Source organism: Malus sylvestris, chromosome 1 (assembly GCF_916048215.2).
Source record: "Malus sylvestris chromosome 1, drMalSylv7.2, whole genome shotgun sequence".
Taxonomy (NCBI): Eukaryota; Viridiplantae; Streptophyta; class Magnoliopsida; order Rosales; family Rosaceae; genus Malus; species Malus sylvestris.
In genome coordinates, this window is record NC_062260.1 from 18125986 (window position 1) to 18227444 (window position 101459).

At 39.5% G+C, this 101459-nt stretch overlaps 4 protein-coding genes across 6 annotated transcripts; 2 read left to right on the forward strand and 2 right to left on the reverse strand.

The window, feature by feature from the left end:
* Window positions 1-12269: 12269 nt before the first annotated feature.
* Window positions 12270-13013, forward strand: LOC126614131 (uncharacterized). The gene is made up of 2 exons (XM_050281754.1): window positions 12270-12335; window positions 12396-13013. Exons 1-2 carry the CDS (start codon window positions 12270-12272, stop codon window positions 13011-13013), a joined length of 684 nt encoding a protein of 227 aa, XP_050137711.1.
* A 5698-nt stretch (window positions 13014-18711) lies between these two features.
* Window positions 18712-27107, reverse strand: LOC126614147 (protein LHY-like). The gene is given in 8 exon segments (XM_050281755.1): window positions 18712-19100; window positions 19225-19645; window positions 19772-20120; window positions 20235-21239; window positions 21487-21598; window positions 26272-26325; window positions 26603-26791; window positions 26907-27107. Coding segments are annotated over 4 exon segments (1179 nt in total). The 5' UTR covers window positions 20502-21239; window positions 21487-21598; window positions 26272-26325; window positions 26603-26791; window positions 26907-27107; the 3' UTR covers window positions 18712-18958.
* Window positions 27108-40274: 13167 nt separating this feature from the next.
* LOC126622479 (anthranilate N-methyltransferase-like) lies at window positions 40275-100690 on the forward strand. Of its 3 annotated transcripts, XM_050291334.1 has the most exons (5): window positions 40275-40444; window positions 98811-98856; window positions 99543-99853; window positions 100092-100156; window positions 100253-100690. In XM_050291334.1, exons 1-5 carry the CDS (start codon window positions 40288-40290, stop codon window positions 100547-100549), a joined length of 876 nt encoding a protein of 291 aa, XP_050147291.1. In that variant the 5' UTR covers window positions 40275-40287; the 3' UTR covers window positions 100550-100690. The 3 variants fall into 3 exon arrangements, with proteins under 3 accessions (XP_050147291.1, XP_050147259.1, XP_050147325.1); XM_050291302.1 differs by lacking the exon at window positions 40275-40444 and having other exon boundaries at window positions 98319-98856; XM_050291368.1 differs by lacking the exon at window positions 40275-40444 and having other exon boundaries at window positions 98319-98856; window positions 99543-99622.
* Window positions 61390-63162, reverse strand: LOC126622651 (caffeic acid 3-O-methyltransferase 1-like). Its single transcript, XM_050291426.1, has 4 exons — window positions 62717-63162; window positions 62141-62451; window positions 61996-62060; window positions 61390-61900 (listed from the first exon to the last, which is right to left on the reverse strand). The coding sequence occupies exons 1-4, from the start codon at window positions 63118-63120 to the stop codon at window positions 61604-61606; spliced, it is 1077 nt and encodes a 358-aa protein (XP_050147383.1). The 5' UTR covers window positions 63121-63162; the 3' UTR covers window positions 61390-61603.
* Window positions 100691-101459: the final 769 nt, after the last annotated feature.

Below are 101459 nucleotides of genomic sequence, written 5' to 3' on the forward strand. Positions count from 1 at the left end.
ACCCTACGCTGCTCACTGCAAAAACCATGGCCACCGTCAGCCATATCACCACATCTGCAATTGCAGATCCATACTATTTCTCTTGTCTTGTAAACCATCGTCACACTGAGAGGGAGATGGCGAGACTCGGGGAGAGAAGACAGCGAGGCGCAGAGCACCCAGATTGGCCAGCGTCCGCTTGCTTCCGAGTAGACCAGTCGTATTGTCCCAGGCCACCCAAACCGTCCAGCTTCCTTCTAGCCCGCCCAGCTTCCGTTTAGACTACCCAGCGTTCGCCATATGCCGCCTAATAGCTTTCCTGATTTAGTAAACGATTTTGGGTTAATCGGTGCAGAGCACCACCGTCTAGCGCCTAGGCGCCGCCTAGAGCGTTTTTTAGAACATTGGTATTTTGAGATGTAATGGTACGTATTACATTTACAGATTCCTCCTTGGATTTTAGAATAATACTTGGCTACTCAAATATGAGTAAGAACTTCTACTCAAAATTTCTTAAATTGTTCGTTGTTATAGAACTTGGTGTTTATAATCAGAACCGTTCATATTATAAATTACCTTATAAAGATCGTCTCTGAAAAAAAATCAATTAAAACTAAGGTTGTTTAGTCATCAAACTATTTAAAAACAAATGAACGGTATTAGTAAAAGCATTACGAACCGTTTATGTATTTGCCACAATGGATTGACTAAACAACCTTAGTTTTAATTTATTTTTTTTGCAGGGATGATCTTTACAGTGTGATTCATAGTATGAATGGTTTTGATCATAAGCACAAAGCATTGTGATTAAAATACTAAGAATTTTGAGTAGAAGTTCCTACTAATCTTTGAATAGTCAAGTATTGTTCTGGATTTTATACCTTTTGCATTAACATTTTGCATATGTAATAAAAGGGGTACTTTGATCCACTTCAAAAAATAAATTTTTTTGGCTTATTATATTAACACCCCACGTATTGTTGAATAAACCTCACATACGTAATACACCCTACATTTGTTTTTTTAATTAAAAATTATCTTAATACACCCCACATACTTCTCCATAATATCCCCATACCCCATATTTTCACCATACACCTCACGTTTTCTCCATACACCCCACCTTTTTTATACACCCCACATTTTTCAAATCTTGTAACACTCATTTTTAAGCGTCATATGATTTTGTTTTTTGTTCTACTTTGTTGTTTTTCGTTCATTTTTAAACAGCTTAGTAGGCTCATTGAACTGTGACTCGAGTTTTCTACTTCACCATCCGAATCACGCTCTAACATCTTAGAAATTAAGTGTCTTATGATTTTATTTTTTGTTCTACTCTGTTGTTCAGGCTAGGGCTTGCCTGTGTAGCCTATTAATTTTCGATGGTCATTTTGATACATGTGAACTTTTAAGTTGTGCTTTGATGTAGTATCTTACGAAGCAATATTTGGCCCGTGTAATGAAACCAAAAGCTCTTACCAATTTGTAGGCATTTTTAATAAGGAAAACTAATGAAAAGGGCTTGAAAACGTTGAGTTTTAATGATAAGGACAAAATAAAGGGTAAAGTGAATAGTACCAGGATTGACTTTTTAGTGTAAAAATGTGATTTTTCGTTAAAGTGAACAGTACCATGTGCTTTTCGTTAAAGTTCCCTTTTTAATATGACAAATTATGGTTTGCTAACAAATTTTATAGCTATCAGATATCTGTGTTCATCCAATTTGCAGTATTCATGCCTCTTAAATGCTCTGTACTTTCTATTATGTTAGATAAACCTAGTTGGGAATAACCATAAAAAATGGAGGGTGGGAGGAGTTTTGATAGTTGATGAAGTTAAATAATAAAAGTGATTTGTGGTGTATTTAGAATTTTTTTTTTTTTAAAACCTAATAAGGTTAAAATTGTCATTGCATAGTAGGATACATAAATCATTTAGTATGAAAATTTAATGCGGTGTGCATTCAAGATTTTGTGAGGTGCTAATATAAAAAGTCTTTCTTAATTTATGCAAAATTTTAATTTAAATATAAAAATCTAACTACTTACATGGAAAAATAATTAAAAGAAAAAATTTAGGGAATTGTTATTAGCACTCCAAAAATCTCATTTGGCACTCCAAATTTTCTATAATTAGAAAGAAAAATACACTTGTGAGGAGTGTAAAATGAGATTTTTGGAGTGCTAATAACAGTTCCCAAAATTTATACATTATCATATATGATACATATAGCATTAGGCTCTTTAAGAGAAGAGACTTCCACCTTTTTAAAAAATTCCGCATTTTTCAAAAAATAGAGATTAATTGTGAGATCCACTCCACATCGAACTTCAATAATCCGAATCATCTATTTTGTAAGTCTCGATTCATAGAACATCCTTGCAAAAATTTAATTTACTCCAAAACTATTTGCCTATTTAATTCTCACAATAAAATTTCAATTTTTTTTAGAACATAATGTTTGTCAATTTCTTTGAACTCAATTAGATGTCTCAAATATTTTAGATTTGGCTAATATTTTGCAAGGATGATCTATGAGGTGCAACTTAAAAAATAAACGATTCAGATCGTTGAAATTCGATATGATGTAGGTCTTACAAAAAAAATGAGAGTCTCTTCTCTTAAAGACTGCCTATACCATAAGTTGATAAAATAAATATAATCAGTGGTAGCGGTATCTACCAAGTTAGAGTTAAGTGGCAGTGGGAAAGGTTGACGGGAAGAAGAAGAAACAAAATTCCCCAGTCCCCACCCACCCACCCCCACCCCTACCCCCACCCCCTAAACCCTGAAGTGGCAATGGGAAATCACCACTGTCGCTACGATGCATCTCCTCCTACAAACGCGCTAAGGTTTTTTGTCAGATGATGATTGTGGTACATTGCCTTGTGTTTTGCAGGGCATGGATGATTCAACGTCTTAGGGATTTTTTACTTTTTATTATTTATTTATTTTAATTATTAAATAATAACAGAGTTAGAGTTAAATGGTATGACAAGTGTAAAAAAAAAATGAATGAAGAGACATAAAAGAGAGACTATTTTCATAACAGCAGACCTGGAGCCAAGACTGCCTATACCATAAGTTGATAAAATACATTTAATTTGTGGTAGCAGTATCTATGAAAATAATAAAAATTAATCTGCCTATCATCAGTTTTTTAGGAAAACTAACGAAAAGTCCAAACAAAACTTTAGTTGTAATGAAAAAATGACAAATAAAAGTGTAGTGAATAGTACCAGAGAAAAGTAAAAATTGTTGCAGTCATATTTAGAATAGGAATGTGATTGTGTAAATTTTAGGGAATATGAGAATGTATCTTATATTCCTATTAGGACTAGATTACCTATTAAATGTTGTAATCCTAAAGGGAAAGGTTTTACCCTTTCTACTACTATAAATAAAGACACAATGGGGTGAATCAAACACACCTCACAATTAAATCAATCTCTCTTCTCCCTAAAGCTTGCCTCACCCCTCTCTCTCTCTAACCCTAGATTGCTCAATCAAATAGGCCTACAACACGTTATCAGCATGCTCTTGCCAGAAGCTAAGGAATTGACGCATCGTTGGAGGAGGCTATCATCCACCACATTCAAAGGCTTATTCGTTTTCTGCTAATCAGGTACGCTTAAAATAAAAGAAGATATTTGAAACGTCCACGAAGCATGAAAACATTCCCCATGATGCATGAACCCCTTTATGTTTATATTTTCCTTTCGATATATATATTGTATATGTTTATATATTTGTCAATATATATATTTGTTTCATGCATCGCAAAATTAAATTGTTATGTGGAATTTGTGAGTCAAAGCATAAAATTAAATTAGAAGCATGTTTAGGGTTTTCCTAAACCCTAAAGGGAATTGAAAAAAACAAAAAAGGGAATGGATTTGGCTTGTAATGTCTCTGCTGTGCGACCAGGACATTCGGCTTCGGCCTGGAATGTCTCTGCTGGGCCTACAGCTCACGGCTTTCTTAGCCCGCACCCATATTGCTAGCCCATGCGGCTAGGCACTGCACGCACACACGCCAGCTAACAAGGCTGGGCTCTCTGCGACCCAAACCTTTGGCCAGCTCCTGCTAAGACATCCATGTGACCCCCCTTGGCCTAATAATCGAACCCAGCTACTACTGGAGGTCTTTTTTTCCCTCCCATGGCCTGCAGCCATACCCTAGGCCCTTTCTATGGGCCATGCCTTTCTACTCAAGGCACCACGTGCCCTTTAACCCACGGCACCCATGCCCAAATTATTTTTGGGGCATTTTTCAATCCAAAATGCTATTAGTTTAGCATTCTAAATAATTTAACCCGTATGTTAATATTATTTTGCTTCTACAATCGACCCCGTATGGCCCGATTTATTGAATTAATTAAAAGTGACCTGCAGTCCATTAATCTGATAATGAATCCAAAATTATTGACTTGAAGATCACTTTTGGACATTAACGATTCAATAATGTATTTTTATACTTCGAACCGTCACATACTTTCGTAGTAACGAAGCTCTCACACTTGAGTTCCCGAAGACAACTCAAATCCACTACACTTAGTTAGTATATTGCATTCTGTGTTTCTTGCAGGAACCTCTCATTATGAACTAATTGTTCATAAAACTAAATTGAACCTGTAGTTTCAAATTTAGTGCCTTCAGAACATACCACATGAAACCTGTAGTTTTCATGCATAAATTAAACAACTACATGTATATAGAACCTGTATGTTCTACGATACATGTCTATGGCTTACCATATGACTAATCACGTTTTCTCCCTCCGTTTTAGGGACATGTCGAACTTGAACAAGCTCGATTTCTCCGCTCTAGAAGTCTTTGGAAGAAACTATCTGAAGTGGGTTCAAGACGTGAAACTCCATTTAACTGCAAAGGGTATTAGAGCCACCATCGAGACACCTATTGCCGACAAACCTGTTGACGAAGCTCAGAAGGCTACTGCAATGATCTTTATCCGAAGACACATTCATGATGCACTGCAGACTGATATCTCGCTGAGGAGGACCCACGCACCCTCTAGCTTGCTCTGGCCAATCGTTTTGATCACCAGAAAGACATATACTTGCCTGAAGCAAGACACGACTGTCAGCATCTTTGCTTCCAAGACTTTAAGTCTGTGAATGAATACAACTCTGAAGTTTGTAGAATCCGTTCTTTGTTGAAATTCTGCAAAGTGGAACTAACCAAATCAGATCTCCTGGAGAAGACCTATTCGACCTTCCATGCCACAAATATTGTCCTGCAGCAACAATATAGGGCACATAAATTCACCAAGTTTTCGGATTTGATCTCTGTTTTACTTATCGCTGAAAAGCAGAACCAGCTTTTGATGAAGAATCATCAAGCTCGACCCACTGGCTTGAACGCCGTGCCTGAAGTGCATGCGATCTATTTTAGCAGCCATAAACGACGAAAGAACCATCGTAGCCGTGGTAATGGGAGGCAAGCCCACCCACGGGCCCAAAGTCAACAGAGTACCACACCTAAGGGAAGAATTGCGACCCAGCAGCGTCTACCACTCGCCCCTCAGGTCTCAAACTTCAAGAACAAGGGCAAAGCTCCCGTTTAGGCTGCTTCTACTGAACTGGACATGTGCTATCGTTGTGGATCAAAGGATCATTAGTCACGAGTATGCCGAGCTTCCCCTGAGGCTATTGCCAAGTATCATTCCCGTCGTGAGTCTAACTTTGCACATGTGGATCATCCGGAAGATGCAACTACATCAATGGAGATATTGGATTTCCAAGAGGCGTTATCACCTATAGATGAATAAAATAGACATGTATTTAGGGTGTTTACCCTTAGTGGCCGAACCCACTAGGAGTGGCCGGCCCTACCCCCTATTTTGCTAGGTTTATGGTTTAATTTTGAACAATTTTTCTAAGTATTTGGAATAATTTGTTTGGTTTTGGTTTGTTTTGAATTATGGATTGTTATTTGAATGGATATTATTTTCTCGAATTGCTTAATTGAATGAATGGACTTATATTTATACATGTGATCAATTCAATCAATTTATTTTTGGGTATGTCTAGTAGGGAAGTTAGTTGTCTGGCAGATAGTGTAACCACGCATACCATCTTGCGTGAACGCCACTATTTTACTAACTTCATACCCAAGAAAGCTCATTTGACAAATCTCTCAGGCTCATCCAACCTGATTGAAGGATACGGAAAGGCACGTATCATGTTGTCTAATGGTACAATTCTAACCATTAAGGAGACACTTTATTCTCCACTTTCCGGAAGAACGTTGCTGAGTTTTAAAGATATTCGAGATAATAAATATCATCTTGAAACCACTGAAGATCATGGTTCTGAATTTCTTTGTATCACTTTGTATGAATATGGCCAGAAGCATATTCACGAAAAGTTGGAACGCTTGCCGAGTGGGTTGTACATCACAACCATTCGCGGCATAGAAGCCCACAGTGTTGCTTTGGCATGATCATTTAGGACATCTTGGACGTGACATGGTGCGCCGTATCCTCAAATCTTCACACGGGCATAAGTTACATCCCTATGTTGGACTCCCACCATGCAAAGCGTGTTCTTTAGGGAAGTTGAATACTCAACCCTCATATACCCCCCTAAATTTCTTCAGAGGATTCAAGAGGACATTTGTGGACCTATCCAACTAACCTGCGGACCATTTAGATACTTTATGGTGTTGGTTGATACATCGACAAGATGGTCACATGTTTGCTTGTTGTCCACACGCAACGCCGCGTTTGCTAAACTCCTAGCTCAAATCATTAAGCTAAGGGCTCACCACCCTGATTATCCGATCAAGTCGATTCGACTGGATAATGCTGGAGAGTTTACGTCACAGACTTTTGACGATTATTGCATGTCAGTAGGGATAAATATGGAACATCCTGTACCCCATGTTCATACCCAAAATGGCATGGCAGAAGCTTTCATAAAGCGCCTTCAATTGATAGCTCGGACTTTGGTTATGCGAACCAAACTGTCGGTATCTGCCTGGGGCAATGCAATATTACATGCAACTATGTTGGTCCGCCTGAGGCCCACCGCTACCCAACCACATTCACCGTTACAGTTGATCACTGGATACGAGCATGATGTCTCGCATTTACGGGTGTTTGGGTGCACCATTTATGTGCCAATAGTGCCGCCGTTACGTACCAAAATGGGTCCTCAGAGAAAAATGGGAATCTGTATCGGTTATGATTCGCCATCAATTGTTCGATACTTAGAACCCTTGACAGGAGATCTCTTTACCGCACGTTTTACGGATTGTCACTTTGATGAGACAGTCTTCCCGTCGTTAGGGGATGATAAGCATGCTAACGTTCCCGTAGAACGTTGCGAATTGTCGTGGTATGCTCCCACTATGTCTCATTTAGATCCCCGCACTGCCCAGTCTGAAACTTAGGTACGTCGAATTATAGATCTTCAGAGCATTGCTCAAAGCATGCCGAATGCTTTTAATGATCTAGCAAAGGTGACAAGATCACATATACCTGCTGCAAACACACCTGCAAGGATGGATGTACCACGTGTACGTCAACAACCCACCTGGGAAGGCTGGACTATCCCCGAATGAGGGGAGGTCGTACCTTCCACGCGGAAAGGTACATTGGTGGCTAGCAAATCATCTGCTCCGACCCTGAAGCGTGGTAGACCCCTTGGTTCAAAGGATTCACAACCTCGGAAGAGGAAAATGGCACCAACTAGTGACCCTAGTTTGAATCCGACCATCGCTCACTCATCCGTTCCAACGCATGAGATTATTCTAGATTACGGTGATGCTTCAGATGAAACATGTCGGCCTCCCGAGAATCATGAGATTTCGGTCCATTACACAGTATTAGATGAGGTTTGGAATAAGAATGAGATGATCATCGACGATGCATTCTCGTACTCAGTAGTTACTGACATCATGCTTAGCGATGACATTGAACCACGTTCCGTTGATGAATGCCGACGTAAAATCGATTGGTCAAACTGGAAACAAGCAATCCAGGTCGAACTCGATTCGCTCGCGAAACGTAAGGTATTTGGACCTATCGTTCCTACACCACCACGCGTGAAGCCTGTTGACTACAAGTGGGTTTTCGTGAGGAAGCGTAATGAGAAGAATGAAATAGTGCAATACAAAGCACGCCTTGTAGCGCAAGGCTTCTCTCAGTGCCTAGAGATTGATTACGAGGAGACGTATTCCCCCATAATGGACGTTATAACGTTTCGCTACCTAATGAGTTTGGTAGTTTCTGAAAAACTGAATATGCAGCTTATGGACGTGGTAACCGCGTATCTCTATGGGGATCTAGATACGGAAATTTATATGAAAGTTCCAGAAGGACTTCCATTGACTGGCTCAAATAGTTCTAGACCACGGAACACTCTCTCAATTAGGTTGAGGAGGTCACTGTACGGATTAAAACAATTCGGACGGATGTGGTATAACCGTCTGAGTGAATATTTGACAAGTCAGGATTATGTGAACAACGAACTATACCCATGCGTGTTCATAAAGAAGTCACATTCCGGATTTACAATCGTTGCAGTTTATGTCGATGACATGAACCTCATTGGGACTCCCGCAGAGCTTGAGGAAATTGCTAAACACTTGAAATCGGAATTTGAGATGATGGATCTTGGAAAAACTCGATACTGTCTTGGCCTGGAGATCGAGCATTGTTCGGATGGAATCCTAGTTTATCAATCGAACTACACCCAAAAGGTGTTGCGACGTTCTAATGAGGATAAAGCAAAGCTTTCGTGTACACCCATGGTCGTTCGGACTCTAGATGCTAAACGAGATCCCTTCCGTTCAAAGGAGGATGATGAAGAGATTTTGGAACCCGAAGTTCCTTACCTAAGTGCAATTGGGGCCTTATTGTACTTGGCTCAGTGCACTAGACCTGACATCTCATTCGTTGTGAATCTATTGGCTAGATACAGCAATATGCCCACACGTAGGCAATGGAATGGTGTTAAAGACATTTTCCGCTACCTCAAAGGTACTACGGATTTGGGCTTGTTCTATACCCGTGAATCTCCAAGCATTGCCGCCCCTTGTGGCCCTCAGATTGATTCTTGCTTTGTTGGTTACGCAGATGCTGGATATCCGTCTGACCCACATAGAGCACGTTCTCAAACGGGTTATGTCTTTACCGTTGGAGACACCGCTATATCTTGGAGGTCTACCAAGCAAATGCTAGTTGCGACTTCGTCTAACCATGCTGAGATTCTCGCCTTACATGAAGCATTGCGTGAGTGCTTTTGGTTGAGATAAGTTATGGAGAATATTCGAAGCACTAGTGGTCTTAGATCAGTCGTTGACTTTCCTACGACGATCTTTGAAGATAATGCAGAACATGTATCAAGCAGCTGAATAAGGGATACATCAAGGGAGACAACACCAAGCACATAGCGCCGAAGTTCTTTTACTCACACCAGCAGCAGCAGCATCAGAACATTGAAGTCAAGCAAATCCGTTCCCAGGATAACTTGGCCGATCTCTTTACCAAGTCATTGCCCAAGTCTACATTTCAGAAGCTCGTCCAAGGAATCGGTATGCGTAAATTATCTAAGTTGAATCGCTTGTAGTTCTCTTATTTAGAAGTTATGTTTAACTCAGGGGGAGTATCTAGAAGCATACTCACATGATCTTAATGTACTCTTTTTCCTACGATTAGGAGCATTTTTCCCACTGGGTTTTTGCTACCTAACGAGGTTTTAATGAGACACCCATCCTAGGATGATCATATTCCGATGAGTTCCCTACCTTCGTCCAGTTTGATGAGTGATTTAGACATTATGCATATTTTCTTACTTTTCTCCTTAGTCTATGGGTTTTCTCCATTCCTAGGCTTTTACTAGGGTTGGAAAAAAATACCAAAATTCCCCAACCGAACCGAAAAATTCCCGAAACCGAACCGAAAAAATCCCAAACCGAAAATCCCGAAAATTTCGATACCCAATACCAAACCGATCCCGAAATTTTGGTACGGGAATTGGTCTCAAGTTTTCAGGATTTCGGTAATCCCAAACCGAACCGAAAAAAAAATATATATATATTATTTAATTTTTAAATATATATTTAGAATTTTAATAGCTGTAAGATTCGGTGAGATTTAATCTCAACCGTTGAATCTTATCAAATCCACTGAAGAACAGAAACTAACTACTCACTGTGTCACTCAGCATTTACAAAGGGAAGGTTGTCCTCGTTGTCAATGTTGCGAATTTCCAACTTTGGTGCGAAATCTGTGTATCGAAATTGTTGGGATAATCATTTTAGAATTGAGTTTTGGGATGAAGCTTTAATCTTGAATGAGGTTCTGGGAAATATTTCTATTTTGTAAACCAAATCCAAATGTTATATTTTGTTTGTGTTTCTAGTTTCAAGTCCTTGTAGAAATCTTTGCATTGAAATTGTTCGTCTGAATAGATATAAAAGGTTGAATTTTAGCCCAAAAGTATATATGTCAAATTTTAGTCCAAAAGCCTAAAACTATTTCGGGATTCCCGATTTGTCCCTTAATCCTGAAACTATTTCGGGATTCCCGAAAATTTGGTTTGGGATCGGTATTGAAATTGGGATCCCGAAAATTTCAGTTTGGGAATCGGAACAAGAGTTTCGGTATGGGATCCCATACCGAACCACCCCTAGGTTTTACCATAGCAAGGTTTTTGTGAGTTTTTACAAATGCATACTTCAAAGTAAATTTGAGACTAGCGATCACTCGTTGTGCCGATGACTTCATCAACTATTCTACCTTATCTGCTAAAGATCTGATGCGATGGTTTGTTGAGTATTTACACACTCAAGGGGGAGTGTTGCGGTCATATTTAGAATAGGAATGTGATTGTGTAAATTCTAGAGAATCTGGGAATGTATCTTATATTCCTATTAGGACTAGATACCTATTAAATGTTGTAATCCTAAAGGGAAAGGTTTTACCCTTTCTACAACTATAAATAAAGGCACAATGGGGTGAATCAAACACACCTCACAATTAAATCAATCTCTCTTCTCCCTAAAGCTTGACGCATCTCTCTCTCTAACCCTAGATCGCTCAATTAAATAGGCCTACAACAAAAATGTAGTTTTTCGTTAAAAGTGAACAGTACCAGGAGTGTCTCTCCAGTTTTTTATTAGGCACTTAATTGTATCTACCTAATTAAGCACTTAATCGCCAATAGAGAACTTTCTAATAGCACAATTTTCTTTGGATATATTAACTTATCAGAAGAACCTTCCATTCAAAGCTTATCTCTTCAGCGGTGTCAAATTCGATTCTTTTAAATTTTGGCAAAAAAAAAAAAAATTCGATTCTTCTAAAAAAGTTAAAAATGAATTTTACATATTTTGCTGATATGGTGCCATATCTACAATATTGAATTTTTCTAGATGGTTGAGTAACATTATACAAGAATGGTACAGAATCCAGGTCCCCAGCCACCTACTGCATGGACATTTTTCAACTTTCCTTATTCTTTTGATAATTTACGTATCGAACTTTTTCTCCTTGGTGAGAAATTCCAACTCTGGTCATTCTTTATTCGAAAGATATTCTAATATAACTTAAACTATGAAGGGAGATTTGAACTTTGGTGCAAAGCAGACACAATTGAAAATATGGCCAGGACTGCAATTCAAAATATGGCCTTGGTTATACCTATTAGTTTTACAATTGAAAATTTTGCTTTTCTTCTTCCATAATGTCCTTCTGATGCCCCTTATGGTTGAGGTCATGTGGAAGTGAAAAAATCTGGGGCAATACCTCTCGAGAGAATAATGCTTGAAAGGCCATCCGCCCATGACAGAGGAAGTTAACACGATAAGAGAACAATGAACTTGAAAAACAGATTATTCAATAATCCAATCCGATTGCAAAACATATATGTTTGAATACCTCTTCTTAGACCTCTTTCCATGAATCACTCATGTTGTTGATTGTTGGAACATTGACAGATTGGAGGATATTGGGAGTCCCATTGACACAAGTCTAATCGGTTTGTCAACTAGGGTTTACAATTTTTATTCAATGTGTAGAACAGCTAGGGTTTAGTCTTTTATCCATTGTGTTTACTTGTGTTGTAATTAACCTTAAATTAAGGAGTCTTGATATTGTAAATAGATTAGGAGTGATTTGAGGAAGGTTGAGTGTTGTCCTCCCTAATCTCTCATCCTATATATGTTGTCTATTGTATCTGGTTCAATCAAGAAATATACATCCAAAATTCAATATGATATCAGAGCAGGAACTCTAAATTCATGTTTCTGCCTTAAGACAAGATGGCTGAAGACAACGTTTCTGAAGCTGAAAGCTCATTAGCTGCTTCAGATTCAACCGAAGTTGAGGTCAACCCTAATCAACGTCTCAGTTCTGTCTTGCTGAATGAATTCAATTACCTTCCCTAGACTCGTGCTATTTCACTTGCACTTAGAGAAAGATCAAAGCTAGGCTATGTGAATGGCGCCATCGCTGCTCCTGCAGCTACTTCTCCTACCTATGGGGCGTGGCTATGTAAAGACCAGCTGGTCATATCATGGCTTCTCAACTCCATGGAGCGTAGGATTGCTGAGATTTTCAGCTATTCTGAGTCATCGATGCATCTCTGGAAACAAGTTAATGAGATGTATGGAAATCAAAATAATGTGCAACACCTTGCCAGACTTACAAGCATGTGGAATGAGCTTGATGTTTATCGTCCTCACACCACTGATGCCACTGTGTTGACCAAGAGAGTTGAAGAAGACAAGATCGTTCAACTTTTGGCAAGCTTAGGTCCAGAATTTGAAGATCTCAGAAGCCACATTTTAATGAATGTTGAGCTTCCGTCCTTCACTGGTGTTTGCGCTATCATCCAAAGGGAAGAAGTAAGGAAGAAAGTCATGAGTCAAGAGACAAAAGATGTTGTCTCCGAAACAAGGGTCGATGTTTCTAGCAACAACCGAAATGAGGGCAAAATTTACAAGGGAATGAGACCTGAGTGCAGCTACTGTGACACACTTGGACACACAAGAGACAAGTGCTGAATCCTCCATCCAGAGTTGAAGCCCAAGTTCTTAAAGGAGACAAAGGGTTCACAAAGAAACCTGAACAACAATTCTTACAAGGCCAACCATGCAACTACATCTTTGATTGAAGGAATGGTGAACTTCACTGCCAATCCTGCTGCACTAATAAATGAATTTCACAACATATCTTCAAAACAAACAAGTGCATAACAATAGAGATGAAGCCCCTGCAACTGTTGAGAAGAAGAACATAGCTTTACTTGGAAGATTTGCTGGTTTCTTGGCTGAACATGATCATGTCTCGCAGAAAGATATTCCAGGTATTTCAAGTGCCTTCTTAACTGCCTTAAATGCCAGTAATGAACATGACTATTGGATTATAGATTCAGGAGCCACGGACCACATGACAAATCAAATTACCAACTTGCATGATTTTAGAAAATTATCAAAACCTGATCAAGTGTCATTAGTTAATGGTGAAGGTGCCTCAGTTGTAGGGAAAGGGAAAGTCAATCTACTTTCAAAACACATAGAGTCAGTAGCCCTTTATATTCCCTCCTTCCCTTTCAACCTTTTATCAGTAGCAACCATCACCAATTCTTTAAACTGTCTAGCCATTTTCTCTCCTCACAATGTTATCTTTCAGGATATCATCACCAAGAAAACGATTGGTAAAGGTTTCTTTTTGAATGGTCTCTATTACCTAGCTAAAGGATCCCAAGGTTTTTTAACACGCCTCGATCCCGATATTCCTCGAATACCAGGATAGACACGTGCTGGCCGACACCCGAGGGTGACGAAAGCCATTTATTGAGTGCAAAAGCTGAAAACAAGGGATATATAAGACTTATAAATATAAAAGAGTAATGAATATGCATTTAAGGAACGTGTTCAGAGCATACAACTAACTAGAACACTAAAAAAAATAATATAAAATTTAATGAAGCAAATGATGAATCCTACACCGAGAGGACTCGAAGATGCCGATGCGGAAGTGCCTTGACGCCGGGATTGTATGCATCAATTCTAAGTCTTGAAGGGGGCGTAAAACAAACATGAGTGGACCAAGTTGATATATATATATACACACACACACTAAAACAGTTATCAATATACTAACCCCCAGGTTTTATAAAAACACATATATATTGATAAACATAGGTTTTCCGAAACCTAGCATGTCGTGCAATGTCTCAAATCATAACTTGTATATATAATAATCACTAGTGAATGTCCGATAACCCCCAGGCCCCATGTCGACTCCCCGTCTCTGAGCAGACAGTTAGAGGAAAATACACTCCAGGCCCCATGTTGGCTCCCCGTCCCTGTGCTAATAGCCAGAGGAAACACACTCCAGGCCCTATGCCAATACCAAACCGTCGCCCGGGACGGACCGAAATCTATCCCTACGTCCCGTAGCGGAATAAGGACCACTAGGTAAGTACAAAACCATTGAACATATATATATTGAAAATCAATTTCATAGTATAAAGTCATCCATCATCTATACTATAAAGAAGTGTTCAAAACATGTTCTAAATATCATATCGTCATTCATCGAATATTCTATAAGAACACAAGTTATAGGAAAAATAGTAATAATTCAAACTAGCCTCAATAAGCATGTTATCTCATAAAACATTTCGTAAAACGTAATCATTAAATCATGCTTTTCATGTATGCATTTCTACTATAAAACATGCATTTTTAGAAGGGGTCCACTCATAGTACTTTGCCGCCGAAGAGCCACGCAACTAGCGAAGATAGAAACGCTGCTATAATTGCCCCTAAGCACATAAATGGTACATTTAGTCAAACTCTACTAAAACAATTGAATTTGGGAAAACGGACTTCAAAAACAGGTCCAGGACATCGAAATTAACTTAAAAGAGGTTCTTGACGGAAACCTGAAAAGTCAACGTTGACCGCTGACCGGTCAAAGTCAAAGTCAACCCGTCAGAGTCAACCCGATTTAGGGTTTGGGTATTGGGTCCGGTTTGGGCCCTAGGGTTTGGGTTTAGTTTTAGGGTTAATGGGTTAGATGGGTTTTGGGTTTAGGGTTAATAGATGGGCTGGGTTATAGGGGAAAAAGATTTAGGAAATGGGTTAGAAGCTCTCCGGGCTCGGCCCAGACCCACACGGCCCAAGGGCCACCTTTGAAAAGGTTTTGGGTTTTAGATAAGGCCCAAAGGCCCTATTTCTAAAACAATAATTTAATTAAACTAAAAAGGTTTTAGGTTGGGTCAACGAGCCAAAGGCCCTAAAGGAAATGGCTCGAAGGCCTTTGGGTCTTTAAGGAATTAAAACAAAAATAAAAAGGGAACGAGCTAAAGTATTGTGCTGAAACAAAACGGGCTTAAGGCCCGTGGGTTAAAAAAAACGGCTTAAAGGGCGTGGTGCGAAACGGAGAAGACGGTCGATTGCGAATGTAGACTTTAAGCTCCGATCTAACTACCAACATGAATAGGAAGGTGAGAGGAGTAAGTATATACATTTGGTTCGCCGTGGAACGGCCGTTGGTGGTCGGAAAACCTCTCGACACACCCATGGGTTCGTCGGAGATGGGTGCACTTTCCCCCCGAGTCGATCTCGTTCTAAAACATTGGAAATAACAAGATAAAACTCAATAATCACATCTATACGTCAATCTACATTGATAGAGGAACTCGAGGCTTACCTAACCGGAAAAAGAAGATGAAAACTCGCCGGAGAGTTTTTCGGGTTTCGTCGTTCTAGTTGTGACGGGAAGGAGAGCAAACTGATGAGGGAGAGACAAGGATGGTGATTCTGTCTACCTCTAGCATATGGTGAGATGGTGTGCGTGGGTGGTTGCTCACGGTGCAATAGAGGAAGATAGATGATGGAGTTTCGAGAGAGAGAAACGAAAGTGCAGAGAAAGAGAGAAGAAAGAAAGAGAGATGTGAGAGAGTTACGAGAGAGGTGAGGGAGAGTGATTGGGACTGGGAGACAAACAAATCAGGGGTGAGCCCCTTGGGCACACCATTTTAGACCCAAAAACCATTTTTAAAAGGAAAAATATCCCTAAAATTAGTGAAAATACAAAAATACCCTTTATGTTATGTAAATCCCGGGACGAGTTGTTACATTTTTCAAGCCAGTTCAAGTATCTCTCAAGATCCACAACTTTGGCTTCAATGTTTGGCATATCCCTCTGAGAAAGTAATGTCTTTTTTGTTTCCAAGTCTATGTAAAGACAAGTTACACTGTGATGTTTGTCACTTGTCTAAGTTTGCTAGGTTACCTTTTGATTCCTCGACTTCTAGAGCTAGTCATCCTTTTGAAATCATTCACTCAGACATTTGGGTTCCAATACTAGAGTCATTTGATGGATATAGGTACTTTGTAACCTTTGTCGATGATTTTACAAGGATAACTTGGTTATATCTTTTGAAATATAAGAGTGAACTTCCAAATGTTTTTCAAGATTTTCATAAACTAGTTGGTACTCAATTTGCATCAAAAATTCATGTATTGAGATCCGACAATGGCACTGAGTACATATGCCATAACATGTATCAATACTTGAGTATTCATGGCATCTTGCATCAGACCACATGTGTTGGTACACCCCAACAAAATGGGGTTACCGAGAGAAAAAATAAAGATCTTCTTGAAAAGACAAGATCACTCATGTTTCATATGAATGTGCCCAAGAAATTTTGGTCACAAGAGTTCTTACAGCCACTTATCTTATCAATAGACTGCCTAGCAAAGTACTAGCTTTCAAGTCTCCATATGAAGTGTTGAAAGACAGAAAAATTGATCTCTCACATTTGAAGGTTTTTGGTTCCACTTGTTTTGTTCACAATCAATCTCTCCATTGTGACAAGCTCGACCCTAGAGCAACCAAATGTGTTTTCATGGGTTATTCATCCACTCATAAAGGTTACAAGTGCTATAATCCAACCACAAGAAAACTTATGGTCTCAAAGGATGTGAGGTTTGATGAAAACATTCCTTATTTTTCCAAGAAACTGAGTGATGTAGGCCAGGGGGAGTTTTTAAGTGATATGGTTCCTTTGCCTAGTGTTCCTCAGTACCAAGAAACTCCCACATCCCATGACTCTTTACCTGTATCTCCAGAGTTGTCATCCCTTCCAGTCGCAGATCCTGAACCTCAGGCCCCAATTCGACGAAATCCTTGTAGAGTTTAACAGCCCCCACTTCGACTACATGACTATGTCATTTACATATCTAGGTATCATCTCACAGATTTTGTTTCTTATCAGCAATTTTCACCCTCTCATACTTCTTTTCTTAGTACCTTGGATAGTACTCATGATCCACAAACCTTTCAAGAAGCAAATGAACTTGCACCTTGGAAAAGTGCAATGAGGGATGAATTGCAAGCACTTCATGACAATAAAACCTGGAGTGTAGTTAAACTTCCAAAGGGAAAGAAAGCAGTGAGCAGCCGTTGGGTGTACAAAACAAAGTTCAACATAGATGGTACCATTGAAAGACACAAGGCTCGTTCTGTGGCTTGGGGTTTCACTCAGACCTATGGCTTGGATTACAAGGAAACCTTTCCACCAATTGCCAAAATGAACACTGTAAGGGTTTTATTGTCGGTTGCTGTGAACCAATCTTGGCCCTTTTATCAAATGGATGTGAAGAACGCCTTTTTACATGGAGAGGTAGAGGAAGAAGTGTAAATGAAACTACCACCAAGTCACCCTCAATCTCATGATCTTGACATGATTTGTAGACTGCACAAATCCATTTATGGATTGAAACAATCTCCACGTGCATGGTATGCAAAACTAAGCTCAATTCTTGAAGCATTTGGTTTTCAACGGAGCAGTGCTGATTCCTCACTTTTTGTCCGTGTTGGTTCATGTGGGAAGTTGGTTGTGTTAATCTGTGTTGATGATCTCATAGTGATAGGTGACAATATTGAAGAAATTCATTATTTCAAGCTTGCTCTTCGCAGCAAATTTGCAATCAAGGACCTGGGAACTCTCAAATATTTTCTCGGTATTGAGCTTGCCACATCACAGAAAGGCCTTTTTCTAAATCAAAGGAAATACATCCTTGGTCTCTTGAATGAATCTAACTTACTGGATTGCAAACCTGCACGCACTCCTTTGGATAGTAAACTCTGTCTTCATGATCATAGTGCGATCCTTTGCAATGTCACTGAATATCAAAGGTTGGTAGGCAAGCTTATCTATCTCACAATTACGCGTCCTGATATTTCTTACGCTGTGAGTATTGTTAGTCAATTTATGCATGCTCCTACATTAGTTCACATGCATATTGTGAAGAGAATTCTTCATTATCTTAAAGGGTCAGTTGGTAGATGGCTCTTAATGAAAAAGAATGATAGTACTACCATCATGGGTTATACAGATGCTGATTGGGCAGGAAATTCCCTTGATCGCAAGTCAACTACATGCTTCTGTACATTTGTAGGTGGCAATTTGGTAACAAAGCGAAGCAAAAAGCAAAGTGTTGTACCTTGATCTAACGCAGAGGATGAATATCGTGCCATGGCTTCCACTGCTTGGGAACTTATTTGGCTGAAAAGCCTTCTGTCTGATCTAGGGTTTCCCAGCAATGCACCCATCTGATCAACTGGATGACATATTTACCAAGTCTCTTCCTACAGTTCAGTTTTTCTGCATTCTTTCCAAGCTTGGCTTAAGGAACCCTCTTGATCCAGCTTGAGGGGGAGTGTTGGAACATTGACAGATTGGAGGATATCGAGAGTCCCATTGACACAAGTCTAATCGGTTTGTCAACTAGGCTTTACAGTTTTTACTCAATGTGTAGAGCAGCTAGGGTTTAGTCTTTTATCCATTGTGTTTACTTGTATTGTAATTAACCTTAAATTAAGGAGTCTTGATATTGTAAATAGATTAGGAGTGATTTGAGGAAGGTTGAGTGTTGTCCTCCTAAATCTCTCATCCTATATATGTCGTCTATTGTATATGGTTCAATCAAGAAATATACATCCAAAATTTAACGTTGACAGTTCTACTGCAATGATCACTAGACGTGGCAGATGGGTGATTTATGTCAGTTTCTTTCAGCTCTTCCTTCCCTTTCTTACGCTTCTTTGAGGCATCTGTCCCTACAACACTGCCGGAAGGTGTGTTGGAACCATATGAGGAAGGTGTGTTAGAACCATATGAGGAACGGTAGACCTGCTTTCTTTTTTCTTTGATAAGAAGTTCTGAAAATAGATGAGAAGTAAAGAGTAAACCAATCAATGTTGAAGGAAGCCTGTTTTCTGGTTTTTGCATTGTTTGAATCATGAACTTCTTCAGTTGATGCAACGTCCATGTCATCATCGCTATTAGGCATCGTTGGTGATTTCAAAGCTGAATGGTGAGCTTCCACTGCCTCCGAGTGTTTTGGGTCCGATTGTTGATCCTGCAAAGAAGGAATTCGAAGAGAATTCTCTCCTCTCTCAATTTTGGTCGGTGGAGCTTGACCAGAATCCATTAATGGAACAAGTACCCTAGTCATGGACAAGGGAGGACGCAGGCCATGAGCAGCCCACGATGCAGTTGCAGCAGTAACAGTGGCAGCAGCAATTGATGCCATACTTGGATGGTCTTTCCTATCTTTTGCATTTGCATAAGGCCAAAATGTGACCGCAGCAGAACTAGCCGCAACATGAACTGCAGGATTTTGTAGCAGAAAAGATACAATAAGACTTGAAAATATAGAGGAACTGTGGAGAAATGATTCGTAGTCCTCTAGATTATGGTGGAATGCACAATTCTGATGACATGCTTTCTCACCTTAAAAAAACTTCTTACGGAAAGCACTATTAGTGTTCCTTGACTCTAAAGCTTCACTTGTGCCATTATCTTCAGCTATCCTTTTGGCATACATTGTATGCATATGCGGATTTTCATTTTGTTTCATAGTGACATGAGATTCATTTGTTGCATGCTGAGTTATTAACCCTTTCACTGAAGGCACAAACTCCCTATACGTACCAGGATTTCCGAGCACTACCCGTGAAGGTATGGCATTATTGTTTGCGGAAGAAACAGAGGAACTGTGATCTTGTCGGCGCAAGGTGAAGACATCTGAGGAATTGCCATCCTAATTTTCTGTATTTTATGACACTTCTTTTCTCATAGGTCTCTGACAGTAAAGAAGTCGTAGGTCAAGTGATTTACATGCTTAAAGAACAAGCATGAGAACAAGAAAAGGCTATTTATTAGTAATGTTACTAACGTAAATAATAAAAACAATAACCTCATGAAGTGGTTTGATCTCCAAGTCCACTACTCGTTTACAGTGTGAAGAAGATGCTGATGATAAACTTCTTCCATCCTTTGTTCCCGCATATGATGTGGCCCATGTGGAAGGAGCTGAACTAGACTTCCGAGGATAAGGATTGCATGGTTTTCTTCTGGGGCGTGGAGGTGGAATATCTATTCCAATTGATTGTCCAATCGAAACACCACTAATGTGTGCCTCCTTCTCTAGCTGGTAGTGAAACCTTTTCTTTTCAGTATTCATGTTTACAGGGGTGATGCCAGACAGAATACAAGTGAAATATCCCAAATACTCTGATGCAACTCGAAGATCTCAAGCCTCGGTAATTCAGCCTATTTGTCTGAAATTGTACTTGAAAGAAAAAGAATAATGATCTCATCGTATAGTCTAGGATTGTTGATATGAGGATTGCGGCTGGAAACTGGTAGCAGTTTCCAACATTAAATGAATAAGCCATTGAAATAGTATTACACTGAAAACTCCTGAATAAGTGTAAGAAGCTTTTTGCTCTGAAGTTCCGGGAAAAACTATTGTGGAACCACCTACCATTCCAATTGTACAAGCTAAAAGAAAGATTCCTATTGATATCCTCAAGAACTTGTGCACAGTAACCCTCGCTGTGACTCTCACTATATCTTACCATTGAGAGATAGGTTCCAAATGGGGTGCATCCATAATCATTGGAACTTGATCGCATCAAACATAATCCTCGGAACCAGAATTTACTGTTGTTGACTTACCAATTAACTTTGTATATGAAACAAATGGTGACTTGAGTTTCATAGTAAAGACATAACATAAAAAACAGTAAAAGAATACCTGTAAGTGCAAATTAAAGAATCGATCTTGTCGAAAACCAAGCAATAGGGAGCGCAAACACACATCTCAAATGATCATCATGTGATGAGAAGGCACTTACCTTGGAAAAGAATTTCTGAGCATGGCTTCTGATTTGCACAACAGTCTTTGTTCCAATATGTTCTGCAAATCAAAAACAGAAGAAAAAAGGGGGTGAAAATAGGATGATGTTACTAAATAAAGAAAAGAAATACATGAAAAGTAGCAGTTGAAGTCGTTTCTAACAAGAGCTATCAAGCAGATTTAGCTCAATCTCAACAAGAATTTTACACATTGAATGCAAACAAATCAAGTTCCAGCCCTCTCAGTAGCTGTAAGTAATGAAACAAACAAATCAGATAAGATAAAAATAAAGCAAATGTATCGTAACCTTCAATGCGCTGCCATGCTCGGCCATAAAGCTTCAGGGCCTCAAGAAACTTATTATGCTCCCCTTCTGTCCATCGCTCTCGTTGCTTGGTAGTAGTATAGGGCTTTCATGCCTACAACCAACAACAACAACAACAAAGCCTTTTCCCACTAAGTGGGGTCGGCTATATGAATCCTAGAACGCCATTGCGCTCATTTGTGTCATGTCCTCCGTTAGATCCAAGTACTCAAGTCTTTTCTTAGGGTCTCTTCCAAAGTTTTCCTAGGTCTTCCTCTACTCCTTCGGCCCCGAACCTCTGTCCCGTAGTCACATTTTCGAACCGGAGCGTCAGTAGGCCTTCTTTGCACATGTCCAAACCACCGGAACCGATTTTCTCTCATATTTCCTTCAATTTTGGCTACTCCTACTTTACCTTGGATATCCTAATTCCCAATCTTATCCTTTCTCGTGTGCCCATACATCCCACGAAGCATCCTCATCTCCGCTACACCCATTTTGTGTACGTTGATGCTTCACCGCCCAACATTCTGTGCCATACAACATCGCTGGCCTTATTGCCGTCCTATAAAATTTTCCCTTGAGCTTTAGTGGCCTACGACGGTCACACAACACGCCGGATGCACTCTTACACTTCATCCATCCAGCTTGTATTCTATGGTTGAGATCTCCATCTAATTCTCCATTCTCTTGCAAGATAGATCCTAGGTAGTGAAAACGGTCACTTTTTGTGATCTTCGCTAGATTGCTCCGGTCATTAGTGTGGATAAGTATATAAATGGATAGAGATAGGAAAGCAAACACAAGATGTACGTGGTTCACCCAGATTGGCTACGTCCACGGAATAGAGGAGTTCTCATTAATTGTGAAGGGTTTACACAAGTACATAGGTTCAAGCTCTCCTTTAGTGAGTACAAGTGAATGATTTAGTACAAATGACATTAGGAAATATTGTGGGAGAATGATCTCGTAGCCACGAAACTTCTAAGTACCGGAGTGTGGTATCGTCTTGACTTGCCTTTATCTGTCTCATAGGTAGATGTGGCATCTTCTCTGGAAGTACTCTTCCTCCATCCAGGGGTGGTATCTGTAACTGGTGGAGATGCACAAGGTAATGTATCAATTTCACTTGAAGCTTACTTGTAGTTTCATGCTTAGTCAAGCGAGATACAAACCATGTAGTAGGAGTCCCCCAAGTCGCCGAGCTGGGGGATCTGCTGAAAGAGGTGACAGACAAGGTAAGCAATCAGAGCTCCGGCTGATTGTTCACATTCTCCCTCTCTTGCAGGCAGCATGAAGGATAAAGAGAAGAAAAATAAGGAGAGATGATATGGGATACTTTTGCTTTTGAAGAAGTAACTTTCCACAGGCTTATTCTTGAACTGGGCTGGAGGGTTTTCTGGTTTCCTCCAGAGTATAAGGCCGACTGAAGAATTTGAGGGTCAAAACAAGTCCATCAAATCTAGAGTACGTTCGACCCTGCTGATATGGGATACTTTTTCTTTTGATAGAGTAGTGGATGTATCGGCACGTGTGCTGTTACGCTTGTCTCCACATGTTTCCGTGTATCCTTCTCACTTGCCCTATCTGTTCCTCAGGCAGATGCGGTATCTTCCCTGGAAGCATAAGATGTTGAAGATGAGTACTCGAGAGCAATGCCAGGTAAGTAATCAGGTAAGGGGTTCCAGGCAGTCAGTTCCTGGCTGGAAGCTTGATTCCAAGTGCTGACTGATTGCTCTCTTTCTCCTTTCTTGCAAGTAAGAACAAGGCCAAAGGAAAAGACAGGGAAAAAGCATGATATGGGATACTCTTGCTTTTAACCCTGATGATATGAGATATTCTTGCTCTAGTATAGCTTGTTTACAGAGGTATTATCGGGGGGAAAGAAAGCTGAATATTTCGAAAGGCTTTGTTGGGAGTGCCCTCTCAGATAAGAGAAAGGGTTGAGCATTTTTGCAGGTCTACCTGTCCGTTAGGGATGGAAGTCGACATATATAGGAGTCTCCCTAACATCAAGTAATAATGCTATTCCTTTACCCTGCTTGGTTATAGCACGGTAGTGGGAGCTGCCAGCTTCACATGTTTTAACTCTGTCAGAGCACTTTGAAAAAGTGGTTTGTGGTATCTGGAAAGCTGATGTTGCGTGTGAAGATTACAGACCTGTCGGGGGTCTGGCTCTCGAGATTCGGAGAACGATGCCTCTTCGATTTTTGAGAAAGCAATCCTGCTGGGGGTCTGGCTCTCGAGATTCGGAGAGCGGTGTCTCTTTGATTTTTGAGAAAGTAATCATGTTGGGAGTCTGGCTCTCGAGATTCGGAGGGCCGTGCCTCTTCGATTTTGGAGCAAGCAATCTTGTTGGGAGTGTTTTCTCGAATGTGAGTAAAGGTTGGGCATGTTTGCTAGTCTACCTTGCCACGAAGCACAGAGGTTGACACACAGGGACTTTCCAATTATCCAGCAGTGGTACTGTTCCTTTACCCTCTCTTCGATTTTGAGAAAGTAATCATGTTGGGAGTCTGGCTCTCGAGATTCGGAGGGCGGTGCCTCTTCGATTTTGGAGCAAGCAATCTTGTTGGGAGTGTTTTCTCGAATGTGAGTAAAGGTTGGGCATGTTTGCTAGTCTACCTTGCCACGAAGCACAAAGGTTGACACACCGGAACTTTCCAATTATCCAGCAGTGGTACTGTTCCTTTACCCTCTCTTCGATTTTTGAGAAAGTAATCATGTTGGGAGTTTGGCTCTCGAGATTCGGAGGGCGGTGCCTCTTCGATTTTGGAGCAAGCAATCTTGTTAGGAGTGTTTTCTCGAATGTGAGTAAAGGTTGGGCATGTTTGCTAGTCTACCTTGCCACGAAGCACAGAGGTTGACACACCGGGACTTTCCAATTATCCAGCAGTGGTACTATTCCTTTACCCTTGTGGGTAATAATATGGTAGCTAGACCTTCAAAATTTATGTGTCTAAACTTTGTTAGTGTTGTTTCTTTGCAATTCTTTTACCCTTCTTGGTCAGAGCGATGTAGTGGGAGCTGCAAGCTTCACGTGTCTCAACTTTGTCAGAGAACTTTGGCAAAGTTATCTGTGGTACCCATGAGCTACTGTTGGGTGTGGGAAGTGGGTGATTGAACAGTACGATTCATGTGCTTTCTACTTCGCCAGAAATCTTCGACAGAATGCCCATAATTTCCGCAAAGCTGAGTGTGCGTGTGACAGGTGCTGACAAGGCTGGAAAAGTAGGTGCCTCTTCGATTTCTGAAATCGGCCCTCGTGGTCTCTGATCAGCCCAGCTTTTGAGAAAGCAAGCCTCTTCGATTTCTGAGATCGGCCTTTGTGGTCTTTGAGCAGCCCAGCTTTTGAGAAAGCAAACACCTCTTCATTTCTGAGATCGACCCTCGTGGTCTCTGAGCAGCCCAGCTTTTGAGAAAGCAAACGCCTCTTCGATTTCTGAGCAGGCGCCTCTTCGATTTCTGAAGCTTCGTCGAGTGCAGATTTTTATAGGGGCTGACATTAAGTTCCAAAGCACACTTGAATATCCACCAGTAGAAGCTCCATTCTTGCACTTCTAAGATCTTGATTTGTCCGACCTCTTCTCTCTTCAACACCTTTGAAAATGTCTGGCCCCTCCGACCGTCGTTTTGACTTGAACCTTGTTGAAGAGGCAGCCCCGCCTTCTCCAGACAACATATGGCGCCCATCTTTCGTCTCCCCTACTGGTCCTCTTACCGTTGGGGATTCCGTGATGAAGAATGATATGACCGCTGCGGTAGTGGCCAGGAACCTTCTCACTCCCAAAGATAACAGACTACTTTCCAAACGGTCTGATGAGTTGTCTGTTAAGGATTCTCTGGCTCTCAGTGTTCAGTGTGCAGGTTCTGTGTCTAATATGGCCCAACGCCTATTTGCTCGAACCCGCCAAGTTGAATCATTGGCGGCTGAAGTGATGAGTCTCAAACAGGAGATTAGAGGGCTCAAGCATGAGAATAAACAGTTGCACCGGCTCGCACATGACTATGCTACAAACATGAAGAGGAAGCTTGACCAGATGAAGGAATCTGATGGTCAGGTTTTACTTGATCATCAGAGATTTGTGGGTTTGTTCCAAAGGCATTTATTGCCTTCGTCTTCTGGGGCTGTACCGCGTAATGAAGCTCCAAATGATCAATCTCTGATGCCTCCTCCTTCTAGGGTTTTGTCCAGTACTGAGGCTCCGAATGATCCCCCTCCGGTGCCTTCTCTTTCTGGGGCTCTACTGACTGCTGAGACTTCTCCTAAGCAACCTTTGTGAAGGCTCCCTCTTGTTTGTTTATTTTGACTCAAGTATATGTACATATTTGTAACTTATCGGGGATATCAATAAATAAGCTTTCCTTCATTTCAACGTATTGTGTTAAATACACCAAAGCCTTCTTCGCTAAGTTCTTTGAATTTTCTTTTGTTGAAGCTTGTATGTTGAAGCTTTGTGAGTAGAGCATATAGGTTGAGGTAGTGTTCCCTTAATTTACCGAGTGAGGAAAACTTCTCGGTTGGAGACTTGGAAAATCCAAGTCACTGAGTGGGATCGGCTATATGAATCTTAGAACGCCATTGTGTTCTGTCCTGTGTCATGTCCTCCGTTAGATCCAAGTACTCTAAGTCTTTTCTTAGGGTCTCTTCCAAAGTTTTCCTAGGTCTTCCTCTGCCCCTTCGGCCCTGAACCTCTGTCCCATAGTCGCACACGAAAACAGTAATTCAACCGCTCAGCACTCACTAGACACAATTTTAAACAAAAGAGAGTCACCCTGCTGCATTACCTTGATGAGGAAGTCTTCTCCAGATGAGTGTGTGTCCATTACTAGTCAATACAACTGCAAAAGAAAGCCGCAAAATCGGTCTCTAATGTTATAGCAGCACACTTCAACAGTTAAATTATCATTTGGGTAGCAATTAGGCAGTTCAATTTCAGTTGGCACTGACACTGAAGCTACTAGATAGATACTTAAATAAACCTAGTAAGCAGTTAAAACTATTTGGAAATAGTTGTTGACGTAAATAGTGACATATCAATTAAATATCGACGACATAGCAATTAAATATCAACGACACACTGAAAATCATGTCAGCAATTTCGGTTTGAAAATTTACCATTTCGACGAATTTCCCTTAATTAATCAAAATTTCAGAATTTCCTTATCCAGAATCCTCACCATATCGAAACGGAACACTCCAAAACGTCTTACTAGGAAAAAAGAAAGGCGAATTTGATCAGTGAACATCAGCAATTTCTGTACTGACTAAAGCTTTGTCCTGCAATCTTTACCATCTGTTTGGTCGCTGAGAAAATTGAAAGCAACAAAGAGATGAACTTTTTTTAATTTTATGCATTTAACAGTCCATATTTTCAACTTGAGTTTTCCGATCAGTACTAAACGGAGAGTGAAGAAAGTACCTTGTGAGCGAACCATGGCGGATTGAGGGATTTTTCGACAAAAGGACAATGACGGGGACTACTCCAATTACTCACCAGAAACTTGCCAGAGAAGGCATAGTTTCCGGCGACGGTGGTTCGATCGGAATGGTGAGAAAATGGAAGATGATAACACAGCCTCCACAGGGATGGTATATACAGGCAGAGAGTTTGGCCGGTGGAACCATCAATGCCCGCCATTTGGTTCGGTCACACCAATCTGCCGACCGATTTCTAGTAATTTTATTGATAAAAAATTAAATATTTTATTTTATTTTCTACAATCTGAAAAATCAAAAATTAAAAAAAATAAAATGTTGGTTTTTAGTCTTCCTAAAACTAATTTTATTGATCGTTACCTATCCGTTAAAATATTTTTGGTATGAACATGTCAAAAAGTTTTTTAAAAAATCGGTTCGTTTGAAATTGTTTTTAAAACGGTATAAAAAAGATGAAATATGTTACGATTACGTTAAAAAGCGCAAATTTTTTTAAGCGTTTCTAACTCTAACAGCATTTTTTTATTTAAGCTTATAAAGACTTTGCTTTAGGGAGAAAATGGAAGAGCACTAAATTAGCTCCTACACTTATTAATAAGAATAAAGTTTTCTGCTCCAACTAAAAATAAAATAATTATAAAAAAAAGTTATTAATTACTTCGCCCTCAAATTGTAATTTAGTATCATTTTATACCATGAAATTGATTTAACTTCTGTTTGACGAAATGGATGAAAAACAGGATAAATTGAGACTAAATGAGATGGAAATGACAGTCTTTTGGGACATAGTGAGACAAAACCGACTAAATAACAATTTCATGAGGCAAATCAATTAATAAGATTTATAAAAATAAAAAATAAAAAATCTCTTAGTTTCAAAGTTTTCCCACATTAAACCATCAATCAATCAAATATATTGAACATTGCTTCATATTCTACCTCCCATGGTGGCTTTTTTCTTTGGGATGCCCTCTGACCCTGAATTTCTTTTAATATTCTTGCAGAAGATGTAAATGTCTTTATTACGATTTAATAATGTTTACGCTTTAACAAAAAAAAAAAAAAAAAAACAAAACAAAGGGATCTTTAATGAAAAGGGCTTGGGCCAACAAATACTTAACCAAAAACCATCCCAAAATGTTATTTAACTAAAATGGCTCAAAGTTTAATAAAAACCCATCCAAAACTATTGTCCATGGTTCAAACTTACAAGCCCAATCTGCTACAAATCTACACTTCTGTAAATACTCCTAAATGATTCGATATTGTCCTACCTCTTCACCAACCTCAACCTAGCACAAAACCATCATAATAACTCCTTGTCTTCCTATCAAATCGAATTCCCCTATTTCAAAAACAACCAAATCAAAGTTCAAATCAAAATTGAAAAAGGAAGCATTTATCGGAACAAAGCCCCTGAAACAAATTCAAAGAAGTTTAATGGCAGAAATTGGCGAAAATATGTTTGGAAAAAAAAAAAAGAACCAAAACATAAAACTGTTTCTGGAGAACCCAAAACATAACACTGTTTCTGGAAAAAAAAAAATCAGATACAATATTTGTTTTGTGTGTGCACAAACAAACACTATATTTGGAAAGAAAATAACCAAGATCCAGAAACGGTGACTTAGATTCCAAAAATAGTCTATGTTTAACCTTTGATTGTTTCTTTTCTTTCATGCATCAATTGATTATATTTAAGAAACATGGTGCTTATTTTGCTTTAAATCCAAATACAGTGAATTTCACTATTTCTTTTCTAGCTTACATTTAAGAAACAGTGCGTCTATTTCATTTGGATTCAGAAACAATAACTTAGATTCCAGAAACAGTAACTTAGATTTCAGAAACAGTAACTTAGATTCAAAAAACAGTGTTACTTAAAATCCAGAAACAGTTTATTTTTACAGTCCAGAAACAGTGACCCGTTGTTATTATTGAATAATATACAGATCTTAAATTTATTTTCTGGAGAAACAAACGATGAACTCCACTGACGAAGAAAATTGAAAAAGAGTACCTCGAATACACTATGAATAATAACGACGATCACATTTCAATGAAATAATACAAAATATAAATAAAATAGCAAGATGATCTATATTTTTGTTTCAAAGAAAAAGAAGAAGGTCTGCAAAACAACGATGAACTCCATTAGCGACGAAAATCTGGAACTCAACCTAAAAAGTTAGGGGTAAAATCAACAAATCATAATTTATTATAGTTGGGCCATTTTTAATTCGACTACTTTAATATGGGCCTTGTATTAATCATTAAACGAAACTTATAACATGATTTTTTATTAAAACTAACACTTTTCAAACCATTTTCATTAATTTTATTAAAAAAAATACATTGAATGGTCTATTAGTTGAGAGTGATAAATGAGAGAGGACAAAGAAATTAATAAACAAGGATAACAGCCTCAAAAAATTGGTAAATGAATATACACAAATCTTCAAATATAAACTCGTCCAATAGCAGTAAGCAAAAATACACTCTCGGAAAATGGTGCCTATAGTGATGCGTTGTAGGCCAATCTGAAGTGGTAATTGAAGTGGGAAGGGGAAAGGAGAAAGCGGAAAACGGTTGGTGTCCCAGTTCTTTCACTGTTGTTTACAGACGATGATTTTAATCTTTGTTTAATGAACGACCTATACAATATTTGATAAACAAAATTGGTCCCATGTTTTTTTGGTAAATCTATTACGTTCACAACATAAAGTTAATTACAGACTGCCATGTGGTATGTCTCTTCCTCATGTATTGAAGAGCAACACTTTTATTGTATCGTCTCACATTTTTGATACTGTATTAGTTTCAAAATAATTTTACACGATATATTATCGTCACAACAACAATGTATATGAGTAATGAAATCCTTCTCCATGCATTGAAAAAGAAAAACCATAGCATGCAAGGAATTTATCAAAGAGGAAAGCTTCCGTGGAACTTTAATTGGGATGAACTATCAACCAAATTCGTCCAACAAATTAGGAATCCTTTAAATCATTCTTTTAATTTGTTAACAAGCTAATTAACACATGTGTAAAGTGCAACCATAATCACATGAACGCATCTTTAATTACATGTGATTGTTACAAAGGATGAAACAAGAAGAAGTCTTTCCTCAAGCTTAATTCAAGATTTTAGACCGACCTACTTTGCCGTCCTCGTTTTGACACTCTAATGTTATTAACTTGTTATTTTCTTGGTTTTTGCTATTGGTCTTGTTCTTGGTTCATCTTTTTCCCCTAATATAGATAATTCACAAGAAAAATTATTTATGCACACTCATGGTTACTTTTTTTCTAATTTATATTTCTTGTTGTGGCCTATTTATTGAAGGGAAAGAAAAAGAGAGAAAGGGGGACCGGCGGCAACAAAGAGAAAAAGAGAGAATAGGGCTCAGGGAAATTGTAGATATGTTTTCCTTGTGCCAATGCTTTTAGTTATAATAAACCATAAGGGAAGAGATAGTTGTTTTCCAAATAATACAAAACCTAACATGATAGAATCACCAAATTTATAGGAATCATAAACCAAATCTACTAAGAATTTGCACAATGACATATTAATTACAACAATTCTTTGGTTTATTTAATTAAAAGATCAACATGAATAAAAGTGTACGTGAAAAAAAAACGTGCAAAAATCACTTCTCAACCCAAAACCCTAAAACAAATCTTGGATTTCAAGAATGGAGTTGTTTCCTTGCCCCTGACGTAATTGCCAAAATGATATACTCAAGTACTCCATTTTTTGGTATTCGTTCTCCAAAAAAAAAAAAAGAAAAGACACACACACACATTTGTATTGATGAGTATTTGGAAGCTTGGATTATGTTTGTATTTGTCACGTTTTAAGGGTGTGACTAAATTATTTTAGAATGGACCATCCTTGCATTTTTCTTTTGTGGATAATAGCTGTTCATCCATATTTAGCATTCGTAATTAGCAATGTGCAAAATGAGCTTAATTGAGAGTTAGATTTAAGCTTATCACTCTCCAACTTTTATGCTTTACATGTGGTTAGGTTTTCCTAATTGAAACCCTAAAATCAAGATGAAAGGTTGAACAAAGAGTTGTCCATTTTGGTTAATTCCTCATGGTGGTGACCATATCAATTTGGTGGGTGTCCAAGATCCTTTGTCACATGAACACCAAAGACCCTTCCTAAATTCAATTAAAGCGCACAATACATGGCCGCCTAACAACCTAACGCCTGCGATCGACTCCTTTTACGTGAACGTCCATGATTTTCCCAAAATGTAAGGGACGACGTTTGGTTCTCAAACGAAAAAATATGATTAGATCATAACCCAACTCACCGTGTGGGTTGTGTGGAGCAAAAAATAATCAAGAGGCAACACGTGGACTTTTGGATGAAAATGACAAAATTACCCTTGAGGCACACCGGAATTCTTACACGTGAGCAGTGGACAATCATCCCTCAATCAAGTCAAAAGTGCTCAAACAGGTATTTATTTATAACCTATTTCATCCATCCCTCATCATATCTTCTCCACAATGTAACCCCCAAAACAATCATTTTAAATTATGTTAATTAGCTAATTAATGGATTTATTACCTAATTAATATATTAATGGCTAATTAAACTACCAATCACACCCAAAAAATACACAAGAGGCCGGTCACCTTCTCTTCCAAGGGAGCTGGCCATGCCTTATATATTCTACCTCATTTTCTCTAAAAACTTAAGTCTTCACTCTTGCTAAACACTCACAATTCTCCAAACACTTTTCCCTCAAAATTCTAACTTTGGCATTGGAGGTTCTTCGGCCAAACCCCCCCCTCACATTCATCGTGGGCGCGTGAAGCTCTTGGCCTTGACCTAAGGTGTTATTTGTTTTGTAGGTGAAATTTTGTCCAAGAACAAGGAGGAAGAAATTTGCTTCCACAAATTGGTGCTTTCATTGAGAGTTGAGTCCCACACTTATAGAAGACTCTTGCATCCAAGGTTTTCTATTTTCTTGTCCATTTGTATATTTTTCGTACGTTCTTGTTTTTAGAATTTTTTATTTGCAAAAATTCTTTGGTAAAACGTAAAAGAAAAGTACAATGGCAAGAAATTTGGAAACTTCAACGAACGAAAATTCCAATGTTCAAGAGATGGGACCAGGGTGATCCACGAGGCTAAACGTGACAATAAGTGGAGCGGCACCACCACCACAAGGCTCCACCATGGCAACCACCGCGGTGCCCACCACGGTAGCCACCCACGGCGAGGTCCATTGCACCACCACGACAGCCTAAGCCGTGTCATTCCAAGCCCAAGGTAAACCGGCCTGTGCTGTCCAAACCTGATGTGAACCCAACGCGTTGTCAAGCCGAGCCCTAGCCTCACACCCACGTGCGCCACACGCCTAGCAACCCATTCCCGTGGCCCAGCCTACTCCTGCTGAGCAGCCCACTCTCATGGCCCAGCCTACTACTGCCGAGCAGCCCACTCCCGTGGCCTTCCAAGTGGCCCAAATCGGTCCAAGATTAGTTCAATTGTCTCAGCTCCAAATTTTCGGACCGATGATCGAACTGGGATCATTTTCACCACATTTTTCTACGAATTTGACATTTCCCATCTCAAATCTCGCATCTGGAGTCTACCAAACTTCCACTGCTCAAGGAGATACATTCATTCCAAGCTCTTCCAAACCAAATGCAGAACAACATTTGTCTTGACAAGTTATAGAGTTGACGAGGGCCCTCGCACAGCAGACGACCTTGGTGAACTAGCTCTTGCAGCACACCGAGATGCAACGTGCCCTAAACGAGGTGTCCCGAAGTAGGACAAGGGCAGACAAAGAACCTCTCTAGCAGCGTCCCGGCAAGCAGCCACTCGACTAGCCACAAACATAGCATTCGGGCAGTGTACACTCCCAACTGGGCCCTTGAGATAGTGTATACTCCAATCTTAGCGCGCGAAGGAGTGTGCACTCTGGACTAGGGCCACAGACCAGCATACATTCACGGTTGGGGTCACACTCTAATAGTTAACATGAGCAACCTTCCAGGTGAAGTGTTCATTCGCGACTAAGCCAGCAATGAGCATCCTCCACCTCACATCGAAGTAGGCAGCATGACAGACGGAGAGAAGTAATCACTCAATTTGGCTCAAGTTCAACTAGCAGCCTGCGAAGAACTCGCTTACAAGCTAGGAACGTACCACATGCACCACATTCGCTGCATAGATGAGCCAAACACATGGAAGAGCAGCCTAGACTAGCAAGTCACGATTGGGGGCAGCAGAGAGTTTCATTACCCTCAATAAAGACAAATTCAGAAAGAAGTAGAGAGACTCTTGACCAAGCGATTGTGCGATTTCCAACGTAACAAGGTCATCGATGAGGCACTACGACGGAACATGACCAACATAAGCAGGTCACACTTCACAGACGAGATCGAGCAGGTAGAGCCTCCACACGAGTTTAGCATGCGACATTTCACATCTTTCTAGCAGAGAAACATGCACTTTGGGACAAGGCTCACCGATGCACATTCAAGGACTTAAAGAAATACCCGACATAACCTCCCTACTATCTAAACCGGAAGCAGTGGATAACTTATTCGCATGTTTGATAGTATCTGAAGCAGTAATAAGTTCTACCATCATACAAGAAGAGCTGGGGGCCTAACCACCTGTATTCCACAGTTCAAAAACTCTTTTCAATGCTTCCAAAAATTCAAAAGCTAACTTTGGCGATAGTTGTTGCAACCCGAAAGCTCAAGTTTTACCTTCAGACACACGTAGTCATCCTTATGATGCACTATCCAATCCAGATGCGCGACGATAAATGTGTAGACATTGGTAGATGCAAAATTTTCTGACGAACGCAACAACTCGGCCTAAAGGTGCGCCAAGGGTAGATGAACATTAGAAGGACACACTCGGAAGAAAGTTTTATCCTCGTCGCCCCAAAAGATTCTACATATGAGCAACATGTACCAGTAGTCGAACACCACCTCCTGCTATGTGACACACGGCCCTACTCGACCCTTACTCCATAAGTCAACTCTAGAATAGCCCATTACATGCAGTTGTGCATCTCCTACTGCGTGTAGCATGGCCTCAGCTCCACGACTCCCTATTATGCCTTCACGCCTAGCCTAGGCGACGCAACATAGTGGTTGAACGATGCACCGAAGGTAGCCAAGCACGCCTTAGCCTCGCTGCTCCACCCGATGGAGACTTCTGGCATTTACATGTCGACGGCGCATCCAACTACAAAGTTTCGGGAGCAGGCGTAGTCCTGGTCGCCCTAGACGGTTCAAAGCATCCAACAACGAAGCAGAGTACGAGGCTCTAGTAGTAAGCCTTCGAATGGCAAAAGACTTAGTGGTGAAAAAGCTCGCATTCATTCTGATTCCCAGCTAATCACTAACCAGACTACTTGAGGCATTTTAGACTTACACTCTCACTCAAGTTCCGCGGACAGACAACACTCACACCGATGCACTAGCTTGCCTAGGCTTCGCTCTCGACCACCAACTTAAAACGTTATATTCTTGTGGAGTATCTAGACAAGCTAAGCATAAAAGGCGAAGCCAGCAGTCAAAGTGTCACAGGTTAGTACAACTCCAAATTGGCAACGTTCTATTATAAACTACCTGGTCACATTTCCCATGGAAGGTTGGAGTCTAGAAAGCTCTAAATAAAGGCAGCACGCTACTACATGTGGAACGACATTCTCGTCCAAATATCCTCCACTGAACCACATCTCTACTGCCGACATGTTTCGTAGTCGATAAGCTTCACCTCTGCCAAGCACGGAATGACCTACACCAAGTCCTAAAGTGTTGTGATACTTGTTATGTAGCCTACGAAATTGGAGAAAGCCAAGGTTAATAGCTTAGCTGTCACGTAGACTTGTCTGCTTTTGTAAGTAAGGCGTCCGGCTGCCGAACTTATGGCTAACAACTTTGCAAAGTTCTACACCAACACCTATGGCTGCATAGGCTACGTGGCATATTTGCTTATAGAAAAGTAGCATGCCTGTTACTGGTCTATAAAGTCTAAAGGTTAGGGCATGAACAAACGAAACAAAGATGAAGAAAAGAGAAGGAAGCAAGTTTATTAAATTTTCTAGAAAATTTGATAAACAACTAGCAAAGACCGAAGGAGTTCAAGCAAAGCAAAAAACAATGAGGGAAACAAAGAAAATCCTAAAGACTACCTAGAAGACTATTCTTTAACAGCTTGGACACTCCACGACTACTCGGTCGCCACACCTTCAACAGCTGCGACATTCTCAGTAGCGGCACCATCGATGCTTCACCCCCGGCTGCTCCAGCCTGGGCACCAACATCTCCGATTACTTCACCAATGGATGCCTCAAAAGAACAGGCAAATAAGTATTCTGGAGAAATAGAGAAGGTTTTGAAGTCTTTCCCAACAAACTGGAAGTCAGACGGCTTACCAAAGAGATGATCTACATAACCCAGCTTATAGAAATCGGCCTAACTCTGAACAAAAAAAGCCTCGAGCCCAGCCTTCTCACTTTTTAGCTGCTCGTTCTCTTCAAACTTTCGTTGATCTTCAGCACACCTTGGAGTTCTAACACTTCAAGCTAATCAATGACTTTCTTGAAGTGGATCACTTGGTTATAAGCAGCAGTCAACTCTTCATCCTTTGCATAAGCAGCAGAACTAAGCTCAGAAACGGCACACTAAAGATCTTGAATCTGAGGTATGTAACATCCGATCTCCTTCTTTGCACTTTCATACTTAACTTGGATTGCGTCAAGCCTAGTCTTCAAGTCAACGATCTCTTGCGAGCGGTCTCAAGCTGCAGAGAAATGGGGGCAGAGATATTAGACCCTTTCAAAGTGACCAGCTCAGATTCCAACCTCTTGATCTTATTAGTAGAAGAATAAGCTTTGGCTGCCACAACCTTTGCCACTTCCTTGGCAGCCTCATGGTCAAGGAGCATAGACTCGGCTGCCAAAATAGCCGTCTTCTGCATCATTACAAGCAGAGTAGTTTTCCTATACTCGGTTGTATGCTTCACAAAGGAACTTGGGTAAACAACCTTTCTAACGTCATCGACAAACTTGGCACAAACGTCCACGTCTTCAAGCAGATCTGGTTTAAAAAATGCACAGATCTTAGCAACCTTCCCAGAAGCAGGCATAGTGGATTTCTCATAGCTGCCCACGTGAGCAGTCTCATTTTTCCCAACAGGCGAATCAATCTCAACAGCAGAAGGAGTAGGCCTTAGCACCACTTTAGCAGCAGAGTCCACCTTATCACTCTTCATAATAGCAAGCCTCTCTAAAGGTGAACTGGACTTAGCTCTTGGTACAAACTTCGGCACTAAGGGCATGACGAGACCTCTACGCTGAGCAATCCTATCAGCAATCGCACTAGCCATTCTTGACATAGCAGGTGCCATAGGCTCAGATCTCGTAGCTTTAATTTTCTTCCCATTAGAAGAAGTCATGTCAATCATAAGCCTCTCAACAATAGGCAGACCTTCACAAGTAGCGGAGGAAATCTTTAGTTTTTTCTCAACTGGCATCTCTTAAGCAGGCGGAGAAGATCTCTTATTTCCACCTTCATTCATAGTAGGCTCTACGACAGCGATTAGGCAAGCCAATGCATCCGTCTTGATCCTCTTTACCTTCTTTCTCAAGAGTAGCCCACCTTTTTCCTGGCGAAGAGAACTAAGCAACTAACGTCATTCACATCACTTAGCAAGGGAGCTCAACCTATACAGGTTTTTCCCTTATTTTTTCTCTCGGACCAGCATACAGGAGGCCTGCATGCCCAACATTCTAGCAGCCCATGAGGCCCGCGACCTCCTCATTTTTCTGAATCACCAGCCTGGCTTGTCTCAGGTCAAGAGCCCAAAGGACATGAGCTATGCGGCTTGCTTAGCACTGCGCCCCAGCCGCACAAGCTGCCCTTGACTTTAGCCAAGCCATGCAGCCCAAGTAGTGGTCCCTGCCACAACATCTCCTCGGCCCATGCCGAGCCGACTCCTGGCCCCTGCCAGCCAACGTGCCGCACTACCTCGACAGCTGCCCCGCGACAACATTATCTAAGAAGAAGACGAGAAAAATTAAATTTTTCTTACCTTGGTGCGGCGCGAAGAAGACAAAGCAAGCAATGAAAGACGATCCTTTGCATGGGCAAAATATAAAAGATTGCTAGAGGAGGGGGAACATATATCCTCTAAGCTTTCTCTTTCTTGTAGGGTAGAATAAATTGCTCCCCAAAGTTGATTTAATAATCCACTTAAGGAGGACTTAGGCTTTGAGAGAAATTTATTTCCCTTTCCTAGAAGGATCTAATTTCCAATTAAAGAGGGAATCAACATTAAAATAGGGAACAATCCAAAGTTTCCAAAAACAAGAAAATCTCTACATCTGTTGTTTTTTTTTTTTTTTTTGCAAGCAGCCCAATAGGAATGGGGGCATTTGGGTAAAAATGACAAAATTACCCTCGAGAAACACCGGAATTCTTACGAGTGAGCAGTGGACAATCATCCCTCAATTAAGTCAAAAGTGCCCAAATAGGTATTTATTTATAACCTATTTCATCCATCTCTCATCATATCTTCTCCACAAGGTAACCCCAAAACATTCCTTTTAAATTATGTTAATTAGCTAATTAATGAATTTATTACCTAATTAATCTATTAATAGCTAATTAAACTACCAATTACACCCAAAAAACACACAAGAGGCTGGTCACCTTCTCTCCCAAAGGGGCTTGCCATGCCTTATATATTCTACCTCATTTTCTCTGAAAACTTAAGTCTTCACTCTTGCTAAACACTCAAAATTCTCCAAACACTTTTCCCTCAAAATTCTAATCGTGGGCGCGTGAGGCTCTTGGCCTTGACCTAAGGTGGTATTTGTTTTGTAGGTGCAATTTTGTCCAAGAACAAGGAGAAAGAAATTTGCATCCACAAGTTGGGTTATGAAGATGAGTAAAAAAGAATTCATGGCTTTAGCAACTGGTGTTGGATTTAGTGGCATCAGATATGAATGTTTTATAGCTAATCTTCAGTAGTTATATACACACATAAGTTTCGTGTGCGACTCAGACCAAAACTATATAACATAAGTTTTATCTTGCGACTCAGACCAAAACTATATACATAAGTTTTGTGTTGCGATTCAGACTATAGACCTAAATATAAAAAGCCTTTTTATACACACTCTTTCAGAACTAGCCTAGATGGTGAGAGTTAAGTAGCCGAAAGCATCACTAGCTTACACTCTGACTCGAGTAGCATGGGACACGTAAAATCCCTTGTGAATCAGCAAAGGACCACCTTGTAAGGCTAAATACTCTTGGGTGACCTAGCGGAGCTAAGATTTCTTGTGAGGAGAGGCATTTCTTCACAAATGTAAAAAAAAAAATGGTGGATAACAATTACAAGGTTAATAACCAAAACATCATAATAATATATTCCTAGATAATGATGTGTTTGAAAGTGCTTTAAAAATGACTGAAGACGCTTTTAATGAAAGTGCTTTTAGAATCTTCACCAAAAAAAAAAAGTGCTTTTAGAATCAATCCTTAGTTAAATGCAAGTGAATCTTAAAAAGGAACTTACGTACTTCTTGCAAGAAGTACATAATTAGTGATTCTTCCAAAATTCACTTACAGTGCTTTTGGAACACAAAAAACACTTTCCCAAAAACCGCTTTCAATTATTTTAAAAGCACATTCAAACATGTACAATATTAATCGTTGCATGATAACCTTGTCATTTATAATCTTAATTTTAATAGGGAGAATCAACAAAAAAATCTCTAAACACTAACACATAAATAAGAGGTAAGATAGAAGATAAACAATACAAAGTTATATACAACAAGATAGATTTTACAAATCTTATAGTTGTCGAATGAATTTGAATTTTGGTATTTGACTATATATATGAATTTCAAAAATGAGAAGAGGAATAGCTTTGTACATTTGGAGTCCTGCTTTTGGGTTGCACCGTGAAAGAGAAAGATCAAAGTAGTTTTTTTTTTAAATTTATAAGTGAAGGTTTAATGTAGATATATATTTTTTTAATTTATGAGTGAAGGTTTAATGTTAAGGTTGTTTATAGTCATTCATTACTACGGTCTGATAGTATTCCTCTTTACTTGTAAGTGAGAGGTCTTAGGTTCGAATCTCGTGGATGGCGAATTCAATACCAAACTACATTGCCATTGTATGGCTTAACCTAACTCTCCCCTCCTTTTAGTGTAAAATATATTCGTTGTACTAAAACAAAAAAAAAAAGTTAAGGTTGTTTATCAAATATCAAAGATTATTAATTTGATGTCATATAAATATAATAATAGTGGTGGGATGTAACCAGACTTGGAAGTTGGCATTTGGAATTAGGAAAGAATATTTTTAAATTTGTTGCATTGTTGACAAATAAGAGCATGACTGTAAATGAATGAAGCATGATAATTGGAGGAGGGTTCAAAAGAAAAGGTCAGTATAGGCGCCCTAGGCCAATCCTTGTCTCTTCGTCCCTCCGCAATGGTGTAGTATTTGAAAGGTAGAGCAACAACAAAAATTTCTTAATTAGTCACTTATTTTAATTGATTCTCATGACAATTCTCCCGTTTTCAATACATGATATTGTATTGAATATGGAATTCTATAACATTTTTAGAGTTGAATATTTCGACAGACCCCACATAGATGATAGAGTTATGCAGACTTCTAGTAGAATTGCACTTGTACATTTAGATGGAAGTTTGATCGAGTCATGTAAAATAGACGGGCGTATAAAATAGAGGGAGTTAAACAAAAATTCAAATATCAGTGCCGCAAGCTAAGCTCACTTGATAAACTAAAATTTTTTTCCATGTAAGAAGACTTAAAATATAAAGCGCGAATTGACAAAAAGGAAGTTCTGGCTTTATGTATAGAGAAGATAAGTAAACACATTCAGGTGGCATTAAGTATCACAATACAAATATAGACAGTCCAATGGCCCTGCAGCTGGAAGAAGAGGAAAACTTCCGCTGTGCCATGCAGCTGGTGTTTTCTTCTGTGCTGTCCATGTCTATGCAATCAGCAATCGAGCTAGGCGTTTTCGACATCATAGCGAAAGCCGGTCCCGGTGCCAATCTGTCTTCATCAGAGATTGCAGCCCATATCGGCAGCAGCACCTCTTAAATTTCAGGTAGACGGGCCATGGGCCCACTCCAACAACACCGATACTGTCACCACTTGGCTACCTGCTCAATCCGTCAGGTGTGAGGTTTTAATACAAAAGGCCTCGGTGATAGAGTGGGGTAATTCTATATAAATGGCTTGTTCTCAAGCCTTCTGGCCGATGTGGGACAAAGAAATTCTAACAGCACCAGGAATTCTGGGGCACCGATGATGTTGGATCGTATTCTAAGGCTCCTAGCCAGTCACTCTACTCTCAGCTGCTCTGTCGTTGCTAATGAAGAAGATGGGTCTGATTCTCAGAGGCTCTACAGCCTTGGTCCTGTGTCCAACTACTTTGTGACTAATGAAGATGGTGTTTCTTTAGGTCCCATGATGGCATTGATGCAAGACAAGGTCGTCCTAGACTCCTGTTCTGTTTAGTACTACTCTCTTGCCCCTACTAATTAACCATTGTCTTAACCCTTTTCTCTTTTTATTCATCTATATTTTGTTTTAGTAGAATTATTAGAGATAATTAGAGCAATAGTTTTGAATTTTAGTTCAATTGGAACTTTGGTCTTTCAATTAAATATCCCTAAATATTGGTCTCTAAACTTGTTACAATGGAAAACAATAATTTTTTTGAATAACTCCATTCGAACTTCTTCCCTTTTTGGCCCCTTTAAACCTTTTATTCTAAAAGAAAATCACCAAGAATGTTATTCAAAAGGAATTTTGCTTCACATTATGACAAGTTCAGAAAGCAATACTCAAAAAATTTTAGTTCAGGAACCAAAACTCAAATTGTGCCAAAATTGCTCCAATTTTTTCAAATTATTATGAAAAGGAAACCAATATAACTTCAAATAACTTATCTATTATGCACAACTCACTATAAACTCATTTGGCAACTTTTCATTAGTTTCATTTCAGAATCACTTACAAGTTATTAATTCACAACAAATTAGAAATTGCCACATCAGTCATTGTAGAAAAGAAATTGGTCTCTCTAGCTTTTATTTTCTAGTTAGCCTAATTAATAGTAATTATCTTGTTTTTAATAAAAAATAGTAATTTATCTTTTTAACTCTAACTTGGGTCAACCTATTAGTCGACTCATGAAGAAAGACGCTCCATTCATATGGGATGTTGCTTGCCGCAATGCCTTTAAAAGCATAAAAAGGTACTTGGCAAGCCCACCTGTCTTAAGAGCTCTCGTGCCTGGAAAGTTGCTCATCCTATACACTGCCGCACAAGAAGGTTCCATTGGAGCACTCTTGGCACAAGAAAATGAAAGCCAAAAGGAAAGAGCACTCTACTACCTAAGTAGAACTCTCACTGGTGCTGAGCTTAACTACTCACCAATCGAGAAGATGTGCCTTGCCCTAGTCTTCACCGCCCAAAAGCTAAGACACTACATGCATGCTTACACCATCCATTTGGTTGCTAAAGTTGACCCAGTCAAGTACGTTATGTCCAAACCCATCCTGATGGGACAACTAGCTAAATGGGCGTTGTTTCTCAATCAATACGAGATCATTTATGTCCCAGCTAAAGCTGTCAAGGGACAAGCACTAGCAGATTTCCTTGTCGATCATCCAATCCTAGCCGATTGGAAACTCTCAGATGACTTGCCTGACGAGGAGGTGTTCTACATCGACATCTTCTCGACATGGACAATGTTCTTCGACGAATCCGTACGAAAAGACGGAGAGGGGGCAGAAGTAGTATTCATGTCTCCACAAAGACAAGTACTACCCTATTCCTTCCGACTAAGCAAACAACGTTGCTGAGTACCAAACACTGATCATTGGACTCCAAATGGAGATCAACATGGAAATCACAATGCTAGAATTGAATGGCGACTCCAAGCTCATAATCAATCAACTCTTGACTGAACATGAAGTGAGGAAAGATGATCTCGTCCCATACTTGCCAGTTTGCCAAAGATGGGTGATCCCACTCATCACTGAAATGCTACTAGATGACACAAATGTTATCTCAGTACTTCTAGTCGACACTAAAGAATGGAGACAACCGCTGATCGACTACTTGGAGCATGGAAAGCTTCTAAATGATCCTAGACACCACTCTGAAATACATCGACGAGCACCTTGCTTCCTCTACTACAAAGGAACACTTTACCGATGCTCTTTTGAAGGAGTACTTCTGAGATGCCTAGGTAAGGAAGAAGCCAATCAAGCCATGGAAGAAGCACACTCAGGGTTATGAAGGGCACATTAGTCTGGACCAAAGCTACATTTCCAACTCAAAAGAATGGGTTACTACTAGCAAAGCATGGTGAAGGATTGCCTAGAATACGCCAAAAGGTGCCAAGCCTGCCAATTCCACGACAACTTCATACATCAACCACCTGAGCCATTACACCCTACGGTTACTTCATAGGGATTGGACGTCGTGGGACCAATCGCACCAAAATTATATGCCGAAGAGGCTACATCCTAACCATAACGAATTACTTCTTCAAGTGGGCTGAAGCCGTACCCCTAAGGGAAGTCAAGAAGGAAACTGTCGTCCGTTTCATCAAGGAGAGTATCATCTACCGATATGGTGTGCCTCGCTGCATCATCACTGACAATGGAAAACAGTTCTTTAACCGACTCGTGGATGAGCTCTATGAGAAATACAAGTTCAAGCAGCACAAGTCTTCTATGTATCACGTTTTGGCCAACGGTCTTGCAAAAGCATTCAACAAAACGTTGTGGAACCTCCTGAAGAAGGTGATCGGCCAAACAAAAAGAGACTGGTATGAAAAAATAAGTGAAGTGATGTGAAAATTAACTTAACACACAAATTAAACCCTCTTGTTGTCAATTGTAGTAAAGAATGTAAGTAGGGATCGTTCTAGGCCGGGGATTAGAAGGGATTGCTAAAACACTTGAAACTGACTTAAATATGTTAAAACAAACTTAAAAGCATGAAATTAAACTTACAAGACTCAAAACAAAGCCACAAGACTCAAAACAAATTATAGAGACTCAAAACTGCCTAAAAACAACTCTAAGGCAATTTCTGCCACTAACACAAAGTTTGGACGAAAATTGATTTTATCTTGACTTAAAACACTTAAAAACACAATCTAAAACAAGTACTAACTAATAGACACTTTAAAGTAAAGGGGGATTTGGTTTTGGATGAATTTAAGTAAAAACAAGTAACTAAAGACTTAAAACAGATTTTGGACGAATTTGGTGATTTGAATGGATGATGGGCTAGCTAGAAGGTCTTTCTCCACACATGACACACTTGCATATAAAACGATTTCCAGTTGCTTTTCAATAAACCATGAACCTCAACACCCCAGATTAATTAGGTACGCTTAAATTAATCCTCAGATTTTCCTAATTTCATTGAATTGGATGATTGCATACAACAACCCAAAGCATTCCCCACAAGTTCCCTACATGAATTGCATAATAGAGATACAAGCAAGAATCATTAAGTTCTATGAAAATCATAAGCATTGACAAAACACTTGTAACTATGAATTGCATGAAACTTATGCCAAGAATTTACTTAACACGGTTGTGACGAACAACCTTTACTACTTGTGAATATAAGTTCATAACGATTAGGTGAAACTCCCTTATATCCTAGCATCATATTTATGCATGGAAATTAAGCGTGCACTCTCAACCAACATACACAAATCAGTTTTAATTCAAATGGATAAGTAAATTGAATTCACAACTGAAAGTAATCAAATCATATTACAAGCATGAACATGGTTTCGAATTCCCCCCTAGCTAAGGAGGTTTAGTTCCTCATACTTACAAAGCAAAGATAAACAAATTTAGACATTGAGAACAAAAGAAAGAAAACACCTAAAAACGCTCCAACAATCCAACTTGAATGGCAAGCACGTCCAAGGGTCCTCATTCTTCTCTTTGTTGCCGCACAAGGTGTGGTTTGATGGATGAGTGGTAAATTATGGTGGTGGATGGATATAGGTGAGTTATGGTGAAGGGTGGATGGGTGGATTGTGTTCTCTTTGGTTTTATTCCCCCAAATTATGGTGAATGGTGGATGTGTTTATAGGCTAGGGAGAGGAGTGCATGGAGTTGTAATGAGTGGATGTAATGGGTGTAGTGGGTGAGTGTTGTGGTAATGAGTGGATTTAATGGGTGTAGTGGGTGGATGTTTGGTAATGAGTGGATGTAATAGGTGTAGTGGGTAAGTGTTTGGTAATGAGTGGCTGTAATGGGTGTAGTGGATGGATGTTTGGAGTTGTAGGTCAACACACTTGCACACACACATGCTGATTTTTGGCCTTCAAATCTTCAAAAACGTCCATCCTCATGTCTCCATGCTTGCACTATCCAATCTTGGCTAAAAAATGCTCTAAAATGCTCCAAAATGCACTTTCTTGACAACTTTGTTATTATGACCTACAAACACACGAAAATAGCTTAAAATACATAATTAACTAAGAAATAACAACACAAATGCACAAGAACAAGCTAACTAAGTCGCATAAATATGCTCCTATCACGAAGCACTTTGGGCATATAAGACGATAGATAAGACTCCTACCCAAGCTACGCCTTATTCTCTCGTATATGGCGTAGAGGCTGTTCTGCCACTCAAAAGTCAAATCCCCTCACTAAGGATGGTTATACAAGAAGGCTTGAATGAAGAGGCAAATACAAAGCTACGACTTCAAGAGTTGGAAGTACAAGACGAAAGGAGGCTTAAAGCTTAATAACACTTGGAAGGCCACCAAACACGACTATCCAAGGCATTCAACAAGAAGCTTCGCCCAAGGTCTTTTCAAACTCGTGATCTTGTCTTGGCATTACGAAGGCCTGTCATGACAACTCACAAGACAAAAGGCAAGTTCACATCAAAGTGGGATGGACCTTACGTAATACAAGAGGTCTACACCAACAACGCCTACTTAATCATGGCAGAAGATGGCTTAATGATCGGCCCCATCAATGGAAAATTCTTGAAGCATTACTATCCCTAAACCAAACAAACAATGCTCCTTGTTCACACGAGCTTAAAAGGCGACACCCAATGCTCCTTGTTCGTATGAGCTTAAAATGAGACACCTAACACTCATGGCCCGCAAGAGCATAAACTGTGTACGGTAAAATAAAAAAAAATCAAAATCACCATCAAAACCATCAAAACCATAAAAAACAATCCATCACTCATTTGAACTACGTCATGACTTGATCCCTCCTCAATCGAGGGTACATAGGCTATTTGAAACTTCAAAACTTCAAGTGCAGTCATATCATCAACAAAAACACAAACACTTTGAAGAATAAAGATCAAATTCAAGATTGTGAATACTTTATTTCTTTAAAGGAAGAATTTAGCTATAGAGCCTTATTACTGAATGAGCAAAAATACAAAGATGGCTTCTTCAGTGGTCGACAAGATGTTATTCCAAGTCATAGCCGCACTACTGATGCGATCACCAAGAAGCTCAAAAGAAGCCCGTGAATTGTCACGAACATGGTGTGAAGGATTCAAGATAAGAATCCTCGATGTACACGCCTTATTCTTCGTATTTGGTCGACCAAAATCTGTCACCTCCCAAGATACTTTAGACGACCATGACTTGATATGCATCAAAGTTGTCTTTTGTAGGAAGAACAAGCGCCTTAAGGCCAGTCAACGGTGCATAAAGCTTCAACGTCGTTCCCTTATCTTGCGAATTGCATTCCTTCGCAAGAATGGTGATGGTATTACTCTTAAAGCACTTGAAAAATACCATGCCAACAACAAAACAAACAAGGCAACATAAGCATAAGAGTGGGACTACAAGAAAAAAGAAAGAAAAGAAGATTGCTTCACTAAAGCAAAAGACATGTGAGACAAACCTTGTGAGCGTTGAAGGATGACAATGATAAAGTTACAACAATGGAAAAAAAATCAGTCACAAAGCTTAAGCAGCACAACAAAGAGCGCAGCTACAAGATGGTCATTTAAAGCACGCTATAGTAGGAAAGAAAACCAAAATGTTACGTAATCACACTACGCAACCCCTCAGCGATTACGCAAGCAGTTTCTTGCACTGCATGGTAGCGTCACCACCTAGGGAAAACTGTAACAAAAAAGCACTACACAGTGTAACAGCACTATGGTCTTTTGCACAGCACCACGCGGTAAAATGTGACGCACTACAACAAGCTCCAAGCAAGCAGCCCACGACAGCAATATCAGCAGCACACATGACATAACAGCAAAGACAATGCAAGGCAAGGAATTGTGAAGAAAATACACACCCAATTGTCCTATAAATAGGGGTCAATTGCTTCCTAATGCTATAAGGGAGAGTACATACCAAATAGCAAAAGGAAAACCCAAAGAAGAAAGCAAATTCCAATAAAAAAATGGCAAAGTTTCAGCCAATTTGCACAAGCAGGATGTTTTTGGCTATAATTCGACTTTCCCGAAGGGTTTTAATGCAAGGCTAATTGGATAAGGAACCTAAGAGGCTGATTATCCTTGTGTCCAAATTTCATAATTTTCCCTAAAGCCAAACTTTCCAGTTTTCAAAGTTAATCCCGCATAAGTTGTTTTCCCTTCAGAACTACGCAGCTGTAGGAAAATGACGAGTTGAAGGCTTTCCCCTTTTTTCCTAGTGGTGTGCGAAATATGCCTGAAAAGATAAGAGATAAAGCTACGTTTCCCATACTTTTACAGAATTTTCCAAGAGAGAAATTAACCTCAAGCTCTGCGTGCAAGTCAGACGACGTGTTTCCCAAACCAAGGACAAGTCTTCAAGTTTCCCGAACCAAAAAGGAAAATACCCTCTTTGCTGTGGAAAAGAAAAAGGGAAAGAAAAAAAAAGTCCAAATCCTACTTACCCAAGGACAAGCATTTAATTTTTCCAAAACCTCGAAGGAAATCACCAAAGCTTTCCAATATTTTGAAGGAAATCACCCTCATTACCAAAATTGAAGGAGATTCCTACCCAAGGAAGGAAAAACATTTTTTTTCCTACAACCACAAGGAAAAAGTTCAAAATACACCAAATGTATTTTCGTAAAAAATTTATGGACAATCAATACACACAATAATTATGTGCTGATTTATCCATTTCCAAAATTTCTTTCAAGATCAAGCCTCTACGGCCCTTGAAGAATTTTTTTTTTCATTTATTCAAGACCAAGCTTCTATGGCCCTTGAAGAAAAATTTCATTTCATTTAAGATCAAGCCTCTACAGCTCTTAAAGAAAAATTTCATTTCATTTCATTCAAGATCAAGCCTCAACGGCCCTTGAAGAAATGTTTCGTTCAAGAAATACGCCTTAACGGCCCTTGATGAAATTCATCATTTCAATTCAAGAAATACGCCTCAATGGACCTTGAAGAAATGTTTCGTTCAAGAAATACGCCTCTACGAGCCTTGAAGAAGCAAACTAATACAAGATCAAGTCTCGACAACCCCTTGAATTAGAACATTCATATTATAGGACTTCAAAAGATGTTTCCTACATGTAACAAGTACATGCCTACAATGCGGCTTGAAGTGGGGGCATTTTTAGACATGTAAATTTCGTTGCATGCAAATGATGCATCATAAAGCTCTATATGGCATATGATTCATCATAAATGGACAAGTCATCAATGACATATGGCACAAATCAAGCAAAGGAAGCTCAAAAGCATTCCTAAAACTTGGAAAAAGGGGGAAGAAATCCTTTAAAATCTGCAAGGGGTCCAAAATCTCTCAAAACCGAAAAGAAAGCTAAAGCATCTTCACAAAACAAGCAAGAATTGAAGATTGCTAGCAAAATAGGCAACAAACCCTATAGATTTCGGCCAAGCAAGGGAAAGTGGCTGAAATTACGACACAAAACATGCCTAAATTCTCCCATGGGGGAATCAAGACACAAATCAAAGCCAAATCCACCCAAAGGCAAACCTTGAGAAGCCTATAAATACAAGGTCTTCCCACAAGCATAAGGGTCGAAATTCTTGCATTCAGAAGAACCTCTACCAAACCTTTGAAGACTAATATGCTGCCAAAGCTCTCTTTGAAGAACATTCGATCAAAGCCAAAGCTTTCTCTCGACCAAAGCCGAAGCACTACCCTTGAATAATCAATAAGCACTCGTGCCGATTCCTTCAAGACTTTGTTGCAAGCTCATAAACTTGTAACGACGTTCGATTCAAGATCAAGTCGACCCTTGAATCAACAAAATCCTACATCAACATCATCTTTGCAGCATCTTTGAAGCAAAAACCATCTACGCGTTGTTTTCAAGCTTAAAACTTGAAGTAATTGTTCAATCGTTCATTCGAGATCAAGTCATCGCGACCCTTGGATCAACAATCAACCATCTACATCAAATTTGAAGACTAAATCTGGAGAAAAGTTGTAAACAAAGATTGTATCCTACAAATTCAAATTAATACAAATATACTTTATACACGTGTTCTTGTTTTATTCGATACAAAATTTTCATGTTTACAGTTATCTTCCTTTTTCTAGAAGGCTGCTTGGTTTCGTCAAGTCTTTCCAAGGCCAACCATCATGGAGGAGAGCTAGCCGTGTTGCTTTGTTTCTTAGGTTTTGACAACCTTTCAAAAACAGAGCTTCGAGGTCTTGGCATGTCAAGCCACTTGAAGACGAAAGTTTGGTCTTGACCACCAATGTGATGAAGTGTCAAAATTCTAGGTTTTGAATGATTCAGCCTATTAAAGACTGATGTTCGAGGGGCAGGTTTAGGCTCTTTTTGATTTTGTTCAACGCTCATGCTGGGGTGTTGAGTGCTAACGTTTTTCGCTTTGCTTGAAATCTTCACGGGTGTATTTGGTAAGAAGCTAAGTTCAGCTTGGTTGTTGTAAACTCCATAACCATGCTCCTTTAACTTTTTTTTAGTCTCGTGAGGTCTTGTTATTTTTTGTTGACTGTGTTTGCATTCTTCTTTTCAAAATTTGAGGAGGAGGCGAAATCATACCCAGCCTTTGACATGAGTTTGTAGGCGTTTGGGTCAAAACCTTCTTCGGTCGTCTTGGTTGGAAGAAAGCTTGGTTCCGCCTCCTTTGGCAAGGGTTTTACGAAACCTTGTGGTGGTTTTGAAACTTTAGCGTTGCCTAGCTGTGCTAGAGGTAAAACTGCATTTGTCTTTAGCAGCTTTACTTCGTTTATGAGCAGTTATGTGTCGGCTTTGCTTGTTCTAGTTTCGAATAGGAATTGCCCATTCTTTCTATTTGATCATTTTGAGGGCATCACACTCCCTTTGGTTGTTGTGGGTTTAGCAAGCTCATCACATTTTTTCTTAAAGATGGCACGGCTTCCTCTTCTTACTTCTTGGGCACAGTTTGCCACTTCTTCTTTTTGGGTTGGGCTTTGCCTGTAGATTTGATCTTTTTTTTAAGAGCTTCAAGTACCATGTCTTCATTCATGTAGAACTTGGCATCCGCAAAGTGTGATTCGGCTTCAATGAATGGCTTGATGTCGCCTTGTATCACATTCACCCCTTCTCGGTAGAACTTTAGGCATTAAGGAAGGGTGGACGACATTACTCCAGTCCCGTGGATCCAAGGCCTTCCTAAGAGCAAGCTGTAGATAGTTCTTGCATCAATCACATGGAATAACATGCTTGATTTGAGTTCGCCAATGGTCATTTCCGCATGGATCATGCCCATCGCCCTTTGTCCTCCTTGGTTAAATCCTTGGATTAGGAGGCGGCTTCGGGATAGTTCATCTACCATGATACCGATTGTGATCATTGTTGACTTTGGCATGATGTTTATGGCCGACTTATCATCCATAAGCATGCGTTGATTTTGTTCTCTCTCACGTACCCAGAGACGAAGAGATGACGGTTGTGAGACTTTGACCCTAGCACCAAGTCTTCGTCAGTGAAGTTGATTGTATCATGGGCAGCACAGCATGTGGCATACTCATGTGGTTAAAGTTTCAAGCCTTCGTCCTTGCTTTTTTGCACCTCGTGGTCATCGGGACTTGTCAAGACCGCTATGAGTGCTTTTCGCATCTCCCTTTCCTCAATGATAAAGTATGTCTTCAGGTCTTCTTTGGGCTTAAGGGTTTTCTCTTCTTCGATGGCGATAACTTTGCCTTTTGAAGGCTCTTCTATCTCTACGTTAACCATGTGACAGGCAACGGTAATGCACTATTGGAAGAATTCCTTTGGGAAGTACTCGTGCAAAGAGACAAGAATGTGTGGCTCTTGCTCCATAGGTTTCCCAGCGTACGTTGGCTTAGCACCTCTTATTTCTTTTGGGATACCTACTGTTGTGGTAGCGGTGCTTTGTCCCTAGTTCCACTTTTGGCCTTGTGGCTTGTGGTCTTGGCTTCCTTGTCCTTTTGTAGGTCACCAATGTTCATCCTTCTTCATCATCGGTAAGCGCATTTTGGTCGCTTGCCCCCATTGATGGCTGTACAAAAAGTGTCGTGTGGCTTGAGCATGGTCGGGAGTGGTCATGTGTCATTTGGAGAAGCACAAGATCGAAGGATCCAAACACAATTATGGTAGTGTGTGTTGCGGCCGTGTCTTCCAATTCTAGTTCAATTTGCCATTGTTGTGATAGCTTTATGATGAGCTCCTTAAGGATGAAACACTTGTCAACAAGATGACTCACGATATGATGGTATTTACAGTACCTAGGATCATTAACGCGATTCATCTCTTCAGGATGCTTGCATTCGAGTAGCTTGATCACCTTCTTTTCCAACAAGTCGTCTAACATTGCAGCCACTTCAGAGTCAAGAAAAAGGTACGTCTTCTGCTCCAGCTCCCTCAAGGTGTTTTTGTATCTGTCTTGGGTGCGAGAAGGCTCACCTCTCCTTATCTCCTTCGCTTTGTTCTTAGAAGAAATCTTGACGGGCCCAAAAGAGGGCTTGATGGGGTTAGCGTTGATAGTAAAAGCTTTCTTGGTGGGCTTCTTCCTAATCTTGTCCACTTTTGGAGTAAACACCTTGTCCTTCTTGAAGTCGGTGATTGGCTCATTTTTCCCATGATTGGCGACACTCAGCTTCATGTCATAGGATTGAGTTGCCAATTCATTAAACGTTCTTAGTTTTATGCCTTAGAGAATGTAATGTAACCCTCAGTGTATGCCTTGAACACACATCTGAATGGCGGAGGTATCAAAAAGCCAGTCTTTGCAATCCAGACTTAATGAATGCCATCTGTTGATGTAGTCGACGACACATTCGTCCTTCCACTGCTTCGTACTTGTCAACTCTGACATGTTTACAGTGCGGCGAGTACTGTAGAAGTGGTTAAGGAATTTCCTTTCAAGTTGATCCCAACTGTTGATAGATTTGGGCTTGAGGTTGGTGTATCAATCAAAGTCGTCACCTTTCAGCGAGCGTACGAATTGCTTGATAAGGTAGTCATCCTCCATCCTAGCGTTGTTGCAAGTTTCTATGAAATAGGCAATATGTTGTTTGGGATTGCCCTTTCCATTGAATTGCATGAATTTTGGCGGTTGATAACCCTTTGGCATCCTCAAGGCATCAATCTTCTTGGAATACGGCTTTGAATTCGGCACAGAGTTATCTGAGCTCCCTTCGTACTGCGTCTTGATGGTGTTAGTGATCATCATCTGCAGCTGCCGGATAGAAAGAGATCCCATGAGCATCGTTGCTTGGTCCAGCTTCTCCTCGGCTTTTTCTATCAGAGGTTCATCATCTTCATCAGTTTCCTTCTTTTTTTGGTTAACCTTTAGGTCGTGGTCAGCTTTTTCGTCATGCTGTGCCTCCAGTCGGTTAACGAGTGTGTCAATTTGCAAGTCATTTTCCTCCACGATCCTTATTAGCCTTGCAATTGTTTCATTCATTTAAGCTAACTGTTCCTCAATGAAAGTTGCACCAGTAGTCATGACTTGCATGGCTATGAGATATAAGCTGCTGCTTGAGTCGACATTGGAAGTTAACGACTCGGAGTACCACATCGAGCTTTTTTCCCTTGGTGCTCTCAGTGAGGCTAGGGTGATCATGGGCTTGTACCTCGGGTGTTCTTGCTCCTTTGGCAGAGTTGATGTAGGGGGTGGAAGGCATGGTAGAGAGAGCTCTTGCCTTGCTTCGGGTTGTGACACCTAAAGTGCCACCACTTGTGGCAAGGATGTTCTTGTTCTTCGCGTTGGTTACGGGAACAACTTGATCCTTTCTTGATGTCATGTGTGTTTCTTGTGGATTTAAAGATAGAGATGAGAGGCAGAGAGGGTCCCACTGGGCGTGCCAAATTTGTAAACACAAAAAATTCTATATCAAATAAAACAGGAACACATGTACAAAGTAGATTTGTATTGATGAATTTGTAGGGTTGCAATCTCTATTTACAATTTTTCCTTTGATTTTATCTTCAAATTTGATGTAGATGCGTAGGTTGTTGATCCAAGGGTCACGATGACTTAATCGCAGACGAACAATTGAACGTGCTTCAATTTTTTAGCTTGAAACAATGCGTGGATCGTCTTTACCTCAAGGTGCAAAGATGATGTTGATGCGGGATTTTGTTGATTCAAGGATCTTGGCTAATTGATCTTGAAATGAACATTGTTACAAGTTTTGAGCTTGCAACAAAGTCTTGAAGGAATCGGCAAATGTGCTTGTTGATTCTTCATGGAGTGCTTTGGCTTTGGTCGACAGAAAGCTTCGGCTTTGGTTGCGTGCTCTTCGAAGAGGGCTTTGGCAGCGTATTAGTCTTCAAAGATTTATGCAGAGGTTTTTCTCAATGTGTAAATTTTGACCCCTATGTGTGCCTTGGGACCTTGTATTTATAGACTTCCAAAGCCATACCTTTGGATGGATTTGGCCTTGATTTGGGTCTTGATTCATCCATAGGAGAATTTAGGCATGTTTTGTGTCTTAATTTCAGCCGCCTTCCTCATATTGGCCGAAATTTATAGGCCTTGTTGCCTATTTGTGAGCAATTTTCAATTCTTACTTATTTTGTGAAGATGCCTTGGCTTTCTTTCCAGTTTTGAGAGATTTTGGGCCCCTTGCCGATTTTAAAGGGGATTTTCTCTCTTTTGTCAAATTTTGGGAATGTTTTACACTTCCTTTGCTTGATTTGTACACATGTCATTGATGACTTGTTCATTTGTGATGAGTCATATGCTACGTGGAGCTTTGTAATGCATCATTTGTATGCAACGAAATTTATATGTCTAAAGTCGCCACAAAGACAAGTACTACCCTATTCCTTCTGACTAAGTGAGCTATACTTCAACAACAACGTTGAGTACCAAGCGCTGATCATTGGACTCCAAATGGTGACTCCAAACTCATAATTAATCAATTCTTAACTGAATACAAATTAAGGAAAGATAATCTCATCCCATACTTTCAGCTAGCAACTTAACTACTACAAAAGTTTGAGGTCGTGATGCTAGAACATGTGCCAAGAAAAGAAAATCAAATGGTGGACGCTCTTGCTAACCTAGGCTCAAGTATGGCACTAGAAGAAGATGAAGTTGCGGACGTGCCTGTTTGCCAAAGATGAGTGATCCTACTCATTACTGAAATGCTACTAGATAACACAAACATCGTCTTAGTACTTCCAGTCGACACTAAAGAATGAAGACAGCCGTTGATCGACTACTTGGAGCATGGAAAGCCTCCAGACGATCCTAGACACTACTTTGAAATACGTCAACGAGCACCTCGCTTCTTCTACTACAAAGGAACACTCTACTGACGCTCTTTTGAATGAGTACTTCTAAGATGCCCAGGTGAGGAATAAGTCAATCAAGCCATGGAAGAAGCACACTCAGGCGTATGCGGAGCGCATTAGTCTAGACCAAAACTACACTTCCAGCTTAAGATAATGGGTTACTACTGGTTGAGCATGATGAATGATTGTTTGGAACACGCTAAAAGATTCCAAGCCTACCAATTCCATGCCAACTTCATACATCAACCACCTGAGCCATTACACCCTACAGTTGCTTCATGGTCATTTGATACATGAGGATTGGACGTCGTATGACCAATCACACCAAAGTCATACGCAGGAGAAGCTTACATCCTAGCTGCAAGAGATTACTTCTCCAAATAGGCTGAAGTCGTACCCCGAAGGAAAGTCAAGAAGAAAATTGTCATCCGTTTCATCAAGAAGCATATCATCCACCAATATGGTGTGCCTCAGTACATCATCACTGACAATGGAAAACAGTCATCCAACCAACTCATGGACGAGCTCTGCGAGAAATACAAGTTCAAGCATCACAAGTCTTCCATGTATCATGCTCCGACCAAAGGTCTCGTGGAAGCATTCAACAAAATGATGTACAACCTTCTGAAAAAGGTAATCAGCCGAACAAAGAGAGACTGGCACGAAAGAATAAGCGAAGCACTTTGGGCATATAGGACGACACATAAAATTCTTACCCAAGCTACGCCTTATTCTCTTGTATATGGTGTGGAAGCTGTTTTTTCACTCGAAAGTCAATCCCCTCACTAAGGATGGCTATACAAGAAGGCTTGATGAAAGAGGAAAATGCAAAGCTACGACTTCAAGAGTTGGAAGCACTCGACGAAAAGAGGCTCGAAGCTCAACAACACTTGGAATGCCACCAAGCACGGCTATCCAAGGTATTCAACAAGAAGGTCCGCCCAAGGTTTTTCCAAACTGGAGATATTTTCTTGGCATTACGAATGCCTATCATCACAACTCACAAGACAAAAAGCAAGTTCACATCAAAGTGGGATGGACCTTACGTAATACAAGAGGTCTACACCAACGGCTCCTACTTAATCATGGCAGAAGACGGCTTAAAGATCGGCCCCATCAATGGAAAATTCTTGAAGCATTACTACCCCTAAACCAAAGAAGCAATGCTCTTCACCTGGATGAGCCTAAACTACACACGGCACAAAGCTCCTTGCCTGCAAGAGCCTAAACTACACATGGCAACAATGCTTTTTGTTCTCACGAGCTTAAAAGGTGACACCCAATGCTCTTTGTTCGCACGAGCTTAAAAGGCGACACCCAATTCCCTTGGACCGCAAGAGCATAAACTATGTATGGTAAAAAAAAAAAAATCAAAATCGTCAAAAGTAATCCATCATTCCTTTGAACTACGTCATGACTTGATCCTTCCTCAACCGAGGGTACGTAGGCAACTTGAAACTTGAAAACTTCAAGTACAATTACATCATCAACAAAAACACAAATACTTTGAAGAATAAAGAGCAAATTCAAGAATGTGAATACTTTATTTCTTTAAAGGAAGAATTCAGCTACAAAGTCGTATTACAAAATGAGCAAAAAAGCAAAGAAGGCTTAAAGTACAAATAACAGAAGACACTACTTGAAAGCTATGTCCCTAAAACAACGACGACGATCTTCAAGCAAGCCTTCCAAAGTCTTCAAAGTCTCCACATCGGTGGGGGACAAGGTGGGCACTTCCATGGCCGAACCTTTCTCTTGCTCTAGGCGTGAAATCTCCTCTTGATGCTGAGAAAGTATAGCTTCATTCTCCAAGAGAAAACCTTGAAGTCGTGATGCTTCAATTTCAAATTGCTCTCGCTCACGAGCTAACGCTTCTAGACATGCTTAGACGAAAGCTAAAGAAGTCCTTGTGACTTCATAACCTTCCGAAGCAACTTGCTGAGAAGACCGAACTTGGGAAATTGATAAGTCTATTGTTGCAAGTTGTTGAGCTTTAACCTGTGGACTCAACTTCTTTGAGGAAATAGCATGCAAGTAAGAATAATCAGTTGAGGCGCCCATAACTTTTACAATCTTGTTTCTCAAAAGTGAGGAATTAACATTAAGGTTGTCAATCCCAGAAATAAGCTTCGATAAGTCCTCATTGAGCAACACAAGGTCCTCTACTGGGCACTTTGAAATCTTCTTCTCAATGTGGCTCTTGATATCCATAGCCGCTCGAAGGTTGATGCGATGGATAAGCTCCTCAGTGCCACTAAGGTTCTGCCCTCTAAGAGAGATCTCGGAGCTAGATGGCAAAGGTGTTGGACGCATGATGAACTCATGCATACACATGGAAAACTTAGGCAACTTGGTGGATTTGTAATAAGCTCTGCATCGGGTGGGTCTCCAATCTCCTCGTCCGTGGGTAGACTACTTCCAAATAGCATTTCCATAAATGAATGAACACCCATGTTCACCAAATCAAAGGAACAAGAGGGCCTAGCCTAAAGAAGACAAAGAAAAATGTTTGAAACAAAAGCTAAACCAATGAAAGCAGGAGAAATCACAAGAAAGAAGGAAATATATACATCTTTCTCAAGTGACGCACGACCATCAAATTGAGGAGGCCTAAACACTTTCTTCTTCTTATGACGGAAATTGACATCACTATCATCCTGAGCACCTTCAAGTGGTCGCTTGTTCAAAATTTGTTGACGTTACAGCAAAACAAACTCATCTTCGTCACCAGCCTCTTTTGAAGCATCCGAAGGCTGAAAAGACAAACACGGGCATTGAAGAGCTAAGGTCGTAGGTCCATTTTGCAAAGGAGTTGCGCTCGCACAATTGAAAGGTGCCAACTGCGTAAGAACCGCAGAACAGGGCATCATTGCGTGAACAAGAAGAATTGGTGCCACTTGCCATCCTTAAGTTTTCATGGTGTACCTTTGACCACTAATCTACGTAGGCACGAGTCACTGGATTACTCTTGAACTCGTCATTGGCTAGCAGGGTGATGGAAGCATTTGTGCATGCACGGGTACAAGACTCCCAATGCACATACATGGCTTACAAGGATTCCAATTGTGCGTTTTCCTTCAGCTTGCTTGGCACATGTTGGACAAAGCCATACTGCCTACTAAAACGGTGAGGACTATATGGCTGAACAATACATCGGTCTCCTTGTCGCAAAGAAACATAACCCAAGCGAAAACTTGTAAAATAAGACAAGTTTGAGAAACGAAGGTGTGAATTATCTATGAGGCCTCACCGCTCCGAGCCAACCCTTGCCAGATGATCCATTCTCAAACATTCACAGCTTCTAAACAACGCTTGCGCATGCAAATCATCAAGGCTCTTTGCAGAAAGCATGCCAGAGTACTTTCTCATCAAAGGCCCCAGCTTGGCTGAAGTTGACTAAGAATGCCTCAACTTGTCTAAAGTTGAAGAAGAAAAATGAGTGCCAAAATACTCACCCAACCAACCGTACACATAGTGGTTAGGGAGTACCGCAGCACAATCTTTAGTGCTCGCTAAGTTCGAAACAATACACAAGCTGTCATAAATATTGGCTAAGACTGGAATGGTGAGGCTAAATGATTCACTTGCAGCCATCTTGCTAGCCACTTTAAAGACTTCATGATGGATAAAGTTAACGTCATCTTTGGGGAAAACAAACTTACAAAGCCAACAAGCTAAGAAAGTGGCTAGGTAAGATTCTTCTACATGCTCTGACACTACACCAAGTTCGTTAAACACTTTCAACTCAGTAGGAACATGGCGCTTAACTGAAACAATGGCACCTGATAGATCTAAGTCTCCATTTGGCTTGGTTGTCTTGTTGCAGCCATTTTTCTTTAAAGGCTTATTGTACTTCATGGCACCCCAATACCAAAATCGGATCGATGAAGATATCTTCACACCTGACCTACCTTAAGGCTCCTAGGAGAGCTTGTGATACGCCCAAGACAAATATCGGTAACTAGTAGGCAATAATCGGCTATTGTGATGAGAAAATTCCTCCACACTAGGAATAACCTGGTCAAATAACTTACCATGGATCGGCAAGCCTCTTATCTTATGGAGATCATAAAGTGAAATCGATATCTCCCCTTGAGTTGTGTGAAGTGTGTTGATCATTGAACATCAATGCTCAAAGAATGCACGAAAGACAGAAGGATGATGATCATGACTAAACAAAGATGCGTATACAGCATGATAAAGGCCCACGTTAGTAAGCATATCTTTGGATCGGCTCAAGACATCTTCAACCACTCCCAGTAAACCTCAGCAAAGATGACATCTTTAATAGTCGACAAAGTGCTATTCTAAGTCATAGCTCCGCTATGGATGCGATCGCCAAGAAGCTCAAATGAAGCCAGTGGATTGTCACAAACATGGTGCAAAGGTTTCAAGATAAGAATCCTCGATGTACACACCTTCTTCTTCGTATTTAGTTGACCAAAATTTGTCACCTCCCAAGATACTTCAGATGACCACGACTTGATATGCATCGAGTTGTCTTTCGCAAGAAGAACAAGCGCCTTAGGGCTAGTCAACAGTGTACAAAGCTTCAACGTCATTCCCTTATCTTGCAAATCGCCTTCCTTTGCAAGAATGGTGATGGTATTACTCTTAAAGAACTTGAAAAATACCATGGCTGCAACAAAACAGACAAGGCAACATAAGCATAAGAGTGGGGCGGCATGAAAAAAAAATTGCTTCACTAAAGCAAAAGACATGCGAGACAAACCTCGTGAGCGTTGAAGGATGACGATGACAAAGTCACTACGACAAAAAGAAATCAGCCACAAAGCTTGAGCAGCACAACAATGAGAGCAGCTACAAGACGGTCCTTCAAAGCATGCTACAGTAGCAAAGAAAACCAAAATGCTACACAATTGCACTACGCAACCTCGCAATGATTACGCAAGCAGTTTCTTGCATTGCACGGCAACGTCACCACCGAGGAAAACTGTGACCAAAAGGCACTACACAACGTAACCTCGCTGTAGTCTTTCGCATAGCACCACATGGTAAAAGGTGATGCACTACAACAAGCACCAAGCAGTAAAAGGCACATCTCCAAGTAGCAAAACCTACAACACTAAGCAACAACAAGCATATGGCAAGCACAGAGGCAGTGCACGGCAAGGGTGGTATGTGACAAAACGTACACCCAATTGTCCTATAAATAAGGGTCAATTTCTTCCTAATGCTATAAGGGAAATACATACCAAATAGCAAAAGGAAAATCAAAACAAGGAAGCACATTCTAGCTACAAGAAGGAAACAAATTCCAAGCAAAAAAGGCAATGCGTATGCACGGCCATAAAGGGGAAAAAATACTTCTTTTTGTTGCAGTCCTATTAGAATAAGAATGTGATTGTGTAAATCCTAGTATAACTTGGAATATCTCTTATATTTCTATCAGGAGTATATTACCTATTAAATGTTGTAATCCTAAAGGGAAAGGTTTTTACCTATCCTACTACTATAAATAAAGGCACAATGGGATGGAATAAAACACACCCACAATTATGCATCTCTCTTCTTGTCTCTCTATGCCGCACTCTCCCTCTCTCTATGGCCTCAATAATTGTTTAGTAAATTATGCCTACAACACTTTTTTTTTTTGCAACAAAAATCAGCAAAGAAAACAAAACAAAACAAAAAAAAGGAAAGGGCTTCAAAATTTTCAAAAACATCGAAGGAAAGTACCTCTCCTTGCCAAAATACAAAAGGAAATCCCTCCAAGGGAAGGACAAGTCTTCAAGTTTCCCAAATCAAAGGGGAAAACACCTTTCTTGGCCCAAAAGAAAAAAAATATGAAAAGGGAAAGGAAAAAAAAAAATGCAAATCCTACTTACCCAAGGACAAGCATTAAAGCTTTCCAAAATCTTGAAGGAAATTATCAAAGCTTTCCAAAACCTTGAAGGAAATCACCAGAGTTTTCCAAAACCTTGAAAGAAATCACCCTCATTGCCAAAATTGAAGGAGGCTCCAACTCAAGGAAGAAAAAAGCATTTTCCCCACACCCACAATGAAAAAATCCAAGCCTCAAAATATACCAAATGTATTTTGCCAAAAAAATTTTGGAAAATCATACGCACAATAAGTATGTGCCGATTTATCCATTTTCAAAAAAAATTCATTCAAGATCAAGCCTCTACAGCCCTTGAAGAAAATTTTCATTTCATTCAAGATTAAGCTTCTACAACCTTTGAAGAAAATTTTCATATCATTCAAGTCCAAGCCTCAACGGCCCTAGAGGAAATGTTTCATTCAAGAAATACGCCTTAATGGCCCTTGACAAAATTCATCATTTTAGTTCAAGAAATACACCTCAACGGCCCAAACGGCCCTTGAAGAAATGTTTCGTTCAAGAAATACGCCTCAATGGCCCTTGAAGAAATTCATCATTTCAGTTCAAGAAATACGCCTCAACGGCCCTTGAAGAAATGTTTCGTTCAAGAAATACGCCTCTACAGCCTTTGAAGAAGCAAACTAATTCAAGATCAAGTCTCGACGACCCTTGAGTTAGAATATTCGCATTGCAGAATTTCCAAAACACATTTCCTACATGTGACAAGCACATGCCTACAACGAGCCTTGAAGTGGGGGCATTTGTAGACATGTAAATTACGTTTCATGCAAATAATGCATCACAAAACTCCACGTGGCATATGACTATCACAAATGGACAAGTCATCAATGACATGTGGCACAAATCAAGTAAAGGAAGCTCAAAAGCATTCCTAAAATGCGGCAAAGGGGAAGAAATCTCCTTAAAATCGGCAAGGGGCCCAAATTGCTCCCAAAACCAGAATGAAAGCTAAAGCATCTTCATAAAACAAGCAAAAATTGAAGATTGCTCGCAAAATAGGCAAGAAAGCCTTATAGATTTCGGCCAAGAAAAGGAAAGTGGCTAAAATTAAGACACAAAACATGCCTAAATTCTACCATGGATGAATCAAGACACAAATCAATGCCAAATCCATCCAAACGCAAGCTTTGAGAAGTCTATAAATACAAGGTCCTCAGACAAGCATAAAGGTCGACAATTTCTACATTGAAGGGCCAAAATTCTCACAAAAGGAGAACCTTTGCCTTTGAAGACTAATACGCTGCCAAAGCTCTCTTCGAATAACATACAACCAAAGCTGAAGCTTACTTTCGGCCAAAGCTGAAGCATTTTCTTAAAGAATCAACAAGCACTTATGCCGATTCTTTCAAGAGTTTGTTGAAAGCTTAAAACTTATAACGATGTTCGATTCAAGATCAAGTCGCCAAGACCCTTGAATCAACAAAATGCCACATCAACATCACCTTTGCCGCAGGTCATACACAAACCTAGAGGCAAAGACTATCCACGCATTGTTTCAAACTCAAAATTTGAAGCAATCGCTCAATCCTTCGTCCGAGATCAAGTCATCGCGACCCTTGGATCAACAACATATGCATCTACATCAAATTTGAAGACTGAATCAGAGGAAAATTGTAAATAGAGATTGTAACCCTACAAATTCATCAATACAAATCCACTCTATAAACGTGTTCTCGTTTCATTCGTTATAGAATTTTTGTGTTTACAATGACTTTAGAGGATTTTAGAGTCAATGAATATATGACCACATGCGTGCTGCTTGTGAACCTCTAAACATTTCCGAGTTGTATGAGTACATCTTTTTAAGGACGAGGAAATAAGAAAAACAGATTCCAAACCATAATTCTTATTAGTACATCAGATATATACACGTACATATGTTCATGACATATCTCCTTGTGGTTTTAAGAAAAATAATTTTTTGATCATGCTCACAGACAGAGGTGTTTCTGAGACAGGAATTATGGGCCGGAGTTACTGATGGGGCAGGAGGCCATGATGAGTACACTTCCATGAAGTGGTGTAACTTTTTCTAAGCAGGAGTTTACTTAAAGATCTCCATCACCCAACAATTACAGACAAAACATTCATATTTAATGCCTCTAAATCCAGCACCAGTTGCCAAAGCCATGAACTCTTCTTGGCTCCGCTCCTTTGCTCCCCGGTTAAGAGTCAGCATAAGCACATCAATCTGGGAGGTGCTCTTCACGGCGGTGCTAGTCTCTGGCATCGCCGGAAGAAGTGCTTCCACGATAATCACTTTTCCATTGTCTGGAATAGCGTTGTAACAATTTTTCAACAACTTTATGCAGTCTTGGTCATTCCAATCGTGAAGTATCCACTACAAATTTATCAAAAGATACATTGTAACCATTGTTTTTATGACCTCAAACTAAAAAATAAAAAAAATTAATGCTCGAGAAATTGAAAAATTACCTTCATAAAAATGGCATCCCCATATGGAACACTTGCCAACATGTCTCCTCCAACATGTTCGACCCCTGCAAAAATAAATTGACTCCTATTTTAAGCTGCATGCTCGTGCATGATAAATAAAACTAAGAAGGAAAATGATGTTTACCAGGATATGAAGGGGCATGTTTTACAACATGAGGCAAGTCGAAATTGATACCCTTAATATGAGGATATTTAGAAGTGATTACACTAAGATTCACTCCCACATTACCGCCAACGTCAACAAGTTGAGTAAGTTTCTCAAAACCCTTGTAGACATGAACAATCTTCTTCATGACAATAGCGGTGTGGTTAAACATTCCTGTGCTGAAAACTTGATTAAACCTGGGGTCTAAATCTAGATACTCAAAAGAATGGATACCATGGACCCTCTTAAATGGAGTTCCTCCTTCAGTAACTGCTTCTTTTAGCTGGGGCCTATCAATGTCAAAGTGTTACCACCCAAGTTAGAGTTAAAAAGAGAAAATTACTATTAATTAGGCTAATTAGGAAGAAAAAAACAAGCATGACACCAATTTATTTCATCAATGACTGATGTGGAAATTTCTAATTTGTTGTGAATAAATAAGTGGTAAGTGTTTCTAGACAAAATTCAGGATCATTGCTCCGATTAATAGGGCCAAGAGAAAAGGGTTAAGACAATGGTTACATAGCAGGGCCAAGAGAGTAGTACTAAACAGACCAGTTGTCTAGTAAGATCTTGTCTTGAATGAATGACATCAAGGGGCCTAAAGAAACACCATCTTCATTAGTCACAAAGTAGTTGGACACAGGGCCAAGGCTGTAGAGCCTTTGAGAATCAGACCCATCTTCTTCATTAGCAACAAAAGAGCAGATGAGAATAGAGTGACTGGCTAGGAGCCTTAGAATACGGTCCAACATCATCGGTGCCTCAGAATTCCTGGTGCCGCTGCCGATATGGGCTACAATCTCTGATGAAGAGAGCTTGGCACCAGGACCGGCTTTTGCTATGATGTCGAAAACGCCTAACTCGATTGCTGATTGCATAGACATGGACAGCACTGAAGAAAACGCAATCTGCATGGCATAGCCGAAGTTTTCCTCTTCTTCCAGCTGCAGGGCCATTGGACTGTCTATATTTGTATTGTGATGCTTAATGCCACTTGAATGTGTTACTTGTCTTCTATATATACTAGCCAATGAGCACACACTCTGTATGTATGAACAATTTCATTTTGTTTTTTGTTTTTTATTAAGGAATGTGATTAGTTTTTTACATTTTAAAAAGAGTATGAAAAAATGATTGTGAGACATTTTCTCTTAATAAGTGCATATTTTATCTTAATATTACATAATTACTGTTTTGTCCTCCTTATGTAAATATTGTGTATCAAAAGTGAGGATAAAATAGGAAAAATAAGGAAATGATTGTCATTTTATCAAAAGATACAAAATTACTATTTTGCCCTCCTTATGTAAGTATTGTGTATTAAAAGTGAGGGCAAAATAAGAAAAAAATGGCAAAAAGTTGACAATGATGATTTTCTTAATAATAGTATAGATAAAGCCAGAACTTCCTTTTGGTTAATTCAAGGTCCGATAATACTTTTTCTTTGACTATAATATTAAAATTAAGGAATTTTCTAGCTTTAATCCTTAAAAAAGATTGAAATTTAAAATAAACCTAGTGTTAGATTACATATTGATTATAGTCCCTTGATATGTCCTTAATTCAAAATAATTAATGTGTATTTTATTCAATGTCTCCCATTAAATATTTAAATTTATTAATATACACATTTTGTCACACCCTGACCCGGGCCCCACCACATCATGGGCTCGGTTCCGCCGTAACTCGATATTGTCTGCTTTGGGCCCTAACCACGCCCTCACGGTTTTATTTCTAGGAACTCACGCGAGCAAATTTTCTCAGTGGGTCACCTATCCTAGGAATGCTCTGGCCCCTTACTCGCTTAACTTCAGAGTTCCTACAGAACCCGAAACCAGTGAGCTCCCAAAAGGCATTGTGTTAGGAAGAGGTGGGCATGTACATATAAGGCATAGAGGATCCACTCCCCTGGGCGATGTGGGATCTAACAATCCACCCCCCATAGGGTTCCGATATCCTCGTCAGCACACTTCCGGTCAGGGATTGGCTTTGATACCAAATTGTCACATCTCGACCCGGGCTCGACTCCGCCGTAGCACAATATTGTCTCCTTTGGGCCCCAACCACGCCCTCACGGTTTTGCTTCTGGGAACTCACGCGAGCAGAACTTCCAGTGGGTCACCCATCTTGGGATTGCTCTTGAGCGAACTCGCTTAACTTCGAAGTTCCGATGGAATCCAAAGTCAGTGAGTTCCCAAAAGGCTTTGTGCTATATGGAGGTGAGCATGTACATATAAGGCACATCACCTCCTTTCTGTTGGTCGATGTGGGATGTTACACATTTTAATATATTTTTTTACCAAACCAAAGTTTTTTTAAATTTATTAATTTTATGTAGCATTCTTCAAACTTGAAAAACTCAATTAATGTACCTAAATGTTAGTACCGAAATGTATTATATTGAATTAATATATTCAAATGTTAGTACCGAAATGTATGTACCCAAATATATGCACTGAAATGTATTATATTAAACTAATATACCTAAATGTGTATACCAAAATGTATGTACCGAAATGTATTATATTGAATTAATGTACCGAAATGTATTATATTGAATTAATGTACCGAAATGTATTATATTGAATTAATGTACCTAAATGTTTATATCAAAATGTATATAATAAAATGTGTGTACCTAAATGTATGGACTAAAATGTATTATAATGAATTTAATGTCCTAAATGAAGAAGACAAAGTATGTTGAAATATATTGTAAAAAAAATTAGTTTATTGAAATGATTACAACAAAAATATATCATGATGAATGAAATGAAAATGAAAATTATAATGAAATAAAATTAATACATTAAAATTAGAAAGAAAAAGAGAAATATTTAAAACATCAAAAATATTATTAATAAATGAGGTGATTAATGTATCAAGAGATTAAAATTAGATTTTGATCTTACTCATGATTTTAGTTTAAAAGTCATAATTGATAAGGATTAAAATGAAATTTCCTATAAAATTAATATGTTAAACTTACATTTCTTTTCATTTGTCTCCGTTTGAGTTTTATTAAATCATACTCCTCCCCACCCCGCATCTCCACTTGGAACAATTGCAAACATGTCAACTCCTGCATGTTGCTGCAACTGTACGTATTGCATGGCTTAAATATTACATATATAATTATTAATTAAAACTTAATTAATTATCACAATAAGAACGAGCATGTTATAAACTTGAGGTAAGTTGTAGTTGATTCCCTTAATATATGAGGATATTTAGAAATTATTAGATGCGACACCCAAACCACTACCGAATTGAACGAGTTGGTTAAGGTTCTCAAAACCTTAGAAAAATGAAGAATTAATCCTTTTTTTTTTAGTGGATGGGAATTTTTACAACAAAGTCTAGAAGGACAGATTACAAATATTCTATAGGTGAAAACGAGAAATAAAACAATCCCAAAAAAAGGTCCGTACAGACAGGAGCCCAAAAGTGACATTTTTTAAGGTTAATTTTAATTTACTACCTCGAAGTTTCTTGATTTTCAACATTTGGTACATCAAGTTTTTTTTATCCCAAAGTACTACCTGAAGTCATAATTTTGGGACAGTTTCATACATATGTTAGATTGCTATTAAATCAGCCGTTAACTGGTGACATGACGCCCACGTAGACAATGACTAGGCGCCACGTGTCAATATAGAGCCTATGTGGATAAAACCCATCATTTTCTACCTCACCCTACTCCACGCGATCCCAACCCTCCCTCCCTAAAACGTGCACGATCTAAAACCCTCTTAGACCTGCGAAGATGAACAAGATTGTGGTGAGATCGGTGGTTGGCAATCGCTGCTAGGCTGTTGGACGACGTCGAGTTCCTGAATTACCAGAGCAACAACGGTTTTAGCAAATTTGTGGTTGGCTTTGAAGTTTCTAGGTTTTGTCTTCTCAAAACCAAAGTGTGAAGGTTTGATCTTCAATCGGAGCTTTGTTAGCAACATGGATGTTTTGTATCAGAGAAATTGGAGGTTTAGTTTGTTAATTCAAGGATATGTGGCTACGGATCTCGTCGGGGGGGGGGGGGAGAGATGATGGATTTTTTAATTTTCAAATATCCACGTGGCGTCCAATCATTGTCAACGTGAGCGATACATCACCAGTTAACGGTTGATTTACCAGCAATCTTATCGGAAATATTGAAAACCAAGAAACTTCAAGGTAGTAAACTAAGATTAATCATTTTTTTATAATCATCATATATCACAGATTAATATGTCTTACTTATAAATATATTATGTTTTTGTACCTTTTAGTTAGGTTTCATCTCGCTTATAAAGATATAACATACATTCATTGCATGCCTTTAAGGAAAGGGATCTCCCTTTTTTTTAATTGTGGGGCCCACATCATATCGAACTTCAATGATCCGAACCTCCTATTTTTCAGGTTGCACCTCTTAGGTCATCCTTACAAAATATTAACCAAATTAGAAATATTTGAGCCATCTAAATGAGTTTAAAAATTTTGACGAACACTTTATTCTATAAAGAACAATGAAATTTCATTATGATAATTAAATAGACAAATGGTTTCGAATTAAATTGAATTTTTGCAAAGGTGGTCTATGAATCGAGACTTATGATGATTAAATATGCAAATGGTTGTGATAATTAAATAGATGGTTCAAATCGTTGAAGTTCGATGTAGAGTGGGTCCCACAACTAATCTCCATTTTTTGAAAAAAAAATAGGGATTCCTTCTCTTAAAGGGCCTATACATTCATATATTTGTTACTTGAGTTAGGGTCATATATTCCGCAAATAAATTTTGTTAGTATATTACTTTTTTGCTAGAATATATTAAGCAAATTTATTAGAATTAGAAGATTTTAATTTATCTTGAATATTTATAAAAAAAATGTAAAATGAGTATAAAAGAAATAAAAGTGGAGAAAAGATAATTCTAGACTTAACCTAATAACCATGTTGATTTTTTGGCCTCAGATCTAAATGCCCCTAATCCTTTTCAACTTCTTAATCTTTCTATTTATATTGAATGTTTAAATCAGCTATCACATGGTTAGAAAGTTGTAATTTGAGATAACTAAAACTTGAATTTGTATTTTTTTTTTCAATAATTATTATTCAACTAGATTGTTCTTGTTGATGCACAAAATCAGCGAGGACTTTGGTACAACAGAAAATGTTAAGTTTGTGACCTTCGCTAGATTGCTCCGATCACTAGTGTGGATAAGTATGTAAATGGATAGGGACAGGGAAGCAAACACAAGATGTACGTGGTTCACCCAGATTGGCTACGTACACGGAGTAGAGGAGTTCTCATTAATTGTGAAGGGTTTACACAAGTACATATGTTCAAGCTCTCCTTTAGTGAGTACTAGTGAATGATTTAGTACAAATGACATTAGGAAATATTGTGAGAGAATGATCTCTATTTATAGAAGAGAGTTTCTAGTTTCATTCTGACATTGACACGTGTCGCGTTGTGATTGGCTTCTGATGTTGACACGTGTTGCGCTATGATTGGCTTCTAATGTCAACACGTGTCGCGCTGTGATTGGCCTCTTGGTTGGAGGGAAACTCTTCTGGGTCCTTGATAGTATAACGTTGACCGGTGCTCAGTAGTTTCGGGATTGGTCAAGTATGGTACAAATAGTGCTCCCCTAAGTTCCCGAGTGAGGGAAGCTCCTCGGTTAGGGACTTGCAAGATCCAAGCAATTAAGTAATCACGAAACTTCTAAGTACCAAAGTGTGGTATCATTTTCACTTGCCTTATGTGTTTCATACATAGATGTGGCATCTTCTCTGAAAGTACTTTTCATCCATCCAGGGGTGGTATCTTTAACTAATGAAGATGCACAAGGTAATGTATCAATTTCACTTGAAGCTTACATGTAGTTTCGGGCTTGGTCAAGTGCGATACAAAACCCTATAGTAGGAGTCCCCCAAGTCGTCGAGCTAGGAGATTTGCCGAAAGAGGTAACAGACAAGGTAAGCAATCAGACTTCCAAGCAAGCAACCTAGATCGGAGGTTCGACTTCGGCTTCCGGTTGATTGTTCTCATTCTCCTTGTGTCGTAAATAGCAACAAGGATAAGGAGAAGCAAATGGAGAATAGATAATATGAGATACTTTTTCTTTTGAAGAAGTAACTTTCCACATGCTTATTCTTGAACTGGGCTGAAGGGTTTTCTGGTTTCCTCCAGAGTATAAGGCCGACACAAGAATTTGAGGGTTAAACAAGTCCATCAAATCAAGAGTGCGTTCGACCTTGATGATATGGGATACTTTTTCTGTTGACAAAGTAATATATGAATCGGCATGTGTTCTGTTGCGTTTGTCTCCACATGCTTCCTTGTATCATTCTCACTTGCCTTATCCGTTCCTTAGGCAGATGTGGTGTCTTTTCTGACTGGAAGCTTGATTCCAAGTGCTGACTGATTGCTCTCTTTCTCTTTGTCTTGCAGGTAAGAACAAGGGCAAAGGAAAAGACAGGGAAAAAACATGATATGGGATACTCTTGCTTTTGACCCTGATGATATGAGATACTCTTGCTCTGGTGTGACTAGTTTGCATAGGTATTATTGGGGGAGGGGGGAAGAAAGCTGAGTATTTCGAGAGGCTTCGTTGGGAATGCCCTCTCAGATATGAAGAAGGGTTGAGCATTTTTGCAGGTCTGCCTGTCCGTAGAGGATAGAGGTCGACATATATAAGAGTCTCCCTAACAACAAGTAGTAATGTTATTCATTTACCCTTCTTGGTCGTAGCAATGTAGTGGGAGCTGCAAGCTTCACGTGTTTTAACTTTGTTAGAGCACTTTAAAAAAGTGGTATGTGGTATCTGGAAAGCTGATGTTGCGTGTGAAGATTGCAGACAAGCTTTATCCAAGGAAATCTGGCTCTCGAAGTTTGGAGAGCGATGCCTCTTCAATTTTCGAACAAGCAATCATGTCAGGGATCTGGCTCTCGAGATTCGAAGAGCGATGCTTTTTCGATTTTTAAGAAAGCAATCCTGTTGGGAGTCCGGCTCTTGAGATTCGGAGAGCCGTGCCTCTTCGATTTTTGAGAAAGTAATCCTGTTGGGAGTCTGGCTCTCGAGATTCAGAAGGTGGTGCCTCTTCGATTTTTGAGCAAGTAATAATGATATTCATTTACCCTTCTTGGTCATAGCAATGTAGTTGGGAGCTGCAAGCTTCACATGTTTTAACTTTGTCAGAGCGCTTTGAAAAATTGGTCTGTGGTATCTGGAAAGCTGATGTTGCATGTGAAGCTTGCAGACAAGTTTTATCCAAGGAAATTTGGCTCTCGAAGTTCAGAGAGCGATGCCTCTTCGATTTTCGAACAAGCAATCCTGTCGGGGATCTGGCTCTCGAGATTCAGATAAGGGTGCCTCTTCGATTTTTTAGAAAGAAATCCTATTGGGTGTCTGACTCTTGAGATTTGAAGAGCAGTGTCTCTTCAATTTTTGAGAAAGTAATCCTGTTGGGAGTCTGGCTCTCAAGATTCGGAGAATGGTTCCTCTTCGATTTTTGAGCAAGCAATCTTGTTGGGAGTGTTTTCTCAAATGTGAGTAAAGGTTTGGCATTTTTGCTAGTCTGTTTTGCCACGGAGCACGGAGGTTGACACACATTGGGACTTTCTTGTTATCAAGCAGTGGTGCTGTTCTTTTACCCTTATGGGTAATAGTAGGGTAGCTGCACCTTCAAAATTTATGTGTCTAAACTTTGTCAGAGATCTTTGGTAAAGTTATCTGTGGTACCTAAGGAGCTAATGTTGCGTGTGGAAAGTGGTGCCTCTTCGAAATCCGGAGAGTGGTGCCTCTTCGGAATCCAGAGAGTGGTGCCTCTTCGATTTTTGAACCAACGGCCCTATTGCCCTTTTTTTTATAAGGGCACCAATTGTGTGCAAGGAGTACATTCAAAGAGTTATTGTTTGTAGGAATTTTCCCTTTACTTCAGAGATTTATTGCACCTCATTTCTCCTTCATCATTTCTGAGAATGTCTGGCCTATCTGACCGTCGTTTTGACTTGAACTTTGGTGAAGAGGCAGCCATGCCTTCTCAAGACAACATATGGCGCCCATCCTTCTTATCCCCTATTGGTCCTCTTACCGTTGGGGATTCTGTGATGAAGAATGATATAACCGCTGCGGTGGTGGCCAGGAACCTTCTCACTCCCAAAGATAACAGACTACTTTCCAAACGGTCTGATGAGTTGGCTGTTAAAGATTCTCTGGCTCTTAGTGTTCAGTGTGCAAGTTCTGTGTCTAATATGGCCCAACGCCTATTTGCTCGAACCCGCCAAGTTGAATCATTGGCGGCTGAAGTGATAAGTCTCAAACAGGAGATCAGAGGGCTCAAGCATGAGAATAAACAGTTGCACAGGCTCGCACATGACTATGCTACAAACATAAAGAGGAAGCTCGACCAGCTGCAAGAATCTGATGGTCAAATTTCACTTGATCATCAGAGGTTTGTGGGTTTGTTCCAAAGGCATTTATTGCCTTCGTATTCTGGGGATGTACCTCGTAATGAAGCTCCAAATGATCAACCTTCAGTGCCTCCTCCTTCTAGGGTTCTGCCTAGTACTGAGACTCCGAATAATCACCATCTGGTGCCTCCTCTTTCTGGGGCTCTACCGACTGCTGAGACTTCTCCTGAGCAACCTTTGTGAAGGCTCCCTCTTGTTTGTTTATTTTGATTCATGTATATGTACATATTTGTAATTTATAGGACATATCAATAAACAAGCTTTGCTTCATTTCAACGTATTGTGTTAAATACACTAAGGCATTCTTCACTAAGTTCTTTGAATTTTTCCTTTTGTTGAAGCTTGTATGTTAAAGCTTTGTGAGTAAAGCATGTAGGTTGAGGTAGTACTCCCTTAATTTCCCAAGTGAGGAAAACTTCTCCTTTGGAGACTTGAAAAATCCAAGTCATTGAGTGGTCGTAAGACTTCCGAGTATCAAGGTGCAGTAGAATATGGTAGGAGTCCCCCAAGTTTGACGAATGAGGCATTTCCTTTCTAAGTGGTAGCTCAAAACTCCTTCTTCATATATATTTGTTATGAAAGTTGTTAGGCTCAAAAAAGAAGAGGCCTAGGCAAATATTTTTTTTTTTTTTTCGAAATTTTTTTTTCGAATTTTTGAATTTCCGAAGTTTTGAACTTTCGAATTTCCGAATTTTTTTTAAAATATATATATATATATATATATTTTAAAGTTTTGTAGGTGAAGCTTTGATGTTGAAGCTTTGTAGGTGAAGCTTTGAGGTTGAAGCTTTGTTGGGCACCATGAATTGATTTTGCTTCACACTATCTTGATCAAGATAGTGTGAAGCTTTTGTGTTGAAGTTTTGTAGGTGAAGCTTTTGTGGGTCAAGCTTTTGTAGTTGAAGCTTTTGTAGGTGAGGCTTTTGTGGGTCAAGCTTTTGTAGGTGAAGCTTTTGTAGGTGAAGCTTTTGTGGGTCAAGCTTTTATGGGTCAAGCTTTTATGGGTCAAGCTTTTGTGGGTGAAGTTTTTGTAGGTCAAGCTTTGTTGGGCACCATGAATTGATTTTGCTTCACACTATCTTGATCAAGATAGTGTGAAGCTTTTGTAGGTGAAGCTTTTGTGTTGAAGTTTTGTAGGTGAAGCTTTTGTGGGTGAAGTTTTGTGGGTGAAGCTTTTGTGGGTGAAGCTTTTGTGGGTGAAGCTTTTGTGGGTGAAGTTTTTGTAGGTCAAGCTTTTGTGGGTCAAGCTTTTGTGGGTCAAGCTTTTGTGGGTCAAGCTTGTGTAGGTCAAGCTTTTGTGGGTCAAGCTTTTGTGGGTCAAGCTTTTATGGGTCAAGCTTTTGTGGGTCAAGCTTTTGTGGGTGAAGCTCTTGTAGGTCAAGCTTTTGTGGGTCAAACTTTTGTGTGTCAAGCTTTTATAGGTCAAGCTTTTATGGGTCAAGCTTTTGTGGGTCAAGCTTTTATGGGTCAAGCTTTTGTAGGTAAAGCTCTTGTAGGTCAAGCTTTTGTGGGTCAAGCTTTTGTGGGTCAAGCTTTGGAGTTGAAGCTTTGTAGGTGAAGCTTTGGAGTTGAAGCTTTTGTTGGGTACCACGAATTGATTTTGCTTAACACTATCTTGATCAAGATAGTGTGAAGCTTTTGAGAATTTGTAGTTGTCCTCCATTGATGAAGCTTTTATTGGTGAAAGTTTTGTGTTGAAGCTTTTGTGGGTGAAGCTTTTGTGTTGAACCTTTTGTAGGTGAAGCTTTGGAGTTAAAGCTTTTTTTGGGTACCATGAATTGATTTTGCTTCACACTATCTTAATCAAGATAGTGTGAAGTTTTTGAGAATTTGTAGTTGTCCTCCATTGGTGAAGCTTTTGTGGTGAAGCTTTGTTGAATTTCCTTAGAAATTTGAAAATGTGGGAGACACAACATATACAAATTTTGCTTCCACACTGTTGAGCAAGAGATTGTGATGCAAGCCACACCTTGTAGTAGTCGAAGGTTTGGATGAACCATATAAATTGAATTTGCTTCAAATAGTCTTGAATTTGCTTCGAAGGTTTGAGAATTGTAGTTGCCCTCCATTGATGAGGCTTTTGTTAACACCATAAATTGGTTTTGCTTCACATTGTCTTGATCAAGAGTGTGTGAAGCTTTTGAGAATTGTGGTTGAACTCATTTGATGAAGCTTTTGTTGGCACCATAAATTGGTTTTGCTTCACATTATCTTGATCAAGAGTATGTGAAGCTTTTGAGAATTGTGGCTGCCCTCCATTGATGAAGCTCTTGTTGGCACCATAAATTGGTTTTGCTTCACACTGTCTTGATCAAGAGTGTGTGAAGCTTTTGAGAATTGTGGTTGCCCTCTATTGATGAAGCTCTTGTTGTTGGCACCATAAATTGGTTTTGCTTCACACTATCTTGATCAAGAGTGTGTGAAGCTTTTGAGAATTGGGGTTGCCCTTCATTGATGAAGCTCTTGTTAGCACCATAAATTGGTTTTGCTTCACACTGTCTTGATCAAGAGTGTGTGAAGCTTTTGAGAATTGTGGTTGCCCTCTATTGATGAAGCTCTTGTTGGCACCATAAATTGGTTTTGCTTCACACTATCTTAATCAAGAGTGTGTGAAGCTTTTGAGAATTGTGGTTGCCTTACATTGATGAAGCTCTTGTTGGCACCATAAATTGGTTTTGCTTCACATTGTCTTGATCAAGAGTGTGTGAAGCTTTTGAGATTTGTGGTTGAACTCCCTTGATGAAGCTCTTGTTGGCACCATAAATTGGTTTTGCTTCACACTGTCTTGATCAAGAGTATGTGAATCTTTCTACGAGTTGTAGTGTTTGCATTGTTACAAAGGGGAAATCTTTGAACCAGATGCAAGATAGCTGAATAGCTTGATATTTGTATGCCATGCACTGAAGTTGTTGTTGCCTTGCAATAAGACTTTGTTGGTGACTATAACTCTTGTTGGGCATAAGTGCTCCCCTAGTTGAGTTGTCAAGCTTGAGGGTTTTTGATTATTTGTGAATGCTAGGAGTTCACATGTGCAATTTGTACCACTAGCCTTCTGGTAGGTGGAATGAATGGTGAGTTGCTTTCATCACTTGGTTGGTGGTACGAAGGTGAGTTCCTTAATCACCTTTCATCATATTTCATCACCTGGTTGGTGGCATGAGAATGCGTTCCTTCTTCCCCTGGTTGGTGGCATGAATGTCAAGTTGCCAAATGATATTAGAGTACGAGTTGTACATTTCATCACCTGGTTAGTGGCATGACGATAAGTTCCTTCTTTACCTGGTTGGTGGCATGAGTGGCAAGTTGCCAAATGATATTAGAGTACGGGTTTTACATTTCATCACCTGGTTGGTGGCATGAAGGAGAGTACGGGGTGTACATTTCATCACCTAGTTTGTGGCATGAATGGCAAGTTGCCAAAAGATATTAGAGTACGGGTTGTATATTTCATCACCTGGTTGGTGGCATGAAGATGAGTTCCTTCTTCACCTGGTTGGTGGCATGAGTGGCATGCAGGAAAGTACGGGTTATACATTTCATCACCTGGTTGGTGGCATGAAGATGAGTTCCTTCTTCACCTGGTTGGTGGCATGAGTGGCAAGTTGTCAAATGATATTAGAGTACGGGTTGTACATTTCATCACCTGGTTAGTGGCATGAAAGAGAGTACGGGTTGTACATTTCATCACCTGGTTAGTGAGAATAAGGGCAAGGTGTCTAGGCACATTTTATCAAGTATCGAATGACACAAAGTATGTTGAACCCTTTCAAAGCACAATTGGCTTATGTACGAATGTGTTGGAATGTATGATTGAATCGAATATACTGTGAAGTTGTTCGTTTATTTGTATAGTCTTGTTGACATATACTTAGAATTTGTTTCATGTTGGAAGCATTCATGTTGAAGCTTTGAACCCAAGTGTTTCATTGCTAGGAATGTAAGAGGATTAGGACCGAGTTGTCTAAATCACTTTTTTATTGAATTCATGCCAAATAGTCTTCGTTACATAGGATGTCGAACGGCTGAAGCTTAACACTTGTACAATGTGAGTTTACTTGTAATACTACTCCAAGTGATCAGCATTCCATGGATGGCCAAGGGTCTTGCCATCGGAGCTTCTAAGCTTGTAGGAGCCAGGGCGACTAATGCCAACAACTTCAAACGGTCCATCCCAGTTTGGACTAAGTGTTCCTTCACTCGGGACTCTATCGCAGAGTAATCTTTTCTTCAATACCCAGTCCCCCACTTTGAAAAAACGAGGTTTGACCCTGGAGTCATAGTAGTTGGAGATGCGCTGCTTGTAGGCGACATTCCTCAAGTGAACCTGGTTTCTGTGTTCCTCGACTAGATATAAGTTGAGGGTAAGATGTTTGTCATTTTCTCTTTGCACGTAGTTCTGAACTCGGAACGTTGCTTGCTCAAGCTCAACTGGGACAACTGCCTCTGTACCAAAGGCAAGTGAGAATGGGATTTCTCCTATTGATGTTCGATACGAAGTGTGGTATGACCAAAGAACTTGGGGTACAAATTCTGGCCAACAACCTTTAGCCTTGTCCAAGCTAGTTTTCAAAGTTCGCTTGATTATTTTGTTGATGGCTTCAACTTGTCCATTAGACTGGGGATGAGCTGGGGAGGCAAAACATAAGTTAATGTTGAGCTTAGAGCAGAACATCCTGAACTTATTGTTGTCGAACTGTCGCCCGTTGTCAGTGACTATCGCATTGGGAATGCCGAATCTGCAAAGGATGTTCTTCCATACGAAGTCTTTTATTTTTACCTCAGTAATGGTTGCCAAGGGTTCTACTTCGGCCCACTTTATGAAGTAGTCAACTGCAACAATTGCATAGCGAACCTTACCTTTCCCTGCAAGCATTGGGCCGATCAAATCAAGTCCCTATTGGGCCAAGGGAAAATGGCTGATCATAGGAGTGAGCGACTCGGGAGAGGAGTGAGGAATAGTTGCGTAGCGTTGACACTTATCACATGAGCGGGATATTCTGATGGCATCTTGGTGGAGTGTTGGCCAGTAATATCCTTGGCGAAAAGCCTTGTGTGCTAGGGATCCAGATCCAGCATGATCTCCGCAGACTCTTTCGTGTATTTCCCGAATGACAGTTTCCACCTCTGCGGGCGTAAGGCATCTTAGGTATGGTAGGTTAAAACCCCGCTTGTAGAGTTGGTCATTAATGATCAAGTAACAAGTAGCCTTGTATCGAATCTGCTTAGCTTGGACTTAGTCATTTGGAAGGGTACCATGAGCAAGAAGTCTATAAATCGGGGTAATCCAACTATCTCCTTATTGTAAGTTGCACACTTCCGTAGCCATGGTGCTTGGTGCTGCCAACAATTCGACCTGAATTTTTCTCCCAATCTTGTCTTCCACCGCTAAGGCGAGGCGAGCCAAAGCATCTGCATGACTGTTTGCCGCTCGAGGAATTTGGGTGATCTGGTAGTGGAAGTACTTGAGCAAAAATTATGTTTGTGCCAGATATGCTGCCATAGAGTTATCCTTAGCGTCAAAGTTGTTGGTGACCTGATTAACCACCAATTGGGAGTCACTGAAGATATCAATTCGTTTAACTCCCAAGGTGTTTGGCCAAACGTAAGCCTGCTATGAGGGCTTCGTATTCGGCCTCATTGTTCGACGCCTTGAATTTGAAACGAAGAGCATACTCCATCGCCACTGTGTTAGGGGTCCTAAAGACTAGTCCTGCTCCATAACCATGTTGGTTGGACAAGCCATCAACATATAGACTCCATGCTGGGGCTGTTGGTTCTATTTTCTGAGCTTCCGAGGGTAATGAAACCACTTCTTTAGGCGTAGAAACAATGTCAACAGGATATGTGAAGTCGGCGATGAAGTCTGCCACTGCTTGGCCCTTCTCAGCTGGCTTTGGTTGGTAAGAGATGTCAAACTCACCTAATGCTATTGCCCATTTGATCATTCGCCCGGAAGTGTCAGGACTTTGGAGTATCTGTCGAAGAAGATGATTGGTAAGCACGATGATGGAGTGTGCTTGGCAGTAAGGGCGAAGTTTTCGAGCAGACATGACCAATGCTAAAGCCAATTTCTCGATGTTAGAGTATTGTGTCTCTGCATTTTATAAGGCCTTGCTAGCGTAGTAGACAAGCCGTTTGACATTACCATCCTTTCGAATGAGAACGGAACTTACTGCTGAAGCCGATGCCGACAGATAGATAATGAGAATGTCACCAACCTCAGGTTTGGAGAACAGATGGGCTTTACTCATGTAGTCTTTGAGGTTCTTGAATGCCTCAGCACATTCATCAGTCCATGTAATGTACTTCTTACTTCCTTTAAGTGCTTTGAAGAAAGGAGCACATCTGTCTGTGGCCGTAGAGATGAACCTAGTTAAGGCTGCCACCTTGCCAGTAAGGCTCTGGATGTCTTTTGAAGTTACCGGTTCCTTCATGTCGAGGATTGCTTTGATCTTCTCAGGATTAGCCTCAATGCCTCGTTGGCTTATCATGAAACTTATGAATTTGCCAAGGCTTACGCCGAAGGCACATTTTTTGGGGTTCAACCTCTTCATAATGGTGAAAGTTTCAGATAGGTTGGTGATGTGTTGGTCAGCATGTTTACTCTTGACTAGCATATCATCAACATAAACCTCCATGCTCTTCCCAATCTGTTCGACGAACATTGAATTGACTAGTCTCTGATAAGTCGTTTCTGCATTCTTTAGGCCGAAATGCATGACTTTATAGCAATATAGTCATCTGTCAGTAGTGAAGGCTGTGTGTTCTTGGTTCGGAGGGTTCATAAGGATTTGGTTGTATCCTGAGTAAGAATCTATGAAGCTTAGAAGTTCACACCCTACCGTAGAGTCTATAAGTCTGTCTATGAGAGGAAGAGGAAAACTATCCTTCAAGCATCCTTTGTGTAAGTCGGTGTAATCGACACACATTCTCCACAAGACCTTTTGGAGCAGGAGACTTTCCTTGGTCGGATTCTTCTTAACAAGGACAACATTTGCTACCCACGTTGGATAATTGACTTCGCAGACGAAGCCTATGCCTTTGAGTTTTTCAACTTCTGCCTTCATTGCCTCGTACCGTTCGGTGTCATAAGATCTTCGCTTTTGTCTCACTGGCTTGGTCTTAGGGTCAATACTTAAGCGATGACAGATGATATCGGGAAAGATGCCTGGCATGTCCTCGTATGACCAGGCGAAGACCTCAGTGTTCTCTTAGAAAAAAGAGATCAATGCCAACCGAATGGGTGGTGACAATGTGGTGCCAATCTTCACCATGCGATCCGGATAATCTTTTGAGAGAGAGACATTCTCCAACTCTTCAGCGGGTTGTGTTTGCTGGGTGAAAAAGTCATCTCGAGGATTGTCGAGTTGACTGCTGCCATCGTGAAGATCCAAGTTGGCTTCGTCTGGGCTGGTCTTTATAACTTGGTTATGTATAGAAAGGGTTTCCTTGGGCACAGGCATGTGCTGTTGTTTGACCGAAGTGTTGTAACATGATCGTGCACTAAGTTGGTATCCTCTAATGTAACGATTGCCATAGGGGGTTGGAAATTTCATCAACAACATATGTGTGGATACCATGAACTTGAGATCATTGATGCCTGTGCGTCCGAAGATGACATTGTATGTCGTTGGGCAATCAACCACCAGGAAGTTAGTGGTAATGGTAGCTGTGTAAGGGCCTGTACCAATGTTGAAAGGTAAGTGTATACTCCCCAAAGGTTGCACGATATCACTGGAGAAGCTTATCAGAGGGGAAATCGAGCGGTCAAGCAAGTGTTCAGCTATATTTAGTGCCCTGAAAGCTTCAGCAAACATGATATTGACCGAAGCCCCCGTGTCTACCAGGATTCGTCGTACTTCAAAGTTGGCTATGTGAGCTTTCACGATCAATGGGTCATTGTGAGGGTAGATGATACCTTTTTCTTCCTCAGGGTAGAAACATATTGGATCCCAGTTAAGCTTTTGATGCTTACCTCCACTGATGTCTTCCACGTGAAATGGTGGCTAGACCTTAAAGCTCGTTCACTATTTTTCATGGCCCTGTTGGAAAATTTAGATATGAGTGTGCCACCACTTATGGAATATATCACATTTACCTAGCGTTGGTTACGGTTACCCATTGGAGGGTGAAGGAGGAATTGATCAATTTTTCCTTCACGTACCAAAGCTTCAATATGATCACGAAGGGTGATACATTTCTCACCGTCATGGCCATTATACTCATGGTAGCAGCAAAACGTGCTTGTGTTCTTCGTGGGCTTGTAATCCGGATGCCTTAGCTTTGGCTTTGGTATCAAGTGTGCTATGCTGGGGTAAATGGCCACGCATGTGGCATTCAAAGGTATGTATGACCCACTGTGTTGGCTGCCTGGGGTCGGGGATTATCATAGCAATACCCTTGGTTATCGAGGTAGTGTCCCTTACTCATTTTACTAAAATGAGACTGGTGAGGATGGAAATCTTTCCTTTTGCCCTGAGATTGATATGTCTGTTGACTTTGCAAAGTATTAAGTAAGGTTGGGGGAGGCACCGCTGCCGTTTGGAAGGTCGAGGTCTTTTCATTTGGTTAGATCTGGCTTCCACTCCCTACTTGCTGATAAGGGGTGGTTGTGGGGGGTTTCCCTTGATATGTCATTGCCTCGGCGGAGGCATGGTTGTAAGCTTGTGCCATCACCTCAAAGTAAGTCTTTCAAGTGTTGGCATTGATCATGTACTTGAATAAACAATCACGTAGGCCTGCCGTGAAGGCCTTGAGGGCGATCTTGTCATCTGCCTCAGCGCAGCGAGAATACTCATGGCTGAAACGACCAGCATACTCTTGTAGTGACTCGTCTGGCTTCTGGCGAATAGTGTACAAGTCATCTGCAGACTGCAAGCAATCGGTCTGGAAGATGTGTTGAGAGACAAACAGTTTCCTCAGTTCCTTAAATGAGTCTACTGTCTCAGGTGGAATACGGCAATACCAGTTTAGAGCTCCGCCAGAGAGGGTGGAGGGGAAGAGAAGACATCGCTCTTCGTCAATGTGCATCCGATATGCCATGGTGGACTCAAAATTGAAGGAGATCAATTAGGTCATCTCTTCCACTATAGAGTTGTAAACCAAGATTTTGGTTTGTCTTCGCTTGAAGGGGGTGTCGAAGATCCTCCTTGTGAGAGGGCCAGGCCTGGGTTGGTTCCAGTCAGGTATCTCGGCCTGACGTTCGACCTTCAACTTGTTTACTTCCTCAATGAGCCGTAGGACAAGGGGGTCCTGAGTAGAGTCATATACCACTGGGATTTTCTTTCGTAAATCTCCATCGCCTCTTGGAAATAGGAAAGTTTGAGCAAAGGCATGTGCCGTACTAACTTCTAGGGCAAGTCTGTCGGAATACCTCAGAATCCCCCGTACCTTCATGTTCCTCTGGGACCTGTCGTTCCTTCCCTAGATTGGCAGCTGGCCTAGGTCGTGGGAGGGGACCGAGTCTTTCAGAAACCCTTGGGTCGTTGATCTTCGAGCATATGTGGAGGGGATTCTCTCAACGTTGCTTTAGGAAATCTCCACAGTCACGATAAACGGCTTTCAATCCTTCCAACCCTTCTGCAAGGAGGTGTCTTCCTCCACTTTTCCTGCTTCGGGTTAAAGCAGCTGGGTTGAGAGAAGTCACATGTTGATCAATGTTTTGATGATTAGCTCGCTCCTCATCAGGGATACCCATGTTAAAGGAATATGACCCTCTGTGTTGGGGGGTACCCAGATGATGGTTGATGTCCACAGGGGCAACAAGCTTTCATGTTTGAGTACGCATAGTTTCATGGAGCGTCTCAAAGAGCTTCTCATACTGCTCCTGGAGGACCTCATTCTTCATTGCTATCTTGTTGTTTTAAGCTTCTAGCTCATCGACTTTAGCTTAAAGAGCAACCCTATTTCCTTCCTTCTTTCGTTACTTCGCACTAGGTGCAAGAAGGGTATCATTCTGTGTGCTATGGCTTCCTTCGCTCCCCATGTTGAATAGGGATGCCTGGTCAAAAGAGAGTGTACGAACGGTGGAAACCAGCTTGACAAAGCTGAAGATAGTGGGAATAAGTGTCGTTCCCACAGACGGCGCCAAATGTTGATGCACAAAATCAGCGAGGACTTTGGTACAACATAAAATGTTAAGTTTGTGACCTTCGCTAGATTGCTCCAGTCACTAGTGTGGATAAGTATGTAAATGGATAGGGACAGGGAAGCAAACACAAGATGTATGTGGTTCACCCAGATTGGTTACGTCCACGGAGTAGAGGAGTTCTCATTAATTGTGAAGGGTTTACACAAGTACATAGGTTCAAGCTCTCCTTTAGTGAGTACTAGTGAATGATTTAGTACAAATGACATTAGGAAATATTGTGAGAGAATGATCTCTATTTATAGAAGAGAGTTTCTAGTTTCATTCTGACATTGACACGTGTCATGTTGTGATTGGCTTCTGATGTTGACACGTGTCGCGCTATGATTGGCTTTTGATGTCGACACGTGTTGCGCTATGATTGGCCTCCTGGTTAGAGGGAAACTCTTTTGGGTCCTTGACGGTATAACGTTGACCGGTGCTCAGTAGTTTCAGGATTTGTCAAGTATGGCACAAACAGTTCTAATAACCGATTCATTAGTGTGATGTTGATTTTAGAAAGAACACATGGGAACTAATTGGCCTTGTTGAATTTATTATATTCATTAATCAAGTTTTATTGTTCTTTACTCTTTGATCATCAAGTTTTATTGCTCTTCACTCTCAATCTTAAACTCTTGACTGCAAACACTTAGTACATTTGCATCTAAAAATGTGAGACGTGTAATATTTAAGTAATGTTTGTATATCTTTCTTCTTTTAATATTAATTTTTCATGATATTTGATGCTGAAATAGACTTTTTATGTATTTAGCGAATTCTTTTTTTATACATATCAATGTAAAAAGAATTGGAGATCAGAAAACTTTAAGGTCCCACTTCGAAGCTTGCCTAGGCCTCCCAAATTCTTAGGGCCGGCCAAGTATCACGACGACTACAATTCCTCTATTTTTATTTTTTTTATACGAAATGTGAAGGGGAAGGAATTTTTGTTTTAGTTCCTCTATTTTATACGCACGTCTTTTTTACCTGTCACCTCTGAATACAGTTCAATATTCATGCACTCAAACTTGCCAATATTCACCGCACCAAATATTTTAATTATCTAGCTAGAATATGTAGCCCACCGTGATGGAATGCGATTTTCTATCAAAAAAAAAACAAACATATACAAATCTATAAGTGGGACTCTTTAGAATTCTACCAAACGTTTGTTAAATTCCCATAGACTCGATCAAACTTCCATATAACACCAAAAGTACAACTTGTTTTATTAGTTGACTATTTTAAATTTGAAGACAAATTCCACCAAATTAAGAGTAGGTAGAGTTTTTTTTTTTTGGTCAATATAGTAGGTAGAGTTATGATGCATGGTTCATAAAATTCTTCAATGTTTTCTTTGTATGCATCCATGTAGGGTAGTGCCACGAATACCATATACTTAAATTATATTCTGTAAAATGTATGATATGGTTGTTAATGAATAAATTATTACTTAAGAGTTGATTAACGTACTTAATTTTTTTTTATGACACACATGATTTACAAATGTGATCTAAAATTTTGACCTACCGAGCATTACTCATCTATTTATTAACAACTAGACAACATATATTTTCAATCAAAAGTTTTGACACTAAATTTCCAACATAAAAAATAATCATTTTTTTTCTGACAGTACTACAATATTTCATTCTGGGGTTGGTTAACTCTTAATTACCTTCGCGATGATGTTAATGCTTTGTTTACTTCATATCAATAAAATTTTGGTCTGAGTCACAACACAAAATATAAACAGGTCCCAACACAAAACTTATGTGTATATAACTACTGAAATTAATTAGCTACTAAAAATCCCTTCGAACAACACACAAAAATATCATGTAGAAATAAACTTTTTATGTATTTAGCGAATTCTTTTTTATACATATCAATGTAAAAAGAATTGGAGGTCAGAAAACTTTAGGGTCTCACTTCGAAAGCTTGTCTAGGGGCCGGCCAAGTATCACAACGACTATAACGTTTTACGACTACAATTCAACATCAAATAAAATGGACGGAATGTGAAAGGGAAGAGACCAAAAAACGGACTATGAGAGGCAAGAGACCAAGACTGATTTCAAGAAGATTGCTGCCGACTTCAAAGCCGATGGCAGAAGCCGGCGCAAGAGAGTTTTCTATTCTCAATTTCCAACTAGTCTATTTCAAGACTTCTTACATGGAAACAAATTTTATTTTTATCAAGTGAGTTTACTTTGTGCCACTGAGATTTGAATTTTTGTTTTAGTTCCTCTATTTTATACGCACGTCTTTTTTACATGTCACCATAACCCTGTTTGAATACAGTTCAATATTCATGCACTCAAACTTGCCCATATTCACCGCACCAAATATTTTTAATTATCTAGCTAGAATATGTAGCCCACCGTGATGCAATGCGATTTTCTTTCAAAAAAAAAAACAAACATATATAAATCTATGAGTGGGACTCCTTAGAATTCTACCAAACGTTTGTTAAATTCCCATGGACTCGATCAAACTTCCACCTAAGTCTACAAGTGCAATTCTTATAGAAGTCTGCAAAACTCTATAAGACCACTTGGACACCCGAATCTCTATGTGTAGATCGACATCTGAAAGGTGACGAAGCCATAAAGTGTAGTGAGGTGGAAAATGTGAAGAAATTAAAACCTAAAAGTGAATAATTTAGAGTGCGCATATGAGCGAGATTAAACCCATATCACACAAGTGATGTCAGAACATAGATAAATTGTAGTAAAAGAAGAGTAAGAACATTTATACTGAAAGGAGAAGTCTCCTACATAACATCGTTTACCAACAATCCTTATTGTCATGAAACCTCTACCACTAAAATCCAGGGAAGGGTGAAAAACAGGGATGAGTGGCCCTGAAAATAAAGTTTGAAAAACCTTTTCGAAAAGTCTAACCCCTTGTTGTAAAACAAGTATATAGTTTCTCAAAAATATTATAATAATAGTATGTAGTAGGTACCCTGCTGTAGAAGTGAGTCTAAGATGTAGGGTACAATAAGAAGGAATCTCAACATTAAATCTCAAAAAGTATTATAAGAAATCAATGCTCATTAATTAATTTATGTAGGCACACAAGTCCACTGCAGAGGTATTCAAACAATGGAACAGGCTGAGTGTAGGTTTTACATTCTAGTACTTTATCACGTGAGTTACACTAGTCGCATCACATACGAGTCCAAAACATCACACAAAATGACAGGATGGCACCTAACTCTGGATCCAAAACGAATGTAAATGGTGCATGTGAACTACATGTGAAGCTAGTCCTTGGCCCAAGACAGTACAAATAACTAAGAGACACTGTGCAAACATGTAATGAGTACGTAAAATGTAAGGATGTCATGCCACAAGTTTATGCTCACAAATAATATTAAAAACATAAAGTGTATGGAAAGTATATTTGTAAACCTAAACATGGCATTTGTAAAGCTAAACATGACATGTCACATCATAGTATAAAAAAGCAGTTGTTGGGAAAAATCACATATAAATATTAGGCTTGGCAAACGGGTCATGTCTATCGTGTTCGTGTCGTTTTTTTATAACACCTGTTATCTTAACGGGTCATATCGTGTCACACCCGTTATCTTAACGGGTCCTTAACAGGTCAGGTCACTTTACTCGTTGACCCGTTAAGAAAAATATTATTTTTTCTTAAATTCGCACATACCACACATTGCCACATAAATATTACTTCAAAACATTAAAACACATTTGTCGTTTAAGTAATACATCTACACTCGAAAATAAAAGCCTAATAAACAAACATTCATACACTACTAGTCTATTAAAAAATATTAAATATGCAAGGATATGCAAAATGAAAGAGTTTTTATTTTCAAGGTTGTGAAGCCTTTCTCAAAAGTTTAAACCTTGCCAATGGAACTCAAAGGTTGCATGTTATTCATTTTACAAAATCCTCAATTTTCATTGATCATCATGACATAAGATTTTGTGGTATCCACTAGTGTAAATATTTTAAATTGAACATGGAATTCATTCATTGTATCCATATAAGGTCAATGAGTGTAGCTGTAAAAAATCATCAAAATCGGAGTTAAAATAACCGCTAAATCATGATTTTTCGTTGATAACTGTTGAAAAGTTGTCCCGTTACTTGATCTTTGAATGTTTGTTTTTTGCAATTTTTGGCGTATGCGATCTCAAAGTATATACAAACATGTTGGATGGTTGGAACGTTGAAACTAGTGTTTCATAGAATGCGTATCTCATCAAAACAATAGATTCACTAACACTTAAAAGTTTATTCATACTTTCATTAAGTATAACATAAGATTTTATGGTATCCACTAGTGTATATATTTTAAATTGAAGATCGAGTTCATTCATTGTATTTGTATAGGGTCAAGGAGTGTAGATGTAAAAAATCATCAAAATCGAAGTTAAAATAACCGTTAAATCGTGATTTTTCGTTGACAACCGTCGAAAAATTTTGTCCCATTACTTGATCTCTGAATGTTTGTTTTTTCCGATTTTTGGCATATGCGATATTAAGCATATACAAACAAGTTTGACGGTTGGGTCGTTGAAATTAGTTTCGTAGAATGTGTATACCATCAAAACGATAGATTCATTAACACTTAGAGTTTATTTATACTTTCATTAAGTTTAACATAAAATTTTGTGGTATCCACTAGTGTAAATATTTTAAATTGAACATCAAATTCATTCATTGTATTCATTCATATAGGGTCAACGAGTGTAACTGTAAAAAAATCATCAAAATCGGAGTTAAAATAACCGTTAAATCGTGATTTTTTGTTGATAACCGTCGAAAAGTTTTGTTCCGTTACTTGATCTCTGAATGTTTGTTTTTTGCAATTTTTGGCGTATGCGATATCAAAGTATATACAAACATGTTTGACGGTTGGATCGTTGAAACTAGTTTCATAGAATTCGTATCCCATCAAAACAATAGATTCACTAACACTTAAGAGTTTATTCATACTTTCATTAAGTATAATATAAGATTTTGTGGTACCATTTCATTAAGTATAATATAAGATTTTGTGGTATCCACTAGTGTAAATATTTTAAATTAAAGATCGAGTTTATTCGTTGTATTCGTATAGGGTCAAAGAGTGTAGCTGTAAAAAATCATCAAAATCGGAGTTAAAATAACTGTTAAATCGTGATTTTTTGTTGATAACTGTCGAAAAGTTTTGTCCCGTTACTTGATCTTTGAATGTTTGTTTTTTTCGATTTTTGGCGTATGCGATCTTGAAGCATATACAAACATGTTTGATGGTTGGATCATTGAAACTAGTTTTGTAAAATGTGTATCCCATCAAAACAATAGATTCACTATATTCATACTTTCATTAAGTATAATATAAGATTTTGTAGTATCCACTAGTGTAAATATTTTAAATTGATGATCGAATTCATTCATTGTATTTATATAGGGTCAAGGAGTGTAACTATAAAAAATCATCAAAATCGGAGTTAAAATAACCGTTAAATTTTGATTTTTCGTTGATAACCATTGAAAAGTCTTGTCCCATTACTTGATCTCTGAATTTTTTTTTTTTGCGATTTTTGCTGATGCGATCTCGAAGTATATACAAACAAGTTTGACGGTTGGATTGTTGAAATTAGTTTTATAGAATTCACATCCCATCAAGTTCAATGGTATATATATATTTATTAAGTAGATTTAAATTTATTTATTTTGTACATATAACAGTTAAGAAATTGAATGGTATGTATATTTAAGCCGATCCAATGGTCACCAATTTTTAATTTTTAATTTAATATATATATAATAATTATAGTTTTAGGGGTATAAAATTGTTAAATTAATATATATAATTATTGTACTATTTTTTTAGGGTTATAAAATTATTAAATTAATATTTTGCTTATCGTGTATCTTGTTACACACGTGTATACCCGAACCAACCCGTTATCTTAGCAGGTGCTTATCGGGTCCCAATAATGGCCCGATTCGTTATCGTGTCGACCCGAACACCTGTTAATTTCGTGTCGTGTCGTGTCAGGAATTGCCAGGCCTAATACATATATATACGTAAAAACGAAAAGATCCACTCACAGTTACTTGTGATGTCACATCCTTTTGAGCTAAGAAAGTCGGAGTCCCTGATAGTAATCGCACCTAAGCATAATATTGGGACCCATTAGTAAAACTCAACTTAAACAATCAAACTTGAGAAAGCGGAGTGTGGATTTGGAATCAGAGCGTCGAAATATGCTAAGAAGGGTCCCGAGCGAATTTTTGTAAGAAGTCAACAAAAAAGTCAACGGTTGACCCTAAAAGTCAACCGAGATACTCCCGTTGTCAACTATGTTTAAACTTTATAATTTTCCAAAATGGACCCGAGATGTCGAAATTAGCCTAGGAGGAATATTCCATGATCCATTTTGGAATGGGGCCAGGTCGCATCCTCTACGCTTTGAGGATGGGTATATGATCATTTGAATTCTTAAAACCATACAAACTCTCATGAATAGTATTTTTAAGGGAGTTCAAAATAAACAAAATTCATAATCATTAATGTATAAGTCTGAAAGATGTGAAAGCATAATAAACGTTCATAATTGCATCTTCAAAGCTTAGACGATGGTTACATGGTCGTTTAGATTCTTAAAACCCTCCAAATCTCATGAACAATGTTTTTTTATTTGAGTGCAAAATTAATAATAATTATTGTAGAAGTGTGAAAAATGTAATCACTCGTAATGAAAAGCTTCACAACCTTCATGAAGGGGTCAACTCCGAAATTTAGTATGTATATACTAATTTAGTATTATGTTTTACATTTTTTGGGTCAAATTATATTTTTCATTTTCATTTTTATTGATTTAAAATATATTTTTCTTAAAGGGTAACAGGTCGGGTCATATTACCTGATAATATTAACGGATTGATTTCGGATCGGGTCATATTACCCGTTTACTTTAATAGGTATTACACAACACGACCCATTAAGCTATCGGGTATGATACGAAAACGACATGAACACAAGAAACACGACACAAATGCCAGGTCTACTCAAGTACTCCATTTTTTGGTATTCGTTCTCCAAAAAAAAAAAAAAAATACACATACACGCACACACATATTTGTATTGAGGAGTATTTGGAAGCTTGGATTATGTTTTCATTTGTCACGTTTTAAGGGTGTGACTAAATTATTTTAGAATAGACCATCCATGCATTTTTCTTTTGTGGATAATAGCTGTTCATCCATATTTAGCATTCGTAATTAGCAATGTGCAAAATGAGCTTAATTGAGAGTTAGATTTAAGCTTATGACTCTAACTTTTGTGCTTTACATGTGGTTAGGTTTTCCTAATTGAAACCCTAAAATCAAGATGAAAGGTTGAACAAAGAGCTATCCATTTTGGTTAATTCCTCATGGTGGTGACCATATCAATTTGGTGGGTGTCCAAGATCCTTTGTCACATGAACACCAAAGACCCTTCCTAAATTCAATTAAAGCACACAATACATGGCCGCCTAACAACCTAATGGCTGCGATCGACTCCTTTTACGTGCACGTCCATGATTTTCCCAAAATGTAAGGGACGTTTGGTTCTCAAACGAAAAAATGTGATTAGATCATAACCCAACTCACCATGTGGGTTGGGTTATGAAGAGGAGTCAAGAAGAATTCATGGCCTTAGCAACTGGTGTTGGATTTAGTGGCATCATATATGAATGTTTCACAACTAATCTTCAGTAGTTATATACACACGTACGTTTTGTCTTGCGATTCAGACCAAAACTATATAACATAAGTTTTGTCTTGCTACTCAGACCAAAACTCTATTGACATGAAGTAAACAAATCACTTAAATATAAAATGCCTTTTTATCAAGGTTCTAAAAAACGCTAGGCGCTAGTCGGGCAGGCGGCTAGGCGGCCTAGGCGGATTTAAGTATATGTGTAAAAATTTAAGACTTTTTATGTTGATTTTGTAACATTTAGTCACCCTATTTATTTTAATCATTGTTGGACCTTTGTTTTTCATTAAAAATGAATTGGGCCTTGTTTTCTTATTAATAAAAAAAACAGTTTATTCCCTAGTTTTTTAAGACACTCATTGCTGGACATTCAGCCCACTTTGGGCTCCCAAACTCGTGGCCCCTTCACCTTCCTCTCCCTTTAAAAAGGAAAAAAAAACCCTAGCTCTAATTATCCAAGCTCAGCTGTCGTCCCGCTCCATCACCTTTCTCTGCCATTGCAGAAACCTCTCTCTCTCTCTCCCCAGCCAAGCCATCCCTTTTCTTTACCTTGCAATTGTAGATCTATCTCACCCCACATCTTTACTCTTTAATTGCAGATCTATCCCAACAACAGCCAAATTGTCTCACTTCGTTTCTCTGCAATTGCAAATCGAAAATGTCGGGATGGTCACCCAGTCGTCCAACCACAGTACCACAGCAAAAGAACAACGTTGTAATCGACTTACCATCGAAGCCGCCTAGGCGGTCGCCGAGGCCGCCTAGCCCGCCCAGCGCCCGTCTAGGCGCCGCCTAATACCCTTTCTGATTTCTTCAACGATTTTGGTTAAATCGCGGCGGCGAACCACCGGCCAGCAACTAGGCGCCGCCTAGGCCGCGTTTTCGAACACTGCTTTTTATACACACACTTTCAAAACCAGCCTAGATGGTGAGAGTTAAGTAGCCGAAAGCATCACTAGCTTGTACTCTAACCCGAGCAGCATAGGACACATGGAATCCCGTGTGAATCAGCAAAGGACCACCTTGTAAGGCTAAATACTCTTGGGTGACCTAGCGGAGCCAATATTTCTTGTGAGGAGAGGCTTTTCTTCACAAATGTAGTTAAAAAAATGGCGGATAACAATTACAAAGAAAATAACCAAAACATCATAATTACAGATTCCTAGATAATGATGTGTTTGAAAGTACTTTAAAAATGACTGAAGACGCTTTTAATGAAAGTGCTTTTAGAATCTGAACAAAAAAAAATGCTTTTAGAATCAATCCTTAGTTAAATGCAAGTGAATCTTAAAAAGGAACTTAAGTACTTCTTGCAAGAAGTACATAATTAGTGATTCTTCCAAAATTCACTTACACTATGTTTGGATGAAGAAATTTAAGATTACTAAGGAATTTTAAAATGACAGAAATTGAAATCATGAGATTTTATTTTCTAGAATTTGTGAATTTTCTTGTTTGGTTAACCTAAAAGAACAATGAAATTTGTTAATTTAAGCTCTCAATCATAGAAATTGGGAAATGACACATATTTACATGGAATTTAAACTTGGGAATTGAAGGCCCCAAATTCCAAGGTTTTTTTTTTCATGCGGAAATTCTAAATTTCTATGTTTATAATTCAAACAATGGAATTGGTGCAAGTCAATTTATAAATTCTTACTTTTATCCAAATTCCAATTTTATTTCCTTCATCCAAACATAGTGTTACAGTGCTTTTGGAACACAAAAAAATCCCCAAAAAGCGCTTTCGGTTATTTTAGAAGTACATCCAAACATGTACAATATTAATCGTTGCATGATAATCTTGTCATTTATACTCCTAATTTTAATAGGGAGAATCAACAAAAAAATTCTAAACACTAACACATAAATAAGAGGTAAGATAGAAGATAAACAATAAAAAGTTGTATACAACAAGATAGATTTTACAAATCTTATAGTTGTCGAATTAATTTAAATTTTGGTATTTGACTATATATATGAATTTGAATTTTGGTATTTGACTATATATATGAATTTCAAAAATGAGAAGAAGAATAGCTTTCTAGACTTGGAGTCCTACTTCTGGGTTGCACAGTGAAAGAGAACGATCAAATTAGATATTTTTTTTTAATTTATAAGTGAAGGTTTAATGTAGAATTTTTTTTTAAAATTCATAAGTGAAGGTTTAATGTTAAGGTTGTTTGTAGTCATTTAGTACTACGGTCTGGTGGTATTCCTCTTTACTTGTAAGTGAGAGGTCTTAGGTTCGAATCTCGTGGATGGCGTATTTAATACCAAGCTAGGTTGCCATTTTATGGCTTAACCGAACTCCCCTCTCCCCTTAGTGTAAAATATATTCGTTGTACCAAAAAAAAAACAAAAGTTAAGGTTGTTTATCAATTGTCAAAGATTATTAATTTGATGTCATAAATATAATAATAGTGGTGGGATGTAACCAGACTTGGAAGTTGGCAATTGGAATTAGGAAAGAATATCTTTAAATTTGTTGCATTGTTGACAAATAAGAGCATGACTGTAAATGAATGAAGCATGATAATTGGAGGAGGGTTGAAAAGAAAAAGTTAGGATAGGTGCCCTAGGCCAATCCTTGTCTCTTAGTCCCTCCGTCATAATGTAGTACCGTGAAGGGTAGAGCAACAACAACAACAAAGCTTTTTCCCACTAAGTGGGGTCAGATATATGAAATTTTTCCTTGAGCTTCAGTGGCATACGGCGGTCACACAACACGCCGGATGCACTCTTCCACTTCATCCATCCAGGTTGTATTCTATGGTTGAGGTCTCCATCTAATTCTCTGTTCTTTTGCAAGATAGATCCTAGGTAGCGAAAGCGGTCGCTCTTTGGTACTTCCTGATCTCCGATCCTCACCCCTAACTCATTTTGGCCTCCATTTGCACTGAACTTGCACTTCATATATTCTATCTTTGATCGGCTTAGGCAAAGACCTTTAGATTCCAACACTTCTCTTCAAAGGTTAAGCTTCGCATTTACCCCTTCCTGAGTTTCATCTATCAACACTATATCGTCTACAAAAAGTATACACCAAGGAATATCATCTTGAATATGTCCCGTTAACTCATCCATTACCAATGCAAAAAGGTAAGGACTTAAGGATGAGCCTTGATGTAACCCTACAGTTATGGGGAAGCTTTCGGTTTATCCTTCATGAGTTCTTACTGCAGTCTTTGCTCCATCATACATACCCTTTATAGGTTAGATATATGTTACTCGTACTCCTTTCTTCTCTAAAATCCTCCAAAGAATGTCTCTTGGGACCCTATCATACGCTTTTTCCAAATCTATAAAGACCATGTGTAAATCCTTTTTCTTATCTCTATATCTTTCCATTAATCTTCGTAAGAGATATATCGCCTCCATGGTTGAGCCCCCTGGCATGAACCTGAATTGGTTGTTCGAAACCTGTGTCTCTTGCCTCAATCTATGCTCAATAACTCTCTCCCAGAGTTTCATTGTATGACTCATTAGCTTAATACCCCTATAGTTCATGCAATTTTGTATGTCACCTTATTCTTGTAGATAGGCACCAAAGTGCTCTTTCACCACTTATTTGGCATCTTCTTTGTTTTCAAAATCCTATTGAAATGGTATGTGAGCCATGCTATACCCGTCTCTCCCAAGACTTTCCACACTTCAATCGGTATATCATCTAAGCCCACTGCTTTTCTATGCTTCATCTTTTTCAAAGCTATAACTACTTCTTCCTTCCTGATTCGGCGGTAAAATGAGTAGTTTCTACACTCTTCTGAGTTACTCAACTCCCCCAAAGAAGTACTCATTTCATGTCCTTCATTGAAAAGATTATGAAAATAACCTCTCAATCTGTCTTTAACTGCGTTCTCTGTAGCAAGAACCTTTCTATCCTTATCCTTGATAACCTTACTTGGTTTAGGTCCTTCGTCTTATTTTCCATTGCTCTAGCTAGTTTATAGATATCTAAGTCTCCTTCTTTGGTATATAGTCGTTTATACATATCGTCATAAGCCGCTAGTTTAGCTTCACTCACAGCTTTCTTCGCCTCCTGCTTCACTATTATATACCTTTCACCATTTTCATCAGTCATATCCTTGTATAAAGCTTTACAACATTCCTTCTTACCCTTCACCTTTGTTTGTACCTCCTCATTCCACCACCAAGATTCTTTTTGGTGTGGAGCAAAGCCTTAGACTCTCCTAATACCTCTTTTGCTACTTTTCGGATACAACTAGCCATGGAATCTCTATCCCACACGCATTGGGTGATTACTTTATCTTTGAAAATGACTTGTTTTTCTTGTTTTAGATTCCGCCATCTAGTCATTAGGCACTCCCAGGTCTTGTTCTTTTTTCTCTCTCTTTTGACATGTACATCCATCACCAACAAGCGATGTTGATTAGTCAAGCTCTCTCCCGGTATAACTTTGCAATCCTTACAAGTTATATGATCCCCTTTCCTTATTAGAAGAAAATCTGTTGATGCACAAAACCGGAAGGGTCTTGGAACAACGTAAATCCGACCGTGAATCTGCAAGAAAGTAAAGAACACAAGATGTATCGTGGTTCACCCCAATGTTTGTACTACGTCCACACTGATGTTGATATTGTTTCACTCTGAATGGTGAATATACAAGAAGGCTAGAGGCAGTGTGCTCTCTGCCTATTTTCTCTCTAGCCTATTTTATGTGGCCTAAGCCTTGCCCTCAATCTTGGCCTCTCTAATGAGAAGAGTGATGAGTCCTTTTATAGAATAAGGGCTCCTCACTTATTACATATTTGCCTCTTCATTTATTACATAATTACATTTTAGTCCCCCGAGTATTTATACGAGATCTAAATACGGAGGCCCTAAGTATGGTACAAACAGTAGTCCCCAAGTCTTCAGTCAAGAGAGTATTTTGGCTGGAGACTTGAAATTCAGTCTATGTGTGGGCCGAAGTAACTAGATGTCGTCTAGAACTGATACTCGATATGAGGCGATGCTCAATGTGAAATGATGCTCAACTAGAAGTAGCACATGTTGCTAGGCTGCTTTGCTTGTGGTTTATGTTGCCTTGGTTGGCTCGACTTGTGGCGTTTAAAGGTGAGGGAGTCCCTTTTATAGAATAAGGGCTTGCTCATCAATACATAAATGATGGGCTAAAGTTGATGCTTGCGGCGAGATGGTTACTCAGTAGGCAGCGATGCTCTCTAATGATGGTGAGGGAGTCCCTTTTATAGAATAAAGGCTCGCTCCTCAATACATAAGTGATGGGCTAGAGTTGATGCTCGCGGTGAAGCGGTTGCTCAGTAAGTGGCGATGCTCTCTAATGATGGTGAGGGAGTCTCTTTTATAGAATAAGGGCTCGCTCCTCAATACATAAGTGATGGGTTAAGAGTCTCTCTTTAATGAAGGTGAGGGAGTCCCTTTTATAAAATAAGGGTTCGCTCCTCAATACATGAATAATAGGTGCTTTCTAATGGAAGTGAAGGAGTCATTTTTATAGAATAAGGGTTCGCTCATCTATACATAAATAATGGGCTAAGTCCCCCAAGTATTTTTCATGAGGCCCAGTTGTGGAAGCCCAATATATGGTACATAGTGCAATCCCCAAGTCTTTAGTCAATAGAGACTGTTGGCTGAAGACTTCAAATTCAATCCATGTGCGGGTTGAAGCGACGGTTGTTCAGAGGCGATCTTTGTATACCATGTACTGAAGCTTTGTAGGTGAAGCTTTTAAAGTGAAGCTTTGAAGCTGGAGCTCTGTAAATGAAGCTTTTGAAACTGGAGCTCTCGAAGCTGGAGCTCTGTAAATGAAGCTTTCGAAACTGATTGACATGAGTGATGCTCATAGATGTTGACATGAGTGATGCTCATGAATGTTGACATGACTGATGATCATGAATGTTTATGTATGATTGACATGAATGATGCTCATGAATTGTTTATGTATGATTAAGTGATGCTCATGTATAATTTTGGAGTACTGGACGTACTTTTGATCACCTAGTTGGTGATAATAGCGGCAGGCTGCCGAATAATTTTGGAGTACTGGACGTACTTTTGATCACCTGGTTGGTGATAATACTGGACGTACTTTTGATCACCTAGTTGGTGATAATAGCGGCAGGCTACCGAATAATTTTGGAGTACTGGACGTACTTTTGATCACCTAGTTGGTGATAATAGCGGCAGGGTGCCGAATAATTTTGGAGTACTGGACATACTTTTGATCACCTAGTGGGTGATAATAGCGACAGGCTGCCGAATAAATTTAGAGTACTGGACTTACTTTTGATCACCTGGTTGGTGATAATAGCAGCAGGGTGCCGAATAATTTTGGAGTACTGGACGTACTTTTGATCACCTACTAGGTGATAATAGCGGCAGGCTGCCGAATAATTTTGGAGTACTGGACGTACTTTTGATCACCTGGTTGGTGATAATAGCGGCAGATTGCCGAATAATTTTTTGTAGTACTGGACGTACTTTTGATCACCTAGCTGGTGATAATAGAGGACCTGGCTCTTTTTGGGCATATGGTCATTCGCCCTCCTCATAACACTCCAGCCCATTATTTTGGGCTTGCCGTTTTTTTATTATTATTATTTTTTATGATTACCCTCTGATGGGGTTATACAGATGTCTCCGAAAGATAAGAAAAATAAATCACATCATTCAAAAATAAATCTGACCCTCTACTCAATGGGTCACACCCATAATTCCCTTTTCTGCATGCCATCACCACTGTCCGTAATTATGTCTGCTTATTTTATCTTCTTTTGCTTTCTGTTTTTCTTTCTGCTTTCTGCTTTGGATATGTCACTTGATGACATGATTAAGGGCAATATTCCTTTCTCTAAAGTGACAGCTGCTTGGACAACCTTTTTGACACCACCCACTTGCTTTTCTTGATCTCTCCGCTCCTTCTCTGTTTTTCTGCTGAAAGTCACTAGGTTGAGATTCCGAGTTCGAGGGATCCGAGTCGGGAGCTGGCTGTGATCTTCAATAACTTCATTGGCCCGCACGACAGCGAACGAGAATTCTCCATGGCTGTGCTTGTCCAAGCTTCTACACCACAGCAAAGGGTCCTCCAACAACCTTAACAATCATAACAAAATATTTGATGGGTCCTCTCACCTACTTGTGTCGTCTAGAGCCATGAACATAGCTTGCAGGGGCTTGGCATGGAGGAAGACAGGCGTATCTTTGGTGACGTTCAAAGCAACGCCGAGTTGAGCACTGCTCTGTGAAACTTAAACCGCTGCATGCTGCTTTGATCTTGGTCTTTATCGGTGGGCAGATTTTCAACCAGCTCTCTATGAAGTCATTAGCAGTGGACCCATCATTGGGCAAATATGTAGTTAGAATTCTGAGGGCCCACCAGTCAACGATGAACTCGTGGCCCTTCCAGTGCACCACCTCAGGGGACACGTACTCTTTTGTTCCGACAAACGAGTTCGCGCGTTCCCCGTCTGAGAAACTCAGCTTCCGTCGACTCATCGGGCTGACTCAGGACAACTTGGCCTTATTCAACCCCTTCCCGCTGCCGCCATTCTTGTGATTGTCGTTTATAATCGTGATCCAACGTGTCAAGTTTCGCCGGTGTTTACGGTGAATCTTCGGGATGTCGTTTTCTGGAACGGAGTCGCTGGGCTTGGTGGTCCGGTGCTTGAGGCTAATCGAGAGGTCGAAGTCTGTGAGTGTCACATGACTGGATTGCTGGATAAGGACTGTAATTCATGTCAATGGCGTTTCTCCCGCTCAGAATCTTAACAAGAGTGTTGGATCTTGATGGACTTTTCAGCGGTGGCGGTGGTTTTGGACGATGAGGTTTGGGAATTGGCAACGGAGATGGCTGAGTCAACTCGGCAAAAAAAAGGTACCCCATAAGAGGAAAATCAAGATTTCAACTTTGTGTGTTCTCAGAACTGCCATGGGAGGGACCAAAAAGTCTTTTTTTTTTTTAATTGCAGAGAGAGAAATATCTGGTATTGATGCATGCTGAGAGATCTCGATCTTCAGAAAAGGAAAAAGAATGAGGACTTTAAAAAGAAAAAAGAGAATCTTTGGGGCTCTTTTATGAGCAGAGACCGAGAGAGAGACAGAGAGAGGAGATGACATGGTGGCTTTGTGTTTGTGGGCGTTTTCTGGAAAAGCCCAAGGAGGTTCTGAGTTTCTACAGATTCAAGGTGGAGAGTGGTGAGATGAAAAAATGAAAGAGAACCGACACAGCTTTTTGTGTCGATTCCCATAGACGGCGCCAAATGTTGATGCACAAAATCGGAGGGGTCTTGGAACAACGTAAATCCTATCGTGAATCTGCAAGATGTATCGTGGTTCACCCCAATGTTTGGGCTACGTCCACACTGATGTTGATTGTATTTCTCTAATTGTATGTATGGATTACAAGGGTGAAGGGGAGTCCCCCAGAGAAAGAAAGAGTTTGAGAGTGTGAGGGGGTTGCTGGATATGAACCTCTCTTTTAGGGATGTGAGGCTTTTTGATTGTGAGGGTGAGGAGTCCCTTTTATAGACTAAGAGCTCCTCACATATTACATATTTGTGTTTTTGACAACCTACTATTGTAGGTGATCACATGTTCTTCTCTCTTCTTAAAGAAGATGTTGGCTAAGAAGAGATCATATGCCATTGCAAAATCCAAGATGGCTTCCTCATCCTCGTTTCTCTCCCCAAAACCATGGCCACCATGAAAACCTCCATAGTTGCCTGTCTCCTTGCCCACGTGTCCATTTAAATCTCCTCCTATAAATATCTTCTCCATCTGAGTAATTCCTTGCACCAAGTCTCCAAGATCTTCCCAAAATTTCTCCTTCAAACTCATATCCAACCCTACTTGAGGTGTGTACGCACTAATCACATTGATGAGTTCTTATCCTATTACAATCTTGATTGCCATATTTCTATCTCCTACCCTCTTGACATCTACAACATCTTGTGTCAAGGTCTTGTCCACAATGATGCCAACACCATTTCTTGTTCTATTTGTGGCCCAATACCAAAGTTTAAAACCTGAGTTTTCTAGATCCTTTGCCTTAAGACCAACCCACTTAGTTTCTTGTATGCACATAATACTTATCCTTCTCCTCACCATAACTTGCACTACTTCCATAGATTTTCCCGTTAGTTCCTATATTCCATGTTCCTAAATGCGTTCTGCTCTATTGGACTCTACCCTTCTGTCCTAGCTTCTTCACCCTCCCCCGTCTCATATGATCAAAGTACTTCTTTTGTGTGTCTTGTGTAAAGTTGATAGGAGCATATGCTTCCAAACAACTTTGAGTGGAGTCGTTCAAAAAGAAGTTTCTATGACCCCCTTACTTATTTAACACTGCATCCGGGTGCCGATGGAGATACAGCGACCCTTACTCACTTATCATTGTGCTCGGGCCACACAGCGCGTCACTTACGAGTGACGACCTAGCTTTAGTGCAATTTCATTCTGGATTCATTTTTATAAGGATTCGACGTAACCTAGAAGTGCCGGTTGTCGACTACCTGATGCCCTCCTCCTCCTCCTTTATCCGGGCTTGGGACCGACAATATAAGATAAACTTACATAGGTGGAGTTAATTAGTCACTTATTTTAATTGATTCTCATGACAATTCTCCCGTTTTCAATACATTATCATGTATTGAATACTTTGAATGTTTCCACAGACCCCACATAGATGATAGAGTTATGCAGACTTCTAGTAGAATTGCACTTGTACATTTAGGTGGAAGTTTGATCGAGTCGTGTAAAATAGACGGGCGTATAAAATAGAGGGAGTTAAACAAAAATTTAAATATCAGTGCCGCAAGCTAAGCTCACTTGATAAACTAAAATTTGTTTCCATGTAAGAAGACTTAAAATATAAAGCGCGAATTGACCAAAAGGAAGTTTTGGCTTCATATATAGAGAAGATAAGTAAACACATTCAGGTGGCATTAAGTATCACAACACAAATATGGACAGTCCTATGGCCCTGCAGCTGGAAGAAGAGGAAAACTTCGGCTGTGCCATGCAGCTGGTGTTTTCTTCTGTGTTGTCCATGTCTATGCAATCAGCAATCGAGCTAGGTGTTTTCGACATCATAGCGAAAGCTGGTCCTGGTGCCAATCTGTCTTCATCAGAGATTGCAGCCCATATCGACAGCGGCACCAGGAATTCTGAGGCACCGATGATGTTGGATCGTATTCTAAGGCTCCTAGCCAGTCACTCTATTCTCAGCTGCTCTGTCGTTGCCAATGAAGAAGATGGGTCTGATTCTCAGAGGCTCTACAGCCTTGGTCCTGTGTCCAACTACTTTGTGACTAATGAAGATGGTGTTTCTTTAGGTCCCATGATTGCATTGGCGCAAGACAAGGTCGTCCTAGACTCCTGGTCTGTTTAGTACTACTCTCTTCCCCCTACTAATTAACCATTGTCTTAAACCTTTTCTCTTTTTATTCATCTATATTTTGTTTTAGTAGAATTATTAGAGATAATTAGAGCAATAGTTCTGAATTTTAGTTCAATTAGAACTTTGGTCTTTAAATTAAATATCCCTAAATATTGGTCTCTAAACTTGGTACAATGGAAAACAATAAATTTTTTTAATAACTCCATTCGAACTTCGTCCCTATTTGGCCCCTTTAAACTTTTTATTCTATAAGGAAATTACCAAGAATGTTATTCAAAATGACTATTGCTTCACATTATGGCAAGTTCAGAAAGCAATACTAAAAAATTTTTAGTTCACGAACCAAAGCTCAAATTGTGCCAAAATTGCACCAATTTTTTCAATTTATTATGAAAAAGAAACCAATATAACTTGAAAATAACTTATCTATTATGCATGACTCACTATAAACTCATTTGGCAATTTTTCATTTGTTTCATTCTGGAATCACTTATAAGTTATTTATTCACAACAAATTAGAAATTGCCACATCAGTCATTGTAGAAAAGAAATTGGTCTCTCTAGCTTTTATTTCTAATTAGCCTAATTAATAGTAATTATCTTGTTTAAAAAAATAGTAATTTATCTTTTTAACTCTAACTTGGGTGATACACATTGACATTGGTAGGTCCCAACTGAAAGATGCAGTTGTTGAAGGAGGAATTCCATTTCACAGGGTCCATGGCAAGCAGTCTCATGAGTTCACAGGTTTAGACCCCAGGTTTAATCAAGTTTTCAACACAGCAATGTTTAACTACACCACTATTGTCATGAAGAAGATTCTTCATCTCTACAAGGGTTTTGAGAAAATTACCCAACTTGTTGATGTTGGTGGTGGTTTGGGAGTCACTATTAGTCTAATCACTTCTAAGCATCCCCATATTAAGGGTATCAATTACGACTTGCCTCATGTCATAAAACATGCTGCTTCATATCCTGGTAAAGATCACTTTAGTTAATTTGATTTGTAATAGTTAGTTGGAACGTGATGTTCACACACTCACCATTTTCCTTTCCCTACACACTTATGTTTTAGCTTCAGGTTGAATATCAAAAGACATAAATACACAAGGATATACAAAAGAAGCAAACGACATGCGGGAATTATTTTTCTTCTTATTTTATTTATCATGCACAAGCCATGCAACTTAAAATAGGAATTAATTTATTTTTGCAGGGGTAGAACATGTTGGAGGAGACATGCTTGCAAGTGTTCCATCTGGGGATGCCATTTTGTTGAAGGTTATTTTTCGTTTTCCCGAGCATTAATTTTGTTTTCCTCTTCAGTTTGAGGTCATACGAACAATGGTTACAATGTATCTTTTGATAAATTTGTAGGCGATACTTCACAATTGGAGTGACCAACACTGCCTAAAGGTGTTGGAAAATTGTTACAATGCTATTCCAGACGATGGGAAAGTGATTATTGTGGAAGCACTTCTTCCAGTGATGCCAGAGACTAGCACTGCCGGGAAGACCACCTCCCTATTTGATGTGCTTATGATGACTCAAAACAAGGGAGGAAAGGAGCGGAGCCGAGAAGAGTTCATGACTTTGGCAACTGGTGCTGGATTTAGTGGCATTAAATATGAATGTCTTGTCTGCAACGTTTGGGTGATGGAGATCTTCAAGTAAACACTTATGTATGTGAAGATGATCAGCAAAATAGTGTTATGCTTGATTATTATTTCTTTGAGCTATGTCTAGATGTGTGTATAAATAAAAATAACTGCTAGATGTGTGTATAAATAAAAATAACTCGGGCTCATAATTCGTATCTCAGAAACACCTATGTGCGTGAACATTATCAGCAAGATATTTTTCTTAAAACTACAAGGAGATATATTATGGCAAAACGTGTACGTATATATCTGACTAGATATGAGGCCTTTGGCGGTAAGAATTGGGTGTTTATGCTCACCAACTTCCCACCTCTGTCGCCGTTTAATGATTTGATTACTCGGCTCCTGGTCTTTGAATCCAAGAAAGCTATGAATCAGGCTGTTGCTTCAACTCCTGCTACTTTCTGGCCGTAATTCTGTTGTTGGTTTGCCTAATGGTGCTTCTGGTTCGGACTCCTTGCAGTAATGGTGGTGGACGCTCTAATCAGTCTGGTGGTGCTGAGCGATATGGTCAGCGTGGTGATGTGCAACAACGCCCTGGTATCCTTGGACCAACTCTTGTCATCCGTAGAGCTCAGAGTTGGGCCTGCAACCAATTTGGCCACATTGTTGCGTTTTGTCCTCAAGCTACTCGTTCAGATGATGATATTTCTCGTGCTTTTGCTGGTATGCATATTGCTTCTTCTTCTGATCCATCATGGTATTCGGATACTGGTGCTACTCATCATTGGGTATGATTATAATGGTGTGACCCTCCCTATTGTGCACACTGGTAATATTTCATTTGAATCTGGGTCATTCATTTTTCGCTTATCGCAAGTTTTATATGTTCCAACAATTAAGAAAAAATTATTGCCATATACTTTAAGAAGACATCGAAGCCTCTAAAGCATTGATTTCATATTTCATTCAACAAAAAATAA

Excerpts from the sequence above, each read along its gene's own strand:
- LOC126614131 (XM_050281754.1), top strand. The coding sequence starts at position 12,270 with ATGGCTGAAGACAACGTTTCTGAAGCTGAAAGCTCATTAGCTGCTTCA. Across the intron at positions 12,336-12,395 it reads CAGATTCAACCGAAGTTGAG|ACTCGTGCTATTTCACTTGC; the intron begins GTCAACCCTAAT and ends TACCTTCCCTAG.
- LOC126622651 (XM_050291426.1), bottom strand. The coding sequence starts at position 63,120 with ATGGCCCTGCAGCTGGAAGAAGAGGAAAACTTCGGCTATGCCATGCAG. Across the intron at positions 62,061-62,140 it reads ACATGCCCCTTCATATCCTG|GGGTCGAACATGTTGGAGGA; the intron begins GTAAACATCATT and ends TTATTTTTGCAG. Across the intron at positions 61,901-61,995 it reads GGGATGCCATTTTTATGAAG|TGGATACTTCACGATTGGAA; the intron begins GTAATTTTTCAA and ends ATAAATTTGTAG.
- LOC126622479 (XM_050291302.1), top strand. The coding sequence starts at position 98,441 with ATGGACAGTCCTATGGCCCTGCAGCTGGAAGAAGAGGAAAACTTCGGC. Across the intron at positions 99,854-100,091 it reads ACATGCTGCTTCATATCCTG|GGGTAGAACATGTTGGAGGA; the intron begins GTAAAGATCACT and ends TTATTTTTGCAG. Across the intron at positions 100,157-100,252 it reads GGGATGCCATTTTGTTGAAG|GCGATACTTCACAATTGGAG; the intron begins GTTATTTTTCGT and ends ATAAATTTGTAG.